Genomic DNA, 144,179 nt, shown 5'->3' on the forward strand with positions numbered 1-144,179 from the left:
CAAAAAAACAACACACACACAACAACAACAACAACAACAAAATTTCTCAGATAAATTTTGCAAGCCTTATGTGGTTTTTGTTCCTGAGTTACCTTGGAAGCATAGTTTTTAGAGACTACAGAGAGACTGGACCCCAACTTTACTGAGCTATGCCTCTATAGACCTCTGTTTACTTCTCCACTGTAGGAATATCATTCACTTACCTGCACTTTGTGGGAAGCTTCTGGTTGATGGTCAGCATCTCATGCCAATCACTATCAAAATGAAGTGAGCAGGGTTCATCCCCAGAGAATTCTGCTTTGTCACAGGTTTTGATATCCATCCACTGCACGGGCTCTGACTATTTTCACCAATCTTCAGGAAGTTTATTCAATTTCCTCCTTGCAGAATTTAAATACAGATTTTTGTATAGCTACAAGGCTTTTTTAGGTAGTCCATGACATCTAGGCCCTTCCTTCAGTATTTCAGTGAAAGAATCACATCCACTGGTTGACCTTGCAAATCTACCAAGAATTTTAATTCCATTTAACACTGAAGTGGGGAGAGGAGCATGAACATACAACAAAGAAGAAAGCTGTTTTGCAAAGTAGCTGAAGCTTGGGTGAGATGTACTCATGTTGTTTTTGAATTCAGAAATTGACTCAAAGGTTGAAATGCTAGTAATTTTCTATCATGGTCAACCATTCTCATCCCTAAAGTCAGGAGTGAGAAGCAATGACCACAGCATATCTGACAGGTGTGCAGTGTATGCTCACATCCTAAAAGGACCACGCACATCATCTCTTAGAATGCAGAACCAGGTTTTTAATGACTGAAGATGCTGACCATCTCAGGGTCCATGGGTGGTCCCAGATGTCAAAAGCGCTTATTATAGTGGAGAAAGGGCTATAAGTCATATGGAGAGTGTAGCCAGTAAGAAATATGGCTTATGTACCAAATATTTCCTTTAATTTTTTTTCTTAATTTTGAAAATCACTTAACTCCACATTTCAATTCTACCAGGGAAAAATTGATGGAGTTTAATATCTGCAACTTCCTCTAGTACTAAGGTTTTTGTTTTTTTTTTTTTCAGACTGCCTACTATACTTTCTTTATGTTAATTTCCTTTGTCTTCTGTTCTTTGCATGTATTTTTACACGTGTTTTTGAGTTATAATACTATATGCAGTAGTCTTCCTTTCTTCTTGTCCATTTTAATAGACTTAGTTGAATATATAACAGAAAACAGAAATGTAATCTCAGCAGAGAGTCCCAGAAGACAGTGGAGGAGAGAAGTCTCCACTGCGGGGCACTCTATCACACCCAGGATCTTAGGAGCACCAGGGAGTGGAACACAACATCTGCTCCAACACCACCTGGAATAACTGGGACCAACAGGTTCCTGGGACACAGGAACCCCACCCAACCAGTGGCTCAGGTTCCTTCCAGTCCTCACTGCTTTACCTTGGGTGTTATCTCAGCAGAAAGTCACCCAGTCACCAGAGGAGAGGAGTCTCCACTTCTGGGTCCAGGCTCTTAGCATTCTAGGATCCCAGAAGTTTGGTCACACCAGGATCTCAGGGTCTCAGAGGCAGCTTGACTCCCAAGAACTCTGACACACCCAGAATCTCAGGATCCCAGGATCCCAGAATCACAGAGAAAGACTCTGAGGAGTTCTAACTCAACTGGGATTACAAGAAGGGCACGCTCTAATCAGATAAAGTGAGGGCAGGGAGCACTTGAGATAATCAGATGGCGAAAGGCAAGTGTAAGAACAGATGCAACAGAATCCAAGGTTCCTAGGCGTTATCAGAAACCAATTCTCCCACCATAGAAAGTCCAGAACACACCACCACACCAAAAAGGCAATAAATGTATCTAAAGTCATTTTCTCATGATAATGATGTTGGAGGACTTTAAGAAGGACATATGAACCCCATAATTTCCCTTGATTTTGTGTATGCTATGCTGAAAGTCCGCTTTTTAACATTAAACCATAATAGCCTAATTACAAACTTCACTTTCTAGATGAAAGCTATGCCTTTAAAATACTTTATTAACTGCCATTAAAAGAATATTTAACATTGCAATATACTAAAAAGGTATGAAATCCTCATTAGAAATACAGTTACTATTTTCTTGCACTTTCAACTGTTTAAAACAAATAAAATATTCCAAACCTTACTGTATTTTGAAATCTATTAAGATGACTGCCAGTTTTTTTTGTTGTTGTTGTTTTGTTCTGTTTTTTACCAGAACTTTTAGTGCAATAAAAGAAAAGGAGATGAACTATTGCTTATTAGGAATGTGGTCTTTCAGTAAACTATTAGAGTATCATTGTTTATTAAATTCATAATACACTTGCAATATGAACATTGTTGTTAGATTTTCTTACATTTGCTTTGCATTCTTTCATCACAACTTATTTTGAAAAAAATTTAGCTAGTCAAAGTTTACACTTATGAACAACACAGCACAAAAATAGAGTAAATAACCCAAAAGAACAAAGATATTTTGTTCACCTGGCTCTACATGAACACAGGAATCATTTTTATGATAATTTTATATCCAGAACTGGAGAGAGTTTTGCCGTTGGCAATATTCACAAATAAGATTGTAACCCTATAAACCAGTGAAAAAGTTACACAGCATGGACCTTAATACTTAACATTTTACAGTTAAATCTTGACAATCATCTATGTGTCTGTTTCACTTAACCCCAAATTTAAATCAAGCTATTTTTAAATACTGAAGCTTGCCAAATGGCAAGGGATGGTGAGTACACAGAGAATTATTTATCATTCAAATGTACAATAAAGATACTGTAGTGTCAGAATAACCTCAATAATGAAGCACACCCCCCTCCTCTTAACCTTTCCACAGCCATCAGCTTGTATGTAGCTTTTAGGGGTGTGTGTGTGTGTGTGTGTGTGTGTGTGTGTGTGTTACCATTGTCCTACTTTGCACCTTCTCCCACATCATCTCTGTTGCCTGATTGATGCTCAAAAACTTATTTCTATTCAACATTCAAAGAATATGTATGTTAGTCAGAAGGATCTAAAACAAAATTTAACACATTGTTTATTTTTAAGGGATTTTTTTTTCACTAGGGATTTTTCAATGAAAATTAACAGTCACAGGGTTATAGTTTACTATTACCTTCAAAGCAAATGCACACTTAGAGTTGTCCTTTTTTTTTTCTGAGATTCATACCAGCTTCTAAAGTTTCTTGAAAAGGAAGAGTTTATGAGAGCCTACCTCAATAGGAAGGAGCTGGCAGAATAGGGTTCCCCACATCCATAATTTCAGAGTGGTTTCAACTTGCACCCACCTAGTAGTGTGGATGCATACTACTTTCTTTTTTCTGTTTCTTTACCTTACAGTCTGTGTTTCTGAGCTCAGTAGACTATAGACATGTCTCTTAGGGACTTATCTTGGCATTACACCTAAGTAATATAAGTAATACACCTCAGTTTTGCCTCAGAACCTAATGGCTTGAGGATAAAGATATGGATCAGTTGGTAGAAGGTTTACCCAGATGCATGGAATTATTTTTATTAGGCTTATTCCCTGCCCTTCATAAACCAGGCATGGTACCTCACAGCTATAGTCCCAGCACTCCGAAGGTCACATGAGAACCCGTCTCAAAGCAAACAAACAACTTTTTAGCTTAAATGACCCTGTAATTTTTATGGACATATATGAAGCTACTGGTGACAAACACTGTCTCTAGAATTTCCCCTGATCTTTATCAGTCTCTATTGCTCAGAAAAACCCTTCCCCTTATCTCTCTATTGTTCTCTGTATCACCATTGGTATTATTTCCCTCTGGCATTCAGGATGCACACTGATCGCAACTCTCTCTGACTCTCAAGCTCAATGTCATTCTCTAGTCTTCATGTTGATGAAAAGTTTGAATAAACTCCAATGGGCTGTTGTAATCCAAGTGTAAATTGGGCAGTTTCACTTGGCATGAGACTATGTCTTTGTCTCAGTGGCCCGATCTTCTCAAGGAAATATATAAACAGAGTTTTGCATGGTCTCCTTATGGCAGAGGCTCAATATGTCTGCAACACAGAGTAAACTGTGAATTTAACCCTAAACATAGAACATAAGAGCATTGAGTAATTCTTCAGTGCTTTTCTTCCAGGTAGGATCATATACTACACTATAGTCTGGCCTCAATCTCGCTATGAAGCTGATCCTCCTATCTTGGCAATTCACCCACTTAATTTTCCTAAATAATGGAGTCCTAGGAATGAGCCACCAGACCCAGTCACTTTTGAGTATGTATTTAAAGGTAAAATTCATGTAATATCTGTTAAAAACTTTAAATCCATATTTCCTCCTCTTCAATTCATCCACTAACACCACCAGCATTTTTATCTGGTAACTGTAAGTGGGATGAATCCCCAGGTGGGACAGTCACTGTATGGCCTTTCCTTCAGTTTCTGCTCCAACTTTGTCTCTGTATCTCCTCCCATGGGTATTTTGATCCCCCTTCTAAGAAGGACTGAAGTATCCACACTTTGGTCTTCCTTCTTCTTTAGCTTCATGTGGTCTGTGAATTGCATTTTGAGTATTCCAAACTTCTGGGATAATAGCCACATATCAGTGAATACATACCATAAAAGATAGCATGTTCAACAACTGGTGCTGGTTCAACAGTTGGTCAACATGGAGAAGAATGGAAAACTATCCATTTTCATCTCCTTGCATAAAGTTCAAGTCTAAGTGGATGAAGGACCTCCACATAAAACCAGATACACTAAAACTAATAGAAATGAAAGTGGGGAAGAGCCTCAAGCCCATGGCACAGGTGAATATTTCCTGAACAGAACACCAATAGCTTATGCTCTAAGATTGACAAGTGGAACCTCATAAAATTGCTAGGCTTCTGTAAGGCTAAGGACACAAAACAGCCATCAACAGACTGGGAAAGGACTTTCCCAAGCCTACATTCGATAGAGTGCTAATACCCAATATATACAAAGAGCTCAAGAAGTTAGACTATAGAGAACAAAATAATGTTCAATAATGAGGTACAGAGCTAAAAAAAAAATCTCAGCTGAGGAATACCTAAAGAAGCACCTAAAGAAATGTTCAACATGGGAAATGCAAATCAAAACCCTGAGATTCCACCTCACACCAGTGAGAATGGCTAAGATCAAAATCTCAGGTGACAGCAGATTCTGGCAAGGATTTGGAGAAAGAGGAACACTCCTCTATTGCTGGAGGGATTGCAAGCTGGTACAGCCACTCTGGAAATCAGTCTGGTGGTTCCTCAGAAAATTGGACATAGTTCTACCTGAGGACCCAGCTATAATACTTCTGGGCAGATACCCAGAATACACTCTAACATAATACAAGGCCACATATTCCACGATGTTCATAGCAGCCTTATTTATAATAGCCAGAACCTGAAAGAACCCAGATGTCCTTCAACAGAGAAATGAATACAGAAAATATGGTACATTTACACAGTGGAGTACTACTCAGCTACTAAAAATGATGAATTCATGAACTTCTGAAGCCTATATTTCAATTTGTGATTGTGAGTCTGCTCACAAAGTGAAGTTTCTTTCTTTATGAACAAGGAAAATGTCATTCATTTAATAGCATAACAATAAAATGCATGCTATATAAATATGCTCCAAGCAGTCTCAGTCCTGATATCAATCACTCTCAATCATAACCAAGATATGTGCTTATGAAGTAGTTGCTTCATGACTGGCAGATGATATTCTGGATCTTACATTTCGTTAAAATAGTTACATTTTGTTACATTAGAAAAACCATAAACTGAAATAAAGGGAAGAGCATTATTGCATTCATCATGTTGGAGCCGAGAATAATTTGATGATAATGGCATTCTGAACCCATTTTCCATAGGATAGTAAATGTCTTTCAAACATATCTGAATTTACTATTATTTCTGTTCCTCCTGAAACATAAGAATTAGCAAATTTCTCCATGGAGTGAACAATTCATTAAAATTAGTCAGTGATATAGAAAACAGAGTAAAACAACATCAATAGCATAGCTAAATGTTATTTTCTCCTGTGGATGTTATCATGACTCCTAATTTTACCTAACCCTTATACTCATGTTTTTCTATGTGTAAGATCCAACACAAGAAAACACATATATTGTTTAAATGAAAATATGGTTTTTTTTTATTCCTCAAGTATCTTTCAGTTGAATCAGAAAGAAAACAGAGTCAAGTTAGGAATTTTGGCTTAGTGATTAAGAGAATTGACTGTTTTTCTAGAAGAACTAGGTTTGGTTTCCAGCTCACATAGGATTGCTCACAACTGCCTCTAACTTCCTACATTTCCAAGGGACATGGAAGTGACTTTCTGGCCTCTATAGCCAATAGACAATCACATACATGGTGAACACACAAATTCTGACAAAACACTCATGCTCAAATAATGTTAAAATATTTTTAATATCCTGACTACAAAATATGCTACTGCAATGGTGACACAAAAGATATGGGAGTAACCAAACAATCTGAGTTCAGGCCATGTCATATGACATGAAACCTACTTTACATGTTATAGCAAGGATAGAAAGATGTCCTGGCAATCAGAAGGCAAGAAATACTGCAGAGTCACACAGCTCAAGACATCTCACACAACAGATTTATTGGGAGGGAAAAACCCAGAGAGGTGTGTGGAGAGAATATCTCGTGTCTGTATGGATGAGGCACCTGTCAATAAAAATCTGATGGCCTATGGCTTAGCAAGAAAGTAGGAGGTGGGGCATATAGGAGGCAGAAAGGATTCTGGGAGAGTGTCAGTTGGAAGATTCACCTGGTAAAATGGGAGAAGACAGGCAAACTGAACCTGAGCACAGGTAATCAGACACATGACAGAATGTAGATTAGAATAAATGGGTTAATTTTTGTTATGATCTAGTCAGAGATGAGCCTATCTATGTGGCCAAGGTATTTGTAAATATATTTTGAGTTTGAGTCTTATTCCTGGGAGCATGGGGCTGGCAGGAAGAAACAAACTTAACTTCTACAGGGGTGGATTCTTTAGCTCAGATGAAAAGCAGCAAAGAACTGATTAGAAGAAAGGGATTTATCCCTGTTCTTGGTGTTGGGCACAAAACTTTTCCAGGGTAAGGATTAGTGTTATTTGGACTTGTGTGCTTGGGCTGCTATGTGAGGATGGAGTTGAGATGGAAAGGGCTGAGGCTGGTCTGTAGGGCAGTTAGAATGTTCTCTGTGTGGAACTTGGCAGTTGGAAGTGCTCATGGGAGGGGCTTAGCTACTACTGTACCTCAAGGGATTTACAAACATATCTGATACTGCTTGAGTGGCCATGAGACAGAAACTAGATATCCAAAATACTTAAATTAATATCAATCCTATAAATAAATAAATAAATAAATAAATAAAATTAACAATATAATTGCTTCTTATGATGTTCTGCTATACTCATAGATCAGTGGTATATTCAACCATCAGAGATTTCTCCTGCTGCTGATGGAAACAAATGCAGAAGCCCTCAGCCAGATATTATGCAGGCAGGCAGGCAACAGCAGACACACACACACACACACACACACACACACACACAGAGAGAGAAAGAGAGAGAGAGAGAGAGAGAGAGAGAGAGAGAGAGAGAGAGCACAGCACACAACTCCAAATGGGATATTTCCATTAAATACCTCTCCTCAGAGCTCAGGGAACCTCATAGTAGAAAAAGGATCAGAAATTGTAGAATTGCCAGAGGAAAGAGCAGACACAGGAACTGAAGGGGTCTTCAACCCTATAGGTGGAATAACAATATGAACTAATCAGTACTCCCAGAGCTTGTGTCTCTAGCTGCATATATAGCAGAAGATGGCCTAGTCGGTCATCATTGGGAAGAATGTCCCTTTGGTCTTGCAAACTTTGTATACCCCAATACAGGGGAATGCCAGGGTCAAGAAGTGGGAGTGGGTCGGTAGGGGAGCAGGGTGGGGGGAGAGGGTATAGGGGACTTTCGGGATAGCATTTGAATTGTAAATGAAGAAAATATTTAGTACAAATTTAAAAAAGAAGAACAAAGCCCTCAAAGTCAACTGATCAAAGCTTATATGTACTTAGAGACTGAGGCAGCAACCATAAGGCCAACAAGGGAAAGTAAACACGTCCTCCACAAATATAGCTTTCAGGTTAGTATTTTTAGGGGACTCCTGAATATGTAGAAATGTGTCTCAGATTATTGAGTTTTCTCTTAAGCTCTTTTTCTTTTCTTGGTTTGCCAAGTCCTACTTTATTGTAATGTTTTTTTTCTGTTTGGCAGCCTGAGTGAGTTTCATTCTCAAATTCAGTATAAAGATTAAAGAAGAGAATCCCCTTCATGTCCTCTGATCTCCACACTTCATGCCTGTAGTGCCCAATAATAAACAAACAAACAAGCATTAAGTATCTTCCATGAGGGCTAGCGAGATGCTTTAGTGATTAAGAACACGTACTGTTCTTGCAGAAGACCAGACTTTAGGTTCTATCATCTCATCAGATGGCTCACAACTGTGAAAGTGGAAGGAAGCCTCAAAGCAACATCTGAGTTTGTCTTCTGACCTCCACATCTGCCTGCTGTGTGCACATCCACCTATTGTTGGGATGACATTCCTTACTTGGTATGAAGGTGTGTCTATGTATTTTCAATTGTTCATTCTGTTTTGCCAAAGAGCTAATTGATGACAGAATTTTGATATTGTCATTTCTATGACCCATCACTGGGTTTCAGATTTGTAAATTTTGTCATTCCCTACCTGTTCAAAACATGAGTGTCATTGCCTGAAGGCAACCCCAGAGATGTTCTAGCAATGTCTTACTGCTGATTGCTAATAATAAATATCTAAGAGCTATCAGTTAGGGCCGATTATATTAGGATTGATCAGGGCAGAAGAGACAAAAGAGAGACAGAAGGGACAAAAGCAGATGCAGGAGTACCAAAAGATACTGATGGAAGCAGAAGATATGTAACAGAGTGGTAAAGTGAGAACCACAAGGGTAGGTAGATTCTTAGACAACATGAAGTAAGTTTAAATGAACTAGCTGAGAGACTATCCCATCGAAATGCCTACAGATTTGACCTATACAGAAATATCTGTTATTCATGCTGTGATCTGCTCTATGAAAAACCCTGCTTTCACCTGTGCCAACAACAATGCATACCTCCAAATGGTATGTGATGCTGCTTCTTGGGTTTATGGAGGAGTAAGCTGAGAAATAAACACATTCAGCATTTTCCTACAGAGAGTATGCAGAGAAGCATCCATTTCTCTTCTAAAGACCATTGACCCTTCTTCTTTCCAAGGGCAGCCCAGCTTTCACATATCTCTTCTTGCTTTAATGCCCTTTCACCTGTGGTAGAAGGTTTCCAGGGCTGCAGTAGACAACAAACTCTTTGATTTATCCAGTGTGATATATGCATAGAGGCAGTGAAAGTAACACGGACTGAAGTACACATGTAAGAATGCTCATACCTGCAAGCATATGTTCACATGCATGAAGACCTGAATACATACTCATATATCACCACAAGTAGAGAATCCTCCTGTGATGTAAAGGCACATACTTCAACAGACATTTTTATAATTGTATGACCAATTTCTCTACTGTGCACTTGAGAAACTGTCCCTTGTCTCCTTGTAAATAGGCTTTAGTGTTAGTTGATGATAAATGTAGCATCTATTGCTTCCTCCTTTTCTTGGAATTCCATCATAAGGTGTGGGACCCCAATCTCTGTCCAATCATGTTCTCTCTTTCAGGTATCTCTGGATAAAATGGCTAAGGGTCCTGGAATGCCTACTGCACAACCAATGTGTTAGCCAGTGTTACAGCCTGGTACATCTATCAAGAAACCCATGTCCCAGATGGAGGTAGATGCATGGAGCTTTCACAGGGCAGACGGGGGAGAGGCCCTTAACAATAAGCAACAGGTATGCCACCTCCCTCCCTCATTCAGCTTAGAATCTCTGTCACCTCAGGTGGCTCCAGTCAGTCTGTGAAGAATTTCTTTCATTCTTCTGTTTCCTCTAAATCTCTCTTGACCATTGAAAGGCAAGTGGACAAAGAGAGCAGGGCACTGACCCAGCTTGTGAGCAATGAGGATTTCTTTATTGTTACCTGTGCCTTTCCCTACCTATGTAGTATCTTTTAGCTTCTGGCAGCTATATTGATGATTTGTGGGTTTTGGTACTCCAGTACTTGAGCATGCCAACACACTAACTTTGGCTTAAACAGAACATCAATATCACTGCCACTCAAAGCCCAGTGATGCTGAGGCAGTAAAATCATGCAGCTAGCCTGCCTTATATAGATTTCCTACCTAAAAAAAAAATACATGGTTGTCATTCAGAAATGTCATTACAGCTCACATCTCATAGACTCCAAATGCCACTTACTATGCTAGCAGGAAAATGTCAGCAGCAGGGAGGAGAAACAGCTCTATAGTCGCCTGTGTAAAGGAAGCACCTGAGAGGTTCTTTGCTTGTCGATGGAGAAGCACCAACATATCAGCAGGTGTTTCCTCTTCTCTCTAGAACTGGCTTTACTTGAGACCTGGTCTCACTATTTAATCCAAACAGGCTAGAAGTCATGTTATATTTCTACTTCTATCCCAAGTAACAGGACTTCAGATCTAAGCCAGCTAACCCATAAAACTTTTGCTTTTTGCCTTCTGGATGAGTTATCTAATTAATTTGAACCTCACTGAAAAGGAAAGGAAAGATATTAGCCACCTTCTACCAAAACCTCATGAAGCCCAGGTCATTTGTTCCTTCCTCATTGCTGAATTTCCTCATCTTATGTACTTTCAGACACTGTTTAAATTTGGCATTTAACTCAGCCAAGAACATATGTACATAAAGTTTATCCCAGCCAGATTAAACTCCTGAAGTCCTGCGGCACCAGTGCTCAGCAAGATTGGTAAGGTTTCCTATCTTCAATTTTCTCCTTTAGGTCCTCAATTTGGAGGTCCAAGGTCTTCACAGAAGACTCATTCAGTGTTCACAACATGAATGCTATTATGGTTTTTCTGGTGCAAATCTGGGAGAGCTAATTGATCAGGAGAAAGTCTATATGCATCTGACTAAAATCTTCCATGTTCTTCATCTCTTGCTGCCTTGGGGTTTTCAGTCATATTAAGCTTCCACTAGAACTCCAAACTCTCTACTTCCCCATGATTTCTCTGTCCAAGCACCCTGCCCACCTCCCTTGAGGGACCTGCCTCGTGACTGAACAAACCTAGGGAGACTCATGAACAGGCACAAGGTTATAGGGTCCCATGTTTTTGGATTTCTATTTTTCTTGCTTTATTATAAAACTTTGTACATATGAATGTTTGGTCTACACAATAGGTATATGCATTCCTGATGAGAGCCAAGGTTACCAGAGGAAATTAGGACTAGAGTACAGAAACTTGTGAGCCAAAATATGGGTGCTGAGATGAAATAAGATTAAAAGATTTTTTGCAATTATTTTTTGGCACTGAGCCTTGTTTGGAGCCTCATGCACTCTTTTTAAAATAAGTGGTGGTCTGGGGAGCACTGAATATCAGAATGTTTTGTTTCCTCCTCATATTTTGATCTTTGAATATAAGTGGTGACATTGTCCCTCAGCCTAGTCTTTTGCTGATAGAATCACCTTACTTGAAACTCTGCATTGCCCTGCAGCATGTTGTGCTAGGTGTTGGGTTGTGTCTGTGTCTACAGGGCCATCTATAATATCAAAAGCCATAATATCTTTCTTTACTTACATTAACAAGCAAGAGCTAGAGGAGAGTATATAAGGAAGGATATAATAAGAGAAGTGAACAAAAAGAGTTTCTGGGACAGATGTAGAATGGAATGTAAGCATTGCAAAAAGGACACTTAACAGAATCACTTCATGTACTCATCTAACCAGAGACATCCAAAGGCCAGTGGTAACTCAACCTTGCACTGTAGTGATGGAACAGCACTTAGTATGGCTTCTATGTATGATCCATTTGCTGAACATTGACTTGTAGAGACATGTGAGAGCTTATTATTCTCAGACAGCAATGGTGACTGAGGAACCAGTAGGAATCATTCTGTACACATGATAATCATTCCTGCCATGCTAATTTCACCAACTTCTAGACAACCTTGAAATAATGAGCTCAGTTCATAAATAAAAGTTCAGTATTGCTTTCAGCTTTATACCATCATCCTAGGCTAGGTCCTAGGACCAAAGGGTCAACAGTTTAACTTGGGAAGATGGATGTCTAGGCAACTGCACTATTATATTGTGTGAAATCTAGGACTCTATAAAGTCTTCAATGCCCAAGCTGAAGACCAGGAGTCTTAAGTAGAAGGTAGGATCCATGGGAGAGAACACTTTAAGCTACTTTCAGCAGCCATTGATTGTGACCAAAAAGCTCAGTACCAGATGTGAGAAACCCACAATGTACTTTTATTCAGGGAAGCCTGAAGCTACATAAACAATAAAAAGCTAGGACTATTTCTCTTGGTTACATACCAGAAGTAGATGGTAAGACCCTACTCTTGAAGATACCACAGTTTGTTTTGGCACTTAGAGAAATGATCTGAGACAGGCCAGCTTCCTCCCTGCTGCCTAGCTTTCTCTGTGCAGTGTGGTGCTATGCATAGGTCTGGGAGAGAAGTCATGTTCTGAGCAGCAGAGGACTTTTAATGCTGTAATGCTGACCAGCTGGGGAGGATAAGCCTACAGATGCAACCATGGTACTTCTGCTGTAACAGTAATCAACGCTTTCTGGTTGAATTTTTGGCCATTCCACAGGATGGAATCCATGCCTGGAGCTCTATATCTGGTCTTAAACCCACACACTGGTACATAACCGACAATAAGGAGACATACTTCTTTCACTTTGGACATGTTAAACAGCTTCCTGAACATTTTTATGTCCATAGATTAGTGCTGTTTTACCCACGGTCTGAGAAACTCCTTTTGCGTGGGGATCTGTTAATGCATAGACTTATTTATTCCTCAAATTGTTGAGAGCAGATGTTGAGTGTTTGGTTCCAAATGAGACATTTATATCACAAAGATATACACCAGAACTCACCACTCAGGGGCATGGTGTAACATGTCCCAGAAGCTGTATAAAATGTGGAGGCTGAAGAGGAGGGCTGTGAAAACCTCTGTTCTGGACAGGATGAGCCATTACCCTCATAAAAGCCCATTAGTAGAGGTTACTTCCACTCCGGCTTTAAAAAGGGAAGCATTTGAAATGTAAATGAAGAGAATATCTAACAAAAAATGCCTTAAAAAGTGAAGCCTTTCAGTATTCCGTCAGACACATGTAAGGAGCTTCTGCCCCAGCCTTAGCAGAAGAGCTACAAACAGCAACTGCTCTGGGGTGTGAGGAGTCATTTTTCTTTAGGGGTATAGAGAATGGGGATTTGCCCAGGATCCATGGGATATCACAAACAAGACATGAAAAACACTGATTAAACACAGCAGATTTCCAAATATAAAAAAATGGTGCAGGCTACTTGGCTTCCAGGAACACAGATGGTAAAAGTTACCTTACCTAATAGAATTTGAGGGGATGCTCAAATATGGCAATATAAAAACATAAGAATCAACAGTCTAACACAGTTGTGCTTCTAATGTCAGATAGCCTCAAACTCATTATTCACCTGCTGTAGCTGTCCTACTGCAGGAATTCCAGGTATTCTTTACATTGGCCAGAATTAGAAAGGGTCTGTACAAGTGGGAACTTTGGGATTGAAGTACTAGGCATTTTATTTTTTTATAACTGTGTAATGTCTTTCAACATCCCAGTACCTAAACATTATTGTATCCCAAGACAGAGCGTTGTATTTTGGAATAGGCCTGTTAGAAACTTCTTCCTCACATTCAGCTGAAAACCATCAACTGCTGTTGATCCATAGGAGTACCCAAAGGGGATGTGGGGGAAGACGCAGTGTAACAGCGTCTACTGATCTTTCAGGGAAGCATTGTGCACTGTCACCTGACTCCAGATCTAGGGCATCTGACAAACTGTTCTCACCACAACAGGCCCTGAACTCACACGCCCAAATTACAGATACAGGCTTAAAGTGAAAATAGTTTCTGTTCTCAAAAGTCTACACAATGAAGTTACAGAAATAAAAATAATGAATAATATGTATGTTTTACAGAAGAAAGCTTAAATTTCATTAGGTCTTATTGTTATGATCAGGAGGAAAATGCAAAATATGTATAAATATTATGATACGTAAAAATAATGTACATACACACACGCGCGCGCACACACACACACACACACACACACACACAGAGAGAGAGAGAGAGAGAGAGAGAGAGAGAGAGAGAGAGAGCCAGTATCTTAGATTATCTCGGATCTCTGTGACTGTATTTCTGGCTCTTATATATTTTGTGGGACAGGTTCTGGTTCTTTCACTATGTTGCTGCCTTTCCTCTGAATCTAACCTCAGTGGAAGAGTCCTGGATGATATGCAGTAAAGTGATAGAATCTTGCCTATCTGGGGCTGATCTGACTCACTCAGATCTGATCATACTAAGTGTGTTATCACAGAAGACAACACGAGAGAAGAAAACATGTCCCTAGAGGTTGATAACCCTACTCTTCTAGACAAAATTCTAAAATGAAATTAGCATATTTTACCAGATTTGCATGCTTTTCCTTTGCATTCAGATCACTGACTGAAACTTAGTTACTGACATTGAAGAAGAACGAAGCAACATGGAATAAGCACTGAAGAATCTAATGGATTTCATACTTTGTTCTTTTCCTCATGTTCCTGGGGATGGAATTCAAGCCTCAGGTATGCTGCTCTCACACCACTCTGACCCTGAGGTACACCCAAGTCCTACTTCCTTTATCTTCTTCTGAGAGTAATGCATCCCCAGACATCATGTTTAAGGATTAGCACCATCAGAGACAGTGAATGACTAGATTTCAAATATGACCCCTGCATATTTGGTAACTATGTGTTTCTAAGAAGGTGAGTGATGAGGTTGTACTGCTGGTAGGGTAAGAAAGAAAATGATAAAATCAGCACTGTGTCCTCACTGAAACTATGGCCTTGGTTACTTGTACAAAGATGCATATACACAAGAGAGCTGTGTCCTGTTTATGGGAATGAAACCCCCTCCGTGGACAGTAGGATATTTCTTTTAATCCAGTAGGTGTCAGTGTGAAAATCCCAGTTCTGAAATGAGAAAAGACTCACAGTCACACACAAATGTCTCCAAGTCCAAATTTCCTGTCAGTCTTCTCCAACTTTCTCTGTTCCTTCCTCCTTTCATTCACTTTTCCATTTCTCATTCCTCTTTTTTACTTAGAGGTCTCCTCCTCTTTCTCTTTCCCCATCTCTTCTTTCTCATTTCTTTCAATGTCTCTTCTGAACTTATCTGCATAATTCTTTTCTTCTATTTTAGAACCTGTGAACCTTCTCCTCTTATTGCAATTCACCATTGTCCTCTTTGTCTTCCTCCTAGACCTTGTCATCCCTGTCCTAGTTTTTTTTCCCCCTGTGTTACTACAGTTTATTTATTTATTTATTTATTTATTTATTTATTTATTATTAGATATTTTCTTTATACACATTTCAAATGCTACCCCAAAAGTTCCCTATACCCTCCCTCTGGCCTGCTCCCCTACCCACCCACTCCCACTTCTTGGCCCTGGCATTCCCCTGTCCTGGGGCATATAAAGTTTGCAATACCAAGGGGCCTCTCTTCCCAGTGATGGCCAACTAGGCCATCTTTTGCTACATATGCAGCTAGAGACATGAGCTCTAAGGGTGCTGGTTAGTTCATATTGTTGTTCTATCTATAGCATTGCAGAACCCTTCAGCTCCTTGGGTGCTTTCTCTGTCTTCTACATTGAGGACCCTGTGTTCCATCTTATAGATTACTGTGAGCATCCACTTCTGTATTTGCCAGGCACTGGCATAGTCTCATATGGGACAGCTATAAAAGGGTCCCTTCAGCAAAATCTTTTTGGCATGTGAATTAGTGTCTGGGTTTGGTGGCTGATTATGGGATGGATCCCCGGGTGGGGTAGTCTCTGGATAGTTCATCCTTTCATCTTAGCTCCAAACTTCGTCTCTGTAACACCTTTCATGAGTATTTTGTTCCCTCTTCTAAGGAGGAATGACCTATCCACCCATTGGTCTTCCCTCTTCTTGATTTTCTTGTGTTTTGCAAATTGTATCTTGGGTGTCCTATGTTTTTGGACTAATATCCACTTATCAGTGAGTGCATATCTAATGACTTCTTTTGTGATTGGGTTACCTCACTAAGGATAATATCCTCCAGATACATCCATTTGTATAAGAATTTCATAAATCCATTGTTTTTAATAGCTGACTAGTACTCCATTGTGTAAATGTACCACATTTTCTGTATCCATTCTTCTGTTGAGAGACGCTGGATTCTTTCCAGCTTCTGGCTATTATAAATAAGGTTGCTATGAACATAGTGGAGCATGTTATTACCAGTTGGAACTGCTTCTGGGTATATGCCCAGGAGAGGTTTTGCTGGATCTTCCCATAGTGTTATGTCCAATTTTCTGAGGAAGCTCCAGACTGATTTCAGAGTGGATTGTCAAGCTTGCAATCCCACTAGCAATGGAGGAGTGTTCCTCTTTCTCCACATCCTTGCCAGCATCTGCAGTCACCTGAATTTTTGATCTTAGCAATTCTGACTGGTGTGAGGTGGAATCTCAAGGTTGTTTTGATATGCATTTCCCTGATAATTAAGGATGTTGAACATTTTTTCAGGTGCTTCTCAGCCATTCGGTATTCCTCAGTTGAGAATTCTTTGTTTAGCTCTGAACCCTATTTTTAATGGGGTTATTTGAATTTCTGGAGTCCAGCTTCTTGAATTCTTTGTATATATTGGATATTAGTCCCCTATCATATTTAGGATTGGTAAAAATAATTTCCCAATTTGTTGGTGGCCTTTTTGTCTTATTGACCATGTCTTTTACCTTACAGAAGCTTTGCAATTTTATGAGGTCCCATTTGTCAATTCTTCATCGTACAGCACAAGCCATTGTTGTTCTGTTTAGGAATTTTTCCCCAGTGCCCATATCTTCAAGGCTATTCCCTAATTTCTCCCCTATTAATTTCAGTGTCTCTGGTTTTATGTGAAGGTCCTTGATCCACTAGGACTTGAGCTTTTTGCAAGGAGATAAGAATGGATCAATTCACATTCTTCTACCTGATAACCGCCATTTGTGCCAGCAATATTTGTTGAAAATGCTGTTTCCCCCCCCCCCCCCCCCACTGGATGGTTTTAGCTCCCTTGTCAAAGATCAAGTGGCCATAGGTGTGTGGATTAATTTCTGCTTCTTCAGTTCTATTCCATTTATCTACCTGTCTGTCACTGTGCCAGTACCATGCAGTTGTTATCACAATTGCTCTGTAGTACAGCTTAAAGTCAGGCACGGTGATTCTACCAGAGGTTCTTTTATTGTTGAGAATAGTTTTTGCTATCCTAGGTTTTTTATTTTTCCAGATGAATTTGCAAATTACCCTTTCTATCTCAGTGAAGAATTGAGGTGGGATTTTGATGGGGATTGCATTGAATCTGTAGATTGCTTTCAGCAGGATAGCCATTTTTACTATATTAATCCTGTCAATCCATGAGCATGGGAGATCTTTACATCTTCTGAGATCTTCAATTTCTTTCTTCAGAGACTTGGAAATTCTTATCATACAGATCTTTCACTTCCTTAGTTAGAGTCACACCAAGGTATTTTATATTATTTGTGACTATTGTGAAGGGTGTTGTTTCCCAAATTTCTTTCTCAGTCTGTTTATCATTTTTGTATAGAAAGGCCATTTCAAGTACTATATTGAATAGGTAGGGAGAAAGTGGGCAGCCTTGTCTAGTCCCTGATTTTAGTGGGATTGCTTTGAGTTTCTCTCCATTTACTTTGACGTTGGCTACTGGTTTGCTGTAGGTTGCTTTTATTATGTTTAGGTATGGGCCTTGAATTCCTGAACTTTCCAAACTTTTATCATGAAAGGGTGCTGGATTTTGTCAAATGCTTTCTCAGCATCTAAGGAGATGATCATGTGATCTTTTCTTTGAGTTTGTATATATTGTGGATTATATTGATGGATTTCTGTATGTTAAACCATCCATGCATCCCTGGGATGAAAACTACTTGGTCATGATGGATGATCATTTTGATGTGTTCTTGGATTCAGTTTGTGAGGATTTTATTGAATATTTTTGCATCGATATTCATAAGGGAAATTGGACTGAAGTTCTCTTTCTTTGTTGAATCTTTGTGTGGTTTAGCTATCAGAGAAATTGTGGCTTCATAGATTGAATTGGGTAGAGAACTTTCTGTTTCTATTTTGGGGAATAGTTTGAGAAGAGTTGGAATTAGGTCTTCTTTGATGGTCTGATAGAACTCTGCACTAAACCCATGTGGTCTTGGGCTTTTTTTTGGTTGGGAGACTATTGATGACTGCTTCTATTTCTTTAGGGGAGATGGGAAAGTTTAGATCATTAATCTGATCCTGATTTAACTTTGGTACCTGGTATCAGTCTAGGAAGTTGTCCATTTCATCCAGGTTTTCTAGATTTGTTGAATATAGCCTTTTATAGTTGGATCTGATGATGTTTTGGATTTCCTCAGGTTGTGTTGTTTTGTCTCCATTTTCATTTCAGATTTTGTTAATTAGAATACTGTCCCTGTGCCCTCTAGGTAATCTGAGTAAGGGTTTATCTATTTTGTTGATTTTCTAAAAGAACCAGCTCCTGGTTTGGTTGATTCTTTGAATAGTTCTTTTTGTTTCCACTTGGTTGATTTCAGCCCTGAGTTGGAATATTTCCTGCCTCTTGAGTGAATTTGCTTCCTTTAGTTCTAGATCTTCTAAGTGTGCTGTCAGACTGCTAGTGTATGCTCTCTCTAGATTCATTTGGAGGCACTCAGGGCTATGAGTTTTCCTCTTAGGACAGCCATCATTGTGTCACATAAGTTTTGGTATGTTGTGGCTTCATTTTCATTAAACTCTAAAAAGTCTTTAATTTCTTTATTTCATCCTTGACCAAGAAATCAGTGAGTAGAGTGTTGTTCAGTTTTCATATGAATGTTGGCTTTCTATTATTTATGTTGTTAATTGAAGATCAGCCTTAGTCTGTAGTGATCACATAGGATGCATGGGATATTTTCAATATTTTTGTATCTGTTGAGGCCTGTTTTTTGACCAATTATATGGTCAATTTTGGAGGAGGTACAATGTGGCTCTGAGAAGAAGGTATATCCTTTTCTTTTAGGATAAAATGTTCTGTAGATATCAATTAAATCCATTTGTTTCATAACTTCTGTTAGTGTCCATGTGTCTCTGTTTACTTTCTGTTTCCAGGATCTGTCCATTAATGAGAGTGGGGTGTTGAAGTCTCCCACTACTATTGTGTGAGGTGCAATGTGTGCTTTGAGCTTTACTAAAGTTTTTTTTTAATGAATGTGGCTGCCCTTGTATTTGGATCATAGATATTCAGAATTTAGAGTTCATCTTGGTATATTTTACCTTTGATGCGTCTGAAGTGCCCTCCTTGTCTCTTTTGATAACTTTGGGTTGGAAGTCAATTTTAATTGATATTAGAATGACTACTCCAGCTTGTTTCTTCAGACCATTTGCTTGGAAAATTGTTTTCCAGCCTTTCATTCTGAGGTAGTTTCTGTTCTTTACCCTGAGGTGGGTTTCCTGTAAGTAACAAAATGTTGGGTTCTGTTTATGTAGCCAGTCTATTAGTCTACGTCTTTTTATTGGGGAATTGAGTCCATTGATGTTAAGAGAAATTAAAGAAAAGTAATTTTTGCTTCCTGTTATTTTTGTTGTTAAGTTGGGATTATGTTCTTGCAACTGTCTTCTTTTAGGTTTGTTGAAGGATTACTTTCTTATTTTTTCTAGGGTGTAGTTTTCATCCTTGTGTTGGTTTTTTCCCCATTATCCTTCGAAGGGCTGGATTCGTGGAAAGATATTGTGTGAATTTATTTTTATCCTGGAATACTTTGGTTTCTTCATCTATGGTAATTGAGAGTTTTGCTGGATATAGTTGCCTAGGCTGGCACTTGTGTTCTCTAAGGATCTGTATAACATTTGTGCAGTATCTTCTGGCTTTCATAGTCTCTAGTGAGAAGTCTGGTGTAATTCTAATAGGCCTGCCTTTATATGTTACTTGACCTTTTTCCCTTACCTCTTTTAATATTCTATCTTTATTTAGAACATTTGTTGTTCTGATTATTAAGTGTCCAGAGGAATTTCTTTTCTGGTCCAGTCTATTTGGAGTTCTGTAGGCTTCTTGTATGTTCATGGGCATCTCTTTCTCTAGGTTTGGGAAGTTTTCTTCTATAATTTTGTTGAAGATATTTGCTGACCCTTTAAGTTGAAAATCTTCATTCTCATCTACTCCTATTATCTATAGGTTTGGTCTTCTCATTTTGTCCTGGATTTCCTGGATGTTTTGAGTTAGGATCTTTTTGAATTTTGTATTTTCTTTGATTGTTGTGCTGATGTTCTCTATGGAATCTTCTGCACCTGAGATTCTCTCTTCCACCTCTTGTATTCTGTTGCTGATGCTCTCATCTATCGTTCCAGATTTCTTTCTTAGGGTTTCTATCTCCAGCATTGTCTCACTTTGGGTTTTCTTTATTATTTATAGTTCCCTTTTTAGGTCTTCCCTTCTTGGTTTCATTCAATTCCATCATCTGTTTGGTTGTGTTTTCTGTACTTCTTTAAGTGAGTTATTAAAATCCATCTTGATGTCCTCTACCAGCATCATGAGATATGATTTTAAATCTGAGTCTTGCTTTTCGGGTGTGTTGAGGTATCCAGGACTGGCTGAGATGGGAGTGCTGGTTTCTGATGATGGTTAGTTGTCTTGGTTTCTGTTAGTTTGATTCTTATGTTTGCCTTTTGCCATCTGGTGATCTCTGGATTTAGTTATTATAGTTGTCTCTGGTTGGAGCTTGTCCTTCCTGTTAGCTTCTGTCAGCAGACCTGGGAGTCTAGATCTCTCCTGAGTTTCAGTGGTCAAAGCACTCTCTTCAGGCAAGCTCTCCTCTTGCAGGAAAGGTGCACAGATATCTGGCATTTTGACCTGCCTTCTGGCTGAAGATGAAGGCCCAAAACAGAACCTGTCCCAGAATCTGTGTAGCTTTTCTAGCCACACTCTTACCTGTGCAGACTAGTCTGTGAGGGATCTGGGACCCAAGATGGCTCCCCCAGGTGCTCCAGGAGAGCCCTCCAGAGAGGACACCTATCCTCTAGCAGGAAAGGTGCCCGGGTTTCTGGAGCTCAAATGGGGTCTATCCCAGAGGCTTTCGCTTCTGCTTGTCCCAGAAGCTCTGTAGCTTCTGTAGTCTGCAGTCTCACCTGCGCAGACAAGTCTATGAGGGATCCGGGACCCACGATGGCTCCCCCAGGTGCTCAGGCAGAGCCCTCCTGGGCAGGGCAGACACCTCTCCTCTGGTGGGGAAGGTGCCCAGATATCTGGAGCCTGAAACAGGGTGTGCTTCAGAAGCTGTGCGGCTTCTGCCTGTCCCAGAAGCTGTTAGCTTCTGTAGTCCACACTCTCACCTGTGCAGACTAGTCTCTAAGGAATCCAGGACCCAAGATGGCTCTCCCAGGTGCTCTGGCTAGCCTTCCGGGTGGAGCAGACATCTCTCCTCTGGCAGGGAAGGAGCCCAGAAATCTGGAGCCTGAAAAGGAGTCTGTCTCAGAGGCTGTGTCACTGCTCCCTGTCCCAGAAGCTGTGTAGCTTCTGTAGTCTGCATTTTCACCTCTGCAGACTAGTCTCTGAGGGATTCGGGACCCCTGTCCTAGTCTTAACCACCCTTTTATTTATTATTTTTTATCCTTTCTCTTCTTTGATGTCTTTCCTTACTTGTATTCATTCATACTTTCTTTCATTTATGTTTGTTTATTTACTTATTCATTTCTATGAATAAAATTTTCTTTCATTTTCTTTTCCTTTCCTTTTCTCTTATTTCACCTCCTTCTCTACCCTCTACTCGACCTCTGACCTTCTTTCCTCTGTGTACTCCTCCTCTTGCCTCTGTTTATATATACACTTCCATTTCTCACTCTCTCTGGATCCCTTTCTTGTACTATGACCTAAGAGGGCAGAGGAACTCAACAGTAGAAATGACTAGGAAGAACAATCTAGCAATGAATTAGGTTTGTATAAACCAGTCAATGTGAGGTACAAGGCACAAAACCATAAAACCAGGGTCATCTTGTTCCTGTAGCACATAAAGTATACAAAAATATTATAAAAACAAAGTAGGATGATTCACTGCTTGCCCAGTACTACCTCTCTTGAAGAATTCAGAGTAACACGGCATTGGGAATGAAAAGACATGAAACTCTAAAACAGTGTTTCCTGTGGAATTTCTTCAATATCTGTCTCTTGAGGTCATTTGTTGAGAGGTTGTCTTAGAAAAACAGGAGTGGTATCATCACATATTTTAAGAGCAGCTAGTGTTCACTAGAATATCCACCTTAAAGGAAGGTTTTGACAGCAACCAGTCAAGACCTTCTGTACATAGACAATTTTTATATAGTCGTGAGCCAATGACGATTTTGTTCTTGTACCTTCCAGACTGGAATATCATACTTACTCTTTGTACTTAGGGGAATGCACCAGAGCTATGGATTTAGGGAACATCTTTTTTTTTATCCAATATATGTGTGTAGGTCTACACTTGACAAGAAGGCTGTCTGGTTTAGAAGGGTCTGAGAAAACAAAAGAAACCAAGAATTCTAAGTGAGCCAGCCAACTATACTTGATCCACCAAGGAAGGGAGAATTACAGAGCATTAACGACTTTTCTCTCCTGTGATTTCCAACATTCTTCTATGCAGACACACATCTGTCATGTGGAGAAGGAAGTTTGGATCATCTGCTTTGTCCTCCTACCTCATAAAGTTCAAAATGAACTGAGTTTTTCTCATTTACTGTCTAATTTAGGGTTTTCTTTCTTGTGAATTGACACCATGACCTAGGCAACCTTTATAAAGGACAATATTTAATGGGGGCTGACTTACAGGTTTTGAGTTTAAGTCTCTTATCATTATAGAAGAAAGCATGACAGGATCCAGGAAAACATGGTACTAGATGAGCAAAGAGTTCTACGAAGGCTAACCGGAGAAGAATATCTCACAGGAAGCAAGGAGGGTCTCAAAGCTCACTCCCAAACTGACACACTTCCTCCAACAAGGCCACACCTACTCCAACAAGGCCATACATAAAAATAATGCCACTGCCTGGGGCAGGAATTTTCCAACCACTACACTTACTTTTAGCTTGTCCCTCATATAGAACAAGACCCTTTGGGTCCTCCATGACATTAAACCTGATGTCTATAGAGTAACTATTTCTAGTTCTGTCCTTTACTTCTAACCTATCTCTGCTTCCCCCCTACCAACAGCAGACTAATTTCTTCATCAATATTTTTGATGACTAATTCAAGCATCAGTTCAACAATCTCTCCAGGAATTTAGCTGTCTATATTCAATCCCACCTCTGAGACCCATGAAATTTCTCCTTATAAGAAGAGGAACCACTTTTGTCCTTCTGATGTGGTACTGTACTACTGTTACATGATCATACTATGTCTCTTTCCTTTCCTTCCATTGCCTCCTTCCCTGGGTCACCAGATATACAAAACCCATCAGACAATTGAATGCATGAGTGGGGATAATTCTTGCAAATGGTAAGCCCTGCTAGCCAGTTGTAAAAGTTATATATCTACCCATTGCACTTGAAGCACTGCTAGCATGGAATAGGGACACATGTAAAATCGAGGAAGGTGTGGTGAGAGCAAGAGAGGGTTCAATCTCAGAGGAAGGAAGTGAGAAATTTGGAGCATAATTTGGACAGAATATTGTTTGTTTCTCTAAGTTGTGTATGCACATAGATGCTTCCTACATGATCCATTAAGCAACACTGTTCATGTATGTACAGTCCCAACTAAATTATAATTTAAAACATCAAGCTCTGAAAAACTAAAGTGAAGTCATAGAAAAGTAAAACAAAAAACAAAAACAAAAAAAAACAAAAACAAAAAAACAACAACAACCAAGATGAAATCATGTCCAAACCTTTTCACAGATCCTACATGTCAGTAATCTGTTATCCTATTCCCAAAGAGCAGTTTCTCCACTTCAGGTTTTCTAGAACTTTGGGTATAGATGCAAGCCTCAGTATGACTATTATGACAGACTCCATATTGGCCACTTCACAATTATGAAGTGACTTTTGTTTCATGGCACCAAAGTCACTACTCAGCAGTTTTACACTCTTGAATGCTAGGATTCCAGGAGAGTGCCAGTATACCCAGATTTTTATGACTTTGTTGAGCATGCAAATCTCTGCCCACCATTACTTAAAACACAATAAATCAGTATCCTAAGAACTCCAGCAGGTTCCATCTTGAATTCCTTCTTCCCTTGTCCCCATTATGCGGCTTTTGTGAACCTCATAATCAGTTCTCTTTGTTGCTTCTTCATTTCCACTGTGTTCTCTGTTTTCCTCACTAGACCTTTGCCTCAGCTGCCAGGGAATTGTTTCTCTTGCAGCCAGTACTCCCCATTTACCAGGTTCATGAGCCACCTTCATAAATGTGTCCCATGTCCTTCTTCTGGCTTCTCACAACATCTTCCCAGTGTTGATACACTTCTGATATCTTACATGTGCCTTCAATTCCACACTGTAAGACTGAACACCACTTCCAAACTCAGTCCTCCTCTACAAACCCTACTTGAGTTTATGAAGGATCCCTGTTACTCTATGAGCCCAAGTGAAAGCCTGCATTGACACAGATCATTCCATTTACATCCCCATTCCCTGGATCCCTGACATCCCCAATCACCCCACATACAGCTATCACCCCCTCATCATAATTCCATGGTATCAGTTCCCAAACCTTACCTGACTTGCCCTTCCCAAGAAGCTTTGCAACCCCTTCTTTTTAACTTCTGGAGTATGGCTTTGGTCACATCATTCTTTTGCTCAAAGTAGCTCAAAGAGTTTTCCCTCTACTCGAATGAAATCACCACTACTTTTCCTGACCATCCTAGATAATGGACACCATGGTTCCGATAGGTGATATCAGCACATACAAGGCATTCTTTTCCAAAACAAACCTCAAATCTCAGGCAACAGAAATGTTCACTGATAAAATAGCTGTAGTATTATTGGAGTGTATCTATCTCCAATGCCAGCCCCTCCCATGTGAAATGTTTTGGGCTCCTCTCCCCAAGACATCATAAGTCACCTTAAGTGTGATAGTTCTTCTTCTGCAACCCTCACTGGCCTATTTGTTCCTCCTGAAGAATATTGTACACTTTGACGCATGTGTCTTGGTGCTCACTTTCTTTGTGATCTCCCTTTTGAGTCCCAAGACACAAAAGGCCACATTTCGATTGGGCATAATATATTATTAAGTTAGGCACAGAAGTAAGAATTTATGCAATTGAATTGAAGACCATGAAGTCACAGAGAACTGTCTCACATATCAGCACTTCCTAAGGACTGACTGAAGTATGTGTGAGCTCACAAAACCTACAAGTAAACCACCTGGTTATGGCTTATATTTGTCACTTTACAAGAAATGCACTTGTTTTGTGAGCTACAGTCTTTGATAATGATAGCATCATTCAAAGGACTCTCTAGGTAAGTGACTGTGCTTGCTTGAAAATCAACAGACGTGTGCTCAGCACGTGCAAACACTTGAAAACCTTACATGTAGGAGCTTTTGGGTGTGCACACTGGAAGTGTGCTTCTTCATAAAAAGGAAACACAATCATCAGAGAGGACACTCTTGGCTTATTTAAGTTTCATTTCTACATCTTTTAGGTTTATGGTCTGTAACGACTGCTCTCATCCATCCTGGCAAGCTACCATTCTCCATGCAGCTTCACAGGAAATTGGAACTTTGGAGAATTACTCCAAGAAAGCCATAAAATATGAAGAGCTGTAAAGGTACTAGGAAATGTTCCTTTGACTCAAACTGCACACTATTGACTGGATATGCTCAGAGATGACCTGGAATAGACTGACTCTGTGCAGAGAGACAGAGAGAGAGAGACAAGAGGAGCCCTCAGTCATCCAGGTGCATTTGCTTATATGAATCCAGCCTAATGGAAGAGGACCCAGTTCTTCCCTGAGGAAGAAGAGCTCCTCCTCATTGTGAGCATAACAAAAATCCGGGCCTCCTTTCTGGAGAGAAATGATGATATGAGTTACGTGATGCTCCTCTCCAACCTGCCAAGAGGAAACAACTTGTCACAATTCTTAGAGGTCTCAGACCCCTTCTTTTACAACACACATGAAGCCCAGCCCATACCAGTGATTGTATCTCATTGGTTTTGTTTATTTGGTTGGTTGGTTTGGTTTGGTTTTATTTTTTTTTCACCTTGGTATTTCAAAACTGCTGGTGCTATTCTTTTTTGCTGAGGTACAGTATAAGAGAATAGATGTTAACTAGAACCTAAGATGTCCATCTTGACACCACCTGGGCCTAGACGTTTCCCTGTACAGCCAGTAGGTCTGCTCAGGACTCCTGAGGTGTCTAGATAATTTATATTCTAAGGCTCGCCAGAGTAGATACTCAGACCAGGACCCAAAAGCAATTGGGTCTTCCTCTAATGTTTACAACTATTCAGCATGTCTGTTTCCCTGCCTTATGCCTGACTGGCTGCATTTCTGCTTTTCGGTCTGCCTTCTTTTCCTTCTAGGTAACATAGCACTCTGACTCTGAGGCTATTTGAGCATGTAGAAAACCTCCAGGCTCAGTTTCTTTGTGACTGGAATTAGTGGCAGTAGCCCCAAACTAGAATGAAAATTTCTAACTATAGCAATGAACCAAATTATTCAATTCAAAGGAATCTGAAAAGCAACCAAGTACAAAGTCATCAAATTCAAGATGGCTGGGTCTTGTTATCCATAGTTCCTTCTGGAGGGTGATGTGCATGGATATACACCATAGATATGGTCCCTGAGAGTCATGCAAAGGCAAGGGGGAAGAAACAGTCTCAGATCAAAATTGTTTATATCTTTACCAGGGCTTTACATAACACCCCACATTCCCCATTCCTTTCTTCTTGTTCTTCTTTGCTGAGGTGAGGAATTTCTCACAAGAATCCTGAGGGAGGACAACCTGACACAGGCCTCTATCCTTCTAAACTGAGGTGACAGAGCCTGGTGTCTCTGAGCAGAATTCAGTCTGGCAGCCTGGGAGAGAAATGCAAAGTCATTGGGATTCTCTCCTTCATCCCTTTCCCCATGATCACAGTTTTACTACAAGTTCTGGCTACTGGGGTCTGGGAGATGAGGCCATGGATTTGACTGCTAGCTTGAGTGGATGGAACGCTATTTCTGGATTTGACTGTCAGCTTGAGTGGATAGAACACTTTTTCTGGATTTGACTGTGAGCTGATTATAAAAGTTCCCTGTGTGTGCAGGGACTCATTGGAAAAAGTTCTTTCCTACCTCAGATGAGCACCGTAAGCTTCCTGGGAGGTAAACAGTCTGAGGAAAAGGGAAAATTCTGCTGGGTTTCCCTTGGTATGGACATGTCTTCTCTCTTCTTAGTTCATATCTCCAGATTTTTTTGGCCTCTAGACTCTGAGGTCTGGACTTGTGTTTTTCTGTGTCCTCCTGGGTATTGCCTTAGACCTAGACATATATGTGACTAACAAGGTCTATTACTTTCAGGTATATATTAAGCCAAACTACAAATATTCTATAGTGTCTACCTTGAAGTATCTAGAAATGCAATTGGTATATCATATGGAGCATTTTCACCAGAGCAGTGAGACTGTGAGAAACGACATCAGGTATTAAGAGGTTGCAGACAATGGATGAGGGAGACCTTTGTGACCTCAGAATTGCAGGGCAAGATTAAAAATTGTTTTGCAGTCAACTCACAGACATATCCAGAAATATTGCTCTGTCTACACAAGCTGACAAGACAGTCAGGTTGGCAAAACAGTAAAAGATAGAACTCTTCACACGAGGTGCTGTTACTACAGCAGAGTAAGTGGATCCATGGACGCAGAAACCTTACAGCATGATAGGAGACTCGGTATTCCCTGTGTGGTTCAGTGTTCCACACTTGAGACACCTGGCAAGTAACTCTTCCTGGTGAGCTTCAATCTCACTCCTGTTTGGCTGACCAAGATGCAGTGGGAACCACTTCCACTCAAATCTAGTCCAAATCAGATTTGGGGACCTCTGGGGACTCACCTGGCCCTTCCACTGTGACAGTTTCTGCAGCCTCCTTAGCAGCCTGTGATGTGCTTGGGGCTGCTTCATCCCAGACTTTCTTTCCTGAACACACCTCTGGTGTGCTGAAGGTTCTTTTGGTACTGAAGGAGGCTGAGTTTCCTTTGATATTAATGGTGCTCCAGGGCCCACCTCCCCACTGTTGTTTTCTTCAGAACCAAACAGTTTTGTAAATAAAAAGGAAAGGCCATTTGGAAAATCCTGCTGTTACGAGGATGTTTTTTATGTCCTCCCAGAAGGCTGCCTTCTCGGCCAGTTCCACTTCTTTCTTCTTCTGCAAGAAGAGAAAGAATTTAGGCCACTACTTCAAATATTGGATGAAAAGTCTTGTCATCCCATACATGAAAAAAGTGTAGTATATTTCAATATTCTATTCTAGAGCACTTAAGGTTTTGAACTGCTCTTGGGGAGGAAGACCGACATTATTCATGACTGGGGATGTTCTAAGACTGAAAAGAGAAGACAGGAAACATCAAAATGCTTTGTCTGGCATATGCCATTCCAGCTCTCTTGCACACACACACACACACACACACACAGTATGTTTGCAGTGTGCATTTGTGTGTGTTTGTCAGATTCACAGACCTCGCTCCCTAAAGAAATGAGTGAATAGAGCACCACAGGTAGTGATTCAGCTTTTTTATTAGATATTTTCTTTATTTACATATCAAATGTTATCCACTTTCTAGGTTTCCCCTATGAAAACCCTCTATTCACTCCACCTGTTCACCAACCAACCCACTCCAGCTTCCTGACCCTGGCATTCCCCTACAATGGGGAATTTGGCCTTCATAGGGCCAAGGGCCTCTCCTTCCACTGATGCCTCTGCTACATATGCAGCAGCAGCCATGGGTCTCGCTATATGTATTGTTTGGTTGGTTGTTTAGTCCTTGGGAGCTCTGGAGGAACTGGTTCATATTGTGATTCCTTCTATGAGGCTGCAAACCCCTTCAGCAACTTGGGTCCTTTCTCTGGTTCCTCCACTGGGGACACTATGCTCAGTCCAATGGATGGCTGTGAGCATCCACTTCCATATTTGATGGACATTGGCAGAGCCTCTCAGGAGACAGCTATGTCAGGCTCCTGTCAACACGCCCATTTTGGCATCCATGATAATGTCTGGATTTGGTGATTGTATATGGGTTGGATCCCAGTTGGGGCAGTCTAAGGAGGATGATTCCTTCAGTCTGTGCTGCACATTTTGTCTAACTGCTTGCATGGGTATTTTATTACCCCTTCTAAGAAGGATCAAAGTATTCACACTTTGGTCTTCCTTCTTCTGAGTTTCATGTGGTTTGTAAATTGTATCTTGGGTATCCCGAGTTCCGGGGCTAATATCCATTATCCAAGTGCATATCATGTGTGTTCTTTTGTCATTGGGTTACTTCACTGAGGATGATATCCTCCAGATCCATCCATTTGCCTGAGAATTTAAAAAATTCCTTGTTTTTAATAGGTGAGTAGTACTCCATTGTGTAAATGTACAGCATTTTCTGTATCCATTCCTCTGCTGAAAGATATATGGGTTCTTTCCAGCTTTTGGCTATTATAAATAAGGCTGCTATGAACATACTGGTGCATGTGTTCTTAATATCAGTTGGAACATCTTCTGGGTATATGCTCAGATGAGGCATTGCTGGTTCCTCATTGCTGTACTATTACACATTGCTGTACTATGTGCAATTTTCTAAAAAACTATCAAACTGATTTCCAGAGTGGTTGTACAAGCTTAAAATCCCACCAACAATGGAGGAGTGTTCCTCTTTCTCCTGATCCTTGCCAGCATCTGATGTCACCTGAGTTTTTTATCTTAATCATTCTTACTGGTATGAGGTGGAATCTCAGGGTTGTTTTTATTTGCATTTCCCTGATAACTAAGGATGGTGAACATTTCTTTAGGTGATTCTCAGCCACTTGGTATTCCTCAGTTGAGAACTCTTTCTTTAGCTCTGTATCCCTCTTTTTTAATAGGTTAATTTCTTTCTCCAGAGTCTAACTTCTTGAGTTCTTTGTATATATTGGATATTAGCGCTTTGTCAGATGTAGGATTGGTAAAGATCATTCCCCAATCTGTTGCTTGCTGTTTTGTCCTATTACAGAAGCTTTGCAATTTTATGAGGTCCCATTTGTCAATTCTTGATCTTAGAGCATAAGCTATTAGTGCTCTGTTACGGAAAGTTCGCTGTGCCCACATGCTCAAGGCTCTTCCCAACTTTCTTTTCTACTGGTTTCAGTGTCTCTGGCTTTATATGGAGGCCCTTGATCCACTTGGACTTGTGCTTTGTACAAAGACTTGTGCTTTGTACAAGGAGATAACAATGGATCAATTTGCATTCTTCTACAAGCTAAGTGCCAATTGATCTGGCACCATTTGTTGAAAATGATGTCTTTTGTCCACTGGATTGTTTAGCTTCTTTGTTAAAGATCAAGTGATCATAGGTGTTTGAGTTCATTTCTGGGTCTTCAATTCTATTCCATTGATCTACCAGCCTGTCACTGTACCAGTACCATGTAATTTGTATTACAATTGCTCTGCATTACAGCTTGATGTTAGGGGTGGTGATTCCACAAAAAGTTCTTTTATGGTTAAGTATAGTTTTTGCTACCCTATTTTTTTTTGTTATTCCAGATGAACTTGCAAATTACTCTTTCTAATTCTGTGAATAATTGAGTTGGATAATTTGATAGGGATTGCATTGAATCTGTAGATTGCTTTCAGCAAGATGGACATTTTTACTATATTAATCCTCCCAGTCCATGAGCATTGGAGATCTTTCCACCTAATGAGATCTTCTTGATTTCTTTCTTCAGATACAGATATAAGAACTTCATACTTGCTTAATTAGAGTCACACTACGGTGTTTTATATTATTTGTGGACTATTGTGAAGGGTGTTGTTTACCTAATTCCTTTCTCAGCCTGTTTATTCTTTATGTTGAGGAAGCCCATTTGGACAATCCTGCTGTTACAAGGATGTTTCATATGTCTTCCCAGAAGGCTGCCTTCTTGGCCAGTTCCTCCTCTTTCTTCTTCTGCAGGAAGAGAAAAGAATTTAGGCCACTACTTCCAAATTGAATGAAAAATCTTGTCAGCCCAGACAAGAAAACATATACTTTTATTCAGGTGTGTCTTCTTAGCCTGGTGTGGTAGGAAACCCATACTTCTGCTTTACTCAGTTTCTATTTTCTGTATGGCTAGGTCTCAGTCTTTTTAGTATCCAAATCTATTGTGCGTGTGTGTGTGTGTGTGTGTGTGTGTGTGTGTCTGTGTCTGTGTCTGTGTGTCTGTGTATTTGGTGAATGTGCACATGTACATGTGGAGTTCCTTTATTGAATCACATACTCCACTGAAGCAGCACAAGACAGTCCTGGGAAGAGACTGAATAGCTGACCCACAATCCTCTTGTTTTCAGGTTCCTTCTCACACTGACCTTCTCTGCCAGGTCGTTCTCATATTCTGTCTTGTATTTCTTTAGCAGTTCCCTCTTCAGACCTCTCAAAAACTAGATTTATAGTCTGAAATACATATGCAAAATGAATAATTAAAATAGTTCCAATGTCAAGAAAGAGATGAGAATAAGTTTGGGAAGGGCAACAGTCTCTCGTGCATGACATGAAGCCCAATCCCATGCCATCTGCTGTTCTTTACTGAAGTCCTGAGGCAGCATTTCCTACCCATTCATCCACTGTCATCATTTGTGGCTTTTCTGTGAGCAGTCATGTACTGCTCTGGAGATATTTGTTCAGCCATGTAGAGAATGAAGATCCACCATGATTATTTTCTATCTTTTACCATAGGCAGCATGCTTTGGATATTTTTGTTCCTTGGGGAGTTTTTCCACATATAGCCTAGAGGAATAAAGCAGAGTGACTAAGCTGTGCAGAGAAATTCAAATGTCTCCATGAGGCCTTGAGGAAACTTGGCCTCTGTGTGCATGGCTTTAAAATTCCTGGTGTTTGACAATGCACACCCTGAAATCCCACATCCATCTCCATTCCTTTGCCTGGAGAAAGAAGTATCCCCAGTCTTCCATTAAACAGCCACATTCAGCAAGCATTAGGTATCAATGAGCATAGCTAAAATGACATCGTGCAAGTCTGTCATTTCAGCACTCAGGAGGCACCAGACAGAACCATAGAACCTTGAAGAAATTGGTCCTATTCCTGACCTTCAAACTAGGAAATAAAGACAGTGGTCTCCGTCTTCCTTTCCCAATTACAGTATGATTCTTTGCTTCCCATAGAAATTTTGTATATTACTTACCAGGAGTGCACATCTTCACCTCAGTGATCACTAGGCAATGAGAAGAGACATGGAGTGTGCTCAGTTCTAGGAGATGGTATGTTGCAGGCACCTAGCCAGATGCTGCACCAAGAGATGTTGTGTAATTGCTTCAATCCTCAGGTCAGTCCATGATGCAAAAAAGATTCATAGTCCTGTTAGAAACTCTGCTTAAGAGAAGAATATGACAAGAAACTTAGTCTGGGAAGCTCATGTCTGGGAGAAGATATGAGTCCTTGGCTAGAGAGATTTGGTTTTGGGAAAGGGGAGAAATGAGGGGACATTTACTATGATCTAAAGAGAATGCCTTCCGTGTACTGAAAACCCCCAGTGGAAAACAAAGAGAACACAGTTCTAAGATTTGTACATCACAGAGAATGCACATTGTGGTACCTGAGCACATCTGCAAAATTAAGCCTTGTCCTTTGTGAAACAGGAAATGATGTACCTATTCAGCACACAGATTTCTGAAGATCAATAAAGTCATGTCCAGAAAACTTCTTCCCAGTGCCTGAGTTCCTCAGAGTCATCTGTATCTCTTCATAATCAGTTTCAAAAAGATAAGGGCCAGTCAGTATTGGTAAGACTTCTCCTTCATCCTCTTACTCAAAAGCAAAGCACCCCTGTTTCTGAGGCTGTAAGAGCTATTTTCTGGTGAAAGCTCTACAATCTAGTTTTTATTCTGTCTATCCCATACAATGAACTGTTTGGAGAAAAGCTTTATTGTGCTTAACCACACTGACTCCAGATGGTCCACAATCCTCTGTTGCCTGGGGAGGATCTGGTAGGTCTACCTCTCTTCTATTGAACTCAATAGGTTTGGACACCCATCAGAGATAAGCCTGTGTCTGTTTGCTTGTGAGATTTGGAAGTCAAACTCTCACAGTTCAGATCTACCCTACTCACAGCCACTGTTTCTTACACTATGACCTGGACCATGTGTGCACAGGCTCAAGAACTAAGTCTACTACTAATGAAATTCCTTATTTATGGTTACCACCACCTTTGGTGGTCATGCCTTTGAATTATAAGGAAAAAGGTGTGTGAGCTGCCTGAAATCTGATTAAAAGATGACATCCTCAAGTTCCATAGCTGTCAGCAAAGGAGAGAACCCTCAATGGGAAAGTAGGATGAGCAAGGGAAGTGTCCCAGGAGAGGAGTAGAAAATGCAGGTTCTCACTTGAGGAATTTGTGATGGAGCACAAAGGCTGCTTTTTCTTGTCCACATTTTCCCAGGTCAGCTGCAATCTTGAAGAGGTTTTTCCTTGAGCTCATGTAATAAGGTCAGTGAAAATTATTGATTTCAATTTTCTGCCCTAGAGCATTTAAGATTTGGAACCAATCTTGGGGAGGAAGAGTGACATCATCATATCCTGGGATGTTCTAAGACAGAAAAAGGAAGTTAGGAAACATCAAAACCCTTTGTCTGGCATACTGCCATTCCAGATCTCTACCCACCCACCCCCTTGATGACACACACACACACACACACCATTGTGTGTGTGTGAGAGAGATATTAGAGACTTCTCTCCCTAAAGAAATTAGAGTGAATAGAACACCACATATGGAGATTCAGCTTAATAAATTTAGTGAATAATCTCACCCTGGGATCATCTTACTATGGTAGTAAAGTGGTAGAGTTGGAACTTGGTATGTCTGTACCCCTTTAAAAAGTAATGCAAAGGAGCTCTGAGGGAGTATTTAATTAAGGAGGTGGCTTTCCAATACCCTATTTATTGAAATTAGTACTAGAAGATGTTACATAGCTATGAGTGGTTGTGTAGACCTAGGAGGATTATGCATTTGCATGACCATAAGGAAGGAAAACTCAGTTCCTGATGTTTAAGAAGTTCAGAACCTGAGGCTGAGAAGCATCAGTAGGCAATAAACCTTTGGAGACAGTTAGCACCTTGGACCTCAGCCTTGTACATATCTGTCTTGGGTCAGGGTGTTTGGTGCAGAAGTGCAATGTACTCTAAAGACAAACTTTATAGATCATTGACCTGCTTTCTGTTGCAATATAAAGTGATATATGAGCAGTTGGGTGAAGATATCTGAGGATCACTACCCTCAAGATATTGAGATTTTAAATTTGCCTCATATAATTGTATGCAAATGACTTTTATTTGTAACTGCATTGAGACTTACCACTTTTGCTGTTCCAGTAGAGAAAGTCATTTATTACCTAGACTCTGTTCGTCTGAGTGCCTAGGTATCACAAGGTTCCCACTTGTCACACAGTTACCAAGTAGTTAGGAAAGGAGATCCTTTGCTTCTCTGGGAATTGTTATATTACATTAACGTATGCATTGGTAAAGTAATACCACTGTGAAGTCTTGAATCAATCTCCATTGAAAATTACTACCAACAAAAAGCATTGATTTAAGCCTATTTTTCAATTAAAATTTTAAGGGTGCCACTCTGCAATGTAGGTTGTGACTATAATCCTGCTTCAATCACTGCAACGCAGGATTAAAAACCTGTATCTCCATGGCCCCAAGTGCTAGGTAGAACATCTTAGCACATGTAGTACTGGCACTGACACTAATATAGAGAGATTGTCTGGAGAACCAGAGCAAGGAACACAGTTGCTCTGTGTCCTAGACATGAGGCACAGGCCCATTTCTTGGTCCTGAAGGTTCCCTCTAGCCATAAACCCCAGGCCCAAGAGGGTTATACTGTGATTCTTGACTAGCACACAGCTCCCTATCAAGACAAGTCATCTAGGACTACCCTGTACATGGAGGGTTGGCAGATGTGGCAGCCAATGCAGTTCTCACATTCCAACACTGTCATTGAAGAGCACTGACATTCAAATGCTAATGTAGACTCTGAGTGGAGGATGGTTGTCACACTGAGGCATCTGGCTCTGAGTGCTCCTGTATCCACCCCAGATCTCGGTCTGCCTCTTTGGAAAACCTCTCAGGAACTACATGGGTGCTGATGGAAGGAAAGACCATCCAGACCCTGTGCTCTCCTGAACATTCTACCTCTCAGTGTGCTCAGAGGCCATCCTGTCAGTTATGCCACTAAGGGATGTGAATTTCCATTTAATGGAAGAGGAAATGCTCTGTCCAAAATCATAAGCTCAGATATATCGGGACCAAAACTGACACTAGGGCACCAGATTCTAGTTCAGTATTTTCCTCATGCTTCCACACTGTCTGGCCTTCTCAAAATATATAGGAAAATTCAATGAAAAAAATGTTTAGATTTCTTTCTTTACCAGACATTGTGAAGTTTGTAATAAGACCACTAAGAAAATAGGATTGTTCTCATCATAAGGACCCCAAGATGCTTCAGGCACTGATTGGCTAGAAGGTAGTATAATATCTTAAAGCAGCTCTGGCAGCCCTAACCCAAAATTCTTGAGTGGGGAGACTCAGACAAATTAGAGATATGCGACTGAGTCTTATTGTATTCCTGTCTTTTCTTTGTAGCTTTACAATTCCTTATGGTTATGAAGATTATACTGTGTCTAGTGAAGCAAAGGACTGTGGTGTTGGGAAATTGGCCTTTGCTTGATTTCCAATCCCAAAGAGAATCTAGGTCACCATGATATCTCCAGTTCATGTGTTCTCTGAAGGTCAGAGTAAAGAAAGCCCCCAGCACAATCTCAGCTCTTTGGCACCTGTCAACCCCATGTGCTTAGTAAGAAATCTATTTCTTTTCAGTTATAATTTTGACTTCATGGCCAGAACTGCCCTATAATTCATCATTCATCCTAGAATAACCATAAACTAGCACAAATTCTTCTGCTTCAGCCACCTGGGTGCTGGAACTTCACCCTTGAGTCAGATACTACACTAATAATTTGTACTACAGGGTACTCATAGAATGCTCATTTTCATAACTGTCAAGTATCATCACTGTTTAAGGACTCAGGAGACAAAACATAAACACCAAAGGTGTTTTTCCTGTTATGCTGGTCCTCCTAGTCACACCTGTCCCAGCCTCAGGTTCCTTCCTAGTCTATGGATCTATATGTTCATTAAATCCTTCTCTCTCTGCCATGTGCTGAGCAATTTGTATCTAGTGTGCTTTTTGAAATGTATGTTTTGAATGCTATTATTTGGTTACCTTGAGTGTTCAGTGCTGAGATTCCTGTGTTACATGGTTAACACCTGCATATTGTACACTCTCCTTTAATCCATTCTCTATGTTCTCTCCCCTTCCAACCCTGCCCCATTTTTTTTCTTTTCATTTTCTTCACTGTATCCAGGTGAAGGTGGTCTGATCTTTTTATAAATGGTCCCTACCTTGCCTTCTCAACAGTTTATGTTCCTTCCTTCCCTGTGATCCACCCTTCTATCATACTGGTCTTTAGACAGAAGATTCCTAATACTGGGAATGCTAATTTTTAAAATTTATTAGTTTCATTTTATTTCTTGAGTAATGATCTTATACAAAAAGAATGGCTCTTCTGAAGTTACTGTCCGACAGAGACTCTCATGTTATCCTTGGATCTCATGCCTCTATTCTCAAGTTTTTGCCACCATATTCTAGCTAATCACATTAGAAGTTTGTACTGTTGGTCAGGGATGTGTAGTTGTCTTTAAACTATTTACCAAAACTGGGTGACAACCTCCTCAATCAGTTAAGTACCCATCTATAACGTAGTGTGCAGCACCAGGGAGAGCTCCCCTGTTCCTGTGCCCTTGATTGTAACAAACTGTCCTTCTGTGAGGGAGAGACTTTCTTTTACCCAAAAGCTTCAGAGACTACAAATGTGCAACCATGAAGGAGGAAGGTACATCTGCTCAGTTGGCAAATGCTAGTCAATTTTAGCTGCTGATTGAACAGCTCCAGATGTCTTATTCAATCTCCTCATCTCAACTCTACTGTTGAACAGCCCCAACTGTGAATTAGTATTATGGAAAACTATGGAGGCTGTCAACAGAAGAGGAGCGTCTTGGCCCTCAGTTCTCTTGTGTCTATACCCAGTTCTTTCTCTGCTTCAGTTGAAACAGTCCCACAAACTATTTGGTTTCCTTCTCTATACACTGCTCCTAAAGACTCAGTTCCCTAGAGAGCCCTAAACTCTGCCAGCAAGTAGGTAAGTACATGTTCATTTCAAAGTTACAACCCTAGGAAATATCAAAGCCAAGACCATATTTAGTGCACCATCTTGTCCTTCAGTACTTTCCCCTCAATCCTGTCTTATTTTGATCATTCTCAATATGGAGGACTGTTCAATTAAATAAACATGTTAGTTCCTTTTCCTACCTGAGATTCTGGAGACAGGAATACAAATAAAGGTACAGGATCTGGATAAAGGGATAAGAAAATGAGTTATTGGGTTTCACAAGAAAAAAAATCACATTTGTGTTGAAGCAGATCAACTGAACACTGAGACAGAATGTTTACTCAGCTCCATGGTAACCTCAATATTCTATCAGGTGCTGACTGGCTGAGAGGGCATATAAAATTTGCAAGACTCAAGGGCCTCTCTTCCCACTGATGGCCAACTAGGCCATCTTCTGGTACATATGCAGCTAGAGACACGAGCTTTGGGGGTACTGGTTAGTTCATATTGTTTTTCCACCTATAGGGTTGCAGAGCCCTTCAGCTCCTTGAGCACTTTCTCTAGCTCCTCCATTAGGAGCCCTGTGTTCCATCCAATAGATGGCTGTGAACATATACTTCTGTATTTGCCAGGCACTGGCATAGCCTCACAAGAAACAGCTATATCAGAGACCTTTCATCATTATCTTGCTGGCATATGCAATAGTGTCTGAGTTGAGTGGCTGATTATGGGATGGATCCCCAGGTGGAGTAGTCTCTGGATGGTCCATCCTTTCGTCTTAGTTCCAAACATTGTCTCTGTAACGTCTTCCATGGGTATTTTGTTCCCTATTCTAAGGAGGAATGAAGTATCCACATGTTGGTCTTCCTTCTTCTTGATTTTTTTTTTGTTTTGCAAATTGTATCTTGGGTATTCTAAGTTTCTGAGCTAATATCCACTTATGAGTGGGTGCACATCAAGTGAATCTTTTGTGATTGGGTTACCTCACTAAGGATGATATCCTCCAGATACATCCATTTGCCTAAGAATTTCATAAATTCATGTTTTTTTAATAGCTGAGAAGTACACCATTGTGTAAATGTACCACATTTTCTGTATCCATTCCTCTGCTGAGGGACATCCTGGTTCTTTCCAGCTTCTGGCTATTTTAAATAAGGCTGCTATGAACATAGTGGAGCATGTGTCCTTGTTACCAGTTGTTACATATTCTGGGTATATGCCCAGGAGAATTATTGCTGGATCTTCCAGTTGTACTATGTCCAATTTTCTCAGGAACTGCCAGACTGACTTACAGAGTTGTTGCACCGGCTTACAATCCCACCAGCAATGGAAGAGTGTTCCTCTTTCTCCACATCCTCACCAGCATTGGCTATCACCTGGATTTTTGATCTAAGCCATTTTTACTTGTGTGAGGTGGAATATCAAGGTTGTTTTGATTTACATTTCCCTGATGATTAAGGATGTTGAACATTCTTTCAAGTGCTTTTCAGCCCTTTGGTATTCCTCAGTTGAGAATTCTTTGTTTAGCTCTGTACCTAACCTCAAGCTGTACTACAGAGCAAATGTGATAAAAATTGCATGATACTGGTACAGCGATAGACAGATCAATGGGATAGAAATGAAGTCTCAGAAATGAATCCACACATCTATGGTCACTTGGTCTTTGACAAGGGAGGTAAAACTATCCAATGGGAAAAAAGACAGCATTTTCAACAAATGGTGCTGGCACAACTGGAGGTTATCATGTAGAAGAATGGGAATTGATCCACTCATATCTTTTTGTACAAAGCTCAAGTCTAAGTGGAACAAAGAACTCCATATAAAACCAGAGACACTGAAATTTATAGAGGGGAAAGTGGGGAAAAGCCTTGAAGATAGGGCACAGGGGAAATATTCCTAAACAGAACAGCAATGGCTTGTGCTATAAAATCAAGAATTGAAAAATGGGACCTCATAAAATTGCTAAGCTTCTGTAAGGCAAAAGACACTTGTCAATAAGACAAAAGGCCACCAACAGATTGGGAAAGTATTTTTACAAATCCTAAATCTGAGGGTATTGTATAATGTAGAACATAGCAGAAGAAGGCATTTGAGATTTTTGCATCGTGGCTACTACCAGCACACAGCCTAAGAGTTTTGATAACTCTAAGATTTAATATGGACATCAGGAATGTGCTCATCAGTTAAGAGTTGCTGCCAAGCCTGATAACCCGAGTTTCATCTCCAGGACCCATGTGGTAGAGAGAAAGGACTTACCTTTTACCTTTACATGTTGTAGTTCCTGTGCACATATACACGAACAGATATAAAGTAAGTAAAATATAATGGAAACAATCTCGTTTAATGGATTGTTAGTGATATTAAATATGATAACAAGATATATCAACTTACCAAAAGTATCACACTTTTTGATAATTGTAATATATGATGATTCAGAGTAGAACATCTTGGTCATTTGCTTTGGAAAAGGAGACGACTTACTTCTGTGGCTCACTCCTTATCCCTTTTCCCAGTTGTTTCATACAATAAAATTGGGAAAATATCTGAGCCTGGCCCTATATTCTGTTCTTTGCATTTTGTGTGATTTAGGCAGAGGTGCCTGTGAACACTGTGGACACACTTCACAGGAAGGACATGGATGTAGACAGGTGAAAGGAAGATTAAGATGATTTATTCAGTCTTTTTTTTTTCTTAAACACATTTGAAACCTCCAGGCATAGATCAAAAGCAGAAGAAAAAAAATTCCCTCTGCAGGATGAAATGTAAAAGGACTTCAAATTAATTGCTGAGAAAGTCTCCAGCCTTCACTGTCTACACTGCTGTTGGCATTGTCTTCTGAGATCTCACTAGATCACCCATAAAGTTGTGCTTATAGAATCATAGGCTCTTTCAGTTCATCCCTCCAAACATTTCTAAATTTGGCCCATAATGCAGTTTCCCAAAGGGTAAGGAATCTAACACCTTTAATCCCAGCACTCAGGAGGCAGAGGCAGGTGGATTTCTGAGTTTGAGGCCACCCTGGTCTACAAAGTGAGTTCCAGGACAGCCAGGGCTATACAGAGAAACCCTGTCTCAAAAAGACCAAAAAAAAAATTAATTCCAGTAAGTACTCATGCCCTGCTTCTAATCTTCTAAGTTAGTTGTAATTTTCTGCATTTTATGAAGCAGTTCTCATCTGCCTCCCATGGCCTGAAGCAATCATGGTTATCCACTGGTCTTCAGTCCTTCAGTTGGACTACGATTCAAAGTTAACTGAGACATTTTAATAAAATTCTGTTATGGATATTGGCACATTTTATTTCAGTGCTCTTCAGATGATTGACAGCTAGACCCATTCTATTTCCAGGCTTTTTGAAACATTGCAGCAATAAACATATATGTGCACGTATCTTTGTGGAATTATTTTGAAAAGAGTTCTCTTGCCTTTGGGCCAGGAATTGCAGCTACAGAGAATGGCTTCCTGGGACTATTGAATTTCCTGAAAACTCTTTTTTTTTTTCAAAGCAAAGTTGAGGAAAGGTATATAATAACCAATAAATAGGGATTGTTAAATATGGCGTGATGATTTGTCTACTGTCATGTTGGCTGGATTTAGAATCACCTGGGAAGAAGAGGCATATGCATCTGGTTGTATCTGTTAAGTGACTTTCCAGATGGGATTTACAGATGCAAGTGTTCCACTCTGAATGTGGGAAGTATGTTTCCCTTGACCTGGAACCTGAGTTTGCGTAAACAGTAGCAAAGGAGATGGCCACCAGAGGATGCATCCCTATTTCTTGGTTGCCTTTTTGCAAGGCCAAAATTATCTACTCCAGCATACTCTACTCGCAGCCACAATGAACACAGTCATCTGCAGCCATGAACACTGTATTGGCTGGCTGGCTCCCAAGCACAAGCTTAGTTACCCAGGGCTTCCTTCCTAAGGAGTGGTGGGCATTGGCCACAGTTACATGGTTCCTCCCCACATCAATTGACAATCCCTCAAAGACATGTCTAAAGAACATTTTGATCTTGATGATACCATAGTTACTATACTCTTCTCAGGTGAGGCCTAGCTCAAGGTTGACTCAAGGTTAACTGAAATATTTTAATAAAATTCTTTTAAGTACATGTGCATATTTTATTTAAATTTTCTTCATATGATGGGCAGCCAGGCTCATTCTTTTTCCTGATTCTTTGAAACATGGCAACAATAAATACATGTGTGCAAGTATGTGTCTGTAATGCTGACTTAAAGTCCTTCCAATATAGATGGAGAAATTGTATACCTGGACCAGATTTCATCTTTATTGCTAGTTTCTTCATTAACCACCATATGGATATCAGGTCTATATCACCACTGATCATCAACTCTCTAATAATATTTTTCACAGATCTAGGGAAAAAACATGCTAAATTTCCCATTGAGGCCCAAAATACCCTAAAATCTAAAGCAATCCTGGAGAGGAGGAGGAGGAGGAGGAGGAGGAGGAGGAGAAAAGAAGAAGAAGAAGAAGAAGAAGAAGAAGAAGAAGAAGAAGAAGAAGGAGGAGGAGGAGGAGGAGGAGGAGGAGGAGGAGGAGGAGGAGGAGGAGCTGAATCACAGAAACATAGTAAGAAATGAGCAGCACTGAAAAACAGAAAAGGAAGAATTATGAAGCTACTTAAATCTCAGACACTTTTACAGTCTCTAATTAAGACTAATTGCACACCCAGAAAGTTCTACTTTTATTTTGATACAACACATTGGAAATTCCTCAGAATCAGATCAAGCTATATTTTCCATTCGCATATTACTGTAGACCATAGAGACCCTATTTCTCCTATATGCCCACTATTATATACTCACTGGTCCTAGGCATTGAACAGTGCTTCTTGCTGATTTCCCCACCTGGAGGCGGTGTGTAACTGAGTCTGGTGAGCGCACATTCTACATGGTTTTCTTTTACACTGTCTCCTGATTTGTTTAATTCATGTATTTCCAACTCTTCTTGTTTCTTTCATACAATTGATCCTTTTTTTCTTTTTCTAAAAATATACAATAATTTCTTCTAACCAAGTCAAGTGTGCCAGTGTGACTTCTTCTCAGTATAGTATTTTAAAAGACAATTTCAGCCTGTTCTCTGGTTCCAAAAGTATCTTAATTAAATGGAAGACAGGACATCAAGTGAGGGAGAGTTGCCATCCTACAGTCAAAACTCTGACCCATAATTGTTCCCATCTGAAAGAACTGCAGGAATGAAAATGGAGAGGTGCCTGAGGAAAAGAAGGCCCAGGAACAGATCCAAAGTGGCATCCAGCTCATGGGGCGGTCACAAGGCCTGACAATATTACTGAGGGTGTGGAGTGCTCACAAAAAGAGAACTATCATGACCACCCTCCAGAAGAACCATCAAGCAGCTGAAAGAGTCAGATGCAGATATTTGCACCCAAACAATAGACAGAAACTGCTGACTCCTGTAGTTGAATTAAAGAAACGCTGAAAGAAGCTAAGAAGGGCGAACCTGTAGGAGGACTAGCAGTCTCAATTAACCTGGATCCCAAGTTCTCTCAACACTTGACCATACACCAGCTGATATGAAGCCTGAAACATATATACAGTAGAAGACTGCTGGGTCTGGATTAAGTGAGTCAGATACGATGCACCTAACCCTCAAGAGAGTGGAGGATCCAGAGAGTTTAGAGGTCTGGTTGGTGGGATGTAAGTGGTGGGGACATCCTCGTGGATACAGGGAGTGGAGAGGAGGTTTGGAATGTGGAACAGTGGCAGGGTGGACTTGGGGGGAGTATCTGGCTTTTCTCAAAGTTGACTTATCTAATAAATCTTTTGTCTCATTTAAAGGGTATTAACTGATTTTTGATACCTTAAATGTTGAGTTTCCTGTGAAAAAACAAATGAATAACACCTAGCTCCATGCCCTGTAATTAAACAACAGGGATTCCCCAGGTGCTTTGTAAATAGAATGCTAAGGCACAAGTATGTAAGCACAGCTCACACATTAACTTTGGTTGCAGAATGAGTATTTTATAACTATTGCCCTCCATCCACACAAATAAGGCTTTATCTATATATTGGATTTTCTAATACAGTTGTATTTGAGCAAATATAGATTTTTACACACATGACACAGGCAAATGTGTAAGTGCTAGAAGAAGAAATGACAGTAAAATGTGACTGTTGAACAGACATTTGTGTCCATATGGATGGCTGGAGTCTCCACCTGTTACCAGTAAAATAGGGTGTTTGCATCAAAGCAAGCTTGGTGAGTTGGGACAAATTGGAAAGCTGCACTGAAATTATTCTATGTGTTGTGCAGAAAGTACTTTAGTATGACCAAAACACATCTCACAAATGACTCTAGACTAAATCATCATGACTAAACAGGAATGATTAAAATCAATTATACAACTATTTTTTAAATGCTCTTAGTTCATACCTTACTTTCATACACTACACACAGACATACATGGACACGGACAGACACTGAAAACAATGAAATTAATTAAGAATAGGTGATATGAAGTGTGACAATCTATCAATCCTATATTTCAGTAGTTCTCACCCTTTCCAATGCTGTGACCATTAAATACAATTCATAATGATGTGGTGAGTCTCCCACCATAACATCATTTTTGTTGTTACTTCAAAACTGTAATTTTGCAACTCTTGTGGACTGTACTGTAAATATGTGTTCCAATTTTATGGGTGACTGCTGGGAAAGTGTTCGTAGTATAGAGAACTCAAGGGATCATAGCCCAAGACCTTCAAGATCTATGTGATCTGGCTGGAATATAGACTTGCCCTTAATACACACTAACAAAAAAGGTAAGGTTAGTCTGTACAAGGAAGCATACTTGTTTGAAAGTGACTATTAATTTTGGGGAAGACAAAGTAGTGATGAATCAGAGAAAGAGTTGACAAAGTGAGTGAGAGATATGATATACCCAACTATAATAATAACAGACATGAAATAGCTGCTACTTGATGGCAGCATAGGGAGTGCGTGTGTGTGTGTGTGTGTGTGTGTGTGTGTGTGTGTGTGTGTGAATGTGTGTGTGTGTGTATTACTTTTAGTTGGCAGTTTTACACAGACAAGTGGAAGAGAGAAAAAGACAAGTAGACAGAATAAGCCTAAGAATGAGAAGGAGCCATAAGATTGGAATAGATTCCCAGAGTTAATTTGTGGCCCAGAAGAGTATTTCAGCCAGAAGCCAATGGAAATTCAGTTTGATTTAGTCTGCTTTGGGCCAGAAGAGCTGAGTTGACCCAGCCAACTTGCTCAGATATAGCAAGGTAAGTTTACTGAACAGAAAGCCTCTGAGACAACAATTGAATATGGCAAATAAAAGATACATTTACATCTTAGATGCACCATAAAGCTCAGATGCACAGGTTGAGATCTCTGCTATACTGCCTCATTTGATCCTGACCTCAGTAACTCTAACTAACATAAGCATCATGTGTCATTCACACAATATGAGTTAAAATATTTATTTCTCCTCTGCTCTTATTTTTTTTATATATTCTGTCACTCTTTCAACAAATCACACATCCCATAAATAGTATTTTTTTAAAGAAAAAAGTATAATTATTTTAGATATATTTTGGGGGCTTATATTTCTTAACATCATGTTCATAACTTCAATGTGTACTTCTGTTGTGGTACACAGTGAGTAATAAGCATTCCCTAAACTCCTCAACTCCATCAAAAAGTTTTTATCCTGTTTGACATATTTACTTATTCATATATTTTCCTGTCATGTGTCATATTTTTCAAAATACCATTGAGAATTTTATTTACATGTATTTTTTCATCTAGTTTATACACCAACTTTTAGGGTTGCTATGTAGCTGTCTTTCTTACTGAAAAGTTTTCTCCTAAATGGAGAAGTATTAGACGTTACACAAACTCAGCAGAAATTTGTGTGAATCAGCAGTCACTCCTGGAGGTTATATTAACAGAAAGCTGTTATAAAAATGAGAGTACTCAATTTAGCTGCCTGCAAACTGCGCAGCACATTCCCAGAATACAGGTTCTGTGAACTGTCACAGATGTTGCTCTTCTGTTAGTACTCACTCATACTCATATTAGGAGCCTCCATAGATTCTAGTTCAGCAATATGGGCTTGGGTAAAATTGTTTTATTGATTTGTAATTAACACCATAGTTCAGGACAAAGGAATACCAGCCCTCCTCCAGAAATGTCACACAGCACAAACCTAATAGCATTTGCTGCAGAAATATTTATAATGACACATCAAAAATTTATCTCTGAGCTTAATGCACATGTAAAATCATTGATTTGTATTAGGGATTCAAAATTCTACATGTTTTTTATGAAAGACACCTTGATCTCAAGATGGAGTTTCAAGAACCACAACTCTCTCCCAAATGATAAAATATAAAACATGTATGGCTTAGCTACAGTTCCTAATTATTTTATACTCATAATGATAGATCATCTCTTTTAATTTTGATACCAGACCAATCCACTTCTCCAACTATAAAGGGTCAATTACAGTCACACTCTGCATCTTAGGAATTGGGGAAAAAGCAATATGGTGGTATTAACAAGCAATGTGGCTTACTTACTGAATTTATATTTTTCTAAAAAAGAAGAAAAAAGAAACTTAAGCCAGGAAATTTAAAATGATCTTTTGTTAGAAGTAGACAATGAAACGTTTATGGTGCTCGCTTCCGCAGCACATATACTAAAAATTGGAATGATACAGAGAAGATTAGCATGGCCCCTGCGCAAGGATGACACGCAAATTCGTGAAGCGTTCCATATTTTTATCTACCTTCTTCTCAGCACCTCATGGTACCTTCTCCAAAATTGACCACATAATAGGTCACAAAACAGGCCTCAACAGATTCAAAAATATTGAAATTGTCCCATGTATCCTATCAGATCACCATGCACTAAGGCTGATCTTCAATAACAAAAAAAATAACAGAAAGCCAACACTCACGTGGAAACTGAACAACACTCTTCTCAATGATACTCTCATGTAGAAGAGTGCGAATTGATCCATACTTATCTCCTTGTTCTAAGGTCAAATCTAAATGGATCAAAGAACTTCACATAAAACCATAGACACTGAAACTTATAGAGGAGAAAGTGGGGAAAAGCCTTGAAGATATGGGCATAGGGGAAAAATTCCTGAACAGAACAACAATGGCTTGTGCTGTAAGATCGAGAATTGACAAATGGGACCTAATGAAACTCCAAAGTTTCTGCAAGGCAAAAGACACCGTCAATAAGACAAAGAGACCACCAACAGATTGGGAAAGGATCTTTACCTATCCTAAATCAGATAGGGGACTAATATCCAACATATATAAAGAACTCAAGAAGGTGGACTTCAGAAAATCAAATAACCCCATTAAAAAATGGGGCTCGGGGCTCAGAACTGAACAAAGAATTCTCACCTGAGGAATACCGAATGGCAGAGAAGCACCTGAAAAAATGTTCAACATCCTTAATCATCAGGGAAATGCAAATCAAAACAACCCTGAGATTCCACCTCACACCAGTCAGAATGTCTAAGATCAAAAATTCAGGTGACAGCAGATGCTGGCGAGGATGTGGAGAAAGAGGAACACTCCTCCATTGTTGGTGGGATTGCAGGCTTGTACAACCACTCTGGAAATCCGTCTGGGGGTTCCTCAGAAAATTGGACATAGTACTACTGGAGGATCCAGCAATACCTCTCCTGGGCATATATCCAGAAGATTCCCCAACTTGTAAGAAGGACACATGCTTCACTATGTTCATAGCAGCCTTATTTATAATAGCCAGAAGCTGGAAAGAACCCAGATGCCCCTCAACAGAGGAATGGATACAGAAAATGTGGTACATCTACACAATGGAGTACTACTCAGCTATTAAAAAGAATGAATTTATGAAATTCCTAGCCAAATGGATGGACCTGGAGGGCATCATCCTGAGTGAGGTACCACATTCACAAAGGAACTCACACAATATGTACTCACTGATAAGTGGATATTAGCCCAAAACCTAGGATACCCAAGGTATAAGATACAATTTCCTAAACACATGAAACTCAAGAAAAATGAAGACTGAAGTGTGGACACTATGCCCCTCCTTAGAAGTGGGAACAAAACACCCTTGGAAGGAGTTACAGAGACAAAGTTTGGAGCTGAGATGAAAGGATGGACCATGTAGAGACTGCCATATCCAGGGATCCACCCCATAATCAGCATCCAAACGCTGACACCATTGCATACACTAGCAAGATTTTATCGAAAGGACCCAGATGTAGCTGTCTCTTGTGAGACTATGCCGGGGCCTAGCAAACACAGAAGTGGATGCCCACAGTCAGCTAATTGATGGATGACAGGGCTCCCAATGGAGGAGCTAGAGAAAGTACACAAGGAGCTAAAGGGATCTGCAACCCTATAGGTGGATCAACATTATGAACTAACCAGTACCCCGGAGCTCTTGACTCTAGCTGCATATGTATCAAAAGATGGCCTAGTCGGCCATCACTGGAAAGAGAGGCCCATTGGACACACAAACTTTATATGCCCCAGAACAGGGGAACGCCAGGGCCAAAAAGGGGGAGTGGGAGGGTAGGGGAGTGGGGGTGGGTGGGTATGGGGGACTTTTGGTATAGCATTGGAAATGTAAATGAGCTAAATACCTAATAAAAATGGAAAGAAAAAAAAATTGTAAAACAAAAACAAAAACAAAAACAAACAAAAAAAGAGAAACGTTTATGGTAACTTTCAAAAAGTAGATTTTGGAGTGGTAATATTGGCTTATTGATCATGAATCATGATCGTTATGAGATAACTGACCAAGAAAACTTTTTTTTTTACTTTTTATATTAGATATTCTATTTATGTTTTTTTTTTCAGATCTTTCCTTTGGAAACCCCCTATCCCATTCCCCATCCCCCTGCTTCAATGATGGTGTCTCCCCACATATCCATCCACTTCCACTTCCCTGGCCTGACACTCTCCTACACTGGTGCATTGAGCCTTCCCAGAAAAAAAGGTCTCTCCTCCCATTGATGCCCCACAAGGCCATCCTCTTCTACATATGCTGCAGGAGTCATGAGTCACTCCATTTGTATTCTATTGTTGGTGATTTATTCCCTGGGAGTTCTCAGGTGACTGGTTGGTTGATATTATTGTTACTCCTGTGGGGCTACAAACCTCTACAGCTCTTTTACTCCTTTCTCTAACTCCCTTATTGGGGGCCCTGTGCTCAGTCCAATGGTAGGCTGTGAGTATCTGCCTCTTTATTTGTCAGGATCTGGCAGAGCCTCTCAGGAGAGAGCTATACCAGGCTCCTGTCAGCAAGCACTTCTTGGCATTCACAATAGGGTGTGTGTTTGTTAACTGTATATGGGATGGATTCCCAAGTGGTGCAATCTCTGGATGGCCTTAACTACAATCTCTGCTCCAGACTTTGGCTCTGTATCTTGTTCCTTGGGTATTTTGTTCCCACATGTAAGAAGGACTGAAGTATCCACATTCTGGTCTTCCTTATTCTTGAGCTTCATGTGGTCTGTGAATTGTATATTGGGTATTCAGGACTTTTGGGCTAATATCCACTTATCAGTGAGTGAATACCATGTGTGGTCTTTTGTGATTGGGTTACTTCAATCAGGATGATATTTTCTAGTACCATCCATTTGCTTAGAATTTCATGTAGTCATTGTTTTTAATAGTAGTACTCATTTGTGTAAATGTACCATATTTTCTGTGTCCATTCCTCTATTGAAGGACATCTGGGTTGTTTCCAGCTTCTGCCTATTATAAATAAGGCTGCTATGACGGTAGTGGAACATGTATCCTTGTTATATGTTGTTGAACCTTTTGGGTATATGCTCAGGAGGGTAGCTGGGTCCTCAGGTAATATACTATGTCCAATTTTCTGAGGAAACACTAGCCTGATTTTCTGAGTGGTTATACCAGTTTGCAATTCTCACCTACAATGGAGGAGCATTCCTCTTTCTCTACAAACTCACCAGCATCTATTGTCACCTGGGTTTTTGATATTAGCCATTCTGACTGGTGTGAAGTATAATCTCAGGGATTTTTTTATTTGCATTTCCTTGATGAACATTTTAAGTATGAACTTTTTTTTTATGTGCTTCTCAGCCATTTGGTATTCCTGAATTGGTTTAGCTCAGTACCCCATTATTAATAGGGTTATTTGGTTCTCTGGAGTCCACCTTCTTCAGTTCTTTTTAGATAATGGATAATAGCCCTATATCAGATGCTGAGTTAGTAAAGATCTTTTCCCAATATGTTGGTTGGTGTTTTGTCCTATAGAGAGTATCCTCTGCCTTACAGAAGCTTTGCAATTTTAGGAGGTTCATTTGACAATTCTTGATCTTAGAGTATGACCATTGGTGTTCTGATTTTATAAGGCTTTTTTTTTACCTACAGCCTGAAAAATTATAAAACATGAGCTAGAAAATTAAAATAGTACATGGACATAAAGCAAAGTAGTAATTAATAAATAAATAAATAAATAAATAAATAAATAAATAAATAAAGCTATATTCCCAAATTTCCACAGTAAAATAGCTCAAATGAAATCAGACCAGATATGGATAAATTGTGACAAGAAAGGGGAGGCAGGCACCTGTGACTGAGTGACATAGACAACTTATCATACATATATATTATATAAGTGTGTGATATACATGTGTATACATGTATACAGATACTTGGACATGAACATATATATATAGTATACATATTATATTTATTATATATCACATGCATAATATATGTTTTAATATAATTCATAATATACATGTATGTATTGTATATATATATATATAGTGATACATATACTTATCATATGATGTATATATACATATACATATATATAAACTATATATGTGCATGCAATATATAAATAGGTTATTTGTGTAAAACTGGATATAATTCATCTCATTTCTACTCACTGTCATTAGAATTAAGAGTGTACTCTCACTCATAAAATGTGTCTGAATGCTATTTTTAAAAGGATGCATATGTAGCTTGTCAGTTTCTACACCCATGTTTTAACTACAGAACTATCACATTGCTCATTATGTAATATAATGTTTACTTATAGTCACTGTATTTTCTTTTATTTTCATTAATTAATTAATTTATTTATTCACTTTCCATCCCAATATCAGGTCACTGTATCCTTTTAGCACCTTCTCTCTGGGACCCTTCCCCTTCATCCTTTCCCTTCCACTTTGGGAAGAGGGAGACCCCCCTCTAGGTATCACCCCCATCCTCAACTAAAACCACCTTTACCCCCAATCCCAGCACATCAAGTCCTTGCAGGTCTAAGGGAATCCTCTCCTACTTAGGCATACAAGCTGGCACTACAGGAATTGAATACACAGGCAGGCAGGAAAGAGTCATGGGCAGCCTGACTCCTTTTGTTGAGAGAGCAGCATTAAGTCCAAGCTTCTCATCTAACACACACACACACACACACACACACACACACACACACACACACACACACACACATGCGCACGCGCTCACATATGTACAGCTCATGCATGCTCTTTGGTTGGTGATTCAGTCTGTGAATCTGAGCTACAAAGGGTCCATGTAGGTTGACTCTGTGTACCTTTCTGTAGAGACTCTCTCTTCTTTGGATCCTTCAATCCTTCCTACAACTTTTCATAAGACTCCCAGAGCTCCATCTAATATTTGACTGTGGATCTCTTCATTTGTTTCTATTGGCTGCTGGTTGCAGCCTTTTAAAGGACAGTAATGCTATGCTCCTGTCTCTAGGCACAAAAGCGCATCACTAATAGTGTTAATGATTGGTTATTGTCCATGGGATGCATCCCAATTTGGGTCAGTCATTGGTTGGCCATTCACTCTGTCTCTGTTCTTTGTTCTGCACATCTTATAGCCAGGACAAATTTTGGATTGAAGATTTTGTGTGTTAGTTTGTTGTTCTTATCCTTTCACTGGGAGTCCTACCAGGCAATGGGAAGTAGCCACTTCATAATCCCTATTCCTCATTTTAGGAGTCTCATTTAATCTTCTCTCTAGAGCCCCTGGATCTGTAAACTGAGATTTCAAGTATGCACCATCAAGCAAGTTTCATGCAGTGCTGAGGATGGAGGTCAAGACTTTGTGCATGTTAAGCAAGTAATTTGCCAACTGAGTTTTGTACCAATTCTCCTTACTTCATTTAAGAAGAGCAAAATGCTTCTCTTGTTTAAAAACCTGTGTCACAGAAGAACTGAGAAAATTGGAACACCATAGATGCAATGTTTTGCTGAGTCTTCTAGTAAGGGCCTGTGTTCTAAGAAAAAAAAAAGAGAGAGAGAAGCAGAGAGATGAAGACACCAAGAAAGAGGGAGTGGGTAGAATTTTATCTCAGAAATTAAAATAAATCTGCCCATCAACCGGGTCTGGGATTATGCTGGTTAATATGCTATCAAATACAGTCAAGCAGGGTGTGACATTACATATACATTAATCTCTCATAATGAAATCATGACCCCCAAGCACATGTTCTTTACCCTTGCATGTCCTAAAAATCCAGGGACAGTAATATCCAGTCTCTAAGGTGAAGTGAAAAACTGTAGTTAAAGCATCATAATGATTGCCTCAGGCTGGCAATTTGTGTGAAGATGGTCTCAGATAGTATAATATGACCTCACAAATGAAAAGAATAATCTTCTTTAACAATGAAAAATAAATGCATTACTATGAGGCCTTTGAGATTCAGATTTAACAACCCTTCACTGACCTAAGGCTTCTGTTTCTACTTTGAGCTATTTTCCTGAGCTCTGTAATATGGTAAAAGGCCAGAGGCTGAGGCACTGATGCAGACAGCTTTGCCCTGCAGCAGAGAGAGGAGCAGCACCTGCGACAGCACAGATTCCAAGGTATTCAGTAAGGTTGTGTGTAAGGAAGCATGAACATCGGTGAATTTGCTGCCCAGCAAACCTGCCACTGTATATCACAAATCCAACTCTTTGTTCAGGTAGAATGTAATAGGCATTGGATGTGTGAAATGATACAGAAAACAGAATTATAAACTTCCCCTGTGAATCTGGCAACATGCTAATGAAAAGCAGTAACAGAAAGTTGTCCATAATTCTTTCTTTGTTATTAAAGAGCCTGTTCTAGTAGTGAGGTATCTGATTTCTGGTGTTAACTATACTCAGCATTACTTGAGTTATCATTGTTTTGGCGATCCCTGGGTGTAATAGTATGCATGTTCTTATGCATGTCCACATGTTGGCCGACACTCTCAAGTGTGTAGGGAAGCCTGAGATTGACATGGCTATCTTCCTTGATTGCTCTCTATCTTACCAATTGAGCTTGCTGCATTGGCCAGGTTAGCTAGCTGGTTGCTTCTAAGTTTCTGTCGGTGCCTCTGGCAGAGGATTAAAGACCAACTGCCATGCCTGGCACTCTGTTCATATGCAGTGATTCCGATCAATAAGTACTTGATGTGTTTTACAATAATATTCAGGAACAACATTTCTCATTTTGAATTCAGCCCCGGAGCTACTTTGCTAATGCCTCCAGGGTTATAGAGAGAGGGATAAGGGGAAGAAGTTTCCAACACTGACCAGAGTGTGCAGCGGAACTTGATGGAGCAGAGACTCTCTATGGTTTAAGAGCTTTATTATAGAAATGCAGGGGGAAAGAGATAAGGTAGGAGAGAGAGAGAGAGAGAGAGAGAGAGAGAGAGAGAGAGAGAGAGAGAGAGAGACAGACAGAGAGAGAGATACAGAGACAGAGAGAGACAGAGACAGAGACAGAGAGAGAGACAGAGAGGAGAGGAGAGGAGAGGAGAGGAGAGGAGAGGAGAGGAGAGGAGAGGAGAGGAGAGGAGAGGAGAGGAGAGGAGAGGCACAGTGTCTTTCATAACTGAAAACACCCACTCCAGTGATGTCTGTGTGGCAAGCCCAAAAGCTTGGACACAGTATTGAGGCAAAAAGTTTCAAAGAAACTTTTCCCTTGGAGCCTTGGCATCCCATAGCACAAATGCTCCAGATTTGTCCTTGCGATAGTCAGTGTTGTATTATAGGTAATGTTACCCATTCAAATGAAATGCCTCCAGTATTGATAAAAATTAGGCATTGCTGTTTGTCAGAAAGGATCTAGAAATCACAGAGCTAGTTCAACAAAGTAACTTAGAATTCTCATTACAGACATGATTGGCAGCCTACATTATGTAATAATAGAAAGAAGGTGGGTTGTGGTTTAAGGAGGAACTGGAGTATTATATTATTAATGAAAAGGTTAGTAGAACAGAACTTCCCTGGTGCATGTTTTTCACTAGGCCCAGAGGAACAGCATAATTAGGTATTTACTAAGGGATCCCTAGTGGTGGGTTTAACAATAGACTAGTATTACACCTGGGAATATTAGACCTTTCACCTGACTCTTGTGAAGAGCTAATTTTAGATAGGGCTGATCTTATCTCAGTTGTAAACACTGCTTGATTCCTGCTAGATTTTATGTATGCATTTTCTCTGTTTTGTGTAAAGAAAAGAACCAATATGCATTTCTATCTACCTTGTCTGATGAACTGCCTAGCTTCCTTGTTTTTCTTCTGTAATATAAGTCTGATGCTCACTTTGAGAAATTACATGCAGATACAGAACTCTTTATTTGTCAGTGTCTGTTTGTCACTTTTTGCCGACTCCTTGCCCACCTGAGTTCCAAAACTCTGATTCCCCCGGGGGTTGAGGGACTGACTGAGGCTAGTCCATGGCACATAACCTAAATTCATCACTTTTGCCATATGCTATTAGATATACACAATTGCAGTACAGTGTAGGAAGGGACTACATAATCAATATTTAACATTCTGTCATCTGCTTCCACCATGTGCACTCTGGTCCGTGATGAAAAGTGTTCCTATCACATGCCATTCTGTGCCAGTGCCTAGGTGTCCATCACAAACTGTGGCTTAGACCACAGAAGGATGGTTTTGTTTTGCTCAGAGTTTGAATAGATGCAGTCCATCTTGGTTTTAGAGGTGTGAGTATGCTAGCCACATTGCATCTATTCATGAAGCAGAGAGGGATGAATGGCAGCATTAAGCTTATCTTTTCCTTCTTAATTCGTCTAGTATCATAGCCCTTGAAAGCATGGGCCCACACTTAGGATGCATTTTCTCGCCTCAGTTAAACTTTTCTGGAAACATACTGAAAGATATACGTAAAGATAGGTTTCCATGGTGATTTTAAATCCACCCAAGTTGACAGTTGACATTAATCATTATAGAAGATGTTGAATAGTTACTGGTCTGTTACAATTCTGAAATTATATTTAGCAAGAGTTAGCTACTTTGGAGAGGCTGAAAATCCACTTTTACCTTTTGTTTCCTAAAACCTTAGGCATACCTTTATAGTACTATGATACTCTACTTTAGAAGTCTCCAATACCATAACAAAAGTAGCTACACACACACACACAAACACACACACACACACACACACACACACACACACACACACACTCTTATCATTTGGTCTGCTATATGAATAAACATTTCTGTTGTCCAAATTTTAGGAAAATGACCTTATTTCATACTTGTGCTACCCAGTATGAGACTGTCTAGATTAATTGATTAGACATATAATCCATGTTGGCTATTTTTGAAAAGATATTATTCTCTTCAAGAAATAGCCATATAAAGTTTGAGCTAGTTAAATAAAAACAATTTTCTTCTTTATATAACTTTGGATTTTGTTTGAAATCATAATTCATAATCAGATGTGGAAGAGAAGATAATGAAAAGAAATCCTGTATTGTGGGACTTGGTTTTTACCCTGGCTCTCAGAAGGCTGAAGCCGATAGAAAAGTCCAAGTATGATACTATCTTGGCAGGATAGTGAGATCATGTCTCAAAGCTAATGATAGCAATTCCAAGTGAAGTGATTAGAGGTAAAAGGTCATGATTAAACATTGAAGCTACATGCCTGTGGAAAGATCTTGATATCTTAGATACTGGCCTAAGTAGCTGCATTCCATTGCAGATGGACACCATATGGAAGGGAACACAATAGGAAAGTAATACTAAATCCCTTCCCCATCTGCTACCCCACTGTCTTTCCTCATCTCCAGACATTATTGCATCTTCATGGTTATCCCCTGTACAGTCATGATTGATAATTTCCCTTTCACATTTCTCATTTTAGTTTCTCTCTCTTTATCCATATGTCACCCTATGTTCAAACAATGACCCCCGGAAAGTCTCCTATCTTCCCACCATTGTAGCAGTGATCTGAGATCCCAGTAGGAAGTACATTTTGCAACAATATTTCACAAATAAGATTAGACATTGCTGTGGGCCACCTGCATTTCTAATTACAGACAAGTGTGAAGACTTGATTGCCTGTTGACATTTCTGTGATCTGAAGTGTGTGTCACTACTTATAGTATTACCCTCATGTTCAAGATCAGCCTGCAGCTACATGTTTTCCAGAAGCAGTCTGTTCTGCCCAGCTGCTCTGAAAATTAATCTGTCTATGACAAGCCTGCCGTGCTAAGGGCAATGTCAGAATAGGTATTTTTAAAATTTATTTATTAGGTATTTTCTTCATTTACATTTCCAATGCTATCCAAAAAGTCCCATGTACCCTCCCCCCTCCACTACCTTATCCACCCACTCCCACTTCTTGGCCCTGGCATTCCCCTGTACTGAGGCATATAAAATTTGCAAGACCAAGGGGCCTCTTTTTTTAATGATGGCCAAATAGGGCATCTTCTGATACATTTGCAGCACTGGTTAGTTCATATTGTTGTTCTACCTATAGGGTTGTAGATCCCTTTAGCTCCTTGAGTACTTTCTCTAGCTCCTCCATTGGGGGCACTGTGATCCATCCAAAAGCTGACTGTGAGCACCCACTTCTGTGTTTGCTAGCCCCCGGCATAGCCTCACAAGAGACAGCTATATCAGGGTCCTTTCAGCAAAATCTTGCTAGTGTATGCAATGGTGTAAGCATTTGGAGGCTGATTATGGGATGGATCCCCCGGTATGGCAGTCTCTAGATGGTCCATCCTTTTGTCTCAGCTCCAAAATTTGTCTCTGTAACTCCTTCCATGGGTGTTTTGTTCCCAATTCTAAGAAGGGGCAAAGTGTACACACTTTGGTCTTCATTCTTCTTGACTTTCATGTGTTTTGCAAATTGTATCTTGTATCTTGGGTGTTCTAAGTTTCAGGGCTAATATCCACTTATCAGTTAGTACATATCATGTGAGTTCTTTTGTGATTGGGTTGCCTCACTCAGAATGATGCCCTCCAGGTCCATCCATTTGTCTAGGAATTTCATAAATTCATTCTTTTTAATAGCTGAGTAGTACTCCATTGTGTAAATGTACCCCATTTTCTGTATCCATTTTTTTGTTGAGGGGCATCTAGGTTCTTTCCAGCTTCTGGCTATTATAAATAAGGCTGCTATGAACATAGTGGAGCATGTGTCCTTCTAACCAGTTGGAACACCTTCTGGATATATGCCCAGGAGTGGTATTGCGGGAATCCTCCAGTAGTATTATGTCCAATTTTAGAGGAACCACCAGACTGATTTTCAGAGTGGTTGTACAAGCTTGCAATCCCACCAACAATGGGGGAATGGAGGAGTGTTTCTCTTTCTCCACATCCTTGCCAGCATCTGCTATCACCTGAATTTTTGATCTTAGCCATTCTGACTGGTGTGAGGTGGAATCTCAGGGCTGTTTTGATTTGCATTTCCTTGATGATTAAGGACAGCATAGGTATTTTTCACCAAGCTTACATTTTTCCCCTTTAAATGGAACAATGAAGACATTAGTTGACTTTCTTTTCTATTGATGAAAAATGTTCATTGTGAGTTAAAGACAAAGGACAGAATTATTTTCCTCACTGCTATGAAAAATTGTATGGAAAACTCAACTTAAGGAAGGAAGGTTTGTTTGTTTGCTCATAGTTTGAGAGTATACTCTGGCATGGAGAAAAGAAGCCAGCAGAGCAGGCAGGAGCGAGAAGCATCTGGTCATATAGAACCCACTGTCTTGTAGTAGAGAGAGAAAGAGAAATTCTGGTGCTTAGCTTTCTTTCACCTGATATTTTAGTCAGGATCTCAGCCCATAAGATGACATCATGCACATTTAGGGTAGATCTTCTTACATCAATTAAGATGATCTAGAATTGCCCTTATAGACTTGCCCACTGGCTTATTTCCTAGCTGATTCTAGATCCTTTCAAGTTGACAGTCAATATGAATCATCATAAATACTGACCAGACTAAAATATCAGAATATTGCACTAGAAACATGCAATCATTTTAGGGGATATGTCAAAGTAACCTTACAAATTTTAAAAGATTTTAAGTTTGGTTGTCTTTAAATAAACAAAGCTTTAAACACCAGTGTTCAGAAAAAATTAAAGGTATTTATTTATTCAAGTAGTTAGTCTTTTCTTATGTGATGATGGTCACATAATTTACTTCTAAGTGCAAGAGTAGAAGGATGCATTTCTGTTGCATTGACTTCAATGAAGACACATATTCCCTTAAGGAATCATTACAAGTTCTTTTGCCTTTGTATAGAATGCTCCCCTACCTAATCTGCAATCCCTTATTCTTTTTTGGCACTTTACATATGGCAATGAAGTTTAATGGCTACTTATGGTTTGTTAAAGCATAAAATTGACTCTGATATAGCAAAAACTTTCCTCTCTGGACAATGGAATATGGATCTGGATTCCACAATTTATTTCACAAAATCAAGCCATGCTTCACCAAAATCAATCAAGGAGATGGGAGTCACAGGTCTCTGAAAATGCACAGAGAGATGAGTGTGAGGGTGTAAGCTCCATATGCCTGAATAGGATACTCTGGAGAAGAAGCAGGTAGAGGGATTACCTCAGTGGTGCAAGCAGAAGACAGAACCTTCATTTAGTATTATTTATACAAGAATAGAAATGGTTTGTTCACTGAGAATTCAGCACTTCTGTTGGAAATTGCATAACATTTCTAAAGAACAGTGAAATTATTTCTTTTTTTTTCCTTTTTTTTTAATTAGGTATTTTCCTCGTTTACATTTCCAATGCTATCCCAAAAGTCCCCCATACCCACCCACCCCCAATCCCCTACCCACCCACTGCCCCTTTTTGGCCCTGGCGTTCCCCTGTACTGAGGCATATAAAGTTTGCAAGTCCAAAGGGCCTCTCTTTCCAGTGATGGCCGACTAGGCCATCTTTTGATACATATGCAGCTAGAGACAAGAGCTCCGGGGTACTGGTTAGTTCATATTGTTGTTCCACCTATAGGGTTGCAGTTCCCTTTAGCTCCTTGGGTACTTTCTCTAGCTCCTCAATTGGGGGCCGTGTGACCCATCCAATAGCTGACTGTGAGCATCCACTGCTGTGTTTGCTAGGCCCCGGCATAGTCTCACAAGAGACAGCTATATCAGGGTCCTTTCAGCAAAATCTTGCTAGTGTATGCAATGGTGTCAGCGTTTGGAAGCTGATTATGGGATGGATCCCTGGATATGGCAATAACTAGATGGTCCATCCTTTCGTCACAGCTCCGAATTTCTAAAGAACAGTGAAATCATTTCTTACTTCAAAGGAAAGACAATATAGAAGCAGTCACTTATTTAATAGTTCTGTGTTTTAATGTTGAAATACTTATGTCAAGTGAATTCTGTTTTCTTAGAGCTGGTGTCTACTCATTTAATCTCACAACTCTTACTACTGTCCATCTGTCTTGACTCACTGTTACTACATGCATCTGACCTAGGACTGTGTCAGATTCATGTGGGTTTTGACTGTGTTGTCCAAAAAATTTTCTCTTCCACCAATTATATGTTATTCACATATGTGAAAAATTTACCCCAACTGGGTACAGCCTGGATGCCAGTGTCCAGTGCAGCTGTCTCTATGATTGCTATCTCTACAAGGTCTTCACAAGGAAAAAAACAAAAGCAAAAACAAAAAACCACTAGAGGAAGACAAACACCAGATAAACTATGGCTGTAATGAAGGAAAGCTACAACATCATGAGAAGGAAAGTGTGAACCAGGTGATTTTTCTTACTGCTTAAATCTTTTAAAAATGTATTACAATGTTATGTACATTCTAGGAAGATGACCCAATAGTTAATAACTCTTACTGCTTTCAACGGGCTCAAGAGCAGTTCTCACAGCCCATGTTGAGCAGCATATAACCATACATACCTCTTGCTTTAGGATATCTGAACTCTCTTCTGGCCTCTGTGAGTACTTGCACATCTGTGCTAGGTCTCAGGCACACAGATACACACACAGATACACACACAGATACACACACACATCCACACACACACACACACACACACACACACAGATACACACACACACACAGATACACACACACACACACACACACACACAAACACACACATAAGAAAATATTTTTTAAAAATGTAATAATTATATACTGTGAATATGACTTTCAGAGAGGAAACTAGGAAAGGGGATAGAATTTGAAATGTAAATGAAGAAAATATCTAATAAAAGAAAGAAAAAAAGAAAAGGAAAGACAATAAAAGAAAAGAAAAGAAAACAACAACAACAATAACAATAACAATAATAATAATAATAATAATAATAATAATAATAATAATAAATAGCCCAGGGCTATGCACAACACAGAAGAAATAGAAACTTCCTGTTTCCAGGTGCCTGAGTATCTATGGGGCACTATTATAACATCAAAAAGTGAGTTCCTTCTCCAAAGTTGTAAACAGTGTTCTCATGCTATTTCAACCCTGCAATCTTTGAAAAAAACAAACAAATAAACCAAAAAAAACTTGTTTTCTTGAAGCCCATGGTAGTCTAAGGTGACAATGCCCATTATCCCTCAAGCCTTCTTGATGTCTTTGAAAATATTACTAGTCACACTTATGGTACTATGGTGCTGTGCCATGTATCATCACTGCAATAAAGCCTCTTGGAACATTTTTCCTGTTAAACGCCAAAGAATCCTAATAGATCTTCATATAAAGTTAATGAAACACTAGCATCATGTTTTTCTATTTTTTTTACTATATTTATTCAATAAAAAGATTTATTCATCATACTTTATAAATGTTAACTATGTAGGAATATATGTGTGTGTGTGTGTGTATATATATATATATATATATATATATATATGTATACATTAAGCAAAAAAAGAGTCTATTTCAGTAAAATGTTTTTAAATAATATTGTTTATTGTTTTGATATGGTTAGGTATTCATGAAACCATGCACAAACTAGAATAAAATATAATTAAAGGCAAGTAGATATTAGAATTTAAGACAAAACATCATAGTAATTGTTAGCTCCTTTCATAGATAGAAAAATATAATGAGCAGGGTGGTAAGAAAAATTCCCAAAATTTTTTATCAATTTAATAAATGGCTGAACTGAGATATTAAATCCCAATCAATTTAAATCAACAAAGCATATTCCTAACATGAATTCTTAACCATACCTAACATGATATTAACCATACCTAGAGACTGTGCAGTTCAATAAACTTCTTTACAGTTAAAAGAGGGATTGGGAATTGAAAAGATGGAGCTTCTCATTGATCTTACACTTTCTTGGTTGAATAAATTTTCCTCCACACATTAGAAACATTAAAAAAATATCCCTGATTTAGACCTAGAAAAATAAGTAAGTTCTACATGTTCATGCATACCTGTGTCTATTACCTATGTTCAGGTTTACCTTGTGAACTAAAGTTCATAATTGCTTGTTCTCTGTGTACATGCTACATTTACTTACATGTACATTTGTTCACACATAAGAATCACACATCTATTATTGTCCAGGTTCTGAATATGAGAGAGATCATGCATTTTATTGCCTTTCTTTCTGAGATTGTGTGGTTTCACATATATTATAATCATTGTCCATTTTCCTGCAAAGTTTATGTTTACATTTTTCTTTAGAACTGCATAAAGTTCCAACATACATAGCCACTTTTGTGTTAGAGTAGAGAAATTTGGGTGCATTTTGCTCCATTTTCCTCACTTTTTCCTATTATTTCTTTGACACTGTTGATAATATTCGTTTTGTGAGAAGTCTGTTGTGCTAAAACTTATATAGATTGATGAATTTATTGCAGAAGTGATCACAGGTAGTGATCACAGGCTGATAAAGGTCCTCTTATCAGTGCTTGGAAGATGAACACAGAAGCAGGTCATTGATTGTATGGTAACTATTCATGGTGGTTCGGTTGTGCATATAATCTGGTGAGAACTTACCACAGTCTATGGAAATCAGAGGATGAAGAATTGGCCAATATTTCTACAGATATTCTTCCTGCACAGTGGCTCTGTGGAACTTCCAAGTCAGAACCAAAAAAAAAAAAGGGGGGGGATCAATAATAAAATTATCTAAGTACTGTAAGTGTTACACTGAAGCTCCCTCTACAACATACAGGAAAAGGAAATCCGATTGCTGGTGAACATTCAAAAAAAAGTCTTCAGTTATTATTTGTTAAAGTACTTCTCTCTATAACAAAAGTGAGGTGGGAAGAAAAAGGCTCAAAAATAAAAATAATAAAAAATTTATTCATTTGATTGAAAATAAATTAGTTTAATGTATATATTGATATTCAATAACTAAAATTGCTAAGGTTTAAGAGTCTCAAGCACATTGAAATGACAAATGAAGCATCTTAGGAAAGAAGCATATTTATAAAATATTCTGAAGTGGATATTCTTCTGTACTTACAAAATTAAAATCACAAGCCTTCCTGCCCTCTTGCCTACTGTCCTTCACCCACTCTTCCTTAATTTTCTTTCCTTTTCTGCCTTTGCTGAATATTACCTTGATGTAATAGATTCCCATCAGTATGACCACAATTGGCTTAAATTATTCTACCAGAAATAGAGTATACATGGAATCAATTTGTGGATCCAACGAACAGATTTGGGGAAGACAACACTAAGCTAAATACCATCACTGCACCTTAGATTCTTCAATATTTTATCATTTATTATATGCATCACTTGAATTGTTTCAAGGTGACAATATCCTAATGATATTTTACCTGATCTCCAAACACTGTGAGTAAATTACATTTCATAGCTAAATGTCTTTTATATCGAGGACAATTAAGTATGATTATGTTACCATAGATTGGTAAATTCATATGGATATAAATATTTCTATACATAAGTGACCCCAAAAATTCTACCAGAGAACCTCTTCAGCTGATAAACAACTTCAGCAAAGTGGCTGGATACAAAATTAATTCAAATAAGTCAGTAGCCTTCCTTTATACCAATGATAAAAAGGCTGAGGAAGAAATTAGGCAAACAACGCCCTTTACAATAGCCTCAAAAAATATAAAATAACTTGGGGTAACTCGAACCAAACAAGTGAAAGATCTGTATGACAAGTTTCTTCAAGTCTCTCAAAAAAGAAATCAAAGAAGATCTCAGAAAATGTAGATATTTCCTATGCTCAAGTATTGGCAGAATTAGCACATTAAAAATGGCCATTCTACCAAAGGCAATCTACAGATTCAATGCAATCTCCATTAAAACCCCAATAAAATTCTTCAAAGACATGTAAAGAATAGTTCTCAAATTCATCTGAAAAAGCCAAAAAAATCCCTGAATAGTGAAAACAATACTTAACAATTAAAGAATGGCTGGGGGAATCACCAACCCTGACCTCAAGCTTTACTACAGGACAATAGTGATAAAAGCTGCATGGTATTAGTACAGAGAAATACATGTGGATCAATGGAATAGAATTGAAGACCAAGAAATAAAATCACACACTTATGAACATTTGACCTTTGACAAAGAAGCCAAACATAGACAATGGAAAAAGGAAAGCATCTTCAATAAATGGTTCTGGTCTAACTGGCTGTCAATATGTACAAAAATGAAAATAGAGCTATATTTGTCACCTTGCACAAAGCACTAGTCCATGTGGATCGAGGAACTCAAAATAAAACTAGATACACTAAATCTAATAGAAGAGAAATTGGGAAAGAGTCTTGAACTCATTGGCACAGGAGAACATTTTCTAAACAGAAATTCAAAGGCACATGCTCTAAGATAAAGAAGTGATAAATGGGACCTCATGTAACTGGAAAGCTTCAGTAAGTCAAAAGACATAGCCAATAAGAAATCAGAGACCTACAGATTGGGAAAAAATAGTCACTAACCCCACATCTGATAGATGAATAATATCCAAATTATATAAAGAAGTCAAGAAGCTAACCACCAAAAAAACCAAACCAAACCAAACCAAACCAAACCAAAACAAAACAAAAAAAAAAAAAAAAAAAAACAACCCAATCAAAAGATGGGGTATAGAATTAAACCAAGAATTCACAACAGAAGAATCTCAAATGGCTGAAGAACACCTAAAGAAATGTTCTAAGTCCTTAGTGATCAGAAAAATGCAAATCAAAACCACCCTGAGATTCCACCTTACATCAATTAGAATGGGTAAGATCAAAACCTCACATGATAGCATATGTTGGAGAGGATGTGGTGAAAGAGGAACACTACTCCATTGCTGGTGGGATTACAAACTGGTACAACCACTATGGAAATCAATCTGGAGGTTCCTCAGAAAACTGGAAATAGATCTACCTGAAGGCCCAGTTATACTTCTCTTAGTAATAAACCCAAAAGACAGGAGTACATGTCCTGCTATGTTCACATCCTTCTTATTTGTGATTGCCAGAAGCTGGAAACAACCAGATGTTGCAAGAAAGAAGAATGGAAACAGAAAATGTGGTTCAATTACACAATCAAATACTACTCAGCTGTTAAGAAGAGGACATCCTGAGTGTTGCAGGCAAATGGAAGGAACTGGAAGATATCATCCTGAATAAATTAACTTAGACTCAAAAGGTATGTACTCACTAATAAATGGATGTTAGACTCCCCCCACCCCAAAAAGTATAGATACCTAAGATACAGTCCACAGATCTCAAAATGTTCAACAAGCTGAAGGGCTCAAAGAGGATACCTCAATCTCACTTGGGAGTGGGAAGAAAGCAACCCCAAGAGGGAAGGGAGGAAGGGACCTGGGAGGAGGAGAGGGGAACATGATCTGGTATTGGGTACTGGAAATGACTGAAGCCCTGAGGGTCAGCAGAAAGAATGAAAACAGGCAACCTCAGGAAATAGGAGGTTGGGGGAACCCTCCAGAATGTACCAGAGAATTGGAAAGTGAGAGACTCTCAGGACTCAAAGGGAGGGACCTTAGCTGAAATGTCCTACAGTGGGGAGAGGGAACTTGTAGAGCCCATCTCCAGTAGAAAGATAGGGCATCAAGGGAGCAATGGGGGCATGGGGTTGCCATCCCACAGTCAAAAACCTGACCCATAATTGTTCCTGTCTGAAAGAACTGCAGGGAAGGAAATGGAGAGGAGCATAAGGAAAAAAGATCCAGCAATAGGCCCAAATTGGGATCCAGCTGAAGGGGAGGTCCCAAGACCTGACACTATTACTGAGGTATGGAGTGCTCAAAAAAGCAGACCTATCATGACTTCTCTTTGAAAGACTCAACAAGCAGCTGAAAGACTCAGATGCAGATATTTGCACCCAACCAATGGACAGAAGCTGCTAACTCCTGTGATTGAATTAAGGGAAAGCTGGTAGAAGCTGAGGAGGAGTGCAACCCTGTAAGAAGACCAGCTGTCTCGATTAACCTGGACTCCTGAGATCTCAGACACTGTACAAAAAACCAGGTAACATATACCTGCTGATATGAGGCCCCCTACACATATACAGCAGAGGACTGCTGGGTTTGGGTTTAGTTAGAGAAGATTCACTTAACCTTCAAGAGACTGGAGGCACCAGGGAATTTAGAAGTCTGAGGGTGTGTGAGATGATGGGTGGGGACATGCTTGTGGAGAGAGTTGGTCAGGGACGAGGTATGGGATGTGGAATGGTTGGAGGGTGGACCAGGAAGCGAATAAAATCTGGCATTTAAAATTAATTAATTAATTAATTAATTAAAAAAATTGTGTACCTGTCCACTAAAACAAATGAAAAATCCACATAGATTTGGAGATAGAAAATCATTAACTTCATCTGCTGTTCCACATCACCTAACATTTGCCCTTTCTTCTTCTTTAACAAATTATACCATGTTCACTTTTACTTGTATGTGCATATATATATATATATATATATATATATATATATATATATATATAATTTTTGTGTATGCATAATATTAGGCTAGGAGCCACAAATGAAGAAGAGTCTTCCTTTCTCTCTTTCTCTTTCTTTCTTTCTTTCCCTCTCTTTTCTCTCTCTCTCTCTCTCTCTTTCTTTCTCCCTTTCTTCCTTCCTTCCTTCCTTCCTTCCTTCCTTTCTTTCTTTCTTTCTTTCTTTCTTTCTTTCTTTCTTTCTTTCTTTCTTTCTTTCTTTCATTCTTTCTCTGCCTATCTGTCTCTCTGTATGTGTGTCTTTCCTTTTTTTTCTTTACTTATTTCTGGGAATGTGTCCTCACCTAATATTATATATTGTTAGTCCATAAATCCATGAAAAATATTTTAGCATTACTTAATTAAAAATTTTGTAATTGAGGAAACACAGAAGACATAGACAACAAGGAAGAGGAGAGAACTTTCTGAGTAGAGCAGGGACCAGATACAAGACATTTCATCACTTTGATACTCTAAAGAACAGATTCCCTTATATGGCAGTCTCTAGACAGTCCACCCTTTCGTCTCAGCTACAAACTTCTTCTCTGCAGCTCCCTCCATTGGCATTCTGCTCCCACTTCTAAGAAGGGGCAAAGTGTCCTCAACCTGGTCTTCCTTCCTCCTGAGTCTTATGTGCTTCACAAATTATATCCTATATCTTGGGTATTCTAAGTTTCTGGGCTACTATCCACTTATCAGTGAGTACATATCATGTGAGTTCTTTTATGATTGGGTTACCTCACTCAGGATGACACCCTCCAGGTCCATCTATTTGCCTAGGAATTTTGTAAATTCATTCTTTTTAATAGCTGAGTAGTACTCCATTGTGTAAATGTACCACATTTTCTGTATCCATTCCTCTGTTGAGGGACATCTGGGTTCTTTCCAGCTTCTGTCTATTATAATTAAGGCTGCTATGAACATAGTGGAGCATATGTCCTTCTTACCAGTTGGAACATCTTCTGGATATATGCCAAGGAAAGGTATTGTGGGATCCTCCTGTAATACTATGTCCAATTTTAGAGGAACCTCCAGACTAATTTCCAGAGTGGTTGTACAAGCTTGCAATCCCACCAACAATGGAGGAGTGTTCCTCTTTCTCCACATCCTTGCCAGCATCTGCTATCACCTAAATTTTTGATCTTAGCCATTCTGACTGGTGTGAGGAGGAATCCCAGGGTTGTTTTGAATTGCATTTCCCTGATGATTAAGGATGTTGGACATTTTTTCAGGTGCTTCTATGCCATTTGGTATTCCTCAGGTGAGAATTTTTTGTTCAGCTCTGAGTCCCATTTTTTAATGGGGTTACTTGAGTTTTCTGGAGTCCAACTTTTTGAGTTCTTTACCTATATTGGATATTAGTCCCCTATCTGATTTAGGAGAAGTAAAGATCATTTCCCAATCTTCTGGTGGCCTTTTTGTCTTATTGACGCTGTCTTTTGCCTTACAGAAGCTTTGCAGTTTTATGAGGTCCCATTTGTCTATTCTCGATCTTACAGCACAAGCCATTTCTGTTCTATTCAGAAATTTTTCCCCTGTGACCATATCTTCAAGGCTTTTCCCCACTTTCTTCTCTATAAGTTTCACTGTCTCTGGTTTTATGAAGAGTCCCTTGTTCCTCTTACATTTGACCTAGTACAAGGAGGTAGGAATGGATCAATTCGCAATCTTCTACATGTTAACCACCAGTTGTGCCAGCACCTTTTGTTGAAAATGCTGTCTTTATTCCACTGGATGGTTTTAACTCCCTTGACAACGATCAAGTGACCATAGGTGTGTGGGTTGATTTCTGGGTCTTCAATTCTATTCCATTGGTCTACTTGTCTGTCCCTATACCAGAAGCATGCAGTTTTTATTACAATTGCTGTATAGTACAGCTTTAGGTCAGGCATGGTGATTCCACCTGAAGTTCTTTATCCTTGAGAAGAGTTTTTGCTCTCCTAGGTTTTTTGTTATTCCAGATGAATTTACAGATTGCCTTTTCTAATTCGCTGAAGAATTAAGTTGGAATTTTGATGGGGATTGCATTGAATCTGTAGATTGCTTTTGGCAAGATAGCCATTTTTACTATATTGATCCTGCGAATCCATGACCATGTGAGGTCTTTCCATCTTCTGAGATCTTCTATAATGTCTTTCTTCAGAGACTTGAAGTTCTTATTATACAGATCTTTCACTTCCTTAGTTCGAGTCACACCAAAGTATTTTATATTATTTGTGACTATTGAAAAGGATGTTGTTTCATTAATTTCTTTCTCAGCCTGTTTATCCTTTGTGTACAGAAAGGCCATTGACTTGTTTGAGTTAATTTTATATCCAGCTACTTCACTGAAGCTGTTTATCAGGTTCCTGAGTTCTATGGTGGAATTTTTCAGGTTACTTATATATACTATCATAGCATCTGCAAAAAGTGATATTTTGACCTCTTCCTTTCCAATTTATATGCCCTTGATCTCTTTTTGTTGTTGAATTGCTCTGGCTAGGACTTCAAGTACAATGTTGAATTGGTAGGGAGAAAGTGGCAGCATATCTAGTGCCTGATTTTACTGGGAATGCTTCCAGCTTCTCACCATTTACTTTGATGTTGGCTACTGGTTTGCTGTAGATTGCTTTTATCACATTTAGGAATGGGACTTGAATTCCTGATCTTTCCAAGTCTTTTATCATGAATAGGTGTTGGATTTTGTCAAATGCTTTCTCTGCATTGAACGAGATGATCATGTCATTTTCTCTTTGAGTTTGTTTATATAGTGGATTTCATTGATGGATTTCCATATATTAAGGCATTCCTGCATGCATGTAATGAAACCTACTTGGTCAGGATGGGTGATTATTTTAATGTGTTCTTGGATTCTGTTAGCAAAAATTTTATTGAGATTTTTTGCATTGATATTCATAAGGGAAAATGGTCTGAAATTTTCAATCTTTTATGGGTCTTTCTGTGGTTTAGTTATCAGAGGAATTGTGGCTTCATAGAATGAGTTGGGTAGAGTACATTCCGTTTCTATTTTGTGGAATAGTTTGTGAAGAACTGGAATTAGATCTGCTTTGAAGATCTGACAGAATTCTGCACTAAACCCATCTGGTCCTGGACTTTTTTTTGGTTGGGAGACAATTAATGACTGCTTCTATTTCTTTAGGGGATATAGGACTGTTTAGATCACTAACCTGATCCTGACTTAACTTTGGTACCTGGTATCTGTCTAGAAATTTGTCAATTTTATCCAGGTTTCCCAGTTTTGTTGAGTATAGCCTTTTGTAGAAGGATCTGATGGTGTTTTGGATTTCTTCAGGATCTGTTGATATGTCTCCCTTTTTATTTCTGATTTTGTTAATTAGGATGCTGTCCCTGTGTCCTCTAGTGAGTCTGGCTAAGGGTTTATCTATCTTGTTGATTTTCTGAACGAACCAGCTCCTCTTTTCGTTGATTCTATGAATAGTTCTTGTTTCCACTTGGTTGATTTCGTCCCTGAATTTGATTATTTCCTACTGTCTACTCCTCTTGGGTGAATTTGCTTCCTTTTGTTCTAGAGCTTTTAGGTGTGTTGTCAAGATGCTAGTGTGTGCTATCTCTAGTTTCTTTTTGGAGGCACTCAAAGCTATGAGTTTTCCTCTTAGAAATGCTTTCATTGTGTCCCATAAGTTTGGGTATGTTGTGGCTTCATTATCATTAAACTCTAAAAAGACTTTAATTTCTTTCTTTATTCCTTCCTTGACCAAGGTATCATTGAGAAGAATGTTGTTCAGTTTCCACATGAATGTTGGCTTTCTATTATTTATGTTGTTATTGAAGATAAGCCTTATTCCTGGTGATCTGATAGGATGAATGGGAAAATTTCAATATCTTTGTTTCTGTTGAGGCCTGTTTTGTGACCAATTATTACGGTCAATTTTGCAGAAGGTACCATGAGGTGCTGAGAAGAAGGTATATCCTTTTGTTTTAGGATAACATGTTCTGTAGATATCTGTTAAATCCATTTCTTTCATAACTTCTGTTAGTTTCACTGTGTCCCGGTTTAGTTTCTGTTTCCAAGATCTGTGCATTGATAAAAGTAGTGTGCGAAGTCTCCCCCTATTATTGTGTGAGGTGCAATGTGTGCTTTGAGCTTTACTAAAGTGTCTTTAATGAATGTGGCTGCCCTTGAATTTGCAGCATAGATATTCAGAATTGAGGGTTCCTCTTGGATTATTTTAACTTTGATGAGTATGAAGTATCACTCCTTTTCTTTTTTGATAACTTTGGGTTGGAAGTTGATTTTATTCAATATAAGAATGGCTACTCCAGCTTGTTTCTTCAGACCATTTGCTTGAAAAATTGTTTTCCAGCCTTTCACTCTGAGGTAGTGTCTGTCTTTTTCCCTGAGATGGGTTTCTTGTAAGCAGCAAAATGTTGGGTCCTGTTTGTGGAGCCAGTCTGTTAGTCTATATTTTTTTTTTATTGGGGAATTGAGTCCATTGATATTAAAAGATATTAAGGAAAAATAATTGTTCCTTCCTATTATTTTTATTGTTAGAGTTGGCATTCTGTTCTTGTGGCTGTCTTCTTATAGGTTAGTTGAAGGATTACTTTCTTGCTTTTTCTAGGACATGGTTTCTGTCCTTGTATTGTTTTTGTTTTTTTTTTTTTTTCTGTTATTATCCTTTGAAGTGCTGGATTCATGGAAAGATAATGTTTGAATTTGGTTTTGTGATGGAATACTTTGGTTTCTCCATCTATGGTAATAGAAAGTTTGGCTGGGTATAGTAGCCTGGGCTGGCATTTATGTTCTCTTACTGTCTCTATAACACCTGTCCAAGATCTTCTGGCTTTCATAGTCTCTGGTGAAAAGTCTGGTTTAATTCTGATAGGCCTGCATTTATATGTTACTTGACCTTTTTCCCTTACTGCTTTTAATGTTCTATCTTTATTTAGTGTATTTGTTGTTTTGATTATTATGTGTCGGGAGGAATTTCTTTTCTGGTCCAGTTTATTTGGAGTTCTGTAGGCTCTTGTATGTTCATGGGCATCTCTTTCTTTAGGTTAGGGAAGTTTTCTTCTATAATTTTGTTGAAGATATTTGCTGGCCCTTTAAGTTGAAATCTTCATTCTCATCTACTCCTATTATCCATAGGTTTGGTCTTCTCATTGTGTCCTGGATTTCCTGGATGTTTTGAGTTAGAATATTTTTGCATTTTGCATTTTATTTGATTGTTGTGCTGATGTTCTCTATGGAATCTTCTGCACCTGAGATTCTGTCTTCCATCTCTTGTATTCTGTTGCTGATTCTGGCGTCTATGGTTCCAGATTTCTTTCTTAGGTTTTCTATCTCCAGCGCTGCCTCTCTTTGGGTTTTCTTTATTGTATCTACTTCCCTTTTTAGGTCTACTATGGTTTTGTTCATTTTCATCACCTGTTTGGATATGCTTTCCTGTTTTTCTTTAAGGACTTCTAACTGTTTGGTTGTGTTTTTCTGTTTTTCTTTAAGGACTTGTAACTCTTTAGCAGTGTTCTCCTGTATTTCTTTAAGTGAGTTATTGAGCTCCTTCTCGATGTCCTTTACCATCATCATGAGATGTGCTTTTAAATCCGGGTGTAGCTTTTCGGGTGTGTTGGGGTGCCTAGGACTGGGTGAGGTGGGAATGCTGCATTCTGATGATGGTGAATGGTCTTGATTTCTTACAGAACTAACAGAAGTTCTTATGTTAGTTCTTATGTTTGCCTTTCACCATCTGGTAATCTCTGGACTTAGTTGTTATAGTTGTCTCTGGTTAGAGCTTGTTCCTCTCCTGATTCTGTTAGCCTCTATCAGCAGACCTGGGAGACTAGATCTCTTCTGATTTTCAGTGATCTGAGCACTCTGCAGGCAATCTCTCCTCTTGCAGGGAAGGTTCACAAATATCTGGCATTCGGACCTGTCTTCTGGCAGAAGATGAAGGCCTGAAACCGCCTGTCCCACAAGCTGTTACCTTCTCTAGTCCACACTCTCACCTGAGCAGACTAGTCTCAAAGGGATCCGGAAACCAAGATGGCTTCCATAGGTGCTCTGGAAAAGCCCTCCTGGGTGGGGCAGACACCTGTCCTCTGGTAGGGAAGGTGCCTGGATGTCTGGAGCCCAGAACAGGGTCTGCCTCAGAAGCTGTCCTCTAGGGACCTTGGGGGTGTCCCAGGTGACCCAGTGCTAGCGTTGACCAGAAGGGAGTTGTAACCCTGGTCAGGCTGGGTTTCCGTTACTCTAATGCTGGTCCCGTGCAATTGGAATGGAACAGAAGATATTTTCCACTCATTGGTGGTCCTAAGATCACATGGAGAATCCTCTTTGTTTTTATTTATTTATTTATTTTGTTTTTTGAGACAGGGTTTCTCTGTGTAGCCCTGGCTGTCTTGGAACTGACAACTCACTCTGTAGACCAGGCTGGCCTCAAACTCAGAAATAAAAAAAAAGAAAAAAAAAAAAAAAGAAAGAAAAAAGAAAAAAATAAAGAAAAAAAAAAGAAAAAGAATAAAAGGACCTTGGGGGTGTCTGCCGACTCCGCAACTAAGGTGACCCAGTGCTGCCGCTGACCTGAAGGGTGATTTTCCTCTTAATATACTTTCTCTTTTATTAAATTAAGATCAGGGGAACTGATTTGCACCCATTTTATGGCCAATGCTTTGAGAATAATAATTTTCTTCTGTAAAGAGTTCTTGCATTGAATCAATAATATCATTTAAACACTATTTGCTATTTTATGGTGTATTAATGGGTTATGAAATGAAAGGCTTTTGGATCTAAAATGTACATTATTTACACAGTATGATATACACATGATATGCACAACTTAAAATTTTGATAACATTGTGGTATGAAATGATGTTTTAAAAACATCCAAGGTAATTACTTTCACAAACTTTGGAATTCATGATTAAGAATTGCTGGATGGAATATTTATCCATTCTAGCTAAAGTGCTTCCAAGGTTAGTTATCTGGAATGTGATCTCTTGACTCATGGGTTTTTGTTCACATCAATATTCTGAAAGGTCAATCACTAGGTAGTTCTAGGTCAGGCATTTCTGAAAGCCAGAATCAGATTGTCCATCATTTATCTCCAGCAGTAAATGCTTCAGTGGTGCTCTTGTCTTTAGTTAAAGAAATTACAACAAGCCTTGTCTAGTCCCTGATTTTAGTGGGATTGCTTCCAGCTTCTCTCCATTTACTTTGATGTTGGCTACTGGTTTGCTGTAGATTGCTTTTATCATGTTTAGGTATTGGCCTTGAATTCCTGATCTTTCCAGAACTTTTATCATGAATGGGTGTTGGATCTTGTCAAATGCTTTTTCTGCATCTAACGAGATGATCATGTGGTTTTTGTCTTTGAGTTTGTTTATATAATGGATTACATTGATGGATTTTCGTATATTAAACCATCCCTGCATCCCTGGAATAAAACCTACTTGGTCAGGATGGATGATTGCTTTAATGTGTTCTTGGATTCGGTTAGCGAGAATTTTATTAAGGATTTTTGCATCGATGTTCATAAGAGAAATTGGTCTGAAGTTCTCTATCTTTGTTGGATCTTTCTGTGGTTTAGGTATCAGTGTAATAGTGGCTTCATAAAATGAGTTGGGTAGAATACCTTCTACTTCTATCTTGTGAAAAAGTTTGTGCAGAACTGGAGTTAGATCTTCTTTGAAGGTCTGATAGAACTCTGCACTAAACCCGTCTGGTCCTGGGCTTTTTTTGGCTGGGAGACTATTAATAACTGCTTCTATTTCTTTAGGGGATATGGGACTGTTTAGAAGGTCAACTTGATCCTGATTCAACTTTGGTACCTGGTATCTGTCCAGAAATTTGTCCATTTCGTCCAGGTTTTCCAGTTTTGTTGAGTATAGCCTTTTGTAGAAGGATCTGATGGTGTTTTGGATTTCTTCAGGATCTGTTGTTATGTCTCCCTTTTCATTTCTGATTTTGTTAATTAGGATTTTGTCCCTGTGCCCTTTAGTGAGTCTAGCTAAGGGTTTATCTATCACAAGGCTGCCCACTTTCTCCCTACCTTTTCAACATAGTACTTGAAGTATTAGCCAGAGCAATTCGACAACAAAAGGAGATCAAGGGGATACAAATTGGAAAAGAGGAAGTCAAAATATCACTTTTTGCAGATGATATGATAGTATATATAAGTGACCCTAAAAATTCCAACAGAGAACTCCTAAACCTGATAAACAGCTTCGGTGAAGTAGCTGGATATAAAATTAACTCAAACAAGTCAATGGCCTTTCTCTACACAAAGAATAAACAGGCTGAGAAAGAAATTAGGGAAACAACACCCTTCTCAATAGCCACAAATAATATAAAATATCTCAGCGTGACTCTAACGAAGGAAGTGAAAGATCTGTATGATAAAAACTTCAAGTCCCTGAAGAAAGAAATTAAAGAAGATCTCAGAAGATGGAAAGATCTCCCATGCTCATGGATTGGCAGGACCAACATTGTAAAAATGGCTATCTTGCCAAAAGCAATCTACAGATTCAATGCAATCCCCATCAAAATTCCAACTCAATTCTTCAACGAATTGGAAGGAGCAATTTGCAAATTTGTTTGGAATAACAAAAAACCTAGGATAGCAAAAACTCTTCTCAAGGATAAAAGAACCTCTGGTGGAATCACCATGCCTGACCTAAAGCTTTACTACAGAGCAATTGTGATAAAAACTGCATGGTACTGGTATAGAGACAGACAAGTGGACCAATGGAATAGAATTGAAGACCCAGAAATGAACCCACACACCTATGGTCACTTGATCTTCGACAAGGGAGCCAAAACCATCCAGTGGAAGAAAGACAGCATTTTCAACAATTGGTGCTGGCACAACTGGTTGTTATCATGTAGAAGAATGCGAATCGATCCATACTTATCTCCTTGTACTAAGGTCAAATCTAAGTGGATCAAGGAACTTCACATAAAACCAGAGACACTGAAACTTATAGAGGAGAAAGTGGGGAAAAGCCTTGAAGATATGGGCACAGGGGAAAAATTCCTGAACAGAACAGCAATGGCTTGTGCTGTAAGATCGAGAATTGACAAATGGGATCTAATGAAACTCCAAAGTTTCTGCAAGGCAAAAGACACTGTCTATAAGACAAAAAGACCACCAACAGACTGGGAAAGGATCTTTACCTATCCTAAATCAGATAGGGGACTAATATCCAACATATATAAAGAACTCAAGAAGGTGGACCTCAGAAAATCAAATAACCCCCTTAAAAAATGGGGCTCAGAACTGAACAAAGAATTCTCACCTGAGGAATACCGAATGGCAGAGAAGCACCTGAAAAAATGTTCAACATCCTTAATCATCAGGGAAATGCAAATCAAAACAACCCTGAGATTCCACCTCACACCAGTGAGAATGGCTAAGATCAAAAATTCAGGTGACAGCAGATGCTGGCGAGGATGTGGAGAAAGAGGAACACTCCTCCATTGTTGGTGGGATTGCAGGCTTGTACAACCACTCTGGAAATCAGTCTGGCGGTTCCTCAGAAAATTGGACATAGTACTACCGGAGGATCCAGCAATACCTCTCCTGGGCATATATCCAGAAGAAGCCCCAACTGGTAAGAAGGACACATGCTCCACTATGTTCATAGCAGCCTTATTTATAATAGCCAGAAACTGGAAAGAACCCAGATGCCCCTCAACAGAGGAATGGATACAGAAAATGTGGTACATCTACACAATGGAGTACTACTCAGCTATTAAAAAGAATGAATTTATGAAATTCCTAGCCAAATGGATGGACCTGGAGAGCATCATCCTGAGTGAGGTAACACAATCACAAAGGAACTCACACAATATGTACTCACTGATAAGTGGATACTAGCCCAAAACCTAGGATACCCACGATATAAGATACAATTTCCTAAACACATGAAACTCAAGAAAAATGAAGACTGAAGTGTGGACACTATGCCCCTCCTTAGAAGTGGGAACAAAACACCCATGGAAGGAGTTACAGAAACAAAGTATGGAGCTGAGATGAAAGGATGGACCATGTAGAGACTGCCATATCCAGGGATCCACCCCATAATCAGCTTCCAAATGCTGACACCATTGCATACACTAGCAAGATTTTACTGAAAGGACCCAGATGTAGCTGTCTCTTGTGAGACTATGCCGGGGCCTAGCAAACACAGAAGTGGATGCTCACAGTCAGCTAATGGATGGATCACAGGGCTCCCAATGGAGGAGCTAGAGAAAGTACCCAAGGAGCTAAAGGGATCTTCAACCCTATAGGTGGAACAACATTATGAACTAACCAGTACCCCTGAGCTATTGACTCTAGCTGCATATGTATCAAAAGATGGCCTAGTCGGCCATCACTGGAAAGAGAGGCCCATTGGACACGCAGACTTTGTGTGCCCCGGTACAGGGGAACGCCAGGGCCAAAGGGGAGGAGTGGGTGGGTAGGGGAGTGGGGGTGGGTGGGTAAGGGGGACTTTTGGTATAGCATTGGAAATGTAAATGAGCTAAATACCTAATAAAAAATGGAAAAAAAAAAAAAGAAATTACAACAAGTAATGCAAACAAGCAAAATCACATTGAAATTATAAGCCTCTTATATTTTGATTGTGAGCCTAGGCTTTAAAGGCTGAGCCATCTCTCCAGCCTAAAATTATTAGCCTGAAATTGCTCTAAACTGTCGAGCTGAATTACATTTACTATGAGTGATTAGCTGAATACATCCTCCTATTTTGAAGAAGAAAAAGGAATAAAAGCAGAAAGTTTCTTTGTTCTTTTAAGTCTGTCATCAACATTCAGTAATTACATGTGTAGTTGTCAAGGCAGCAAAGTATCTGGTAAATATCACTATGTCAAAGTGTAACACAAATGAAATTTCAGTTGTGTATAACCTATATCTTGGATGAAAAGAATAGACATGTGTGATTACTGTGATTATTGGATAACAGTTACCTCATACAATCAGGTCTCACACACATGTTCTTATTCTCTAGCTGCATATGTATCAGAAGATGGCCTAGTTGGCCATCGTTGGGAAGAGAGGCCCCTTGGTCTTGCAAACTTTATATGTCTCAGTACAGGGAAACACCAGGGCCAAGGAGTGGGAGTGGGTGGGTAGGGGGGTGGGGATGGGGGGGGAGGGTCTGGTGGACTTTTGGGATAGCATTTAAATGTAAGTGAAGAAAATACCTAATAAAATATAAATCTGCAGAAGTAGCCTTCACCAATTTACCACTAGTAGAATGCTCAAACAGCAAAGTCTTGGTATATTTCAGAAAGGCACATCCCAAATATGTCCTCAGTGATATCTTGCCTTCTCTTAAGTTACTATATTTTCCTACCGTAGTGATTGTAATTCTTGGGACATTGAGTCAGATGGACATTAATTGGTAAGTGTCATACCCAAGAGGTACCACATTCTTTTAAACTGTTCACTTGGGTTGTCTAGAACACTGCTGATTTCTATAGAACTGGTGTTCAAGGACCATGTTTTCATGTTTATTTCAATGCTATGTATTGCATACAGGGCTTTGTGAATTCTATGCAATCCCTTCGACAAACAACTTCATGGCCAATACAACTGGCAGAACACACACACACAAACACACACACTCACACACACAATCAAATAATTAATATTTTTAGATAAACTTAAAAAAATCACTAGTTTATAGTACCTAAAAAATACATGACTTTGTTTAATTAATAAAAATGGGTTACCCTGTAAGGTTTTTCTTGCCTGGTATAGTGGTACACAACTGAAATCTCAACACTTTGACTGCAGGGATCTAAATTTCAAGGTCCTCATACATAAGGAAGTAGAGGCCAGAGTAGGTGAGATTCTGTTTCCAAAAAAATTGAAAGGTACAACCACCACCACAAAAAAAAAAAAAAAAAAAAAAAAAAACACACACACACACAAAGAGATAATGTAAAACTAACTTTAATAATTTATCAAAATTGTGCTGAGAGAACATATTGTACCATGAAGTTTTTAATGACAGGTTGGTATGGTGACATTCTGGAAGTTTTCTGTGTGAAGTAATTTTTAACTCAGAACTAACTTTATTGACATAAAGAAAGACAACTTATAAACACCTTAGAAATTGTCCTGAAAGGGCCTTAAAATCAATTATTCATGAGGACATAGGTATAGAACTTTTAATGTTCAATTATTACATGTGTGACATTTGGAATGAATATGAAGAAGAAATGGACCATACATTAGAGGATATCACAGGTCACTTGTTTTCAGGTTATTTATTCTTTTTGTATCTTAGGATTTTCTAAATCTTTCATAAGTGGTGATAAAGAAAAGTATTTTTCAATGTAGTATGTTAATATAAAAACAAACTATACTTGATATTCCTATATTTAACATTTAAAGTAAGAATAATATTTCTTAATTTCAATGGTAACTGCCAATTTTTCCTTATGTATTTATATAAAGTATTTTATTTATTATAAAAAACATTTAAAAGGTAGACATGAAAGCCCTTTAGTAAATTGTAATTTATTATTTTCTTTTCTGCTTCCTGTTTTTGGATTTAATTTAAATACAATTGACTCATCTTCCTTCTTCTCTGTCCTCCTTCTCACCCTTTCCATGTACCACATCCTTGCATTTCTCTCATCCATGACACCATTTCTTTAGTTTTTATTCTTTCATATATGAATAGATTTATAACTACAACTCACTGAATTTGTTTAGTTTTTTTGTGGTTTTATGATTTCAGAGATAACCTCTTGAAATTGCATTTTTAAACAACTCATCTGAGAAAAGCAATTCTCTCTTTCATAGCATTCTTTAGTTGCTGTGATTAATTCCCTAGGGGTGGTGTCTCCTGAGTCTTATGTATCCCATGATATTCTGTGTATTGGTGTTGTCAGTAAACATGTCACAAATGGAAATAATCAATAGTTCTTGAAAGGTTTAATGGAAAAATAAAGTATTTGCTTTACTTAGAGTAACACACTATCAATTTAATTTAACTTTATCTATGGATACAGTAAGAATATAGGTCTTGCAAACTTTATATGCCTCAGTACAGGGGAACGCCAGGGCCAAGAAGTGGGAGTGGGTGGGTAGGGGAGGAGGGGGAGGAGGGGATGGGGGACTTCTGGGATAGTATTGGAAATGTAAATGAAGAAAATGCCTAATTAAAATAAAATAAAATAAAAAGAATATAGGTTAAATATGTTGTCACCATCAGGTTGTGACTTTGATCACCTCAAATGGAATTAGTGATAATTAACTTAAGGGACATCATCTCAATAACCAAGAAGAGTTCTTGAAAGTATCTGCTTGAAAGATTTCACTGTGGTCAGCTTCTGCCACTGACTGGCTTATTATAATCAGAGATCATAAATGAATTGCTATGGTTAATACTGTCCACTTGGCAGATGATAGATTCACCTAGGAAACATTCCTTGGAAGATTAATCTAAATTAGAATGACTGAAGTGAGGATATATTTCACCCAAAGTGGGTACCATAATCCCATGAGGTCAAGGTCCTTAACTGATTAAAAGGAGAAATTGAGGTGACAACAGCTGTGCTTCCTTCCTTTTTTTTTTTTAAACAGGAAACTTATACAATTTTTATTTGATGTGCAACGACTACAAATCTACAGAAATCCCTTTGTGTTCTATTATTAAGTCTACTCATTTAAACAGCATTAGTGGTAATACAAATTGAACAACCATTTGGTAATGGTAACTGCTCCCAACTATTTTCAACTTGTTTTTGCAAAAGTTCATTACCTCACTGTCTATGAAAACATACATTTATTTGTTTGTTTGCTTGTTTAATCCTTTTTACTGTCCAGACTTCATCCCCCTCCTGGTCTGCCCTCCTGATTTCTCCCTATACCATATCTTCTCCTCCTAACCCCCATCTCCAACTTGATGTCCCCACCCTACCAGGCCTTCACAATCCCTGGGTCAAAAGTATCTTGAGGGTTAGGTGCACCTTCTCTCACTGAGGCCAATCCAGGCAATACCCTGCTGTATATGTGTCTGGGGCCTCATATCAGCTGGTGTATGCTTCCTGCTTTGTGGCTCAGTTTCTTAGAGAGATCCAGGTCAGTTGAGACAGCTAGTCTTTCCATGAGGCCACCCTCCTCCTCAGCTTCTTCCAGCTTTTCCCCAATTCAGCCACAGGGGTCCCGGCACTACTGTCCATTTGTTGGGTGCTAGTATCTGCATCTGACTCTTTCAGATGCAAGTTGGGCCTCTCAGAGGGCAGCCATGCTAGGCTCCTGTCTGGAGCATACCACAGCATTAGAAACTGTCTCAGGGATCTGGGCCTTCTCTTGAGCTGGATCCCACTTTGGGCCTATCATTGAACCTACTTTCTCTCATGCTTTTCTCCATTTTTGTCCCTGAAATTCCTTCGGACAGGAACAATTCTGGGTCAGAGCTTTTAACTGTAGGATGGCAACCCCATCCCTCCAGTTGTTCTACTGTCTCTCCACTGGAGATGGACTCTACATATTCCCTCTCAGCACTGTAGAGCATTTCATCCAAGGTCTCTCCCTTAGAGTACTGAGAGGCTCTCAACTCCCAGGTCTCTGGTCCATTCAAGAGAGTCCCACCTACCTCCTGATTGCCTATTCCAATTCTTTCTGCTTTGCACACTAACTTTGGGTCATATCTCAGAGCTGCCTCCAGCACCTGCTACCATGAATGTCCTGACTTCATGGATTGCAGTATACTATAACAGTGAGCCAAAATAAGACCTTCTCAATTGTATTGTTTGTACCAGTGTATTTCATCACTACAACTGGAGAATAAATGAGGCTGAAGAGTAAAAGAGTAGGGGAAGTCCTGGCTGTGCTAGTAGCTAGTGTCAAACTGAAGGGCTTTAACGCCTTAGCAAGTATACTCTAGAGAGTCATGTGGAATCTTACTTCTTTCTAACAGCTCTTTATTCATTTTCCTCATGAAAGAAAGGGAATGACACACATGTCATTGAGGGATTTGCTAATCCCAGAAGCTCTTGACAAGTATTAGTGCCCTGTGTTTCCTAAGGTTCCCCTTGGAAGACTCCAACTCAGATAGTGACCGTTTGCAAATATAAAATATTTGCTGACTTCTTAGGCACTCATTCTGTCCCAGGTGGACATTTTCCCAGAGTTCCAAGCATCTTGTTGTCTCTGGATTCTTATGAGCTGATATTGAGAAACCTAGAGACACAGAGACCCAGGTGCCAGTCACTCAAAGGCTAGGATTGTGTGATATGAGAAAATACACCACAGAAAGCAAATGAAACCAATGTTGTAACTCAGAGAGGTGTTTAGTTTTTTCCTCCCTCTTTCTTTTATCCTTTTACTTTTGGTAATTTCTATCACACTCATTCTTTTTTTGTAGTCCCTCTTTTCTTCCCCCTTCTTCATTCATTCCTTTCCTTTAACCCTCCTTTTGTTTTGCCTTCTGTAAGTCAGTTTGCTAGCATACTGAAATTTATACTCTTTACTGTATATCTTTCTCCTGTTCCTTCGAGTTGCCCATAAACACAAGTGTTCCTCATTGGGAAGATAACTCGGAAATTGGGGCAGCTGATACTGTTGCAGTTAGAAAACAAACTCCTATACATGCGGCCCATCATTTCCCTTATAGATGGCTTTTAGTGTACACATCTTTAGTTTGAAATCCATCTCTGAACTTAAATCAAACATCAGTAGTGTAACACTTTGAATACAATTTGATATTAAAGAACAGTAACATAAATAAATTTATCCTGTAGAAAACTTCTCATGCACTATTTGTGAAAATGCCCAGTTGCAAACCCAGTCACTTAACTTCTCAGAGAGACTATTTAGTAAGCAACATCATGTTAACATAATTTGATTAACCAGTAATATCTAGTACATTTGTGGGTTTATTACTGTGTAAAACTACAACAACCCCTAGATTCTTGAATTTGTTCATTGAGTTTTATGTGAAGTTGTTAAATCAGAAAATTAAAAGTCATCCAAATAGAAGTGAATAGTTTTCAAGAAAAGTCACTAATTGGATGTTTATTGGGCAGTCATTCCAGGATTTAATTCTGATGTTTGGTTTCTTTGAAGGAAATTCCACAGTTGGAGACTCCAATGGTCCAAATGGCATCCAGGACACTTTGCGTTTCTCTATCACACCCTGTCTAAGTTTCCTTTTTCTTCACTTCTGAATTTTTGAAAGTATAACCTGAAGTGAAATATTCACCAGAAAATTTTTGATTATGGTCAGGATCCCAAGAACTCAAAAAAAAAAAAAAAAGAGAACTCAACAGCATGAGAACAATAAATTTAGGTGTTATTTTCTAGTTAGTTACTAAGTAAACTGTTTCAACTTCATATATAAGTATTTAGGGATTTTATGCTTATGTAACAAACAAACAAACAAAAAAGCTATTAGAAAAGATGCAGCTAGAGCCATGAGTCCCACCATGTGTTTTCTCTGATTGGTAGTTTAGTCTCAGGGAGCTTTGGGGATACTGGTTCATATTGTTCATATTGTTGTTCCTCCTATGGGTCTGCAGACCCCTTCAGCTGCTTGGGTACTTTCTCTAGCTCCTTCACTGGGGACCCTGTGCTCAGTCCAGTGAATGGCTCTGAGCATCTTCTTCTGTATTTGTCAGACACTGGCAGAGTCTCTCAAGAGACTGCTATATCAGGCTCCTGTCAGGAAGTTTTGTTGGCATCCACAATAGTATCTGGTTTTGGTGGTTGTTTATGGGATGGATCCTCAGGTGGGGCAGTCTCTGGGTGATCATTCCTTCAGTCTCTGCTCTGAACTTTGTCTCTGTAACTCCTCCCATGGTCATTTTGTTCCCCCTTCTAAGTGATCGAAATATCCCCACTTTGGCCTTCCAACTCCTTGAGTTTCATGTGTATCTTGGGTATTCTGGGAGGAGAGGCCCTTGGTCCTGTGAAGGTTCTATGCCACTTTATAGGGTAATGCCAGGGCCAGAAAGCAGGAGTGGGTGGGTTGGGGAGCAGGGCGAGGAGGGAGGGAATAGGGGATTTACATAGGGAAAACTAGGAAAGGGAATAATATTTGAAATGTAAATAAAGAAAATATCTAATAAAAAGGAAAAAACTAATTCCAAATTTGTTTCTTTGTGAATGGGGAGGGGATGCATATTGTTACTATTCAAATAACTTGAAGAAATTACTTTATTCCCCCCCAAAAAAATGAAAAGAAAAATGCCATATTTGCATTATTTAAAACAACTTAGATCCTAAAGCATTGACTTAGCCTTTAACAGAGGCCACCTCCAGCAGGAAGACAGAGCATCAAATAAGGGAGGGGGCTGCCATCTCACTGTAAAATCTCTAACTCATAATTTTTCCTGTCTGAAAAAACTGTGGAAATGGAATTGGAGAGGACCATGAGGAAAAGAAATTCCAGTAACAAGTCCAAATTGGGATACAGCTCAAGGAGAGATCCCAAGATCTGACACTATTACTGAGGCTATGGACTGCTCATGAAAAGGGACCTTGCATGACTGCACTCTGAAAGACCCAACAAGAGTTGAAAGAGTCAAATGCAGATATTTACATACAACCAATGGACAGAAACTGCTGACCCTTGTGGGTGAATTAGGGAAAGGCTAAAAGAAGATGAGGAGGGCAACACTGAAAGAGGACCAGCAGTCTCAATTAATCTGAATCTCTGAGAGCTATCAAACACTGCACCACTAACAAGACAGCAAATACCAGCTAAAATGAGGCCCCCAACTCATATTCAGCAGAGGACTGCTGGGTTTAGGTTCAATCAGGCATGATGCACCTAACCCTCAAGTGACTGGAGGCCCCAGGGAGGTTAGAGTTCAGGTGGGGTAGTAGGTAGGGGGTGGGGACAACCTCATGGAGACAGCAGGTGGGGAGGAGGTATGGGATGTGGAACAATTAGAGGGTGGACTGGGGGTTGCTAATGATGTAAAGATCTTTCCTTGGATGCTGTTAATGCCACAGAGCTCTTTTCTGGTGGTTGACCTGACCTATGAAAAATATAAAAGTTTCTTTTATTTTCTAGTGACATTACACAGTTTAGTCATTGTATTTTGTGTTATTTCAAGTCAATATTTCAGCCATAACTTTGAAAGTGAGGGATCTAAGCTTGAACAAAATGTCAACTGTAATTTAGAGACTAGTTGAGCACCTTTCATGGAACAGCTACTTGCTCAGGAAGTCACTTCTATGTGATCATTAATTTGCATAATTGAATTTCACTCATGAATGACATTCACTGAAAGAAGCTAAGTAGCTTATCCCAGGTCACATTACTGAAAGGTGGAAAGCTTGGGCCTTTCTCTTTTAAATACCGCCTCACTATACTCCTGAGGCTGGCTTCTGACTTGTACCCCTCCATCCCCAGCCTCTTATGTAGCTGGATTATGAATTTTTACCCCTATCTGTGACTTTAAGTTGAGATTTTTAACTATTCTTGACAAATGAGAAAGTATACGTGTATTTCTGTTCACTAAAATCTATGTGCCTGTGAAGAACAAACTTACTCTTTGTTATGGCTGACAAAGCCTTGACTATGACTTAACTTGAGCCTAACATATGCTAACCCCACTCCCTCCTGAAGCCACTATGTAGAGTGCCCACTATCCTCCATCTTCCTGATCTTTCTAGTAACATTGCCATAGGACACAATACAGCTTTCCAGCTCAACTGCCTATGCTCTATTCAAGCTGCACCACTAGAGGTGCAGATTTCCACAGGTTCCCAAACAACTTCACCAGGCACATCTAGCCAACACTATTCATCAAACTAGAGGAACTGTCAAAGGAACAATGCCATGTCTCTATGACAGATCACAGAGGGAAAGAAGTAACAGGAGTCCATGAAGAACTCAATGGATGATTAGAGGAACACTACTGAGATTCAGGAGAATACAAATAGTGAATTATATAAATCAGTATACTCTGTACTGTACATTTTTGTGAAAATACTTGGAGATTGATAATCATGCTACTAAATTATTATTATATAAACCAAAAGTGAAAATAAAATATTGTACTCATGGTAAATCCCAAGGACTTTATATGCTGTCTTTTCCCATTAGTTTATGAAAAACAATATTTTATTTTGTACTCATGGTAAATCCCAAGGACTTTATATGCTGTGTTTTCCTATTAGTTTTTGAAAAACAAGAAAGAAGAGCTTATGTAATATGCACCTGTATTAATACCTAGATTGATTTCGGATAGTCAACCTAACACTACACCTCATGGTTTTAAAACAGAAGGGTTAATCCAAGGCCAAAATAACAGCAGGAAAGATATAACTAAGGTCAAAGCAGAAACACATGAAATATCATTAAAAGGATATACAAGTTTAACAATTTTGTTTTTTATCTAGACAAGTCAAAGATGTTCAGATAAGAAAAAGCAGACCTAAAATCCATATAATATTAACATGATAGCATGTTATCAATATTCTAGTCATTTTTTTTTGTTGTTGTTGCTGTAATGATCACTTTGGCCAAAAATAATTTATGAGCAATGGAGGTTATTTCAGATTATACTTCTATGTCACATTCTATCAATAGCAACTGGCAGGGCAGGAATTAAGGGCAGGGGCCTAGAGGCAGAAGCATAGAGGTAGGAATATGGATTTCAGGAACATTTGGAATACTGCCTCTCTAGTTTTCCCTCAGGCAGATTGTCACACCTTTCTTGTACTAACAAATTATAAACTCTTGATGCAATCAAAACCGAGCTATAAGTACAGACTGCTAAAATATACATATGTGCATATGCATGATTAAATACAGAAAATATACCTATATACATATATGTACCTATAAATATCCTGGTGTTTTTGAGTGCCTATGCATATATGCATATTTACACATGTGCATTAAATATTTTAGTTATACATAATACAGGGGGAGATTACATATATATATGTATATATATATACATATATATATATATATATATATATATATATATATATATATATATCTTGATGATGCTTTTGTGAACAAGTCAGAGGTACTTGTGTTTGTTTTTTGTTAATTATAAACATAGGACTGAGCATGGGTAACAGCTGTTCTCACTGCATGAGGATTTGGTAGGTGATTTGAGGTTTTACCTTGAGATTCCAGCTTGACCTTCAGTTTTAAGCATCAAAACAGTAGGGGGAAATCTGACATGAGGAAATACCAGACTGTGGTTGTAACCCTGTAGTGTTTAAGGATTTTGAACTGAGATTCTACCGCAGCAAACACATGATAACCCCCCAAATATATAATGCTCTCACTTATGTGTTCTAGAAGAGAAAACAGCAACATTTAGATAAATGAACACTTTTTATGAATCAATGTATTTAGTTTACATTCTGTCTATAGTTTCCCATCACTCTTCTCCTCTCTATTCCTCTCCCCAACTTCCTTTCATCCCTATCCACTCCTTCTTCTTTTCTCTTCAGAAAAGAGGAGGACTCCAACCAGAGCTGGCACAGCTAGTTGCAGTAGAGCAACCAATCCTGTCTTACTGAGGCTAGATGAGACAACCCAGTAGAGGGAAGAGTCCCAAAGTCAAGCACCACAGACAGAGACAGCCCCTTTCCTGCTTCTGGTGTATTATCTGAAGACAAAGCTACAGAACTGTATCATATATGCAGAGGGCCTAGGTTTAGTTGGTGGTTCAACCTGTATTAGTCCCTATGGGTCCAGGTTAGTTGATTTTCTATCTTTTATTGTAGTGTCCTTGACCCATCTGGCTCCTACAATCCTTCCTTCTCCTCTTTGGCAGGATTCTCCAAACACTGCCTAATGGTTGGTGCACAAACACTTTTATCAATTAGAACAGCATTCAGATATCACAGGTTAATATCATTTTATTGTAATTCCAACAGTATAAACTCTATCACTGAAAACTACTTCTCAATATAAATAAAGTGTAATGTAATATACAGAAAAAGTAGGTCGTAGGTATTGGTGTGTTCTAGGATGGTGGTTCAATATTTTTTAACATTTTGTTTAATTGAAACATTTATCTGGAAAACAGGTTATAAAATCTGCTAATTGTGAAGCTCAGTTATTTATAGCAGAACATGTGTCAACACTTGTAATTTGGGTGTTTGACAAACATTAATGTAATTAAGAACTGTCATATTAGTTTCATTCTCCAAATTTTTCTTTGATTAGGCAGAACTCTATGTTAAATCACTTGCACACAATAAGATACCATTTTTTTCTGTAGGCTTAGATTTTTCAAAACCCACCTTAGGAAGGATTTTCAAATACTCTGAATCCCCTTGAGGCCCACCATTCAAAGGCAGGGGAGAAAAGACAAAGTAGGACAAAAGGATGTTTCAGGAGCCATAATAGAAGCTAACAACTAGCAGGTGATCTTCCTGGGATTGTCTGCTTCGGATTTTAATAGAATCTGTGACAGATTCGCTTTTACAGACAAGGCTCAGGAGAATTCATTTTAGAAAAGATCCCTGCTATTAATATGCTTTTCCTGCTATTTTTAAACATATATAATAATCACTAGATATAAAGCCACCCCGTTTGAGCAGATATCTGCAGATCTATGAAGGTGTCCTGTCTTGTAGTGATGCTATATAGACAAGTAGATGACTTAAGCCTTAACGTTAATCCTATAAGAATTCCTAAAATTATATCAGTGATTATTAAGCTTTCTTATAAGTAGGACCGCTATTAGCTCTTTTTTTTATAATCAAAATTGAAATAAGAACTCTGTCAGTCTCCCATGTGTCACAAGTTAATTGCCTCTTAGGTAGTAACCAGGCTTTCTCCCCTACTCAGAACACATTCAAAGAGTTTGCAAAACAGTCAAAGGTCATAAAAAGGGAAATAACGATTTATTATATGCGCTAGGACAGAGATAAAGTATTGATTGGGTTTATGTATACAGAACCCCACTAATAACGTAGTTATAGTTTTCAACCTTCTATGAACCTGTTAAGCTGTGAGAGGTGATGGAAGATTAGCCAGATAATTACTCTGAATGGATATTCATGTAAACATTCTCTGTTGCAAAATTGTATTTCAATTTATGATTTGATTTTTTTCTGTGAACTTGTGATGAACTTTTTAACATGTGATCATGTATTCTGAAAGATGCATAAGTACTGAGGACAAAGAGATGAGAAAGAATTTTTTTTTTCCTTTCTCTGCTTAGGACATTTCTGCTTTTCCCCTTAATTAGCTTTCATAGGAAACTTTTTGCAACTTAGTAATAAATACTGTAGCCACTTTTCAGAGTGTCCCTTTTTCTTCCTGTGACTTCTGACTAGCAGGCTGAAGCTGATAGCTGCACAGTTACCTGCTGAAATAGAACAAAGGCCACATTATTTAATCATCTGCTGTTAGGCTACAGGTGTTAATCGTCTAAGCCGGCCTTTTACCCTCAGAAAGAGCAAGAAAGTTAATGGGAGTTTTTAGAAGTTATTATCAACCTTTCAGTATACTTAGAGAGCTGGAACATCCAGAGATCCCCAGATTTAAAGCCACACCAGAGTCCTACTCTGTGCCCCATCACTACCCTCTTCAGGCTGGGTGGCTCTCAGCAGGGATGTGTAACTGTTCAGAAGTAGTTCTTTGGTGGCAATTCCAATCTCTATTGTCACCATACCAGCAATCTAGTTCAGTAGTGTCAGGATATCAAACAAGATACTGCAGTTGTGGCATGATCCAGCAGAAATATCCAGGCCTCTGGTGAATCCTCACAAGTAAGTGGGAGCAACCAGAACCATTCAGTAGACCAGGAGAAGTTCTCTGTAGTAACTCTCTCAAGGAAGTGAAGGTTAGCAAAAATGGGAGACCAACGCAGTGTTTTGAGGCTAGCTATGCAATTGCCCAGTCTCTTTCCTGTGAGTCTTATTTGTATTCTCTCCAAACATCAGATGACCTCCCATTGGGTCTTGCCTCAACAAAATACAATATGAGTCTGTATCATGTGACACAGCAGAACGTGCAGAAACTTCCAAGTCATTTGTCTTTGGCAGAAACTTGATACACAGAAAAAAGGAGGAAAACAATTACAGTGGGTTGAGAGGGAAACCCCAGAGCATTGAAGATCAATCAGAGATTCTCTCTCTCTCTCTCTCTCTCTCTCTCTCTCTCTCTCTCTTTCTCTTTTTCTCTCTCTCCTTCTTCCTACCCTCTTTCCATTCTTCTCTCCTCTCTTTCTCTCCCCAATTTACCTTTTGCTACTTGTACCCTTAATCAAAATTTCTCCTCTAACTTTAGTATTCACAATGAAATGTGACTTTACATATATAGTCTCAAATATAATAGATAAACAGATTTATATTCTATTAACTGTTAACTAGAAACTTTATTCTTAAGTTTGGTTTAGCAACTTTGGCATTCTTTTGGATGATGTTTCCTTACAAAGTTGAGACAGTTTGGCTTTTCATTAAATATGTGCTCTGTGCTTGTCTATGAGGTACATCCTCAGTGCTCTTGAACAGCACTTGAAGCAGAACATGAATATACCAGAAGCCCAATGAATATACCAGAGGGTCAGGAGCACATGCTGGTAACATGAAGTGAGATGAAGTGAGAAGAAGAACTCACAGTCAAATTTATAGAGGAGATGTTGAAGTGTCAGAAATTACAGAAAATATTCAACTTCTGGAAGGAAAATGAGCCAAGTACCCAAGCTCTCTAACACTAAGACAAGTTCTTGGTGTACCTCTGTGTTTCATTGGTATTTGTTTTATTGTCCCAGATTTGGCAGTTCCTCATCACTCCTTATTTGCTAACATATTCTTATAAATATTTAGACATTTTGTTTCAAATGTCATCCTACTTGAGGCATTCCTAGCCAGAAATGACATTTCTGTGTTGTTGTTACTTGGCACAAAAGATAATTCAGGAAATTCTGAGGCTATTACTTAAAAACATATTTCTGTGACAATTTAAATTTAGTGCTTTGAAAAACATAAAAAATAATATCACCAAAGACAGGACTTTAAGATGATTTTGTCAAATCTAAGAGGTTGCAATAAAATATTATATTTATTGTATTTTATACAAAGATAGGAAGGAAGGGATATGTTTGGTGGCGGTATGGTATGGTGTGGGGGAAGTGGGTGTCTCTGCAGGTCCATGCTGAGGCATCTCTTCCCTCTAAGGTACCAGCCACACAATGGCATAGTATAGAATAGTTTATTTAGGTCATGAATAGGGGAGTTGAGGGAGTAGAGAAAGAGAGAGAGAGAGAGAGAGAGAGAGAGAGAGAGAGAGAGAGAGAGAGAGAAAGGGGCCAGCCATGAGCACGTGTATAGAGAGTGAGGAGGGGAATGCATAGAGAGGGGAAAGAGGGTAAGGGGCAAGAGCAGAAGGAGAAGAGAAGAAAGCAAGATAGTGAGGAGGGGGCAAGAAGCCCCTTTTATAGTGAGTCAGGCATACCTGGCTGTTGCCAGGAACCTGTGGGGAGGAGCCTAGAGTAAATGCCAGCAATATTTTCCTCTGGTTTTGATCCGATTACTTTTGCTAATACTTTTCAGCTTTACTTTATCTTTCATAAATGAATTGGCTGTTGTAAAATCAGAATTAAACTGAGTGACTTTCTAATGAATATTAGGAAGGACAACTGTTTTCAAAGTTGCGGTGCATGTAAATTTTGTGCTTATTTTTAATTACATTTAGCTTTGTCTATTGTGGATAAACAAACCAACTCTCTCTCCTCCCCCTCTCCTTTAATTTTCTCCATTCCTCCAAGTATCTAACTTTTTTTGTTGTTGTTGTTAGTTTGTTTCTTCAGCCAGCTCTTGTTTAATCTCTGTTTACATTCTTTGCTTGGTCTTCTATATCTCAACATTGGTCTCTACTAAGAGAAGAGTTCTTTTAAACTTCAAATTTTGAAGTCACTGAATTTACCATGCTCTCACCTATGGTCAGCTAGTCTTTGGCTGCTTTATTCAAGCTGAACAGAAATTCAGGAAGTGATGTCTTTAAAGACTGAGAATCACGTGATATATTCTGATGTAGTCAGCAACTCCAAAACCTTGAGTGTTTGCTCCATGCCAGACCCTATGTACACAATTATATGTACAGCATTATATGTGCAGCAGTATATGGGGCACAGTATAGTGTTAATCCCGCTACATTAAAGAGGAAGATGAGGTCGGGGGATACTTTTCTTAAATACAAAATCTGGTTTAGAGATTAGGCTTGGGGCTGTTTTCCTTCCCTCTTTCCACTTGCATTCTCTCTGCAGGTGCTCTGTACTTGGTTGCTCCTCTTTCTTATCTTTTCATTTCTTTTTTCTGTGTTGAAGATTAGAGGGAAAAGGGTAATTCATCCAAACCTGAGGTTTTAAATAACTAATAGGCTGCTTCTTCACAAATCACAGTGCTATGAAAATACCTAATATTCACTAAATATTTTCAATTACAAAATAAGTGACCTCTAAAGTTTTCTGCTTAGCATAAAAGGGATTGATGTCCCTACCACATTTTTATAATAATAATAATAACTATAATAATAAATAACAATAATATTTTTCATAACACACCTGTATTTTTGAACACCCAGAAGTCACTTTTATGTTGGGACTAGCCTGATATTTGCATTGTGTGGCTCCAAGATTATTATGGCATACCTTAGGTGTACTGATGATTGAAAAAAATGTACAACTTTCAATATATATTTTTAAAGGTTCTGTTTGTTGACAACTTCAACACTTAGAAGCTACAAAATGAATGCTTGACAATAGGTGCACTGGGTGATTAGAATGTTTACTTTTACCATGAATCATAGAGAATTAACTTCCTGAGAAAATCGATGAAAATCCTAGTTAAAATAGAGGAAGAATGCTATAAAATGAAGCAATCGAGCAGTTAATTTGATTATTTGTCATACAATGAAATTTGTTTGGATGTTCTAATATTTCTGAGAAATGGAAATGAGAGAGACACAATTATATCAAAGGAGTGGAATTATGTATTAAATCAAGAGAAATTAATATTTCTTTTGAAGATCATTTTTCTAATACTGTGAATAAATGATAGATAATGTTGTAAAGAATTAAGTTAATGATGGTGTGCTATCAACTTTTTTCTTGCTTGGCTGGGTCTTATTTCAGAGAGCTAGGTTTAAATTTTTTAGGCTTTTGATAATTTTAAAGTAATTCTTCATCTCAAACAGTTACTCTGTCTCCTCTCCCTTCTTAGAGCCTTATTGAAACTTTCAAAGGTGTCTTCATGCATTTCAGGTCATAGAACCTCTTTACACTATGTCTCTCTTGTGCTTTTGCTAAGCATGGATACACTAGTTCTGCAGAAAGTGTTCCTTATTTCTGTGTCGATAAAAATGTCCCCCAGGAGATTTTCCATGTTTGGTTCATGTTTCAATAATGTATTTTATAAGATTTTACAGTTTTCAATTATGATTATCTTATTCCCACCCATCTTTTCCTCTCTCCAACTCCTTCTATGATGTGCCAGCTTGTTTACTCTCAACTTCACTGCCCTCTTTTTTCTATTATTGTTATATAATTCTAAATACATAAGCACAACCTCTTCATTCCCTACACTGTCATATGCACATATGTTCTAGGCTGTACCAATTGATAAGTCTCTACCCTGGAAGTGACCAGAACAATCTCCAACTCTCAGCGTTTCTCTTCATAATATTATGCTGCTTGGATCCTGGTGACACTACAGCTAGTGGAAGCCAGCTTGCTGAGTGCTGTCAAATTTTCAAGCTCCTTTCTCACATACCACATTTTGTTATTCTGAGCACTGAACATAGAAAATTGTTTTGAAGCTTGAGGGTCCATAGTAAAAATGTATTTCCTCATTTTAAATTTACGGAAACAATTACTGGCTTCCAGATCAAGAACAACATCAGTGATCCTGGAGGGCTTGTGCTTGAACATGTGACCCAGCTGATGAAAACGGAAGAAGTGAGTGTGCAAACACCTGTGTGTGAGCATACACATGTGTGGTAGAAGGGGCTGTTTGGATACAAAGTAAGCTCAAGGAAAAATCAATGCAAATAATGACAAGTTTTTACCAGCCCTTTGTTGAAATGACATTTGAGTCACTGTGTAGTGCATGCTTCCACCCATCTGGGTCTGACTCCTTCTATCCCACATCCTATTCCTCAGCACTGTGGTGCAGCATGGCCACAGATACTGTTCTGAGATGTTAACAGTTTGAGAGACACATTGATTCTTAATAATATGTAACTCCACCCAGCAAAATGGTTGAATAGTAAATGAGACATGAGTTGGACACAACCTCCTATAATCCCTACAGGAACTAAGCCGCAGCTCCATCTGTTTCTTCTGCAGTCTCCTTGTTTCTCCTTAGTGTCTACCTTCTGTGTTTGCTCTTCTTTCTTTTGTTTAAAGATTTGCTTGTTTTATTTATGTGAGTACACTGTAGCTGTCTGAAGACACACCAGAAAAGTACATTGGATCCCAATACAGATGGTTCTGAGCTAGCATGTGATTGTTGGGAATTGATCTCAGGACCTCTGGGAGAACAATCAGTGCTCTTAAACCCTGAGCCATTTCTCCAGCCCACCTTTTGTGTTTTTCTGCCTATCTTTATATAGATTCTGAGGGCTGTCTTGTGTAACCAAACACATGCTTTCCATCTGCAATACCCACTGATGTCTCATGACTTTGTATCATCTTTGCCATCTCAGATGAGAGGCTGCCATTTCAGAAGCCTTGTGTTTGTCCTAATGTGGGTTTAAGTGGGTTTTCTGTTATGTTTACTATGAGGGTCATAATCTTCTTCAGTCACAGGATATACTTCTCTACCCAAAATTCTATTCTCCAGTTCTCAGGACATGAATTCCAAATAAAGGAGTAAGTAGAACTAAGACATTGTGATCATATGTGTAACACCTCATAAATTTCTCTTGGTTAATTTTTCTTTTCGATAAGAAGAACATTGAGAGAAGCATAGACCTGCTCAAATTTGCACATAGAATTTGAGTTGATTGGAGTGTATCTAGCAGCCGCATCCTTACCTGATCTTAGTATCAGACCATGTGTGCAATGAATTCATCTGCTCTTCTTTGTAAAGCCTCATCGGCCCAGCAGCATTTGCAGGTTACTGAGCCATTGTTCTCGCAAGTGGATCGTGTGTTCTCTAACTGGAATCGGGAAGTTTTAAAACCACTTCTAAAAATGTTTCACTTATGGGCCTCCTCAGCACTCAGGTTTGGATCCACAGATATTACTTAAAATCCAAACTCCACTGAGGTTTAGAATTTTCCGCATCATTAAATAGGCTTTTATTCGTTGGCTTTATGTCACAAAACTCCCTTGCTTCACTGTTTTTTTCTTTTCTTTCTTTCTTGATCTAGTAGTTTTTCTCAGTGTTTTGCATTTTGAAAACATTTTATCGGTCCCATGGTTTGCACACATGTGTCATTACCCAATAAAATACTATGGGGAATGCTCTTTTCAACCTACCTCTCTGGCAATATGCCTCCTTAAATTACAGCGTGTTAAAAAGATAGCAGATGCTAGCGTGATTCATAATTTATTTGGCTAAATTGGTCTTTGTTCTTCTGTTTTAAATACTAAGGGTTTCTTTGTTGTAGTTAATACATAGCAAAAATAGTTCCATGCATATAGGTAGTTTAGGTCAGGTGGCTCTACCTTCCACTGTGTGGTCAATATTAACTGACACTAGAGGCTGATGTGTTCAGATCCTAACCTGGAGACAATCAACAATGATGTTTAAAATTAAAAACATTTGAGCATCATCTTCTTCACATTTCAGGAAGAAGTAGAAGAAATAAATATGCTGAATGGTTTATACAGATTTATGTATATACTTGCTCATGGTCTGAAGTAATTTCAGTAAAATAACTTATATAACTGATATAAAAATATTTATGTATGCCTGTATGTATGTATATATGTATATATATATATATATATATATATATATATATATATATATGCATGTGTGTGTGTTTGTGTGTGTGTAATAGTCCAAACTAAATAGATTTAAGATTCTAAATGCAGATTATAAAAATAGTTTGTATGTATGCATGTATGTATGTATTTATTTATTTAAATATATACCTGTTTATATGTACAAATTGAGTACATCTGTTCAGATCAGAGGACAAATTTTGGTAATGAGTTTTCTCTTCCCATTATGTTTTTCTGAGAAGTCAAAGATCTTCAGGCTTGCTAGTGAGTACCTTTATCTGCTTATCCTGATCCATCTTGCTGACCCTAAAACATATGATTTTGAAATGGCTGAAATGCTATTAGGTTATATTTTCATCATTTTATTTTTTCACCCCAGAAAAGATGATCCCCAGGATCGCTACTATTCATTTGTTAAGAGAATAAATGTGTACCATATCTCAATCCTGGACCCACCACAAAATCTAACTATAAATACTTAAGGGAAAATTTAACCATTTAAAAGATGTTATTAAAGTTTGTCCAAGTGGCTACTAAAATGAGGAAATGAGTGCTTTTAGTAACTTATCGATGAATGATTTAGTTCAATATAGTTTGCATTTTTATAACATCGTTGGTATGGTATCATATCACACAGATTCATGAGGAAACATAAAAGACAAAAATATTACCAGTCTCTCATGAGACAGTGATAGGTACATCGGGGCTTCCCCAAACATCCAACTGCTAATAATATTCTGGAACCTGTTAAAATGTGTCTTACATGGAAAGTAAATTTTGACCATATGGGAATAATGCTCGTTATTAGCTGACTTTACAGGAGGAGGCTATGTGGTATGATGTGGGCCAATTGAGTGTGATCTCAGGGTTCTTAAGATGGAAGGAGGAAGGCAGAGGCTTTCTTGTCAGAATTTGGCTGTGCAATAGTGAGAAAGTTCAATATGGCTCCTCTCAAGATGAAGGGGGCACAGAGAAGCAAAAGCAAGGCCGTAAAATACTCCTTTAGTACTTCCAAAAGAGAAACAACCATCTTTATTACAAGCTGCTCGTGTGTATGAATCCAGTGTTTCCTTCTTTTACCTAAAACACAGGGCATACTTGCATTTTTTTTAGATATTTTTCTTTATTTACATTTCAAATGCTATCCCCTTTCCTAGTTTCCTCTCTGAAAATCCCCTACACACACACACTACTCCCCAAACCACCAACTACTGCTTCCTGGCCCTGGCATTTCCCTATACTGGGGCATAGAATCTTCACAAGACAAAGGGCCTCTCCTCCCATTAATGGTGACTACATATGCAGCTAGAGGCAAAGTCCTACCATGTGTTTTCTTTGATTGGTGGTTTAGTCCTAGGGTGCTCTGTGGGGTACTGGTTAGTTCATATTATTTTCCTCCTATAGGACTGTAGACCCCTTCAGGTCCTTGGATTTTATTAGACTGAGTAGTTTGCAGTAAGTTTCTAAACCATTAAAAAATGCCAAAACATGGACCTTGTTCACTTTATCTGTATTTCAGAAGCAAATCATGTGATTGACCGGGCGTGGTGGCGCATGCCTTTGATCCCAGCACTCAGGAGGCAGAGGCAGATGGATTTCTGAGTTCGAGGCCAGCCTGGTCTACAAAGTGAGTTCCAGGACAGCCAGGGCTATACAGAGAAACCCTGTTTTGACCCCCCCCTCAAAAAAAAATCATGTGATTGTTGTTATACACCTGAGACGAGCCTGTATCATAATATATTCAATAAATGTTTGTTGAATTTAATTACTTTCTGATGTTTTTAAGTAATGATTGTAGGATACAGGTCAATCAATTACAGGAACAATTTGGACTTTGTAAAGCATGTTCATACCCACCATCTGACTTTAAGTTGTATACATTAAAGTATACAGTAGACAGTATAGTTTTTAGCTTACAGATAGGAATACTTGCAAGATGTGAGAGAAAATCAGATGTTTCACAGATTGTAAAGGCAGAACATTGTGCACCTAGCCTTTGTTTGAATTTTACAACCTTGTGAGCTTTTATTTCTCAACTAATTAGCTCAGACATCCTTAAGAAGTAAGTATTCAATAATTTTCATAATACCAGGGACATGAAGCAAAGTAAATGAGTTCAATCATCCTGTAAAAATTCTCTATATATAAATATCAAATAAAGATATAGAAATAATTACCCAGCAAAATGATGTAAAATCATTAGTGTTGGCAGATTCAAGACTCGTGTTTAAATTTTTTTCAAACATAGTTTAAGATATCATCCACTAAATAATATACGTATTATGTATGAGGTAGTATTTAAACACAAAATCAAGAAGTTGGATTTATGTAGTCAATTATTTCAATGGAGAATTTCAGGTACCAGTTGGAGGGAGAATTGTCTCTTCATGTTTGAGAACAAGAATTCAGAGCTATCAGTGCTTACAAAAATGGATCCGAAGAGAAAAATCTAAAGGAGCTAGTTGATGGAGGAGCAGGTCACCATAATGATAATGAGATAATATATGAGAGTAATTTAGGAGTAGGAGGGAGGAAAAGATGTGTGATAATGGTGAAAGTGCCAATCAATTTCAAAGTCAATTTCTGGAACTGATAGAGTAGAACAAAGTCTCACATCTTCAGGGTGATGTGAGTCTCACATCTTCCTGAGAGGCTGGGAGTGGCTCAGAGAAGGCATTAAGAAATGTTGAGTTTTATGTGCTTCCCAGTACAAAACTGAGGTCAAAGCCAAGACTTTCAGCAATCTGTCTCTGTGGGAATGAGAGGAACTTTAGTGCATAAAAGAAAAACAGGGGTATTTCTTGTTTTGGAAAATTGATTAGCACCAATAAGGACCAAGGCTCAATCTATAGATTACACAGTGAATTGAGAGCCATGGTTTTCAAATTTTACCTCTCTCTTTCTTCCTTCCTTCCTTCCTTCCTTCCTTCCTTCCTTTCTTTCTTTCTTTCTTTCTTTCTTTCTTTCTTTCTTTCTTTCTTTCTTTCTTTCTTTCTTTCCATTCTCTCTCTCTCTCTCTCTCCCTCTCTCTCTCTCTCTTTCTTTCTTTCTTTCTTTCTTTCTTTCTTTCTTTCTTTCTTTCTTTCTTCCTTTCTTTTCTCTCTTACCAAAGAAAACATTAACTTGAGGGTGACTTACATTTTCAGAGGTTCAGTTCATTATCATGGCAGGAAGCATCACAGTATTAAGGCAGACCTGGTGCTCTAGAAGGAGATGAGAGTTTTACATCTTGTTGGAAGGCAACCAGGAGGGGGTTTCTTTTGTAGTGGGCAGAGCCTGAGCATTAAGAGTCCTCAAAGCCCACCCACATAGTGAAATACTTCCTTCAACAGGGCCATACCTATTCCAACAGAGCCATACCTTCTAATAGTGCCACTGCCCATGAGTCAAATATATTCAAACCACTTTTTCCTGACTTTTTAAAAGTAGAATATAAAAGTTTATAATCTTCATGAATTTACAGGTGTCCAAGGATTGGGTTAAATATTGACTGCCTAGAAAAAGTTATAAATATAAACAAGAATCTGTTGAATTCTGTGACAACAGCAGCCAAGTAGAAATAAACCCCTTTCTTTTTATTCCCCTTACAAGGTTGGCTTGATTGACCACAGTGCCAGTGAACTTTATTTGGGAACATTAATGGTTTTACGTTTTCTTTATCATTTTTCAATAGCACTCCTCATTTTGATGTTCAAATATAATTTAAGATGTTTTGATACAAGTGTCATCTCTACTATCAAGTCTTCTGATATAATCAAATTGGTATTTACCAGTCCAAATTTCAAAGTCTTTTATCTTAGCTTTTACTTATTCTTTCTTTTTCTTTTTTTTTAAATTTTATCCCTTTCTATTTTTGATATCTTGTATATGATCTCTGAGATATTGAGGTTCAGATTACTTTTTATGATTTTTTATTAGATATTTTCTTCATTTACATTTCAAATGCTATCCCTAAAACCCCCAAACCCTCCCCCAAGATAGTATTGTTGATTCTAACAGTTTGTGAGGATGAGAATTCTGAGCCTCTGTGGGAGTTTTAGTGTTCTTCACTGGGAGACATAGAGGTATATATGGCCTTGGAGAAAGCTGGGATTGGTCTGGTAAAGAAGTCCTGGAGAGAAGCTCAGCCCATCTGGAAAGAAACCCCCTGAAGTTTCCTCCAATGGTCAGCTGCTTTTGAAATGCTGGCATACAAGAGAAAACAAATAGAGCCACTTTTCACTGTAAAGGATAATACTGATTCCCAATTAGAACTTCACATTAAGTTGTAACAGTGTTTTTCACATTTAGACATTTTATCAATAATCTCTATTGCCTTGACACCTTGAGGCATCTAGCAGTAAGAAATTACTGAGGGTTCAGAACCTGAAGCAGGATGAGTGTAGTCAGCAAAAGAAGAATTGGACCAAGAAGTGCAGTTCACACACTCTAACACTGAAATATCTTTATTTATAGATTCATTTTTTAAAGCTGAAATGTGTTTCCCATTCATTTTTTTTTCATTTGCTCAATTCTCTTTTAAGAACTTCTGTTTAACAATAACATGTACACTGTACTTTTTTCCTTCCTTCTCCTCATCAATTCTCCCATTTTCCCACTAACTCATGAACCACATCAAGAAAGAGGACCAGCTTTAGCAATCAGTTAATACCTCAGCACATTGGTACATACCCAAGTGAGAGTGGTTGGGAACAATTGTGGTTACTGTGTAGAGAGGGGATAGACTATATACAAAGGAAATTCTGTTTTAATAATAGGCACCTAGTTTCTCCCCACATCCTGGACAGGAGATCTAATTCCTCTGAAGCCTACTGCTCTGGGTAAATTAGTAACCTGAATCAGTTCCCCATCCTTGCTTAGCTCACCTCTGGAAGGTTCTATTTAGTCTTGAGACTCATGATCAAACAAGAGCTTCGTAATCTTTTGATAACCATCTAATTATTGTTTGAAACAGGGTGGGGTAACTAAATTGTTGCCAGAAAAAGTTCCTATCCTGAGACAACATCCAGATGTTAGCTGATATACCTAGAGAAGTTCCCATGTTGACTGAACTATATTATTGCTATTAACAAACAGAGGAGTAGTGATCTGTTTCACTCCCACAATCCTCGAGGACAAATGAGAATGAATCACAGCTTTTTTTTATTACTGCTTTTGGGGAAGCATTTGTCACAGACAAATTGAAAATAAAAACTGCCATTAGCAAACACAAAATTGCAAATGGAAGGCAAAAATAAACCAAGTATGACAGTCCTTGCCATGGTGGGACCCAACTACTCGAGTTTTTCCAAAAGGAGAGCTAGGTGGTTGCATTTCATTTACATGCCTTTCCAAGAAGAAGGTTGACCACCTCCAAAATATAACCTTCGAACTAGTTGCCATTGAGAGAGAAGAGACCAACAATTAATGAATCAATCAGGTTTTGTGAATGACAGCATGGGCTTCATGATCTTTAGCCCAGACATTATGTGTGTGTGTGTGTGTGTGTGTGTGTGTGTGTGAGAGAGAGAGAGAGAGAGAGAGAGAGAGAGATTTGTTAGGAAAATTAAACAAAATAAAGTCAGTGTGATACTTCTCCATTAGATACTCATAACAAATGGTAGATAATATTCTTGTGATTATTAAGGTCCACATAATGGATTTGAAAATATTGCCCTATCACTGTTAACATTACATTGATTGATAAAGCTGGAGTCTCATTATTGTGTCTTAATGTACAAACTGGATTAATATCACAGCAAAATCCACTATGGAAAGTATGAGCCTGTCATATGAATTGGCATGGACACCAAGAAGGCTCATGATGGGGTTAAAACCATTAAGGTGAGGCTCACAACCCAAACAAGAGAGCATTCGAGGTTCTGGATGTTAGTCTTGGTGCTGTGCTGTGGGAGCACTGATTTTCCTACCAAGACAATCAATGATATATAAGTAGCTACTCCATGCTCACAAGTCTCACAAGGACACATTTCAATGTGAATATTGTGTGGCTCTATGTGAGGGGTTTATTTGCTTCACTAGTTTTTTTTGTTTTATTTTGTTTTGTTTTGTTTTGTTTTGTTTTTATTTTCCTTTTACATTAAAAAAAAACTCAGGTGAATACCATTCAGCTTAGTTATGGTCAATTACTATTATAATTTAATTATCATTAAATTTTATAAGCCAAAATTGACCCGGAGAAGATTGAAATTGAAAGCACTTATAAAACGGATTTTGATTTTAAGACAATTACTGATTCTTATATGTTAAATAGGATTTGAAGATATCTTTGGCTTTGGGGTTATTTATATATACTAATGAGGGAAAAAGACAAAAATGACTAGGTGGATTTGAAAGAAAATGTCGTTCCCATTGTTAATGATTTAAGAAAGGCTCCATTAAGTGGACCTTTCCTGATAGTCATAAAGACAGCCCAGTGTTTTGTGTAGAGATCGTAAGTCAGGAACTTCCATGCAACATGGTGATGTGGAGATTTATAATCAAGATGCTGAGGGAATATCACTGGATGGCAAATTGTGAAGAGAGGAGTAAAGAAACCTCCTGTTAGGCTAAGCTACTGTCTCTATTATGACAATACCACGTAGGACAGTTCTGCTAAACGATTCTCCAGTATCACACATCTGTGCCTACTCACACACTCAGAACCTGTAAACAAACCTTGGATGCATCATGTGTTTATTCCTCTTGACAGCCTCATAAAATGGCAACCACTGATCTCTTACATATCTTCATTGACCCTTTTGAAACATAAATTTTAAGTCATATATTATTTAATCTAATTTAGATGACTCTTTCCCTTACTTATATGAGGTTACCAACTTAATGTCTTTTCATATTTTGATAAATCCAAATTTTATTAATAACCAATACCCTATCACATAAACAATTTCTATATCTAAATACATACTGAAGGCCACTTTGATTGCTTCCAATTTTGTTAATAAACTAGTATGTACAGTTCTTTGAATACATACATTTTCAACTTATCTGGGTAAATGCCATCAAGCATCACTCTAGCTAATATCATTAAAAAAATGTTTAGAATAGCCAGACTGTATCAATGCAGCTTCATCATGTTGTAGCTCTATGACCATTTGGTGATGATTCTTCATCCTCCATCCTCAGAAATGTTTGGTGTCCTGTGGACTCTGTGTTCACCTTCTGTAAAGGGTGCTTTTGAGCAGTCACAAATTTTTTCTCAGTGCTTTCCTGGAAAGATATAGTACTGAACATGCTTGCATGCACTAATTTCTCATCTTTGTGTCTTCTTTGGGGAGGTATCGTCCATATTTTTTAGCTGGGAAAAATTATCCTTCATAATTAATATTTAAGAACAATAGAGATAACTTAGTGGTTGAGTATATATTAAATCTGCAGAGAATCTTAGTTCATTTCCGAGCACCCACACCAAGTTCTCATAAACCCCTGCTCCGCGGGATCCGACACAATCTTCTAGCCTCGGTGGTTACCTGCAATCAAATTCATGTACACACATGCATATACACAAAAACACAAATAACTCAATTTTATAAATAAATCTTTGCAACTAATATTTTATGTTTTAGAGAAGCCATTAAAAAGCAAGTTTCATTATGCACAAACACTAAGATTTGATCAGGAATATGATTCTGAACATTAGAAGTATGTGACATAAAGCACATTCATGGTTTGAAGTTAACTATAAAATCCTGAGTTGGGATGCCCACTAAACAACACTCAGTATCAGAGTAGATACTCTACATAATTTCCCAGTTGATCAGAATGAGTGGCCAGTCAATTTTATCTAGACATAACAAGATATTTGAATTTAATAAATATAACTTATCTTGTTCTAAGAAACTTCTGACCAAGAACTCTGTTAAAATTGATCCTCACAATATTTTTTCTTCAGTTGTATAGGGAGAGGGGTGAGAGGAAAAGGGAGTGATTCTTTCATTTGTTTATTATATATTTAATAATTGTAGTTGGCTCAGGTTTAGGTTCAGAAAGCTGCAGAATGAATCAGAAAAATATCGAGAGGAGTTACTTTAATGTTGTGCATGTCTGATTATGTAGTAACATGGACAGAAGTTTCCCAACAAGAAAGTTAAAAATGGACAATCTACAAAAATATGTAATTGATGAGATAGAGGAATGTTTGAAAAGGCTTTGAGCCAAATAAGATAATCCAAGGTGGGAGAAACTTGCACCAGAGCTAATGGAGGATGAGACTTGAGAGGGTGGCAGTGACAGTAGAGACTGTGGCTTAAAGAGATTTTCTAGGCTAAAGAAAGAGCAATGGAAAGGCTGTGAGGTAGACACAGGGTTTGTATACTTGAAAAAATTAAGGAACACCCATTCAGTTAGAGCACACTGTGTAGGGTGAGCAGTGATGGCAAACTTCTCATATTTCTTAATTCCTATTTCTGCTTAAAAAACAAAACAAAACAAAACCAAAACAAGAAAAAGGAGACAAACAAACAAAAAGCATAACAATTTCAGGTACAAAATTAAACCTCCTTACATCAGCTTCTCATTAAACTGGAAGATGTCCTAAGCAGTGAAAGAAGTACAGTACCAAATTACCATAATAAATATCAGGCAATAAAATGAGTATAGCAAACTCTAAATTATAATGATTCCCAAGATGACTATTACCAAACACTATAAAATACTACCTTGTATCTCTTTCCTATAAATATCACTTTGAATATGTTGTAGAGAGAGAGGTCCCAGTTTGCTATTCTAGAACACATTGCAGCCAGGAGTAACCCTCCCAAAATAGACAATACTCCTGGATATAAGCAATATACCAGTAGAAAGTTGAGAAATATTTCTTTCATGATTGTAAGGCAAGAAGATGAGGCATCGCCCCACCACAGCTCCATCCCACCTTTGAATGCTTTTGTGATATGCGACTGAACACCAGATGCGTTGAAACTGCAAATGTTCAAGGCATCCTTTCTGACAACACTACTGTGCAGTTAAACACAAGTTAGAAACTGCAAATCTCCCCAATTACAGCAGGAGAGAAAAGCACTTTTGTGGCTTCGTTATTAGCAGGGCTTTCTGATGCTCATAAATACAACCTTAATTGCTGTAACTAATTTTGTTTGCTAAATTAGATGGCTAATATGGCCCTCCTTACTTTTTCTAAGTGGTACTCTGTTACACATTGTTGTTGTTGTTCCTAATGCAGTTGCTCTGAACTCAATGAAGAGGCAATAGGCACAAAGATGTGGTGTTTATTGGATTCATAAGGATCCAGGCAAAACACTGGTAATCATGTTAACAATGTGCTGAGGCAAATGTGTTTCCAATTCTCATTCTATAGAAGAGAATTGTGAAGTATATGAGAATGCAAGCAGGAATTCAAGGAGTCATGATTCCTAATAATCAGGAGAGGGTTTGAGCTGAGCTACAGAAACTCTGCTGTAATAACTCCTTGGTCTGTGTCCTAGAACTAATGAATGATCTAATGGTTTAACAGACAAACCAAAATTTTAACTATTAGCTATTACTTTCTCATAGTCAATGAAAAAATGAGCTAATGTGGAGCTGAAATATGCCAGGTATATTTATATGACTATATGTTTATACTACTATATGCTTACTGTGTGTGTTCAAGTTCAATAGTCATACATTTTTAATCACTATTTTTGAATACATAATCAATAGTCATTGATAGGTAGTTCAGTAATATAATATTATTACTGACAAAATAGTTCCCCTAGAAACAGTGGAATGCAAAATGGCTAAGAGATACAATTTTTCATTATTTGGAAACACTATTTTAAGAAAAATAGTGACAGATTGTTAAGAGACCAAATCCACTCATTATGCTTGTTCACAGTGTGCTACTGTTTGTTTTGGAAACTGAAAGCTGTGAAAACATTTGGACACAGCCTCTGCATCTGCCAAATTCTGTTCTTGAGTGCAAGGGCCCCATTTGCCATTATGGGAGAGTTTCAATGTCCTGCTGATGGAAGAAACTCCCAGCTACGCACATTAGTGATGTCTGTTCAAGGTTATAAGGATGCAGGGAACAGATTATATAGTAAAAGGACTTGTAACAGATAAATAAGTGGGGCACAACACTTCAGTGACCAGCATCACACATTTAAGTCTTATTATATGACTTTGTTAAATGCTAACATATCTTTAGCCACTAATTGCCATCATTTGACATCCCATGGGTATAAGTTCATATAGTAATGATGTTCCTGTCAGCTGTGCTTCTTAGCATTTCTTCTTACTGTCCTGAAATCATGGTTAAATTATTAATATATTTTTCATTGTGTTGTTAAGTACAACTAAATGCAAAATTCAAAAATTTACAAATGCTATATTTTTAAATCTATATCTATATCACATATAATATATATGCATAAAGCATATGAGTTAGAGCATTACATATGCAATTAGATATTACATACTGCAAATTATACATTGCATATTACATATTGCACACTGCAAATTGCACATTAAATATTACATAATATATATATTATACCACATATTTATTATATACTATAAAATGAGCTCACATAATTGATACATTTATTTAAATTGTCATTATGTGAAATCTAATTAGTTTACCTGGGTTAGAGAATTTCATATATATATATATATATATATATATATATATATATATATATATATAGTGTGTGTGATATATAGAGAGCATATATATAATTATGTACCCCAAATAAACTGAATAGATTTCACACATGACCATTTATGTAAATTTATCCATTATATGAGATGTATACTGAATTAAATTTAGCTTGCTCTTTCATTTTAAATTCTAGGAATACTTCCTTTGTACCCTAATATTATAAAAAATTATTCAGTTAGTATAGAATATTATTATAATATAAAATTTCACATTGTGTGAAAGTGAAATGTGTTAGTTTATCTGGGTTATAGCAACATATATATATATATATATATACATATATATACATATATATATATCATTATATATTATATAAACATATATCATATTGTATATAATGAATCACATCACATATCATGTACTACATAATATTTTACATATCATGTATTATTTACTATACATTGTTTATTATATTATATAAGGTAGGTTACATGTTATGTATTATATATTATATTATACTATATTATATTTTATATAAGATAGAGAGTACATATATATTACATATATATTACACACACACACACACATATACATCCCAAAAAAACAGAATAGATTTCATGCAATGTGACCATTTAAATAAATTTATTTGAGATACACACCTGATTTAATTTAGCTTGCTAATTAATTTTAAATTCTCAGAAATACTTCCTTGTATCCTATTATTAAATAAAATAGCTTCTTCACTAAAATGGCTACTCTGGTGGTTAGATGATAAAACTTGTCCCAGTATCTTGCATTTGACTACTTAGTCCCTAGTGGGGTGTTTCTTAAGGATTAGGTGTGATCTTGCTGGAGAAGGAACTGTACCCCTGGGATTGAACTTGAACTTTAAAAATCTAGAGTTCATTTCTTGTTTTGTTTTGTTTTGTTTTGTTTTGTTTTGTTTTGTTTTGTTGAGACACGGTTTCTCTGTGTAGCCCTGGCTGTCCTGGGACTCACTTTGTAGACCATGATGGCTTCGAACTCAGAAATCCACCTGCTTCTGCCTCCCAAGTGCTGGGATTAAAGGTGTGTGCCACCACTGCCTGGCCTATAGTTCATTTCAAGTTAATGGTTTCTGCTTCCTTTTTCTGGCTCAAGAGGTGAGCTCTCAGTTGCTGCCCCAGCCTTTATTTTATTTTATTTTATTTTGTTTTGTTTTGTTTTATTTTATTTTTTACATGGTGTTTTAGTACAGCAATAGAAAAGTAACTCTTACCCTGTCTTTATCTATCTTTGCATTTCTCTCCTAAAGGTGTTCTGTATGGGCTTCTTTCCATGTTTACAGTCTCTGGAGTAAATGTCTCTCTTTTCCTCTATATGTCTGCTATATATTTAATACTTTGAGTAGAAGCTGGCCTTCTTAGGTGATTGTAACTTACTCAGTAAACTCACTAATGAGACCATGGTTCTGAATTGTTTGTAAACCAAATTAATAACCAATGAAAATCATAGCATAATGCATGATTCATATCATCTCTGTGAACCATGGACACTACAGGATGGGATTAGACACACCACATAATACAATTTCCATCTTCTTCCACTGTGATTTCACAGTTTACTAATAAACTAATAATAAGAACATCACATTTAAGTATCAAATTCAATGCTTTTTTGTAATTATTTTAACAAAACAAAGTCTACATTGAAATAAGTATACATTGGTTTTTATGTTTGATCACAGCATAACGTGACTTCTGCAGGACCATATAATTATAATAGAGAATTTTAAATTTTTCATCTTAAGGACTTGGGTAACACTTAATAGCATACTAGTTAAATGCATATGATTACTATTTATAATAGTTTAATCTTTTGACAACTGTATTCCACAAAGTTATATTCAGTTTGCAAAATGCCAAGAGAAAATAGGAGATTGGTTTAGCAAAATGACTTTTCTCACCCATGAAGCATAATTTCAAAAAGTTTTGAAAAATACAAGGGGGTGCATCAAAGCAAAGTCTTACAAGATTATTTCCTCCTTAGCATTTGACTAGAGAGTTAAAAAATATAAGAAAACTAAAAACCTATCATTATGTGCCTTTTCCTGGGGAGAAATGAACATATATCTACCCAGACAAGGGAAAGAATGCAGATCAAAGCAATGGTTCAAACTATGCCTGGTTACTCAATCAGTGAGTGTAGTAATGTTTCTGACAGAATGGGTAAGAGCTTACTTAGAGAAGACCATGATGCTACAGCATCACCACAAAGCCATTCTAGCATGGGTGATGACACATGAGCTCTGCATCCCCGGATCTCCCCTCAAAGCTTTAAAGCAGGTCAACAGGTCAGAATCTTCTTCATCCACTCTCTATCTTGCGAAGGAATGTGTGAGTCTTGAAAGGATGAAGGACTTCCTGAGACTTGTGGTTTATTTTATGACCCTTGCAAGTTTTCTTGAGTTTCTGAGTCTTAATCACCCTCTCCCAGATGGAGTGTTTGTCATTGTACAAATTTACCCATTAAAAGATTTTATATAGCTGAAGGGACTTCTTCCTCTCATCAAGTGGCCATCATCATATTGCTAAAAGAATGGGCGTTGGATCTTCTGAAAGAATCTGATCATGATCTTTATGTACTTTATGTACTTTACATCCTTGGAAAAAGATGTGGTTTTTATGATATATATGATTGTTCTTACCAGCATAATTGTATGTATTGGATTGTATGCTTAGCTATTTTGGTGAACTTTTACTTGTTATTTAAAGTGAAAATTGTTATAATACTTCACTTGTTTTATAAATTAACATAGTTTTTTCTATTAGTTTAGATATGGCCATTGAGCAGAATATAATTTTGTTTTAAAATATGGAACCAAATGACATATCATAGGCTATCCTGGAACTCTGTGTATTCTAGGCTTCTCTGGAATTTCTGCTCCTCCAGTGTCAGCTTTAAAACTGCTTGGATCCTGGGCAACGCCACCGCTCAGAAACGGTCTATTGTGATTGGTTTTATGTCTACACCTCTAAATATTTTATTTAGATTGATGTTATTTCTCTTGTGGTATTTAAAACAATCACATATGGGTGCTACCCTTTCAAATCATTTTATGACATTACTGTCTTTGGAGAGAGAACTAAACAGTTAGCATCACTGGCTATGTTTCTCGAGGACCCAACGTGTGACTTTCACCTTTGAGGTGGCTCATAGCCATCTACCTCTCTGCTTTCAGAAGATCCAATGCCCTGTTCAATTTTCCATGGCACCAAACACATACATGACACATAAAAGTAACATGAAGGCACAATAACCAAACAATCATAAAATAAATCACTTTCATGTTTTATAAAAACAAAGCATATACTAAGATGAAAAGCTTCTGGTTGGCATGTATATCTTGATGCCACATTACAGACACTCTTCATTTACAGAAACGAAATTTCCAATAGCATAGAGTTTTTATTCATATTGTGGTTTTGTTCACAGTTTTTAAAATAAAAGCAAATGTCATATTAAATTTAAAAAAAAAACCTACAGTATTCAGCAATGATTTTCTGTGTTTATCTAATTCTTCCTAAATATGGACATCTAGTGTGTTTTCCATATTGATAGAATGCAGTGTGAAAACACTTGAGTATTAATTCAATGGAAATAGGTAGAGGTTTTTTGTTGTTGTTTCTTTGTTTGGTTTGTTTTCTTTTAAGCAAATGACAAAGACCCAAATTTACCAACTAAACTTAACATTACATATTTAAACACTTATAGGAAATGGCAAGGTTGTTAGCATCCATGCATAAGTAGGAAACATCATCAATTTACAATAAATCAAAAATGTGTTACCGTTAATTCAAATAATAGCATTCATCATTAAATGCTAAAAATAAAATTGAAATATTTATGTAGGAGATTCATTTGGCAATGTTAACTTCACAGCAGGCCCACACTACTCACTCACATTTTAATACAATGGGAAGCAGACCCATGCTGGAGTTAAAAAACAATCTCTTCCCAGCATTACTTAAGAGCCCCAAGCCTCACATCAGACTAGATTTTGTTTGACTTGAAGCAGAGGGCACACAGAGATTTCAAAGTTTTAAAGACAAAGAAAACAATTCTATTTTATGGTTCCCAACCACAAACTCAAGTAGAAGCTTCTACATTCTGTTTTATAAATACTTTAGATTAGGTACAGTTATACAAAAAGGTGAGTTCATTTGAAATCTTCAAAAAAGTTCATGTTATATTTCATATGCTACTTGTTCTGGATTAACACTTCTGCTAAGTATAAGTTTTGCATTGTTATCCAAGAGTAGTCTGTGCACCTTATAATTTATTCTCAAGGACTTTAACTGCCCCTCTTCTTCAACATCTAGTTTTTCTTGACCATTCTCCACAATAATTATCTTACATGAAGTTGGTACTGACTTGAAGTTGCCCATTCCGGTGGCAAGAAATGACACTGAAGAAAATGAAGTGATACCTCCATGATCTAGAGACCTGATCAAAGAGAAGCCTGTGTCTAAAGCAGGAAACTCACTTCAGAAAGTAGGAAATCCACTGAAGGCAGTGGAAAATGAGCCAGCCTTTTGGCTAGCAGTTCCTCAGGACCTTATCAGTTCCCCCAAAAGTCATTAAGTGAGTCTTCAGTTAAGTCAATGAAAATGGGTTCCTCCGCTGCTCCCACTGAAAAGAATTCCCTGAAGACAACATGTTTTCCAGGATGTAAAGTCAAACTCAAATGGACTGTTAAAATTACTTCCACCTCTTCATCCTCGACTACCATTTTATCCTTCTTTGCTGTGTTTGTCATAGATGGCCTACTCCTTTGCATCCAATAATACCTCATATACCTCAGCTACTTGTTTGAATATCCATGTTGGTTCTTCATTTTTTTCCAGCTGTCATTTAAGTGTCTGTTTCCCATACACCTTTTTAATATCCTCCAGTGAAACAGGTTTCTGTATGCCCAGGACTTCATAGGAATCCACCATTTTTTAAGACAGATTTTTGGAAAAATTCCACGACCCAGTTGCCAGCAGAGGTCGGGTGGGGTAGGGTAGGGGCTTAGGAGGAATAGAGAAACTGGTCTCCTTGCAGGTCTGGCACAGCTGCTCTGATGGTAGTGGCATTCACAGAAATAGGTAACGTTTTAATGGTTAATCAATATATCAATGCAAGCTTATCACAACATGTTTAATAAAATAAGCGTAGTAAACACTGCTTAAATATACTGAAATTCTCCCATCCCGAGACTGTGTAGGTTAGCACTGCAGCTGTGGTGACAGGAAGGTAATGTTGAATGAATTACACGTACAGGAATAACAAATACATGGCTCAGGGAGGTTATCGTTCGTGTTTTGTAGTTCTGATCACAGAAGCAAACAATCTTTGTGGAAGCAATTGTATGCTCACCATGAAATATTTAATTTGTAAAGCTATTAGCATCAGATAAGTAATGAGGAACAGTGGAAATCACAGGAAATAGAAACCAAGCTTCTCATTTGCATAGAAACTCCCTGACTTATTGCTTCTACTCAGGTCATGGTGTATTGTTGCGCAGAGAATTCTGGGACACCATCAGTTCCAGGAAAAGCTCAAAACCCCAATTTTATGCGAAGGTTTTGTACTAATAGAAAACGTACTCAAAGGAATCATGCATGTTATTGCTATTCAAAGAAAATTCATTTTTTCTAAGAAATTTAAAACTTGTATAAGTAAATATAAATCACTCTCTTAATGACTTTACCTAAAATTTTTTCATTCAATGATTGTATTGATAAATTGAAAAATAAATATGTAAATTTTTAGAATAGATGAATAATTTTAAGGGTGAAAATATAAAACATTAATTTTATCAGTCGACCCCTACAGATCAATGAATTTTCTCCAGAGGGAAGGCAAGAAAGGGAAGATTATCAAAGCTGATAAGGTTATCGATAAAGGGAGCATGCAACAAGTCTGAAATTCAACAAGAGTCACACATTTCTCTCATATCTCTGCATCTTCTGTAGTGTGTGTATCTGTATGTGTATTGTAAATTTAATACATAATTATATATATTATTTAAAAGGTATTCATGTTTGAAATTGTTAAAAAGTAAAGTAAACATTCAAAAATAAAGGCTAATCTATTCTTTCATGGTTAAACATAAACACTTTTATTATACTTATATGATATATTCAATATAAAATATTTACTTACAACGATTTTAGTTGATGTTTCATATGTATATATATATGTATATATATATGTATAGTTTATATAGTTTTATATACGTTACATAAAATTTATATAGTCTATAGTTTTATATAGTTTAACAATTTTATCACCTATTGCTTTCTTATAAGTAGCAAATAATCTTTCATCAGATAAATTTAGTAGTTTAAAAACTCAGTATTAATAGAATAAATTGCTGAAATTTTGTCATAAATAACTTTTTACGGTTGTCCCTCTCTGTAGTAATTCTGTTCATATTTACCATGACCTTCTTCATTTAGCCCGTAAGTAAATAATAAAAATAGAGTTGTGAAGGAGAGTAGATCATGGTTAATTAAAAATTAAGGAATTAATCTTTAAATAAAAGATGATCCAATGAGGAATTTGATCAAGAGCCCTTGTCATATGTTTGAAATTGTACAAGAATCACAGCAGCTGAGGAGAATCAAATCTAGAGAACAGACATAGAAAAGTACGAAGTGAGGACACAGAGAGCAGTGATGAGGCTGCAGTGATTCTCCAAGTAGGGACATCTCACCACAGTGTGCAGTGGGATAGGATGTGGAGAAAGTAATACATTGCACATGCCTGTGAAAGTGGTGAACAAACACAAGGTGTCCAACAGTTCTGGTTATAGAAAATTTACAGTTTCAACTTTGTTCCTGAAATCTTAACTAATTTACTTATTAATCATCACTAAGTATTATATTCAATAGCTGTGTAGCTCAATATTTAGCTGAATATTGGCTCATTTTAGGAGGAAAGCTGTAAATTATGGAGGTAATAAAATCCATGCGTTTACTAAAGTCCCAATAAAGCTTCCAAGTTAAGGGCAAAACTGAAATAGACATAATTCTCACCAAATGTATAGGAAGGTGTCCATTTCAAACTTCCTACAGCCAATGGTCACTGTAACTAAAGACTTATGTTGCAAAATTTCAACCACTTTAGAAATGTCACACATTTTCTGATTACAATGTGATGCAATCCCTAGACCATCATTCCTGAAGCCTAAGACTGGACCTGCAACTCCATTAACAGAGATCCAGTGCCAGCCATGCTGCAAGGGCACCCCACCTCTCTCTCCTCTCTCCCTACTCTGTGCTGGTGTGTGTGTGTGTGTGTGTGTGTGTGTGTGTGTGTGTGTGCACCTGCTTGCTTGTTTGTATGGTCTTCTTATGTCACAGAAATATCTTGAAGTATTTAACTCATGAACTATAAAGTTTCTCTAACATCTCTCAGTACTAAAGAGAATAAGCATGTACTCTTTAATACCTTTTATTTTCTATCATTTTATACATTATTGTAAATATAAAATTTGTACAATTGAAAAACACTTCTATAACACCTTATTCTGTGTAAAGATTGTGAAAGAGAGGAAGTATAGTCTAAGGAAGAGTTGGGCAATGATCCTTCTGATTATCATTTTCACCATTGTAAAACCAGCATCAAAATCCAAAGGAGGATAGTTTGACTTCTGTTTCTATTTCAACTTGTTGCTAATAAGCTTTTGCCACTTGTTACAACCCACAGACCTCCCAAAGAAGGTAAAGCAATGTGTTCTTTGCACACAAATGGAATTATCTCTATACATGGTGGTAGTGACTCCAGAAACTAGAGAAACTGGAAGGGTATTTGAACAGCAGCCATGTATGCTAATACTAAAGTTGTGATGCCAGGAGTGAATGCAGGCTTGTTCTTCATATATGAATGTATACATATCACACGCACATGCACATGCGCAGGCATGTACATGCATGTACACAGGTACAATGGCATTGGTTGTCTGTGAAGTGACAGGAGTATGATGGCTGCTAAACAGTGTTGAGTATTTACAGCCAGGATCAGAGCAATCTGCTTGTCAAAGCTTTATAAAAGGTCACAGCATGAATGTTTGTGGACCAGATGCATAAATTCTGCCTTAAAGGTATAAATCACAGGAAACATATGCCTGGTCTATGCTTTTCATGTTTGGAAATGCTAAGAGATATAAATTCAATTATTGGACCATAAGGCCTAGCACTGCTGGCTACAGTTGGCTGCATCTATAAAAAATGTTTGAATTGTGACATTTAAAGATATTTTCATATGTTCTTTTTTTTAAAACTGTGAGGCAAAGCTAGAAAAATAACATATTTTAAGCGTCTATATATTACTATTGGGTATCTACTCCTTTCACTGTGGTATCAGGTATAATTTCTAAATCTTCATCCAGTAAAAAATAAAATATTCCTATTATGAAAATGAAGAGATTGAACATTTAGAAAATTAAATTATTTTGTCCTTGGAACACAATAAACCACCATTCCTGATATCTCAACTAAGCTCATCTTGCCATCATATTCCCTACCCTTGGTCTGAAATATTACCCTTTCTGACCTCAGACAGTTCTGCCTACACCAACTCCTATTCATGATGCTTTCTTAATAATGGTCTCCATAAAGCAGTCCATAAAACTTGAGAGCTAAGAGAATTGTGCATTTTATTTCATCCATATAAAGTTTAAGACCTGATTATTATGTTATTTAATATCTTCTGCTTCATATGTATTTTCTCTTTTTCTCTAATTAGACATATAGTAACTTTATGCTTATATGTTCACCTTCCAGAAGAAAAATAAAATGAAGACACAATCCATACTATTGATGATTCTACCATATGAAATTCTAAACAACCCTAACCCATGACTTATAAATCATCTTGGATTTGCCTTTCTAGTAAAAGTCAATGTGCTGTTATCAAAATCACTATCAAAATGCATTTTTCCCTATCTAAGCTTATTTTAAGAAAGTGACTGCATTGCTAAATTAGTGTTGTAGATGGATTTCTTCCACAACCCTAAGCTTTGCTTTGTCTCAATAATAATAGATTTGAAGCATATTTTTATGAAGCAGGAAAGATAAGGCATGGAGATATTGCCTATGTGGTACTTATTTAGGAGGGGGCAGTCAATATATTCCACTTAGGAAGTGGAATATGGTGAAGCATTTTCCATATTGGTCTCCACGGTCTGACTATGGGTAAGCATGACCACCTATCTGCTTTAAATCTTACTTTAAAGAAAAAGAAAAAAAAAGGCTTTAGGTCAATGTAGAAAACTTTTCACAAACTGAGCTCTGTGTAGGGATCCAAATAAATGGTTGCTGATGTAGTAAGTGTTGTAAGTTCAAAATAAATATGAAGAAAATTAAACATTCAAATCATTGAAAGTAAAAGAGTGAAGAAAGCAAATTATTCTCATTATTAATCTGAAAAGACATTTCATCATCTATTTTTATTATTCTCGGATTTAGTCCTTTCACAGAGATCCAAATTTCCTAGACCTTTTGTGCTAGGAAATCTTTTAGGTTTAACAATTGTCTTAGTTAGGAATTTACTGCTGAGAACAGACACCATGACCACGGCAAGTCTTATAAAGGGCAATATGTATTTAGGGTGGCTTACAGGTTCAGAGGTTCAATCAATTATCATCAAAGTGGGAGCATGGCAACATCTAGGCAGGCATGGTGCATGAGAAGCTGAGCGTTCTACATCTTCATCCAAAGGCTGCTAGTGGAAGACTGATTTCTAGGCAGCTAGGATGAGGGTCTAAAACCCACGCCGACAGTGACACACCTCCTCCAACAAGTGCTGCACCTAATAGTGCCACTTCCTAGGCCAAGGATATACAAACCATTGCAACATCATTGTTGACCAAGGTATCCATTTATTTTATTATGTCCTCAGTACCTTCTATTGAAGATTCTCTCTCCCATGTCTTATATTTTTTAATGAGACTAACCTCTGCGTTTCCTGTTCAAGTTTCTAATTCTTTTTGTCATTTATAGAGTCATCATTTTGGCTTTACTGATTTGATTCTATTTCTACTTTCAGTTATTGAATTGTTTTCTTCAATTTTTTTTTCGGGCTTTTCAAAACAGGGTTTCTCTGTGTAGCCCTGGCTGTCCTGGAACTCACCCTGTAGACCAGACTGGCCTCGAACTCAGAGATCTACCTGCCTCTGTCTCCCGAGTGCTGGGATTAAAGGCGTGTGCCACCACTGCCCGGTCTCTTCAATTCTTTTGACTGTTTCTTTGTGTTAACACAGGGGATAAAACATTTCCTCTTTAATGACCTCTATTATACTCATATATGCAGTTTAATGATCTTTGTCTTACGCTCCACCTATGTTGTAATTCTCGGGGCTTACAGTAGTACAAGTACTTGCTGAGCTTTTGTGAAGATATTTTATCCTGGATTATGTTTTTATACTGGCATTGATGTATCTGATTCGGGAGGACTGTAACTTGAAGTGTTGATAACTGGCTTTGTCTTGTTGGATAGGTGTTTTGTTTCTTGATTTCTGTTGTATCTTTGGTTCTGAGGAGAGTGTGTTGGGTGTGAGTTGCCTGGTAGGAAATTCTTCTGGTATCCAGTTTGTTGTCAGACACATGACTGGGTAAAATGTGTTCCTAGGTGTTGAGACCTGTCACTCAGGGATGGGAATGTGCTAGGAAATGGGTGCCTGAGCCTGTCCACTGGGAAGAGTAATGCAAGGTGTTCTTTCAGAATCTGTTTACTCCCCTGGCAATTTGGAGAAGAGAGTATCTAATTTTAAAACTGAGACATCTGCTACAGAGGTTGGAGTGAGAATGGCAATTGGAATTGGAGAAGTGAAGAGAAATGTGAAAACCTACCATTAACTCACCTGTTTCCCTGGGGAATAGATGTGTGATCCACTGGAGATGGGACAGAGAGCAAGGGGACGATGCAGCAGTTGGTCTGCTACAGAGCTGGGTATGAGAATGGGAGATTTGGTTTGGAGAACAGAGGGTGAGATGAAGATCTAAGTTAGCCTACTGCTTCTCTGGCTTGTATGGATTGTAGGCTCCCTGAGTTGTAACATTTCTTACCATGTTTTTAAAAGTCATAATTGTAATTTTCTATGTCATTTCTTATTATTTATATTGTTTGATACATTGATATTATTCCATATTAAAACTCAGTAGTAGAACTTAAATTAAGATAACTGAAATTTGGAAGGGTGGACAGAATTCACAGAGCATGGTCTTTAGAGCTGGATTGTGCTCCCAAGTCTAAGAACTAACTCCCTTCTCTACAGCCCATGGACACATAAACTGATTGTCATTGTGGTTAGGAAAGACATAAAATGGAAAAAGAATATGTTCTGATGCTGTTTCTACCCAGATGCTCAGGCTTCTAGTTTCATGTCATCCTTATCACTACACTTAGATTTTGAAGTTAATAACGTGAAAAAAATAAAATAAAACATTTCATGAAAATTGTTAAGGACCATAAAAAGGATTTCAGATAGAATGATATATGGAGTTATTTAAGAAAGAACAATTCCAATTCTCAGTAACATAAGGAACACCATGTAGCACTCCTGAGTACCCTGCTTTCTTTTCCCATTTCTCTGATAACATTGACAGCACTGTGACAGAAGCAAATTAAGGGGAAAAAGTTTTATGTGGTTCATGCTTTCAAGTTATAGCCCACCAGTGTGGGAAAATGACAGTAGCATGAATGTAAAGTGGCTTATAAAATCAAATCTCAACACTGTGGCAAAATCCATAAAGGCTAATGTATGAAACAAAGTATGCAAAACTATGAAGACATTCTTCACTCATGGGTTAGATTAACATTGTTAAATGTTAAAATGTCTGTATTTCCCAAACAGTGTTTATTTGTATGTGTGTGTTTGTATTTTTTCCAAAATGTACACAACAAAGGAGTCCAAGGATATTAAACGGCTTATAAAACTCCCAAGATTATGGTTATATATTATGGCCTTGGAGGGTAGCACACAGATATTGTGAACATGTATGTTGGGAATCAAGCACCCAGGCACACTGGCACCCAGGTCTAGCCTTTAAAGTTTCGGTATTTTCTGTTTACATACATCCTTTACCTGGCCTCCTTTTTGAGTGACACCATTAAGAACTAAAAAGGCCTATAGGGTTGCAAACCCCTTCAGCTCCTTCAGTCCTTCCCCTGATTCCTCCATTAGGGTCCCCATGCTCAGTCTGATGTTTGCCTGCAAACATCTGAGCATCCGCATCTGTTTTGGTCAGGCTCTGGCAGAGCCTCTCAGAGGACAGCTTTACCAGGCTCCTATCAGTAAGCACTTCTTGGCATCAGCAATAGTGTCTGGGTTTGGGGTCTGCAGATGGGATGGATCTCTAGCTGGGGCATTCTCTGAATGGCCTTTCTTTCAGTCTCTATGCCACTCTTTGTCCCAGCATTTCCTTTTGACAGGAGGAATACTGGACTAATATTTTTGAGGTGGGTGGGTGGCTCCATCCCTCAACAGGGATCCATGCCTATCCATTGGATATGGGCTCTACAGGTTCTAAGTTCCATTTGATGGGTATTTTGGCTAATGTCCTCCCTGTTGGGTCCTGGGAACCTCTTGGATCCCTCACACTTGTGACTTTTTAGTAGCTATCCCCAGTACCCCTTCCATCACTGCTACACATATCCTTTCAAATTCCTGAACCTCTACACTTCTCCCTCATTTCCTCCTGTATCTGAACATGCTCTCCCTTTTTCCTCCCCCTCCTCTTTCCCTCCCAGATCCCTCTCTCCCTCTACTTCCCAAGATTATTTTCTTTCCCCTTCTTGGTAGGACTGTAGCATCCACACTTTATGAAACAACCAGAGTACCTAAAGCTCTCGGGGACTAAACCACCAACCAAAGAGTACACATGGCTACAGGTGGTTATTTAGCAGAGAATGACCTTATTGGGCATCATTGGTAAGTGAGCCCCTTGGTTCTATGGAGGCTCCCAGGGTAGGGGAATGCTAGAGCACTGAGGCAGGAGTGAGTGGGCAGGTGAGGGAGCACCAGCTTAGAGGCAGGGGAGGAAAGGGGTCTTGTGGAGGGGAATATGGGAAGAGGGATACATTTATTTACTTTTGGAATGTAAATAAATAAAATAATCAATAAAAATGAAAAATAAAAATAAAAATTCAAAATCAGCCTGCATAGGATACTTCATGTTTACACTGGAACCCACAGCTTCCTGAGGGCAAGGAAACAGTTCTGGGATCCAGTGGTGTAATGTCACATGTAGAAGAATGAAACTTCCATTTGGACAAATCCCTTTCAGATCTAAAATGATAAACCTGCATAGTAAAGCAGAAACAAAAGGCAGCGTTTCTCTATAAGATTTCAACTATGTAAGCAATGTAAGCACACAGTTAAGACAGTATATTAAACTTCATCCTTCTATAAAGCAAAAGACACAGTCCATAAAGCACAGAGATAACCAATAGATAAGATCCAAAACACACTAGGAACAAAACTATTTAATAACAAAATGTCACATAGCATAATATGATGCAATGGAACTAAAGAGGCTTTTTTTTTAATTAACCAATAAATGGTCAACTTGACATTAACAAATGTATATACACCAAAGTCATAAGATAAAATCTTTTAAACTAAATGCATTGAAATATTCCATGAAATATAAGAGTTAGACGGGTATGGGTTATAATCAAAATTACAAAAAAGTAAAGAATGCTACTGAGGATGAATTCAAAGGAACTCCTTTTATACTACTTGTAGGAATGAAGATTGGTTCAGCCACTCTAGAGAGAAAACATGGAGGTTCTTCATGAAATTGTAAAGAGAAGGGCAATATGATCCAACAGGAAATGATTGGATGCTTTCTATAAAAAATAAAATTAATGTGTCTAAGAAATAAGAATGGATATTTCAGTATAGTTCATAGTAGCTAATAATTGGAGATAGTCTAAGCATCCGTGATCTGATGAATAAAGGCAGAAATGGTACACAGACTACCATAATAAAGTGTGGAAGGACATTTGTCATTAATATGGATGAACCTAGTTGTACTATATGAAATAAACCAGGCACAGATTGGGATTTATACCTTATCAGTGGGATGTAAAGATACTGAATTTACAAAAGTAGACAATAGGCTAGAGATAGTCAAGACCTGGAGGCTGTGTTTATGAATGCCCAATAGCCATTAGCTGACTATTCTGCTTATAACTGATTAAAACAAAAGCATTGTGTATCTAGGGTGTATAAGCAGAATTATTTGCATTTATTTCAAGAAAGGAAAAATTCCTATAAAATAAAATTTTTGAATTCTAATTTAAATATTGTTTATTTAGACACAGGGCATTAAGAAATTTACCAAAAGAATTTTTATTTCTCCTGGAATGTGAATATTCATATAACTCATTTGGCTCTGTTGTTTTGCAGTAGAAATATTTTAGTTTTAATGTATATTTGGAGCATTTCCGGTTTACTAAAAATTAAAGCAAATATGTTATCCTGGGAACCTTCCTATCACAATCATTTTCTCTGTCAATTTTCCTGTTCATAAGCAGAAATGGCTATATAATGTTACTTCTTTAGTAAAATCTTTTACAAGGCTGCACATATGAAAACATCTGTGCTAGGTTTTTGTATGATATCAATAGCATACAAAGCAATATGATTATTACTTCTGAGGTTTTTGGGGGTGATATTTTTGCTTGTTTTTGAGAGTCTCATGCAACACGGGGTGGTCTTGAACTTTCCATGTAACAAATGGTGGCTGTAATAGTCTTGAAGACCTTCTGTGTTCTCTATCTACAGGATACTGCAGGCCTGGAGACCATACATAGGTAAAGGGAAATTGGACATGAGAACTTAATTTCCCATGAGCAAAACTGACTTGACTATAAAATTTACTTTTGTCCATATGCCTGCTTCTAACTTTCTTTCTCTCTGTGTTTATATATCTCTCTGTCACAATCTTTTCTTTTTTTAATGAATCATTCCATTCATTTACATCTCAAATGATATCCCACTTCCTGATTACCTTCTCCACCAACCCCCCATTCCATGACATCCCACTGCCTGGTTACCCCTCCACCAACTTCCCATCCCACATCTGCCCTCCCCTTTCCCCTTTGCCTGTATGAGAGTGTTTCCCCAATCCATCCACTCTCCCCAGGTCCACTGCTCCAGCATCCCTACACTGGGGCATCAAACATCCCTGGAATCAAGGGCCTCTGCTACATTTGTGTCTGGAGCCATGGATCCCTCCAGGTACCCTCCTTTGTTGGTGGTCTAAATTTTGGGAGAACTCTTTTCATTTGTCTGCATGCCTCATTCCTACTTTCCATGTTGTTCTATATCACTCTATCATCTATTTTTCCCTTTGCAAAATTTCCTTCCCTTTTGGTCTGTTTACTGCCTGGCAAATACAGAAGTGGATGCTGGCAGTCATCTATTGGATGGAACACAGAGCCCTCAGTGGAGGAGCTAGAGAAAGTACCACAGAACTGAAGGGGTCTGCAACCCTATTGGTGGAACAACAATATGAACTAACCAGTACCTCCAGGGCTCGTGTCTCTAGCTGCATATGTAGCACAAGATGGCCTAGTTGGCCATCATTGGGAAGAGAGGCCCCTTGGTCTTGCAAACTTTATATGCCCCAGTATAGGGGAATGCCAGCGCCAAGAAGTGGGAGTGAGTGGATAGGGGAGGAGTGTGGGAGGGGAGGGTGTGGGGAACTTTTGGGATAGCATTTGAAATGTAAATGAAGAAAATATCTAATAAAAAATTGAAAAAAAAAAAGAGATGGTAGAAAGCACAAAGAGGATGGTAAATTGAAGAGCAAAGAAGAAAGAAACAATAGATAGAAGGGCTGTCCTTGAACAAATGATTCCCGATTAATCAATGACTTTATGAGACCAGAATACCAGCAATACCTACTGGGGGATTGGGCTGTGCCATGTTGAATCCGTGTCTGTTGGGGAGGTCCCAATCAATTTACAACTAAGTTTTACATGTGCTCTACTGAACTGATCATGGTACTGTGTGCAGTTCTAGCCCTTAGGAGGTAGAGGCAGGACACAGAGGAGTCAGGAATTCAAGAAAATTTGGGACTATGTCATAGCTTGAAGATAGCCTAGGAATTGTGAAAGCCTTTTTCAAAAGCAAAACCAGAAAAAAGAACTAAAGATTTTACTAATTATCTGATGCTTTATATTTTAATAGCAGTGCTTTCATAATACAGTATTGGATTAATTATTAATCTGAGGCTATTTACTTTATCTGTACTGAAATAATTATAACATGTCTTTCCATGTTAGAATACAGCTAGAACACAGAAGTCATCTATTCACTATGAGACAGGCAAAGCCTAGCATTATACTCAATTAAAACTCAAGAGAAAAATACTGTGGTCTCAATTTTGAGAAGTGTTACTTGAAAACTCTCTTCAAAATCTCATGAGTCTTCATTTTGTATAAATAACAAAATAATTAATACAGAACTTCAACATAAAATCAGATACACTAAATTCTTTATTATGAATAGAAACTCACAACAGATTACCAAGACAAAGTCTGTTCTCAAATGTGTTGCCAGAATAATTCAGCATGCTGATGTGGGAATTTCAACTTGTTGCTTATTGTTAGAAACTCATTTGTCAAAACATTAATTAACCTCCAGTAAAAGTTGGGGATAAATCTTGTTTTTCATGAAGAATATATTGCAGCTAAATTCTTTTGTTTTTTATTACACCAAAAAATAAATGTCTGTTTCTGGGTAGGATTTCACAAATATCTTAAGTGTTTTAGTGTTTGTTCTTTCAATTAATAGCTTCTGTAACACAAATCATTCTCAATGAAATGAGAAATGTTTGATGGCCTAAATATATGAACTTTGCATTTTAAAAGGAAATGTGCTACTTTCCTTGATAGGCATCTAAATGATAGTAATCTTGACCATAACAATTATTCATTTCATTTTTAATCATAGTTGTTAAGAATGCCATGCTGAAGTGTGGTGATAAGGTTAAAGGGAAAGAGATGGTAGTGAACAGGGCTTATCAGTATATTTTCCCAGAACATACAATGTGTGACTTACATGAACAATAACCATGGCATAAAATCTTTAAAAATGACATCATTAAGTGCTACCTGTATACTTATGCTCTGTGTATAGCCCTCCCATTGAGTATGGTTGACCTCCTAGTTTCCCTAAACCAAACCAAACCAAATGAAACAAGACAACACTAAACAGTCTCTGTCTCCCCAACAGTTAGTTATCAATTCAATTCCCAATAGCTCTTTAGCTACAGTGGACTGTCATATCCACTCCCCTAATCACTCTGGGAATTTTTCTGATTTGAGGTTTTGCAGTTCTTGTGGATGCTGTCACAACCAATGGGAGTTCCTATGCTTAACTCCCCAACTGTGTCAAGGAAAATCACTTCCTTGGAGTCATAGACTCACTCTGGTTTTTATAATCTTTCTTCCATAGGAAAATAAACAAACAAGCAAAAGTGTGGATGTGTAATGGTGCTGAGTCTGATGGGGGAGATAAGGGAAACACTCAAAATATAATACAGGAAGTTCTCAAAGATTTCATAAAAATAGTTTTTAGAGTCACTTATGGTACTGTGACATGAATGTAAATATTGGAAGCAATCATAGTTTGGGAACAGATATAATCACTGCATGTCCCATATAGCTCTTATGATAGCCAAATTCAGTGTGCACTGATGTGAGCATGACAGCAGGATTCTAGCCACTAACTAGGTGTTTACAGCATGTGAAGATAGCTTGATGAACATAATGCAAATCAGAGATTCCAGGACTAAACTTCTGTTCAGTGTTTCAGGTTCACAACTTGTACCCTGGATAGCTCACAGGCCATGGTTTAAAAGTTTGGTCTCAGGGTGGTGATTTTGAAAAATGACAGAACCGTCAGTAGGTGGGACCTGCTGGGACATTTTAGGTTATCAGTGACTTCCTCCCAAAGAGGGTCAGGACACACAGTCATTGTCAAGTTATCCTTCTTTTCTCCTTGGTGTCCCTTTCATCTCTCCTCCTCCTGCCCTTCATGTTCCTACATACCTCTGTTTTTCTTTGTTGTTTCCTTGCCCTTTCCTGTTCTTCCTGTTCTTCCTCTTCTTTTTCCTCCTCATCCTCCTCATCTTTTACTTCCTGAGCATAAAATATGCAGTTGTTCTTTGCATAGGCTTCCACCACAGTGTGTGACCTCACAATAAAAAGAAATGGGTTTCATCATGTTGTGTTTTATAAAAATGGAGAGAGAAAGAATTTGTTTGGTGAGTGTAGAGTCAGGTGTAGGGGAAGGGGGTGCCTCTGTGGGCCCCATGCATCTGTGGGCATCCCTTCTCCCTGAGGGACCAACCACATGAAGGTATAGTATAAAATAGTTTAATTAGGGCATGGGAAGGAGAGTTGAGAAGGTAATAGAGATAGAGAAAAGGAGAGAGAGAGAGAGAGAGAGAGAGAGAGAGAGAGAGAGAGAGAGAGAGAAAGAGATTGAGAGGAGAGAGGCCAGTCATTTGGAGAGAGGAGGGAGGAACAGAGAGTGGAAGCAAGAGCAAGAGACTGAGGGGGAAGGGGAGGGGGAGGGTGCAAGCAGCCCCTTTTATAGTGAGTCAGGCACACTTGCTCTTGCCAGGTGAATGTGGGATAGAACCTAGATGAAATGGCAGCACACCAACCATGGACTACAATTTCTTAGAGTTTAGTAACTGAGAATCCTTCATGATAATCTACTGCTCTGACACCAAACTATAAGTCCAGCATTGTATTTTATTTTACTTATTTTAAGCTAGTGATTTAATACAAGCAAACCTAACCTATCAAGATAGTTCACATAGACCCAGTACACAATTTGTTTTAACCTCTTTCTCCTCTCTCTTGTCTCTCTCTTTCCCTCCCTCCCTCTCTGTCTCTCTCTTTCTCTTTCTCTCCAAAATCATCTTCTCATGATAGCTGATGTGATATTTTATAAACGAATTGTAGCAATTAAAAAAAAAAAGAATTATCTAAATATGGGAGTAGATGTACCATGACATTATATAGAGTAAAGCACTAAAGCTCCAAATATGGAGTTTATTTTAAATATTTAAAGGTAAAGGCAACTTTCCTTGAAAGCATAGACATCTTTGTATTTGGTATTTGCTTGAGGTCTTAACAGCAACAGAGATATTTTGTTCTCTGAACACTTAGTTGTTCTTTTTAATTGTGTATTTTCTTTATTTACATATGAAATGTTGTCCCCATCCAGGTCTCTCTTTCAGGCACCCCCTATCCCATACCCCATTCCCCTGACTCTGTGAGGGTGCTCAACCACCCACCCACCCACTCCTGTGTTCCCTCACTGGCATTCCCCTACAATGGGGCATTGAACAACCTCAAACCCAAAGACCTCTCCTCCCACTAATGTCAAACAAGGCCATTCTCTGCCACATATGTGGCCGGAGTCATGGGTCCCTCCATGTGTACTCTTTGGTTGGTGGTCCAGTACCCAAGAGCTCTGAGGGGGTCTGGCCAGTTGACAAGCTAATAACTAGAAGGTGATCATCCTGGAATTGCCTGCTTCAGATTATTATATAATCTGCAACAGGTGTGCCCTTATTAAGCAATGCTGTAAGGGATTTATTTTAGGAAAGATTCCTGCTATTAATTTGCTTTCCCTGTTATTATTAAACATATGTAACATTCACTTAGTAATAGCACACCCCTTTGGAACAGATCTCTGCAGATCGATGAAGATTACTATCTTGTAATGTTGCTATATAGACATAGATGGCTTAAGTTTTAATGATGATCTTATAAGAATTCCTAAAATTATATCTGTTATTGTTAAGCTCTTTTATAGTGGGACTGTTATTAGGTCCTTTTCTAATAGTCAAAACTGCAATGAGAACTCTGCCAGTCTCCCAAGTGTCACCAGTTAATTGCTCTTAGATGGTAACCAGACTTTCTCCTACTCAGAGCAGATTCAAAGAAGTTTTAAAACAATTAACCAGCACTTGGGAGGCAGAGGCAGGCGAATTTCTGAGTTCGAGGCCAACCTGGTCTACAGAGTGAGTTCCAGGACAGCCAGGGATGCAGAGAAACCCTCTCTCGAAAAACCAAAACCAAAACAAAAATCAAAAAACAAACAATTAACCAAAGGTCATAAAAAGGGAACTAAAAATTTATGACAGGTGATAGACAGAGATAAAATATTGACTAGATTTATCTATACAAAACTTCACTAATAACTTAGCTATGGTTTTAAACCTTCAGTGAACTTGTAAAGCTGAGATCAGTGATGGATGTTTAGCTAGATAATTACTCCTAATGGATATGCATGTAAACATTCTCTGTTGTAAACGTCTATTTCAATTTATGATTTGATTTTTTGTGTGAACATGTGATGAACATTTGAACATGTGATCATGTATTCTGAAAGATGTTTAAGTGCTGAAAACAAAGAGAAGAGTCAGAACTGAACTGAGAAGGATGGAGGTGAGAAGAACTGAGCTGAGAGAGGAACTGAGCTGAGGAGAAGTTTTTAGACAGAACTGAACTCAAGAAGAACTTAGAAGTATAGGCACAGCATTGGGAGGAAAGGCATTGAGAGTAAGAGCATTGTTGCAACTTCAGAGCAGGAAGAGAGAGCAAGATTAGAAGGAGAATGCAGAGTGGAATAACTTAGAAACTATAGGTAACATAAAATATTAAGAAAGCAAGGTACAGAATGCAGAGGGAAAGAGGAAAATAGATGCTACAGAAAGCAAATGTAGCAGGCAGGCTTCTCCTTACTATTAGATAGAACAGGTCCCATGGTAAGGACAAGGCAGGCTTAGTCTTAATAAAAGGGACAAAGCTTTTTTCTTACAAACATGGATTTAATTCATTTATAATTAAAAGGGTAGAAGCCTTTTCTTTCTCTGTGCAATAAAGATTGGAGGACACTTTTCATCCAGAATGAGTGAGTTCTTTCTGCACCAGTGCTTGGTCTTTTGTTCCATATGCATATGTAAGTTTGGATGTGTGTGTAAGTATATAACTGTGAGAATGTATGCATGAGTGTGTGTAAGTATGCAAGCTGAGCTCAACTGGGTTTGAATGGGAATGTATATATGAGAATGAATGAATCTGTATATGAATTTACGTGAGATTATGCATATTCGCTTATAAAAGTTTTCCTTCTGCAAATGTTATTCTCTTCTCCTGGTTCAATAGAAGTTTATTGCTCCAAACTTCCCCGCTAGTCCAACAAGCAAGAGACACCTGGACAATAGGGAAAAGGCACTAGTAATTGATCCTTTACTTAATCTCCTGCTCTTTTAGTATGAGGGGCTAAGTGCCTGAGACTTCAGCCTCTGTCCTCAGAGGAACACAGAAGGCAGGTCAGCTACAATAGCATAAGTTAGACTTAGATAAAGAAACATTTTATTGTTATACAGCAACCCTAAAAATCTCATAAGACAAAGTCTTACTCCCAAATTTTGTAAGACAAATACTCTCCACCAACACTCTTCCTCCTCTGCTGCCTCAAGAAGAACCAACAAGGAAGAAGAAACCCCCTGCTTGGGCCAGCCCCTGACAGACACCTTTGCCCCCTCAAAGGAGCTGCAAACCCACCCAGCTCTTACAGTCCCTTCTCCAAATCTTCCATTACCCACCTTATTCTGCCCCCCCCCGACCCCCACCCTCCGCTCAGTCCAATGGTTAGCTGCAAGAATCCACTTCTGTACTTGTTAGGGTCCAGCAGAGCCATCAGGAGACAACCATATCAGGCTCCTGCCAGCAAGCACTTCCCTGCATCCACAATAGTGTCCAGGTTTGGTAACTGTATATGGGATGGATCCCCAGATGGGGCAGGCTCTGGATGGCCGTTTCTTCTGTCTCTGCTCCACACTTTGTCTTCATACTTCCACCCATGAGTATTTTCTTCCCCCTTCTAAGAAGCATTGAAGAATCCACACTGCTCTTCCTTCTTCTTGGGCTTCATATGATCTGTGAATTGAATCTTGGGTATGCCAAACTTTTGGGCTAATATTGACTTATCAGTGAGTGCATACAATGTGTGTTCTTTGTTGACTGAAATACCTCACTCAGGATGATATTTTCAAATTCCCTCCATTTGCCTGCAAATTTCATCAAGTCATTGATTTTAATAGCTAAGTAGTATTCCATTGTGTAAATGTTCCACATTTTCTGTATCCATTTCTCTGTTGAGGAACATCTGGGTTCTTTCCATTCTGGCCATTATAAATAAAACTGCTATGAACATAGTGGAGCATGTGTCCTTGTTATATGTTGGAGTATCTTCTGGGTATATGCCCAGGAGTGGTATAGGTAGATCCTCAGGTAGTACTATGTCCAATTTTCTAAGGAAACACCAGACTGATTTCCAGAGTGGTTTTACTAGCTTACAATTCCACCAGCAATGGAGGAGTGTTCCTCTTTCTCCACACCCTCTTCAGCATCTGCTGCCACCGGAGGTTTTGATCTTAGCCATTCTGATTGGTGTGAGGTGGAATCTCAGGGTTGTTTTGATTTGCATTTCCCTGATGACTGAGGACACTGAACATTTCTTTAGGTGCCTCTTGGCCATTTGTGCTTTCTCAGTTGAGAATTCTCTGTTTAGCTCTGTTCCCCATTTTTTAATAGGGTCATTTTGTTCTCTGGAATCTAACTTCTTGAGTTCTTTGTATATATTGAATATTAACTCACTATCTGATGTAGGATAACTAAAGATCTTTTGTCAATCTGTTAGTTGCTGTTTTTCCCATTTCATAAGCTTTTCAATTTCATGAGGTCCATTTGTCAATACTTTAGAGCATAAGTTGTTGGTGTTCTCTTCAAGAAACCCCCCCCAGGCCCCGTGCCTATATGTTTGAGATTTTTCCCCAATTTTCTCTATTAGATTCAGTGTATCTCATTTTATGTGGAGGTCCTTGATTCCCTTGGACTTGAGCTTTATACAAGGAGATAAATGTGGTTCAATGTGCATTCTTCTACATGTTGACCACAAGTTGAACCAGCACCATTTGTTGAAAATGCTGTCTTTTTTCCACCGGATGATTTTAGCTCCTTTGTCAAAGATCAAGTGGCCATAGGTATGTGGGTTCATTTCTGGTTCTTCAATCCTATTCTATTGATCTACCTGCCTGTCTCTGTACCAATACCATGCAGTTTTTTGTTTGTTTGTTTGTTTGTGTGTTTGTTTGTTTGTTTTACCACTATTGTTCTACAGTACAGCTTGAGGTCAGGGATGGTGATTCCCCCTGAAGTTCCTTTATTTGTTGAGAATAGTTTTCTCTATCCTGGGTTCTTTTGTTATTCCAAATGTACTTAAGAATTTCTCTTTTTAACTCTATGAAGAATTGAGTTTGAATTTCAATGGGGATTGAGTGAAAGATCTTTATTTAATGAACTTCAAGTCTCTGAAGAAAGAAAACGAAGACCTCAGAAGATGGAAAAATCTCCTATGCTCATGGATTGGTAGGATTAACATAGGAAGAATGGCCATCTTGCTAAAAGCAATCTACAGACTCAATTCCATTCCTTATCAAAATTCCACTTAGTTCTTCTTGTTCATCACTTTCTTTGCTAGACTGAACACAGAATACATTTTTTCTGTTTCAAAAATTAAAACTTATATTCATGTTGCAATGTCAGGACATATTAGAAAAATGACAGAATAGTCTATTTTAGTGTCCGAAGTCAAGGCCAGAGCACCTGGAAGAGATGGGTCTCCAGGTGCCCATCAGATCAGCATAACTAGAATTTGGGTCATTAACTATTGGCAGCTAATAGAAAAGGTTATAGTCACTGTGTCAGAGCTGTTCAATGAACCATACCCTTTAGGATTAATGAAGTATTAAGTGTATGGTCTCTAACCCAGGAACCAATAGGAGTAGAAACATAATGGTTAAATAATTGCAATACCTTTTAATATTCTTCACTCCTATGTGTTTTACTAACTGGAATTCAAGCATGGAACGCATTACAGAGCTTTCAAAGAGAGGGTATGTGAGAATGTCAGCAGGGCTAAAGAGTGGCAGCTAGTGCTCAGATAGGAGCTTCCACATGGTTTCTATCTGTAATCAACTGTGAGATTTGTAAAATTCTAGACTCATCATGTTCCACCTCATACAGCTGTAAAGACAAGAGACACAGAAAATTTTATTATAGCTTTTTAAGGGGTGGACAGCAAACTTGGTGCTGGGGTTGTTGCAATTCACAGGACTACTGATTTATGCTGCTGGTGTTGAAAATGTTGGTACCTTTGGTTATGAAAGTGAATAGCATTTTACTGATCATACAAAATATTTTCCTATAGAAAGGGAACAGAAAATTAAAAGTAAAAATGCAAACAATTGAGGAGGAATATTACAGAACCTAAAACAAACCAGCAAACAAACAACTTTAAATATTAGAGAGGGCTGTGGAGACAGTTTATTTGTTAAAAGCACTAACTGTTCTAGTAGAGGACCAGAGTTTAGTTTCCAGCACTCAAAGGGGAATTTGTAATCTGCTGTAATTTTATGTCCAAGAGATTCAACAGCCAATTACAATTTAAACTCTGAAATGTTGTGAAATACAGCAACATCAATGAATACATGAGTACTCAAGAGTTGGTTTCCTATAACAAGCCTTTTTCAAAGATTTATTTTTCTTTATCTGTGTGACTATGTCTGTGGCATAGAGCAAGTGAATGCACCATGCACAGAAAGTAGGAGAGGGTGTTTGACATTCTGGAGCTGCTGTTACTAGTGGGTATGAATGTCCCTAATATAGGTGCAGAGAAGAAAACTTGGGTCCTCTGGAGATGTATCAGTCTGAGCTATATCTCCAGTACCTGTAACAACTCATGCAGTACACATCAAGTTTATTAGCCTCTAGTTTGTACTTATTGTTTAAAATAAGGTGCATAAGATTGGCATCTTCTATGACACTTTATTTATTTATTTATTTATTTATTTATTTATTTTAGTCACTTTACATCTCAATCACAGTCCCCTCCCTCCTCTCTTCCCAGTCCCACTTTTAAAAATTCCTCCCCCGTTGTTCCCACCTTTTCTTCTCAGAGAAAGTGTGTTCCTCTTGGTATCCCCACACCCAGTAGCATCTAATTCCAGCAGGTCTAGAGACATTCTCTCTCACTGAGGCCCAACAAGGCAGTTCACACAGTGGGGAAGGGGATCCAATGGAAGAACAGAGATGGAGACAGCCCCCATTCCATTTGTTAATGGAAACTACAGAAATACCAAGTTACACATTTGCTACTGATTTGTACATGGTCTAGGTCCTGTTTCTCCGTGTTCTACAGCTATGGCTTGTTTCCCATCTAAAAGCCCCAGGGCAAAAAAGTAACAATCACATCCAAGAGGAAAAAAAGACAGAAAATAATCAAAATCAGGGCTGAAATCAATCAATTAGAAATATGAAGGAAGCAAGTGGAGAGGACCACAGTGAGACAGAAGGACAGAGAGATTCCTAATTGGGGGTCTCCACTGGGGTCTCCCTAGGATATATGAAAGTCTGATGTCTCCCCCCCCACCCTATGGAAAAGGAGGAAGAAAAGATTGTAAGTATCAGAGGGGTTGGAGGATAGAGGAGAGCATAGCCCACTGAATCAACTAAGCAGGGCTCACATATGCTCACAGAGAATAAGGTTGAAAACTCTGGTCTGCATGGTTCTGCACCAGATCTTCTATGTATATGTTATATCTGTTAGCATGGTGTTTATATGGGACTCCTAACAGTAGGAGCCCGTGTATCTCTGACAACTTTGCCTGCTTTGAAACACTCTTCCTCCAATTGGATTTTCTTTGAAGCCTCAGTGTGAGGGATTTTGTGTTGCCTTAATTTTATCTTGATTTGTATTGCTTGACTCTAAACTCTTGATGGCCTATTTTTTTTTTCTAAAAGGGAAATGGATAGGGTTTGTGTCTGTGGGAGAGAGAGATGGGGGTAGCCGAGAGGAGTGGGGGGAGGAGAAACTATCATCTGGATGTATTATGTGACAGAAGAATCAATGTTCAATAGAGAACAGACTGTACTAAAATAAAATTAAAGTATTAAAAGTAAAGAACTCTATTCTTGGGACTGCCCACAGTAGGAACATAAAAATGCTTCTAAAACATCTTTAAAAATGGTTTGTCTTGAAAGCTTACCAGCATTCTCACAACTGAGGGATACTTTCCAGTCCCACTAGTACTGAGTTCAACAAAATGGTCAGAAAGTATATAGAGGCAACATGGAGGCTTCCAGTAGAAAGAAGAATTCAGACTGTGTTTGAAAGCCACTCTTAAAAGCAGTGGGAGTCCAAATGCATCCTTCAAGGTCTTTCCAAGACCTTAAAAGAAGACAGAAAAGCAAGGATGTGTCGAGAAAACCAGTGAGAATGGCAAAACACAAGCAGAACAGAACAGACAGAAGGGACACATCTGTTTGGGCCCAGGCAACCTCCTAGTATGAATTTGTTATAGTCTTTGAGTCAAATATTCTCACCAAAGGATAGACACATTACCCACAGAGAGAAGGCTGTTCCATTTCTAGAGATAGTGTGCATAATAAATAATAATTCTTCGGCTTCAGCACCACCCACTGTCTTCACTGTGTGGCATGCTGACACTGTTCACAGGCCATATCTCAGACCAGCTGGAGAACATCATGTGCATCAACAAACTTCTCACAGTGCTTTTCAGAGATACACGTTTTTATCGTCATGTTATTGCGTAGAAACTGGGGACTCGCCTATAAATGTTTACATAGATCGCATTAAGTTTGCTTGACAGGGATTTAGTAATTCATCTTCATTGCCTGCCTGTGACGATCACAAAATCAGATGGAAGTTAATATAGCAGATCTCTATTCTTTTATTTGAGGACTATGGACAAGTAACAAGGACACTGCCTAGCCACTCATCCATAAAATTGAATTGTGTTAAAATCAAATCTATAACAAACAGGAGACTTATAAATAAATCATCCTGAAAGGCTGAGCGTCATATCTGAGAGTTAGAATTCCTATGAAAATACCAGCTGGGGGTAATAATTAGAGGCTGTGCTCGTGTGAGAATGGGAGAAGAAAATCAAGACTGAAGCCTTCTTATCGATGAACATAGGTACTTGGCAAAGCTTGTTGCCTGAGCAGCAGGAGAGAAGACTTCAATGGACAAGCTTGATAAAATTTAGCTAGTGTGATAACCAATGTGGAAGACATAAAGAAGCCAGGTGGATTCCTGATGTTTGGTTTAGGAACACACCCACACCCACAAGCTATTTGCTTATCTATATGTTGTTTTTGTTTGTTTTTGTTATTGTTATTGTTATTGTTTTTGATGCTGATGAATGACACGCCCAAGCAAGCTACCCTGGCCATCTTCCATGGTCCTCACTTCTGTCTTGGCCTTGAACCATCACCTTGATAGAGATGGCCCTGCTGATTACACTTCTGAAGTTCTCAAGTAGGGAGAAAGCCTGAGAGCCTACTGTTAGGACAAGTCCAGCTCTAGTTGTTACATGCACTGGATTAGCAATATTTACATGCTGAAGGGGTGGGCATGGCCAGCCTCTGCTTCCATTAAACTCATTAGATCCACTAGAGTAGTTAGTGTAGAGTTTCTTCCCATTTTATCCTCAGAGATCTCCAAATATTTTGTCCTGATGTGGAGCTACACAGTATACTGAAAAATGTGGCCCACATTTGATTTAAAGGGTTTTGTAAATTACTTAGACATTGGCTATTTCAAAATTTTATGTCTGTGCATGTGTGTGTGTGTGTGTGTGTGTGTATGAGTATGTGTATATAATTGTTCCACCAGAAAATTCACATTTCCAATTTTGTTTCTTCCTCCAGCCAGTCCTAAATATTTGAATTACCAGAAGCATTTTTTAGTTGAGTTTACCCTATGATAATAGCCTTATTTTTAACAGTTCTCTTAAACTCAATTACCCACTCTAGGTTCATTTATTCCCATATCACGCTGAGTAAATCTGCCTACATTGCATTTTCAGACCAGACTGTAACATTATTCAGCAGATTGGTTTTTATTTTTTTGGTCAGATGCTTAAATACTTTGCTACAGTTAATTTTACAGAACTATTTCTCCATAGAAGTGTACACCACAAAAGCAGATGCCAGGAAAGGCATTGGACTGGCATATTTTGTAACTGTGATTTCTTACTAAATGATGATATGCGAGTGAGTTGTATGGCTACCTTATGAGTAACACTATCTGCCCACAAAGGCTACATGTTACATGTTTTCACTCATTTTTACTGAAAATTTCACATTTAGTACAGTTGCTAGTAAAATTTACATTGTTCCTTTACCATTAGGATCAGAAATACATGATTCAGATTTAATTATCTTTCCTCTAAGTTCAAGGTTCATTCCTGAACAGTGCATGCGATCCTACTTATAGACAGGTCTCTAAGAAAAGAACTTACATATATGTATTGTTGAATAATAATTCTATAATGCTTTAGAAATGCATTTTTTGTATTGTAAATAAGTGATACCAGAGTATTTGGAAGTCAAGAAAAGGGCGTTTCGGTAACCATCCCTGCTGAACAACCTGGATGACAGATGTCACAGGACAAAAAACAGGAGGGCAAAGGACTATTCTCCAAATTCTGACACTGTTTTGTTCTACAACACAAGAAGAAAACTGGAAATACTTTCTTCAAAGTTTATTAATTTTATTTATTTTATTTTACTTTTTTTTTCTAGGACAAAGTTTCCATCCATAGCCTTGGCTATCCTGGAACTCACAAAGACCTGCCTGCCTCTGTCTCCCAAGTGTTGGAATTAAAGGCATCTATTGCCACCTTTGTGTTAGTTTTAAGTCATGCATATTCCTGTGCAGTGGATCCTTAAAATGTAAACAACTGATTATCGATTTTTGGGTAGAGGAATAGCTTAAATTAATGGACAACAATAAGCAAATTAATATGACTATATTATAAAGTAAAGAAAAATAAATAAATACAAACAATTCACTCAGGAGTGGTGGGATGTGCTTCTGAGGGTCCTATTGGTACCTGGTGCTTTCACAAATCTTGCCCTGCACTTCACAGAGATTATCTCAAATTTCTTCCCATTGCTACTGGCCAAAATAAATGGGCCCACTGCTGTTTGACTTCAGCCAATGCAATTTTTACTTTTACAGAACTTACTGGGCCTGGGAACACAAGCCTAGGAAGAATCATCAAGCTTGATTATGTTAAAGTATATGATAGGTACAGAAACACAGTGGAAAGAACTCAAGGTGGAAGAAACTGGAGCTGTCATGAGTAACTAAGCTGAGAGATATCTGGGTCATTGAAAAGCAGAACAAGACCCACAGTAGTTGTCTGAGCTTGTGTTCCCTGTGGCTATGCCCAAGGCAAGGATTCAAAAGCAAGCAGCTCCTTTAGGAAAGAATGCAACTAAGAGAAAAGATTATGTTTTCAGGCCACTTACTACTGTGAGTGACAGGAGGTTGATTCCCTATGGGGAACTTGAGAAGTTAGTGATGCACACCTCACAGATTGGGAAGGACCTCAAGTGTTTGTGGGCTGGCTTCTGTTGGACGTTGAAATTTGAGGGTATCAATTCTGAGTAGCTGTATTCTATAAGTCAGGTAGGCAGAGCCTTCTGTGGGAGTCATGTATGGGAAGATAATGAGGTTCTCAGGAAAGGGACTGCAAATGGCTTCAGAGAAATTTACATATAATGGCACACAGCACAAAAACAGGACACCTTTAGGATAAAATACGGTATAGTGTGCTTGTATATGTAACGTCAGCAGGAGGAGAGCTTATAGATCTTGCAATGAACCTGAATTAACTCCCCAGTACCCAGACACATAACTCTAGCTCCAGGGGAAACTGATGCCTCTTCTACCCTTCATGGTCAAACACCATGTGCACAAACCCACACACATATTTAAGTGTCAGTTATAAGAACATAGTATTAGTGAAACATTTCGTTCCCTCTTCTTTTTCTGTTTTAAAATTTTACAAGAAGCAAAAAAATGGAGAGCTTTGTTCCACAAGTAGTTTTCTTTGTTCAGGAAAAACTAGATTTTAAAAGGATTTCAATGGTGAATACCAAAAAGCTAGCTTGACCCAATATGTTTAAGTTGTCAGTCGATGAGAATGTTTTCCTTTTGTAAGCTATAGAATGTTTTACAGAGAGTCCTTCACTTCTCATGAGGCTTTGTCGGTGGACCAGAGCCAAGAGGTGTCTCCCCTAAGCTATGCTCAGTATTAAACATGCTCATACTCAGAGATGCACAGCATGTCTGATCTGTGTGTGGCTAGTGGAAGATCTTATTTTAAAGCTATACAAATTGTTAATCATTTATCTTCAGATTTACAAATTTTTCATTTATTATATTTATAAATTATATTTAATCTATAAAGGAAAATTAGTCAACAATGAAAGAAAATGCCATGCATATGATTTAAAATGCTATGAAAGCCAAAATTAGCTAGTTCATATTTTGACCTTACATAGATGACATACATAGATTTTTCTGTGAATTCAATATCATGATAGAAATGACTCAAATACAAAGTTTCTTAAAATCAGATTCATGTGTTTTATAGAGTTAGAGTTTAGTTTTGTTTATTGTTTTTGATTTTTGTATAAATGGAATACCCTTACATTTGTACAAAATGTTTTAACGTAATTCCTGTATCTGTTTATGATCAAAACAGACTATAATTCTGCTCCCAATGCTGTTAACAGTCAGCTGTGCCATATACTAAATAATAAAAACTAATACAATGCAGCCGTAGCAGGCTTCATGTTGCTACTAACCTTAATGGTCAAACATGCTTATGGTTCTGATATCATAGCCCAGTGGCACTATAGCCATCTTGGATAAAATACAATACTCTATGATATCCTTACAAAGATGAAATTGCTTGTAATACAGATCTCTGCGAATGTCCCCATCACTTAATGTTCCATAGCTTTTTCCATCTCAAACAGCAGGAGAAACTCTAGAAGAAGACAAAGCAGAAAATGAAAGCAGAGGGTTTCATCTTGAAGCAGATATTTGGAATGTCTCAACTAAGGATCCGGTAAACTCACTGAATATGAGCAAGCAGTCAACTAAGTAGCTATGAAATAATCCCCTGGACAAATTAAATGCTCAACGAAAAAGCCCTGAAGCAGTAATCTTAGTCCTGTATGACAAAGTCAACCCGGACAGAGAGACGGCAGCTTGGATATTTTAATAGTGATACTGACATCTGTGAGAAAGGAACAGAAAGGCCTTGGGGTGTTTCTTTCAAGGAGTAGTGTGCTGTCACATTTGAGGAAAATTACTCTGTAACTATGTGAGAAACAATGTGGATATTTACTCAGGTGAGATAAAATGATAATTTTATCAAGAAGCAGGAACCAATAGACATGACAAAGGTAGTTGCAGTGCAAACAGATTTTAGGACAGGTGGCAGAATTCCATCAGAAGCAGTTTTATGTCTGAGTAAAGGAAAGGCAGAAGAATGACCCCAAAGTGACCCGAGCAGTGAGAAACAGAGCCTCAACAATAACCCAGGAATCACAGAAGGAAAAGAAATCAAGTGACACCACTCAGTGTTTAATTTTGAGAAACCTGTTAGCTGTCTGAGAATTCCATAATCAGTTGCATAAATGAGTGTGAAAGACAGGGAAGGGAACTGGGAGGAAATACATGCCTATTATCAGGGTGAGTGAGACACACAGCTTAACATTATGCAGCGCTATTTGGAACCAGACAGAGTGTTGGCTAGCATGAAACATAAACACACATGTATATAGCAGAGGCTCTGACTATAGATGTGTCTTTGGTGGACAATACAACACTGAGGTTCATGTTGATAGACAGTCATGAACCAGAGGGAGCCAAACTGTTCAATTTGATTTCCCCCAGAACTCTGTTTCCCCTCTTAGCTTATTGTTAGCCAGACTTTAAGGCTCTGAATACCTTCCACTGTGTCACACATCACTGAATGTGATCATCCCTTTATGCCCTGATATGACGCCATTAGTGTTTGATCCTACCTAGAAAATGGATCTGAATAGCTCCTAGTTCCACAAGTCTTCACATTTCTGTCACAGATGTCTCTGAGAGTGAAGTCATTTCTGATCCATTAGCTGTGGATAAAGCATGATTCTAAAACCCTCAGAGTTGTGTACATACAGACTGGAAAGCTATTTTCTCTGTGTGCTCTGCCTGTGGTTCTAACACTGCCTGCCTTCTTAGGTTACACAGATGGGAGCCACATGGGGTTTCCTGATCCATCACAAGCTCTGTGTCCTCACACTCTGCCAACATTTTCCACCCAGTTCTTGCCTCTATCCTCACTCCCTGATTTTCTGTGAGCAGATGTCTTACTCCCCAGTGTCCCTTGGAAGGATCTCATTAGATCTCACCTATCTTGCCATTCATGACTTTATGTTGATATTTTCATATCCCTGCTAGGTGTGGCCTTTGAACCCTGTGCCCTGTCCTCAATGCATGCTATTCTTCAATATAATAATTTTATGCATTTCTGTATACAAATATGACATCAGCATGCAATGTCTCTCAAAGCAACAGAATGGAGGTGTCTGAAGCAATGACTGTAGCATAAAAAGATGGTTGTGCATAATCTTAGTTTGGCCTTTTATGATTATGTAGACCAAGCTGCATTACTAAAAACAAAATGAGACAATTAATGCATTCTAAACATTTACATTATAAAAATACTCAACTTGTCCATTTCCTACTTTTTTATTTGTTTTGTGTACAAAATGGGCACTCACTATGGAACCCTAGCTAGCCTGGAATGCCCTATGTACAACAGACTTGTTTGAACTCCCAGAGATCCACCTACTTCTGTCTCCCAGCCTATACCTTTCTATTTTATTAAAATAGTCTTAGTTCCCATCTTAGCACACTGTATTTCATCTACTCGGCAATCTCAATAATACACAGATTATTCTTAAATGAACGTGAAAGTATTCTTTTTACATTTATTCTGTAAAAAAATTCATTTCTGAAGTAGACCTTTGCCTGCATTATTTCATTTTTCTCAGGTAAAGACAAATCTCTTGAACTTAATGTATGCTTCAGAAATCTGTACAAAAGTATAGTCATGGTCCCTGTTTTGAAATATTTGAAAGGTTAAAAAAGTTTGTGAATTCTGCAGATTTGGGCCTCAACAAACATTTAGTTAGATGAAAACTGTGGTTAATTACAACCACAAAGATAATTACATTAAACCGTGTATCTAGGATATGATGAGATGGCTCAAAGTTAAGAGGGAATACTGCTCTTGGAGAAGACACATGAGTGGCTTCTAGCACCCACCAGCTCATAGCCGTCTCTAAGTCCAGTTACAGAATATCTAGTACTGTCTTCTTATCTCTGTGGTTTTTAGGCACTCCTGGTAGTACACACACATAAAATTAAATGAGTTTAAAAAGTATTTTTAACACCTTTAATATGTGAAATGTTATAACACTAAGGAAAGGCTCAGTAGTTCAGAGTTCTTGAAGCTTTTATAGAGAGCCTCCTTTCACTTCTCAGCATATAAATGGTAGCTCCTAAAGGTATGTAAGTACAGTCCCAAGTGATATGATGACCTCATCATGCCTGCACAGGATCTGTAGCATATGGTACGTAGACATACATGTAGGGAAATCAGACATACCCAAAAACACAATAATCATTAAAACACAAAACAAACATGCAGAATTTCCAGTCTATAGGTAATTGTGATAGAAATAAAATTTCTTTATTCTTAAAGTTCACATTGTCTTTTTTGCTGCCTCACATTTGTAAATAATTTTGTGTTGGAAACACTATTTTCTGTGGCCAAAATTTAATTTTAGAGCAACTTTACTTTTACTCTTGGCTACAATTCTAAAGTAACTCTTTAGATAAAGGTCTAAACTCTGGAAATGTCTGTGACAGGACAGAAAGACAGGATTAAGTAAGAGGATGCAAGGGCAAAATAAGTTCCTCACCACTGAGCTGCCTTTCTTGCTAGCTCAGGGCATGAGTGTGCTAGGCAGACAGGACAGCACTCAGTGGAAAACAAAAAAAAACAAAAACAAAACAAAAAAAAACCAAAACATGGGTCATTAATTGTTTCCCTTTAATTAGTAAGAAACATTACCCAAATTCCTGTTTATAGTCTGTCTGACATCTCAGAATAAATCAATGGCCATATCTGTTTGAATTAATCAGTGTCTTGATGCATTTAACAAGGTATAACTAAATAGCACAATGGAGTTTGTGAATCAAACTCTCATCAGTGGTGGAGAGTCCTAGTCTCATATTAGTTTAAAAAAATCTCTGCTTCCCACTAGTTACATTGTATAATTTATTTATACTTTGTTTTCGTTACAATTGAAATGAAAGCCTGACACTATTACTGATGTCATGGTACGCTTACAGAGAGGAGCCTAGCATGACTGTCCTCTGAGAGGCCCAACAAGCAGTTGACTGAGACAGACACAGACACTTACACCCAACCATTGGGCCCCTGTGATTGAAATAAGGAAAGGCTGGAAGAAGCTAAGGAGGAGAGCAACACCATAGGAAGACCACAGTCTCAACTAAGCTGGACACCGAAGATCCCTTAGACACTGAGTCACCAACAAGGCAGAATAAAGGAGCTGGTCTGAGGATGCGCAACACATATACAGAAGAGAACTGCCTGCTCTGGCCTTACTGGGAGAAGATGTGCCTAATCTTCAACAAATTGGAGGCCCCAGGGAGGAGGGAGGATGGGGCATCTTCTTGGAGACAAGGAGGGAGGGAGGAACAGGATGAGGAACTGTGGGAGTAGGAACCTGAAGGGTGGGTAACAACTAGACTGTAAAAAAAAAAAAAAATAGAAATAATAATAAAAAAATGAGAAGAAATGAAGAAGCTGAATGGGTCTTTCCAGAAACTGTACTACAGTTGTTCATTTGTATCCTGGTAATACTGATTATACTCTACAGGATCAGCCTTATGTTCATAATGTAATGTTAAGTCCCAGTGTGTAATGGAGGGTCAGAAGCTTCCCTTAGTGCTGTGGGAAGCCTTCTTCAACAGATGTCTTATTCTTCGAGATGTCTAACACTGCACACATTTGTCTCTTGTAAAGGTCAGTGGAATCTTTCCAGGAAAAGGCCACATCTGACTCATTATCATATATATCTCTGAGCCTTGTGTCAGATAGAGATCAGTCAGAGGAAAAAATAGATGGTGCTGTAATTATATTATATGATGATGCATTGCCATTATTGTGCTTTCTCCATTGTTCCATTAATTGTACTCGTTATCCTAATAAATGATACATATCTTTATAAAGACCACTCCTAAAATCACATGTCCAAGTGCAATTAGCAGAATTAAGTTCAAGCAGGTACCTCCTTATTCCTCCTTCTAGGAAACATCAACTGTCAGCAGGATCCATATCTTGGGAGTATCTGATAAATAGTCACAGCTCCTCTGATAAAGATGTTGGCTGTTATGATTTGGCCATTTTCCACGTCCTCTTCTAAATTCTCATGTCAAAGAGTGTAGATCCTAGGCTTCTAAGGGATCTTCCCATACCTGATTCCTAATATACTCTTTTTTATATGCTTACAATTTACTCTATTATAATGAGTTTATCCATCAAATAATTCACTTAATATATGAAAAGATATGAAAATTTTAATTTATAATTCAACATTGATATTGGATAGATGATGTGACAGTTGTGATTAAATACTGAAGCAGCAGAGGCCTAAGTTTGCTCCCATTGTTGTGCCAGGAAGCATTCATGAACCCTTAGAAGACCACCAAGGAGTTGTTTCCAATGGAATAGCATTAGAGTCTCTTTATTACAAGCTCAGGCTTGGGCTTTCCTCCAACCCAACTCTGCCACAACAGGACAGAACAGGAAGTGGAGGGAAAGCAGCCTCACCCATAGCAGGACAAGGTTTTATAGGAAATAGAAGTAAGTGGGAAGAGGTGGTCTATCCTGGTGAGTATTTAACTGAATATCTGTTGTAATATGGCAAGTGGGTGCTCTGAAGCAAGAGCTTATACAATCAGGAAGAGTCTGAAAGTACATCTGAAACAATCAGACTAATCGTTGATTAACTATTGCTAGGAAGTAGCTAGGTAGTAACTCTGCAAAGGACAAGCTAATTTTTAAGGAGTCCTTCCTGGTAAAAGGGTGCACCTTGGGTTCTGCTGCAGATCAAGTTCTCAGGCTTTTTTTTTTTCCTTTAAGATGGAGGCTGGTCCCAAGATGGAGTAGGTTTGGCCTCTCACCAGCACCTTCATTTGCAATTCCAGCTCTAGGGGATCCAGCAATTTCTTCAGGATTCTAAAGTCACTGAATTCATGCACAGGCACACAATATACACATAATTAAAAAAAAAAATAAACCTTACCATATCCTTTAAAATTGGAGACAAATAAATCATCATTTAAATAATTCAATATTATAACTATAATTTGAAACAACTTAGTACTATAATGTGGCCTGAAAATAATCCAAGATATGGTTGGAAACTATTACACTAAGGGAAAATTTAAAAATCAATCATTCAAACAGTCAATCAATCAATCAATCCATTGAACAAACAACCCACCACAAATAGGCACATTTCTCTTGCTGTCATAATAAAAAATGAAATTTACTTAATTACCTGTGTGAAATATTTGCCCCAAAGCTATGTTTTCTCTCTCCTTAAACATCTTTATTTCAATAAAATGCTACTTCCTGTGGACCAGATATCACTCTATTTAAAACCTAAACTTTTTCTCAACTGACAAGGACAGCCATTCTAGATATGAAAATTAGGAACAAGGTCACAAAATTGAATTTCCAACAGTGTGAGAGAAATTGTTTTCTAAGCGTCATTTACATAACTATTGAGAAAGAACAACATCAGGCTGACAAGTTTCTTTATTACAACAGAAAAGTATTAGTCTGTCTCAGAAGAGTAGCATATAAAAGGTTACAAATAGAAGTCATATTAAAACAAATATGCAAATGTACACCTACATTCACACTCACAGGCACTCACACATACATACACAGAAAATAGCTCAAAATTGAACTATTGTTTGACTGAATAAGTGGGTTTTCAGAAAGTCTTCTAACTACTGTGATTTTCGCACTATCTATCACACAATATATGTTCTCAACTTTCTTTGAAATTTTAAGATTCCACAATCTTTTTATCAATTTCCATGAGTATACTAAGTAAGTAATAGTTGGTTATGTTCTTTTTGTTAAGGTCATGTGAGGTAGATTGTTAAGTTCAAAACCTAGACACATCAAAGAGTCCATAAACTATCTAGAGGGTTTGATTTGCAATAAATTTACAAGGTGATTCAATACCAGACATACAAAATGCCAGACATACACAATGGTGTCATCTGTACCAAAGTGACATAAGTATATTGGCAAAGAACAAAGAGTGAAAGAGGAAAAATGTATAATAACTGATTCATATAATCTCCCCACTAATTCAATCAGGAAATCTGAGCATAATTCAGAGAAAACAGTGTAGACACTATTCAAAACTAGGACATGGTTTTGCCTGAGCAGTGATGTGATGTCAAAGTGCAGTTACCAGGAAATGAGGTAGTGAGCAGTGGCCATTGTGGCTTAATTTGGGTTTCAGAAATGATTCTACAGATGTCAATAACAGCCTAGCTGCCCATTATATAGAACCCCAGTGTGAAATACTCCATCATGAAGGATTCTCCTTCTTCAGGAGGAGAGATGGCTACAGTCTATGTGATCCACCATTCCAGACTTCCATATCTCTCTGTGTTAAATAAGGATGCTTAAGGGTAACCAGCAGACCAGTTATAGTTCGTCTTCTGAAAGAGTCACAACAGATCATGTCATACTTTCAACTTCTCAGGACATCCTTACAGACCAGTCACAGGTCCAACTTCTGACGGATTCATAGTGTACCACTCATGCCTCCAGCTTATGAAAGAGTCCCCACAGATCAGCTATTCCTACAGATTCCGAGAGAGTCCTAACAGAGCACTCACAGTTTCTGCTTATCTGGGACTTCTGGCAGACCACTTCATATTCCCACCGTCTGAAAGAGTTTTGACAGAATGAAAGGATAGATGGGGAACCACACCTTTGTTTCCCGACATTTTATAGTAATAGGAAGTACAACTGTAGGGCCATCATTGTTATTATAGAGATGGTTGAACATTCATGAAGAGATTTGCAACTTGTACCTGGCAGGAGCTTAGGCTTTCCTGGAGTGGGAAGGCCGAGATCTTCCTGTTTTGCACAGAAGAAAAGCCTCAGAAGTCCCAATGTACTTCCTGTTGTTGAAGAAACAATATGGCCCCAGCTTGTGCCAGCCTTATTCAGCATATGAAGGGATGTTTTAGGTATCCTCTTAGAATTTACTGCCATTCTCATTTAAGTGTTCAAGAGCATTTATAATCTCAAAACCCATATGAATCCTATACAAGAAATCTGCATTTCAAACTAGGATGCATATAAATCATCAAGGATATAGTCCCAAATGAACAATGACAAATTTTGTTGTGGATGGGCCTGATGCTGTCTGTGTGTTGATGCTAATTCCGCTTTCCTGGGAGGGGTTGTGGACAAGGACAAAGTCATACTCTGGTGACTTCTTGTGAATCAATCCACTAATAAATAAAGGAGCCGATCACAGTGTGAGTAGGTGGGACTTCCAGGTTGGAAAGGGGAAGAGAGGAAGCAGGAGAGAGTTAGGATCTTTTTGGACAGGGATAACTTGAGGACAAGATGTTGCTACAATGAGTTTCTCCCTGTTTAAGTGGCAGATCTGTTAGGATTCTCCACTGGAGGAATTAGATTTAATAAGGCTACAAGATTAAGATTTTAGTTGCTACACCCAGAGATTGAGTTACTATTGTTTCTGAGATAGGTTTGTGTTTTCCTTCATGCGGTATCTCCTTCAGGTTCAAGAGAGAAAGGTACGA

At 38.3% G+C, this 144,179-nt stretch overlaps 1 long non-coding RNA gene, 1 other non-coding gene and 1 pseudogene across 6 annotated transcripts; 2 read left to right on the forward strand and 1 right to left on the reverse strand.

The window, feature by feature from the left end:
- The first annotated feature begins 6,776 nt into the window (after positions 1–6,776).
- On the forward strand, positions 6,777–96,180 carry Gm33898. 5 transcript variants are annotated; one of them, XR_882086.1, is made up of 6 exons: positions 6,777–6,839; positions 8,465–8,626; positions 9,756–9,926; positions 10,806–10,914; positions 14,654–14,783; positions 96,128–96,180. It is a non-coding gene; the product is annotated as a predicted gene, 33898 (long non-coding RNA). The 5 variants fall into 5 exon arrangements; XR_391468.2 differs by lacking the exon at positions 96,128–96,180 and adding an exon at positions 25,848–26,348; XR_391469.2 differs by lacking the exon at positions 96,128–96,180 and adding an exon at positions 25,848–26,348 and having other exon boundaries at positions 8,465–8,618.
- Gm22444 lies at positions 46,252–46,359 on the forward strand. Its single transcript, XR_003947190.1, has one exon. It is a non-coding gene; the product is annotated as a U6 spliceosomal RNA (small nuclear RNA).
- Positions 109,454–110,184, reverse strand: Gm18906 (predicted gene, 18906; annotated as a pseudogene).

This window comes from Mus musculus, chromosome 7 (assembly GCF_000001635.26).
Source record: "Mus musculus strain C57BL/6J chromosome 7, GRCm38.p6 C57BL/6J".
In the NCBI taxonomy this organism is placed as follows: domain Eukaryota; kingdom Metazoa; phylum Chordata; class Mammalia; order Rodentia; family Muridae; genus Mus; species Mus musculus.